This window comes from Amblyraja radiata, chromosome 34 (assembly GCF_010909765.2).
Source record: "Amblyraja radiata isolate CabotCenter1 chromosome 34, sAmbRad1.1.pri, whole genome shotgun sequence".
Classification (NCBI taxonomy): domain Eukaryota; kingdom Metazoa; phylum Chordata; class Chondrichthyes; order Rajiformes; family Rajidae; genus Amblyraja; species Amblyraja radiata.
In genome coordinates this window covers 14,874,960-15,019,138 of record NC_045989.1, presented here as the reverse complement: position 1 = coordinate 15,019,138, position 144,179 = coordinate 14,874,960, and the positions used below count along the sequence as shown (strand labels likewise).

The following is a 144,179-nucleotide window of genomic DNA, read 5'->3' as shown; positions in this document are numbered from 1 at the left end:
TTTTTGCAAGCTTTAGAACCAATGGAAATTTTTTTGCAAGCTTTAGAACCAATAGACTTTTTTTGCAAGCTTTAGAACCAATAGACTTTTTTTGCAAGCTTTAGAACCAATAGAGACATTTTTTGCAAGCTTTAGAACCAATAGACACTTTTTGCAAGCTTTAGAACCAATAGAGACACATTTTGCAAGCTTTAGAACTAATAGACATTTTTTTGCAAGCTTTAGAACCAATAGACATTTTTTGCAAGCTTTAGAACCAATAGAGACACATTTTGCAAGCTTTAGAACCAATAGACATTTTTTTGCAAGCTTTAGAACCAATGGACATTTTTTTGCAAGCTTTAGAACCAATGGACATTTTTTTTGCAAGCTTTAGAACCAATGGACATTTTTTTGCAAGCTTTAGAACCAATGGACATTTTTTTGCAAGCTTTAGAACCAATGGACATTTTTTTGCAAGCTTTAGAACCAATGGACATTTTTTTGCAAGCTTTAGAACCAATGGACATTTTTTTACAAGCTTTAGATCCATTAGACTTTTTTTGCAAGGTTTAGAACCAATAGACTTTTTTTGCAAGCTTTAGAACCAATAGAGACATTTTTTGCAAGCTTTAGAACCAATAGACACTTTTTGCAAGCTTTAGAACCAATAGAGACACATTTTGCAAGCTTTAGAACTAATAGACATATTTTTGCAAGCTTTAGAACCAATAGAGACATTTTTGCAAGCTTAGAACCAATAGAGACATTTTCTTGCAAGCTTTAGAACCAATAGAGACATTTTTTGCAAGCTTTTAAACCAATAGAGACATTTTTTTGCAAGCTTTAGAAACAATGGACATTTCTTTGCAAGCTTTAGAACCAATGGACATTTTTTTGCACGCTTTAGAACCAATGGACATTTTTTTGCAAGCTTTAGAACCAATGGACATTTTTTTGCAAGCTTTAGAACCAATAGAGACATTTTTTGCAAGCTTTAGAACCAATAGACACTTTTTGTAAGCTTTAGAACCAATAGAGACACATTTTGCAAGCTTTAGAACCAATAGACATTTTTGCAAGCTTTAGAACCAATAGAGACACATTTTGCAAGCTTTAGAACCAATAGACATTTTTTGCAAGCTTTAGAACCAATAGACATTTTTTGCAAGCTTTAGAACCAATAGAGACACATTTTTCAAGCTTTAGAACCAATAGACATTTTTTTGCAAGCTTAGAACCAATAGACATTTTTTTGCAAGCTTTAGAACCAATGGACATTTTTTGCAAGCTTTAGAACCAATGGACATTTTTTTTTGCAAGCTTTAGAACCAATGGACATTTTTTTGCAAGCTTTAGAACCAATGGACATTTTTTTGCAAGCTTTAGAACCAATGGACATTTTTTTGCAAGCTTTAGAACCAATAGACTTTTTTTGCAAGGTTTACAACCAATAGACTTTTTTTGCAAGCTTTAGAACCAATAGAGACATTTTTTGCAAACTTTAGAACCAATAGACACTTTTTGCAAGCTTTAGAACCAATAGAGACACATTTTGCAAGCTTTAGAACTAATAGACATTTTTTTGCAAGCTTTAGAACTAATAGACATATTTTTGCAGGCTTTAGAACAATAGACATTTTCTTGCAAGCTTTAGAACCAATAGAGACATTTTTTGCAAGCTTTTGAACCAATAGAGACATTTTTTTGCAAGCTTTAGAAACAATGGACATTTTTTTGCAAGCTTTAGAAACAATGGACATTTTTTTGCAAGCTTTAGAACAAATGGACATGTTTTTTGCAAGCTTTAGAACCAATAGAGACATTTTTGCAAGCTTTAGAACCAATAGAGACACATTTTGCAAGCTTTAGAACTAATAGACATTTTTTTGCAAGCTTTAGAACCAATAGAGACATTTTTTACAAGCTTTAGAACCAATAGACACTTTTTGCAAGCTTTAGAACCAATAGAGACACATTTTGCAAGCTTTAGAACCAATAGACATTTTTTGCAAGCTTTAGAACCAATAGAGACACATTTTGCGAGCTTTAGAACCAATAGACATTTTTGCATGCTTTAGAACCAATAGAGACACATTTTGCAAGCTTTAGAACTAATAGACATTTTTTTGCAAGCTTTAGAACCAATAAAGACATTTTTTGCAAGCTTTTGAACCAATAGAGACATTTTTTTGCAAGCTTTAGAAACAATGGACATTTTTTGCAAGCTTTAGAACCAATGGACATTTTTTTGCAAGCTTTAGAACCAATGGACATTTTTTTTGCAAGCTTTAGAACCAATGGACATTTTTTGCAAGCTTTAGAACCAATAGACTTTTTTTACAAGCTTTAGAACCAATAGAGACATTTTTGCAAGCTTAGAACCAATAGAGACATTTTCTTGCAAGCTTTAGAACCAATAGAGACATTTTTTGCAAGCTTTTAAACCAATGGACATTTTTTGCAAGCTTTAGAACCAATAGACATTTTTTTTGCAAGCTTTAGAACCAATAGACATTTTTTTGCAAGCTTTAGAACCAATGGACATTTTTTGCAAGCTTTAGAACCAATGGACATTTTTTTTGCAAGCTTTAGAACCAATGGACATTTTTTTGCAAGCTTTAGAACCAATGGACATTTTTTTGCAAGCTTTAGAACCAATGGACATTTTTTTGCAAGCTTTAGAACCAATGGAAATTTTTTTGCAAGCTTTAGAACCAATAGACTTTTTTTGCAAGCTTTAGAACCAATAGACTTTTTTTGCAAGCTTTAGAACCAATAGAGACATTTTTTGCAAGCTTTAGAACCAATAGACACTTTTTGCAAGCTTTAGAACCAATAGAGACACATTTTGCAAGCTTTAGAACCAATAGACATTTTTTGCAAGCTTTAGAACCAATAGACATCTTTTGCAAGCTTTAGAACCAATAGAGACACATTTTGCAAGCTTTAGAACCAATAGACATTTTTTTGCAAGCTTTAGAACCAATGGACATTTTTTTGCAAGCTTTAGAACCAATGGACATTTTTTTTGCAAGTTTTAGAACAATGGACATTTTTTTGCAAGCTTTAGAACCAATGGACATTTTTTTGCAAGCTTTAGAACCAATGGACATTTTTTTGCAAGCTTTAGAACCAATGGACATTTTTTTGCAAGCTTTAGAACCAATGGACATTTTTTTACAAGCTTTAGATCCATTAGACTTTTTTTGCAAGGTTTAGAACCAATAGACTTTTTTTGCAAGCTTTAGAACCAATAGAGACATTTTTTGCAAACTTTAGAACCAATAGACACTTTTTGCAAGCTTTAGAACCAATAGAGACACATTTTGCAAGCTTTAGAACTAATAGACATATTTTTGCAAGCTTTAGAACCAATAGAGACATTTTTGCAAGCTTAGAACCAATAGAGACATTTTCTTGCAAGCTTTAGAACCAATAGAGACATTTTTTGCAAGCTTTTGAACCAATAGAGACATTTTTTTGCAAGCTTTAGAAACAATGGACATTTTTTTGCAAGCTTTAGAACCAATGGACATTTTTTTGCACGCTTTAGAACCAATGGACATTTTTTTGCAAGCTTTAGAACCAATGGACATTTTTTTGCAAGCTTTAGAACCAATAGAGACATTTTTTGCAAGCTTTAGAACCAATAGACACTTTTTGCAAGCTTTAGAACCAATAGAGACACATTTTGCAAGCTTTAGAACCAATAGACATTTTTGCAAGCTTTAGAACCAATAGAGACACATTTTGCAAGCTTTAGAACCAATAGACATTTTTTGCAAGCTTTAGAACCAATAGACATTTTTTGCAAGCTTTAGAACCAATAGAGACACATTTTTCAAGCTTTAGAACCAATAGACATTTTTTTGCAAGCTTAGAACCAATAGACATTTTTTTGCAAGCTTTAGAACCAATGGACATTTTTTGCAAGCTTTAGAACCAATGGACATTTTTTTTTGCAAGCTTTAGAAACAATGGACATTTTTTTGCAAGCTTTAGAACCAATGGACATTTTTTTGCAAGCTTTAGAACCAATGGACATTTTTTTGCAAGCTTTAGAACCAATAGACTTTTTTTGCAAGGTTTACAACCAATAGACTTTTTTTGCAAGCTTTAGAACCAATAGAGACATTTTTTGCAAACTTTAGAACCAATAGACACTTTTTGCAAGCTTTAGAACCAATAGAGACACATTTTGCAAGCTTTAGAACTAATAGACATTTTTTTGCAAGCTTTAGAACTAATAGACATATTTTTGCAGGCTTTAGAACAATAGACATTTTCTTGCAAGCTTTAGAACCAATAGAGACATTTTTTGCAAGCTTTTGAACCAATAGAGACATTTTTTTGCAAGCTTTAGAAACAATGGACATTTTTTTGCAAGCTTTAGAAACAATGGACATTTTTTTGCAAGCTTTAGAACAAATGGACATGTTTTTTGCAAGCTTTAGAACCAATAGAGACATTTTTGCAAGCTTTAGAACCAATAGAGACACATTTTGCAAGCTTTAGAACTAATAGACATTTTTTTTGCAAGCTTTAGAACCAATAGAGACATTTTTTACAAGCTTTAGAACCAATAGACACTTTTTGCAAGCTTTAGAACCAATAGAGACACATTTTGCAAGCTTTAGAACCAATAGACATTTTTTGCAAGCTTTAGAACCAATAGAGACACATTTTGCGAGCTTTAGAACCAATAGACATTTTTGCATGCTTTAGAACCAATAGAGACACATTTTGCAAGCTTTAGAACTAATAGACATTTTTTTGCAAGCTTTAGAACCAATAAAGACATTTTTTGCAAGCTTTTGAACCAATAGAGACATTTTTTTGCAAGCTTTAGAAACAATGGACATTTTTTGCAAGCTTTAGAACCAATGGACATTTTTTTGCAAGCTTTAGAACCAATGGACATTTTTTTTGCAAGCTTTAGAACCAATGGACATTTTTTGCAAGCTTTAGAACCAATAGACTTTTTTTACAAGCTTTAGAACCAATAGAGACATTTTTGCAAGCTTAGAACCAATAGAGACATTTTCTTGCAAGCTTTAGAACCAATAGAGACATTTTTTGCAAGCTTTTAAACCAATAGAGACATTTTTTTGCAAGCTTTAGAAACAATGGACATTTCTTTGCAAGCTTTAGAACCAATGGACATTTTTTTGCATGCTTTAGAACCAATGGACATTTTTTTGCAAGCTTTAGAACCAATGGACATTTTTTTTGCAAACTTTAGAACCAATAGAGACATTTTTTGCAAGCTTTAGAACCAATAGACACTTTTTGTAAGCTTTAGAACCAATAGAGACACATTTTGCAAGCTTTAGAACCAATAGACATTTTTGCAAGCTTTAGAACCAATAGAGACACATTTTGCAAGCTTTAGAACCAATAGATATTTTTTGCAAGCTTTAGAACCAATAGAGACTCATTTTGCAAGCTTTAGAACCAATAGACATTTTTTTGCAAGCTTTAGAACCAATGGACATTTTTTTGCAAGCTTTAGAACCAATGGACATTTTTTTGCAAGCTTTAGAACCAATGGACATTTTTTTGCAAGCTTTAGAACCAATGGACATTTTTTTACAAGCTTTAGAACCAATGGACATTTTTTTGCAAGCTTTAGAACCAATGGACATTTTTTTACAAGCTTTAGAACCAATGGACATTTTTTTGCAAGCTTTAGAACCAATGGACATTTTTTTGCAAGCTTTAGAACCAATAGACTTTTTTTGCAAGCTTTAGAACCAATAGACTTTTTTTGCAAGCTTTAGAACCAATAGAGACATTTTTGCAAGCTTTAGAACCAATAGACACTTTTTGCAAGCTTTAGAACCAATAGAGACACATTTTGCAAGCTTTAGAATTAATAGACATTTTTTTGCAAGCTTTAGAACCAATAGACATTTTTTGCAAGCTTTAGAACCAATAGAGACACATTTTGCAAGCTTTAGAACCAATAGACATTTTTTTGCAAGCTTTAGAACCAATAGACATTTTTTTGCAAGCTTTAGAACCAATGGACATTTTTTGCAAGCTTTAGAACCAATGGACATTTTTTTTGCAAGCTTTAGAACCAATGGACATTTTTTTGCAAGCTTTAGAACCAATGGACATTTTTTTGCAAGCTTTAGAACCAATGGACATTTTTTTGCAAGCTTTAGAACCAATGGAAATTTTTTTGCAAGCTTTAGAACCAATAGACTTTTTTTGCAAGCTTTAGAACCAATAGACGTTTTTTGCAAGCTTTAGAACCAATAGAGACATTTTTTGCAAGCTTTAGAACCAATAGACACTTTTTGCAAGCTTTAGAACCAATAGAGACACATTTTGCAAGCTTTAGAACTAATAGACATTTTTTTGCAAGCTTTAGAACCAATAGACATTTTTTGCAAGCTTTAGAACCAATAGAGACACATTTTGCAAGCTTTAGAACCAATAGACATTTTTTTGCAAGCTTTAGAACCAATGGACATTTTTTTGCAAGCTTTAGAACCAATGGACATTTTTTTTGCAAGCTTTAGAACCAATGGACATTTTTTTGCAAGCTTTAGAACCAATGGACATTTTTTTGCAAGCTTTAGAACCAATGGACATTTTTTTGCAAGCTTTAGAACCAATGGACATTTTTTTGCAAGCTTTAGAACCAATGGACATTTTTTTACAAGCTTTAGATCCATTAGACTTTTTTTGCAAGGTTTAGAACCAATAGACTTTTTTTGCAAGCTTTAGAACCAATAGAGACATTTTTTGCAAACTTTAGAACCAATAGACACTTTTTGCAAGCTTTAGAACCAATAGAGACACATTTTGCAAGCTTTAGAACTAATAGACATATTTTTGCAAGCTTTAGAACCAATAGAGACATTTTTGCAAGCTTAGAACCAATAGAGACATTTTCTTGCAAGCTTTAGAACCAATAGAGACATTTTTTGCAAGCTTTTAAACCAATAGAGACATTTTTTTGCAAGCTTTAGAAACAATGGACATTTCTTTGCAAGCTTTAGAACCAATGGACATTTTTTTGCACGCTTTAGAACCAATGGACATTTTTTTGCAAGCTTTAGAACCAATGGACATTTTTTTGCAAGCTTTAGAACCAATAGAGACATTTTTTGCAAGCTTTAGAACCAATAGACACTTTTTGTAAGCTTTAGAACCAATAGAGACACATTTTGCAAGCTTTAGAACCAATAGACATTTTTGCAAGCTTTAGAACCAATAGAGACACATTTTGCAAGCTTTAGAACCAATAGACATTTTTTGCAAGCTTTAGAACCAATAGACATTTTTTGCAAGCTTTAGAACCAATAGAGACACATTTTTCAAGCTTTAGAACCAATAGACATTTTTTTGCAAGCTTAGAACCAATAGACATTTTTTTGCAAGCTTTAGAACCAATGGACATTTTTTGCAAGCTTTAGAACCAATGGACATTTTTTTTTGCAAGCTTTAGAACCAATGGACATTTTTTTGCAAGCTTTAGAACCAATGGACATTTTTTTGCAAGCTTTAGAACCAATGGACATTTTTTTGCAAGCTTTAGAACCAATGGACATTTTTTTGCAAGCTTTAGAACCAATATACTTTTTTTGCAAGCTTTAGAACCAATAGAGACATTTTTGCCAACTTTAGAACCAATAGACACTTTTTGCAAGCTTTAGAACCAATAGAGACACATTTTGCAAGCTTTAGAACTAATAGACATTTTCTTGCAAGCTTTAGAACTAATAGACTTATTTTTGCAAGCTTTAGAACAATAGACATTTTCTTGCAAGCTTTAGAACCAATAGAGACATTTTTTGCAAGCTTTTGAACCAATAGAGACATTTTTTTGCAAGCTTTAGAAACAATGGACATTTTTTTGCAAGCTTTAGAATCAATGGACATTTTTTTTGCAAGCTTTAGAACCAATAGAGACATTTTTGCAAGATTTAGAACCAATAGACACTTTTTTGCAAGCTTTAGAACCAATAGAGACATTTTTGCAAGATTTAGAACCAATAGACACTTTTTGCAAGCTTTAGAACCAATAGACATTTTTTGCAAGCTTTAGAACCAATAGAGACATTTTTGCAAGATTTAGAACCAATAGACACTTTTTGCAAGCTTTAGAACCAATAGACATTTTTTGCAAGCTTTAGAACCAATAGAGACACATTTTGCAAGCTTTAGAACCAATAGACATTTTTGCATGCTTTAGAACCAATAGAGACACATTTTGCAAGCTTCAGAACTAATAGACATTTTTTTGCAAGCTTTAGAACCAATAGAGACATTTTTTGCAAGCTTTTGAACCAATAGAGACATTTTTTTGCAAGCTTTAGAAACAATGGACATTTTTTTGCAAGCTTTAGAACCAATGGACATTTTTTTGCAAGCTTTAGAACCAATGGACATTTTTTTTGCAAGCTTTAGAACCAATGGACATTTTTTGCAAGCTTTAGAACCAATAGACTTTTTTTACAAGCTTTAGAACCAATAGAGGCATTTTTGCAAGCTTTAGAACCAATAGAGACATTTTTTGCAAGCTTTAGAACCAATAGACACTTTTTGCAAGCTTTAGAACCAATAGAGACACATTTTGCAAGCTTTAGAACCAATAGACATTTTTGCAAGCTTTAGAACCAATAGACATTTTTGCAAGCTTTAGAACCAATAGACATCTTTTGCAAGCTTTAGAACCAATAGAGACACATTTTGCAAGCTTTAGAACTAATAGACATATTTTTGCAAGCTTTAGAACCAATAGAGACATTTTTGCAAGCTTTAGAACCAATAGAGACACATTTTGCAAGCTTTAGAACTAATAGACATTTTTTTTGCAAGCTTTAGAACCAATAGAGACATTTTTACAAGCTTTAGAACCAATAGACACTTTTTGCAAGCTTTAGAACCAATAGAGACACATTTTGCAAGCTTTAGAACCAATAGACATTTTTTGCAAGCTTTAGAACCAATAGAGACACATTTTGCGAGCTTTAGAACCAATAGACATTTTTGCATGCTTTAGAACCAATAGAGACACATTTTGCAAGCTTTAGAACTAATAGACATTTTTTTGCAAGCTTTAGAACCAATAAAGACATTTTTTGCAAGCTTTTGAACCAATAGAGACATTTTTTTGCAAGCTTTAGAAACAATGGACATTTTTTTGCAAGCTTTAGAACCAATGGACATTTTTTTGCAAGCTTTAGAACCAATGGACATTTTTTTTGCAAGCTTTAGAACCAATGGACATTTTTTGCAAGCTTTAGAACCAATAGACTTTTTTTACAAGCTTTAGAACCAATAGAGACATTTTTGCAAGCTTTAGAACCAATAGACACTTTTTGCAAGCTTTAGAACCAATAGAGACACATTTTGCAAGCTTTAGAACCAATAGACATTTTTGCAAGCTTTAGAACCAATAGACATTTTTGCAAGCTTTAGAACCAATAGACATCTTTTGCAAGCTTTAGAACCAATAGAGACACATTTTGCAAGCTTTAGAACCAATAGACATTTTTTTGCAAGCTTTAGAACCAATGGACATTTTTTTGCAAGCTATAGAACCAATAGACTTTTTTTGCAAGCTTTAGAACCAATAGACTTTTTTTTGCAAGCTTTAGAACCAATAGAGACATTTTTTGCAAGCTTTAGAACCAATAGACACTTTTTGCAAGCTTTAGAACCAATAGAGACACATTTTGCAAGCTTTAGAACTAATAGACATTTTTTTTGCAAGCTTTAGAACCAATAGACATTTTTGCGCAAGCCTTAGAACCAATAGACATTTTTTTGCAAGCTTTAGAACTAATAGACATATTTTTGCAAGCTTTAGAACAATAGACATTTTCTTGCAAGCTTTAGAACCAATAGAGACATTTTTTGCAAGCTTTAGAACCAATGGACATTTTTTTGCAAACTTTAGAACCAATGGACATTTTTTTTGCAAGCTTTAGAACCAATGGACATTTTTTTGCAAGCTTTAGAACCAATAGACTTTTTTTTGCAAGCTTTAGAACCAATAGAGACATTTTTTGCAAGCTTTAGAACCAATAGAGACATTCTTTGCAAGATTTAGAACCAATAGACATCTTTTGCAAGCTTTAGAACCAATATAGACACATTTTGCAAGCTTTAGGACCAATAGACATTTTTTGCAAGGTTTAGAACCAATAGAGACATTTTTGCAAGCTTTAGAACCAATAGAGACCTTTTTTGCAAGCTTCAGAACCAATAGACACTTTTTGCAAGCTTTAGAACCAATAGAGACACATTTTGCAAGCTTTAGAACCAATAGACATTTTTTGCAAGCTTTAGAACCAATAGACATTTTTTTGCAAGCTTTAGAACCAATAGACATTTTTTTGCAAGCTTTAGAACCAATAGACATTTTTTTGCAAGCTTTAGAACCAATAGACATTTTTTTGCTAGCTTTAGAACCAATAGACATTTTTTTGCAAGCTTTAGAACCAATAGACATTTTTTGCAAGCTTTAGAACCAATAGACACATTCTGCAAGCATTTTAGAACCACTAAGGGCACTTACATTTGAGTAGACATGTGTTCAGTGTTATTCACAGCTCAGAGAAACGTGACCCTATGCCTTCCTCCAGCTTGCAGACACTGATTGAGGCACACCACTGCCTCCCCCCACGTGCGGTTGTGGGGGGGAGGCAGCATGCAGCATCACACACTAACTACCCCCCCCCCTCCCGCACTCACGCTAATAGAGGGGAGGAGCGGGGGGGGGGGAGAGAGGAGGCGGGGGGGGGTAGAGAGGAGGAGGGGGGGGAAAGAGAGGGGGGGGGAAAGAGAGGGGGGGAAGAGAGGGGGGGGGGGAGAGAGGGGGGGGGGGGAAAGAGAGGGGGGGGAAGAGAGGGGGGGAAAGAGAGAGGGGGGAGGAAGAAAGAGAGGGGGGGGGAAAAGAGAGGGGGGGGAAAGAGAGGGGGGGGGAAGAGAGGGGGGGAAGAGAGAGGGGGGGGAAGAGACGGGGGGGGGGAAAGAGAGGGGGGGGAGGAAAGAGAGGGGGGGGGGAAAGAGAGGGGGGGGAAAGGAAGAGAGGGGGGGAAAGAGAGTGGGGGAACGAGAGGGGGGGAATGAGAGGGGGGGAACAAGAGGGGGGGAACAAGAGGGGGGGGGACGAGAGGGGGGGGAAAGAGAGGGGGGGAAAGAGAGGGGGGGGGAGAGAGGGGGGGGGGAAGAGAGGGGGGGGGAAAGAGAGGGGGGGGGGAAAGAGAGGGGGGGAGAAAGAGAGGGGGGGGAAGAGAGGGGGGGGAAAGAGAGGGGGGGGGAAGAGAGGGGGGGGAGAGAGGGGGGGTGGGAAGAGAGGAGGGGGGAGAGAGGGGGGGGAGAGGTGGGGAGCAGGGAGGGGGTAGGGGTGTGTGGAGGGGAGGGGGGTTTAGGGGAGGGACGGTGGGGGAGGGGGTGGAGGGGGGGAGAGGGGGAGGAGAGGGGGAGGAGGAGGGGGAGAGGGGGGAGGAGAGGGGGAGGAGGACGAGGGGGGGAGGGGAGGGGGGGAGGAGAGGGGGGGAGGAGAGGGGGGGAGAGGTGGGGAGCAGGAAGGGGGTAGGGGTGTGTGGAGGGGAGGGGGGTTTAGGGGAGGGACGGTGGGGGAGGGGATGGAGGGGGGAGGAGAGGGGGGGGAGAGGGGGAGGAGGAGGAGGAGGAGGGGAGAGGGGAGGGGAGAGGGGAGGAGAGGGGGGGGAGGAGAGGGGGGGGAGGAGAGGGGGGGGAGGAGGAGAGGGGGGGAGGAGGAGAGGGGGGGAGGAGGGGAGGAGGAGAGGGGGGGAGGAGGAAAGGGGGGGGAGGAGGAGGAGGGGGGAGGAGGAGAGGGGGGGATTGGTGGAGAGGGGGGAGGAGGAAGGGGGGAGGAGGAGAGGGGGGGAGGAGGAGAGGGGGGGAGAGGAGAGGAGAGGGGGAGAGGAGAGGGAGGGGGATAGAGGAGAGGGAGGGGGGGAGAGGAGAAGGAAGGGGGGGGGGAGAGAGAGTGCCGTTTTACTTCAACCCAAACCCAAACCCAAACAACCATTTGCAAGCAATGCTTTTTTACCTCTAACCATATTTTCATTTTCAAACCAAATTAAGGGTACTCACAGTGCTGTAGACATTCATCGACGGGAAAAATCCTCGGCACACATGCGGCGGAGGGGGGCTCTGAGCGAGGTGGCCAAAAATGACGGCCGTAGGTGGCGGCGTACTCTCGGAAACCGCAGCACAGAAAGACAAAACCGGTCAAGAACAGAGTTTTAGTAATATAGATATAGATATATAAGAAGATAAGATAGATAGATGGACCAAAAGGGACCAGCCTTAGATGAGACATCTTGGTCATCAAGGAAGAGCTGCACCGTAGGGCTTGTTTCTGTACTATATGTTTCTATGACCCTAATGATTAAGTTACTGGTACATCTGGAGTAATGAACCACTAATGCATTGATCCTGAGACTAAGTTCATGCTAATCCCAACAATGAAACCATCAAATGATTATAAATAAGTGACAAAGTTCACCAACGTCCGACTGGGGACAAAATATGTTGTCCTTACCCAGTCTGCTCCATGTGTCATTCTAGGCACGTGAATGTGGTTGGCTCTCAACTGCTTCTTCAGTTTGGGGACAAATGGCGATGACCAAGAAATGCCAGATATGTCAATATCTTGTGCAGAAATTAAAATCAAGGACCTGAAGAAACAAAGAGAATGAGGAAAATACTCAGCAGGTCAGGCAGCATCTACGGAGAGAGTAAACGTCAGCATTTCAGGTCAATGACCCTGAAGCAGATTCAAGAGGAAAATAGAATCCTTATCATTCAAACATTATCCTGACAGAAAGTTTCAAAAATATTTACGTTTTTTATTAGTAAAATAGTTTAAAAATTCATGCCTCCTAGTCAATACCCTGCAAGCATAATATCATCCCCAAGAGGAAGAAGATAGAGAATAATTTGTGTAAAGAATTGTTGGGACTGTGGAAAAGTGTGGATTGAGAATGTTGAAATAAGGAGGGGTAGCGAGTTCTGAAATGAATAACTGGTAGTGACATCTGAGCCACAGTTTCCCTCACGTCGTCTGGTCACCACCCAACAACTGCCAGCTCCCACTATTTCTTGATGATCCAATTCCAGAGGAGCAGCTCGGAGGTTCCAGATGTCTTACTCCAGTGAAAGATTGGGAATTGAGGGGAATGAAAAGGTTGGTTTAGATGCACAAGTGAATATGTTCACTCTGGAGTTTGAGTCATGTTCAGGTACATTCAGATGACCATTTACAGTCAGCTGCTCACCATGACCAGGAATGCCGTATCAGGGAGATGTGTGAAACTCAGCAATTGACTATCTGCTGACTATTCAGGAAGTTGCCAGTTGCTAAAGAAAAACAGAAGGCAAAGTGTCCAAATATGCTTTAGGGAATTATTTTCCAAACTGAATGCAGCAAAGTGTCTGATCTGGATATAGAGCATAACAATTGCCTCCTTTGGGTAACAAACTGAATGAGCGCAACATTTTATTCAAACTTTTTGCCTTTCTGACCCCATTGCAATTTGTGCCTCTTCCTGCCTCACTTTTCTTTTATTGTTAAAATGCCATGAGAATTTTAAGTTATTCAGCATTAAATACAAAAACAGTCAGAAACAGCTTTTCAGTGAGGGCTGTATCATACTGAATGAAATTAGATTATGCCAATATCAAATTACAAAATTATTAAATTGACATGAATAACTCCATTTATAAGAAATAAAAGGCGATTTAGCAAAATGCCATCTTTGCTTAAAATTGCCAGGGTTTTTTCCCAAATATAAAGATCCATTACATTTAGGGCAGTTCTATCAGTAAAATTAGATTAAATACACATCGTCCTGCATCAGTCCATTTCCTGAGAATTGGAAGAATTTGCCAAGATAAAAAAGTAATGAATTGACATTTTTTCCCCCAGTTCCAGGGAGTTTAAAACTAGAGGGCATAGGTTTAAAGTGAGAGGGGAAAGATTTAAAGGAATCCACTTCCAAAGGAGCTGCTCACTGTTCCAGCATTACTTGTTCTAATAGAGAACTCTCGGCCTCTTCTGCTCCAGTGATAATAAATCTGGCCTATCTAACTCTCCTTGAAATCTCCAGGCATCTATTCCAGGCAACATCCTGCTGAATCTCTTCTACATTCTCTTTGTAGTTGCCGCATTTTTCCTGTAGTGCGGTAAACTAAACTCAAAGTGTGGCCTAACCAATGTTGTGTACAGCTCCATGATGTCCCAACATACTCAGCCTTCTTCACTACCCTATCCATCTGGTCACCATTTACAACGAGCAATGGCCTATCAGCCCAAGATCACACTGCACATCAGCACTCCTAATAAATCTACCATTTACTGTACGTGTCATACCAGAATTTGACTTCATAAAGTGCACTATCTCCCACCTTGTGGATAAAGATTCTGATTGTGTTCCCGTAATCTTTGCCCAGAGAATGTGACTGTAAAGCTGGATGGCTGATCCTGTGTTAATTTCACAGCTTTCATTGCTCTTCTACACTTTTTCTGGTTTCAAATGCCAAAATGAAATAGATCTTGCCGTTTACAGTTGCTAACAAAGATTGCTAAATTGCTAAATAGGTGTCCCTAATGAGCTGATTGGTGTTTAAGAAGGAACTGCAGATGCTGGAAAATCGAAGGTAGACAAAAGTGCTGGAGAAACTCAGCGGGTGCTGCAGCATCAATGGAGCGAAGGAAATAGGCCACGTTTCCGGCTGAAACCCTTCTTCAGACTGATTGATGTGTTTTTCATCTTTATAGTTATTTATACATTCATGGCCAAAGCCTATCTGTGATTAATGCTCATTCCACTACGAGTCCCAGTGATTTGTTTTAACACTCAATAATCCTGCTTTCCAGTTAGATATCATGTTGTACATAGAGTGTAATGATAACTACTGACGTCATTTGTCTGCACTTAAAATTGCTACAAGACTACAGCCAAATTATAAATGCACTCTACAACAAATAGGGAACAATATGTGTTGGGGAATGCAGGTGCAGCTCACATTGTAGTTTTTGGGGGGGTAAGAAGGTGCTTATTTCCTTGCACAGTGCAACCAGAGCCTGAAAGGGCACAGATACATCAGCAATGATGTAGGGTGGCCCCTGAGCCCCGACACTCCACCTAGTGGCTGTCCAAAAAGCAAAAGATAAAACTTCACTTAATCTATCTATCTATCTATCTATCTATCTATCTATCTATCTATCTATCTATCTATCTATCTATCTATCTTCTTATCTTCTTATCTTCTTATCTATATATATTACTAAAACTCTGTTCTTGACCGGTTTTGGCGATCTGTGCTGCGATTTCCAAGAGAACGCCGCCACCTACGGCCGTCATTTTTGGCCACCTTGCTCAGAGCCCCCCTCTGCCGCATGTGTGCCGAGGATTTTTCCCGTTGATTAAAAATGACAGAGATATTAATGTTTTTACAAAATTCCCCATTCTCTCTGCTGCCCCCGCTGGCGGCAGGGGGGAGGGACTATAAAACCAGGAAGTGGTGTGCCTCAATCAGTGTCTGCAAGCTGGAGGTAGGCATAGGGTCACGTTTCTCTGAGCTGTGAATAACACTGAACACATGTCTACTCAAATGTAAGTGCCCTTAGTGGTTCTAAAATGCTTGCAGAATGTGACTATTGGTTCTAAAGCTTACAAAAAATGTCTATTAGTTCTAAAGCTTGCAAAATGTGTCTCTATTGGTTCTAAAGCTTGCAAAAAATGTCTATTGGTTCTAAAGCTTGCAAAAAAAATGTCTATTCGTTCTAAAGCTTGCAAAAAAATGTCTATTGGTTCTAAATCTTGCAAAAAAATGTCTATTGGTTCTAAAGCTTGCAAAAAAATGTCTACTGGTTCTAAAGCTTGCTAAAAAATGTCTATTGGCTCTAAAGCTTGCAAATAAATGTCTATTGGTTCTAAAGCTTGCAAAAAAATGTCTATTGGTTCTAAAGCTTGCAAAAAATGTCTATTGGTTCTAAAGCTTGCAAAATGTGTCTCTATTGGTTCGAAACCTTGCAAAATGTGTCTCTATTGGCTCTAAAGCTTGCAAAAAATGTCTATTGGTTCTAAAGCTTGCAAAAAGTGTCTCTATTGGTTCTAAAGCTTGGAAAAATGTCTCTATTGGTTCTAAAGCTTGCAAAAAATGTCTATTGTTCTAATGCTTGTAAAAAAATGTCTATTGGTTCAAAAGCTTGCAAGAAAATGTCTCTATTGGTTCTAAGCTTGCAAGAAAATGTCTCTATTGGTTCTAAAGCTTGCAAAAAATGTCTATTGGTTCTAAAGCTTGCAAAAAAATGACTATTGGTTCTAAAGCTTGCAAAAAATGTCTATTGGTTCTAAAGCTTGCAAAAAAATGTCTATTGGTTCTAAAATGGTTCATACTAGCGCTCCAGAAAGTCTCCCCCGTCCCCCCCTCTCCTCCCCCCTCCTGGTTGGCTTGGCTTAGGTGTGTCTTGAAATTGAAAGGCACTACTTACTGCAAATGGTGGCTTGGGAGCTTTGGCTAGCAGTTGAAAGGCACTACTTGCTGCAAATGGTGGATTGGTTGCTTTGGCTTGAAGTTGAAAGGCACTATTACTGCAAATTGTGGCTTGGGAGCTTTGACTTGAAGTTGAAAGGCATTACTTACTGCAAATGGTGGCTTGGGAGCTTTGACTTGAAGTTGAAAGGCACTACTTCCTGCAAATGGTGGCTTGGTTGCTTTGGCTTGCAGTTGAAAGACAGTACTTACTGCAAATGGTGGCTTGGGTGCAATGGCTTGAAGTTGAAAGGCACTACTTACTGCAAATGATGGATTGGGTGTGGCTTGAAGTTGAAAGGCAGTACTTACTGCATAAAGTGGCATGAAGTTGAAAGGCACTACTTACTGCAAATGATGGCTTGGGTGTGGCTTGGGTGTGGCTTGAAGTTGAAAGACACCACTTACTGCAAATGGTGGCATGAAGTTGAAAGGCACTACTTACTGCAAATGGTGGCTTGGGTGTGGCTTGAAGTTGAAAGACACCACTTACTGCAAATGGTGGATTGGGAGCTTTGACTTGAAGTTGAAAGGCACTACTTCCTGCAAATGATGGCTTGGGTGTGGCTTGAAGTTGAAAGGCACTACTTACCAAAGTTCTTATAGCGGAGCAAGATAGGCTACTCCTGCGAAATGCAATGGGCTGACATGTAGTACGCTATGGAGCGGATCCTGGGCATTTTCCACGCCCATTTTAGTAACCTGAGCCTACCTGACCCGACCCGACTCGCAGTGTAATCAATGTTGCGGGGCAACAGTTTGTGTGGGTTAGATTCATAAATCTGTCAGTTCATACTTCTTGTCAAGAATAAAATTTGACTCTGGTAATTGTCTTTTTTTTATGTTTTTTAAATCATTTCTTTTTAAATGGCTCACAAGCAGTGTTTGAGTTGATTTTGTAGTAACCGGAACCGACCCGACTCGCAGGGTAATTGACATTGCGGGGGAACTTTTTGTGTGTGATATAGGGTTAGATTCATAATTCTGTTAGTTCATAATTCTGTTAATTCTTGTTAAAGAATAAAATGTTTATAAACACACATACATTAAAATCATATAAATGTATATAATCATATAACACAATCAATTATATTTCTTCTGATCCAATAATTAACTTTATTTCAGACTAGATAAGGGACATTAAATAAGAAACATTGTAAACCTCCCCGCAACTTCACACACACTAGGCCTTATCTCCCCCCCCCCCCCCCCCTCCCCGGCACTGCCTCGCCTGCCCCCTCACTACAATGTCTCCCCCCCTCCTATGCCCCTCTCCCCACTGCCCCGCACTCCCTCTCCCGCTGCCCCGGACCTCACACTCCCTCTCCCGCTGCCCCGGACCCAACACTCCCTCTCCCGCTGCCCCTGGCCCCGCACTACCTCTCCCGCTGCCCCGGACCCCACACTCCCTCTCCCCGGACCCCACACTCCCTCTCCTCGCTGCGGATCCAATCTTTGGCCGGAAGCAGGATGGCGGAGCAATATGGCGGAACAAGATGCCGGGGGCTGGTTGCTAAAATGAGTCATATAATCACCCATGAATCCGCCCATGAACGTACTACACGTTTGCGTGAGAGTAACCCATCTTGCTTCGCTATAAGATCTTTGCTACTTACTGCAAATGGGGGGCGTGGGTGCATTGGCTTGAAGTTGAAAGGCATTACTTACTGCAAATGGTGGCATGAAGTTGAAAGGCACTACTTACTGCAAATGGTGGCTTGGGAGCTTTGGCTTGAAGTTGAAAGGCACTACTTACTGCAAATGGTGGCTTGGTTGCTTTGGCTTGAAGTTGAAAGGCACTACTTACTGCAAATGGTAGCTTGGGTGTGGCTTGAAGTTGAAAGACACCACTTACTGCAAATAGTGGCTTGGGAGCTTTGAAGTTGAAAGGCACTACTTACTGCAAATGATGGCTTGGGTGTGGCTTGAAGTTGAAAGACACCACACTGCAAATGGTAGCTTGGGTGTGGCTTGAAGTTGAAAGGCACTACGTACTGCAAATGGTAGCTTGGTTGCTTTGGCTTGAAGTTGAAAGGCACTACTTACTGCAAATGATGGCTTGGGTGTGGCTTGAAGTTGAAAGACACCACTTACTGCAAATGGTGGCTTGGGTGTGGCTTGAAGTTGAAAGGCACTTCTTACTGCAGATGGTGGCTTGGGTGCAATGGCTTGAAGTTAAAATGTATTACTTACTGCAAATGGGGGCGTGGGTGCATTGGCTTGAAGTTGAAAGGCACCACTTACTGCAAATGGTGGCTTGGGAGCTTTGAAGTTGAAAGGCACTACTTACTGCAAATGGTGGCTTGGGTGCTTTGGCTTGAAGTTGAAAGACACCACTTACTGCAAATGGTGGCTTGGGTGTGGCTTGAAGTTGAAAGGCACTTCTTACTGCAGATGGTGGCTTGGGTGCAATGGCTTGAAGTTAAAATGTATTACTTACTGCAAATGGGGGCGTGGGTGCATTGGCTTGAAGTTGAAAGGCACCACTTACTGCAAATGGTGGCTTGGGAGCTTTGAAGTTGAAAGGCACTACTTACTGCAAATGGTGGCTTGGGTGCTTTGGCTTGAAGTTAAAAGGCACTACTGTAAATGCACTTACTTCCTGTTTGCACTGTATATTGATTTTAGATAAAATGCTACCACTTACGACTGCCATCTTACTCAGTCCCCCTCCGCTGAGCAGATGCAGAGAATTCTTCCCATCAATGAAAAATAAAAGTGTTATTAGTTTTTTTTTAAATGTTGAGAATCTCTCTCCTGTCAATCACTCCATGAAAGCCACATATTTTCCGGTGGGGGGGGGGGAGGGGTTATAAAACCCGGAAATGTGGGTGTGGCTCAGTCTCTGCAAGATGGAGGAGGGAGAGGTCACGACTCGCTGTCTTTAGTGGCTTTGCACCCTACTTCAAATGGTATGAAACTGCACTTGAATTTGGTGGCCTTGCACCCTGCTAGAAGTGGTAAGAAACTGCACTTGAATTTGGTGGCCTTATACCCTGCTTGAAATAGAATTTCAAGGATTAGCCGTGAGTCAACTACCAGCCCACCAGCCGTGAGTGAGTGAGTTGCCAGCACAACAGGCTTGATTGACTGAGACGCCAGCCCAAGAATCCATTTGGCGCACAATTTGCATACTAGCCCTCTGGAAACCAGTCCCTTCAGCCCATAACACCCATACTAGCGCTCCAGAAAGCCCCCCCCCCTCCAACTGCCCACCAATATTAGAATTGGTGGAGAGGTGGAATATTGCATTGGATGACCAGCCCTCCTGTGTGATGCTGGGACCCAACGGGTCCCACTTAGTCTAGTATATGATATGGCTATCCTTCTCTCCATTTACCTAAACTATCCGATCCTTCTGATTCATTTGTACTGATCCATCTATCAAGTTCAAGATCTCTTGGTGTTGCAAAGAGCTTTGAACTGTAGTTACCACTATAATGTAGGGAATATAACTGTGTACAAAGTTTAGTACCAAGTCTCCTAAAATTACAACTCTTCCTTCGGCAGTCCCTGAGGGCCGAGGGTGACTCGCTTCCTCTCCTGTACTGTTGATTTTGAGGTGACTGGTGAAGGCAGGTTGGGCCGGGGAGGTGGAGTGCTTCATCAGCTATTTCCCCCGCGCTTTTGCCTGTCCCTGAAAAGAGACTTGAGGTCCCTGGTGTCACTCAGAGAGCTCCGTCTCTGCTCTGGGCACTGGAGCGCCAAGGAATGCAGCAGATCTAGGATCCTGTGTTTTTCAGAGGCTGTTGGGAGAAGTAATGAAAAAGGTGAAGTCCAGAATGTGCTCTGGATTCTTCACCAGGAGATCTATGACCAGGAGAGGTTGGTATATCATGACTGATGGGGCCAACTACATCCTGTAGGACTTAACTGCCAGACTGGATCTCACCAGGCGATTGCTGATGGTGGAACTCCTTAACCTCATCCTCACCAAGTAAACTGCGACAGGCACATCTATTAATGACAGCACTGGTACAAGTCACCATGAATAGCCCTTATGGAGAGAAAGTCAGCTATTTATACCAAGGACACCCTCCGGTGTACCATACTATAAGTGTGTTGGTTGGGATAGGCCCTGGAACATGTCCAACAGCTCCAAGTTAGGCATCCACGAAATTCTGTGGCCCATCGACAGCAAAGGGAATGTACACCAGCACAACCTGCAATCTCATGGCCGGCAGACTCACCCAAATAGTACTATCAAGCTGGGGGACAGCTAGGTCAATGAGGGGGTCCCAGAAAGGCAACATCAGTGTTGGCAGACTCCACTTTATTGGAGATGATCACTGGAGTGCACTTTTGAAGCACAGATGCCAGGAGCAGCACTAGGCTTATCTTAAAATGCTGAACAGTGCAGTGTGGCAGCTTCCCTAGGCTGGCACCTCCTGATATTGATATTGGTTTATTATTATCATGTGTACTGAGATACAGTGGAAAAACCGTATGTAGATTTTGGTCCAAGTAAGGAGCAAAGGGCTGAATTCTAAAGGGCACATGACAGTCCTTGAAATCATTGTGGCAGTACAGCAACTGTGATTGTAGTGCTGGGAATCTCAGCAAGACTGATCATTTGGTCTGTATGGACTCCAACAGTGTAGGAGATTAGCACTTTAAGCCTCCCAAAAATGTCAATACATCCAGGGTGTGAACATGTATAGGCATGCAGAACTTCTTTCCTTGGCCAAACACCATTGGGATCACCAGTACTACTCACTGAGTCAAACAGCAGAGAAAGTGGCCCTTCAGCCCAGTTGTACATGTTGATGAAGATGCCCCATCTAGTTCCCACCTGCCCACTTTTGGCCCCTTAACCTTTCCTACCCATGTACCCGTCCAAATGTATTTTAATTGTTTTTATAGTTCCTGCCTTAACTACCACCTCTGGCAGCTCGTTCCATATACCCAACACCCTCTTTTTGAGAAAGTTGCCCCTCAGTTCCTATTAACATTTTTTCCCTCTCACCTTAAACCCAAATCCTCTGGTTCATGATTCCCCTACTCTGGGAATAAGACTCTCCATTCACTCAGTACAATTCAACCCACTGTAAATTCCCTGATGTTCTTTGATGGAATGAAGAAGTTAACTATAGACCCTGTGCAGAAGAGGAAAACCGCTACAGCTGAATAACTTTTGTGCAATGTTCACGTGATGAAACTCCAAGCATTTGCTTTAAGAAGCAACCTAGTTAATTGAAGGTATTTGCTTTTATTTAAGGCTTGGTCACCTTCATTTCTTGAATCTCAATATCTGTAATAATACTGCCGTTGGAAAGACAAGGACCTGCAAAATGTGTAGACTGTAGACTTTTCCAAGCATCTCAAGAATAGCACAAGTGCACAGATTATACAAACCGCCAGCTGTCTGGGTGTAACTGATCACAAAGTGTAACGAAGCACGTCAGCTTCACACCCACAATTAGTGACGTCATCTCAACCCCATGATTGTGTTACATCCTTGAAAACTCATTTTCAGGCATCTGTTGTTCTATATGCAACGCAGGTGTGGGGACCGAGTGATATCATGAACCATCATTTTAACCAGTATACAGAGTCACCAGTTTGGCGTTATTTGCAAGTCCCAGTTAGTTCCCTGAAAGCAGATAAGGGTAGACATGGTGATGAAGGTGGCATTTGGCAAACTTGTCTTCAGTGGACGGTGCTTTCACTACAAAGGTTGGGATGTCATGTTACCGTTGTACAAGAAGTTGGTGAAACTGCAAATATTATGTGCAGTACTGGTTGCCATTGGATGTGGGTTTGCTGGAAAGGATACAGCAAGGATATTACCGGGACAGGTGGGCATGAGTTATAAGGAGAGACTGGATAGACTGGGACTTATTATTGACGCATAGGAGGCTGAGTGGTGAGCTTATAATGGTTTATAAAATCACTAGGGGCACAATTAAGGTGTTTTTTTTTTCAGGGTGGGGGGAAGGTTGTAAAACTAGATTTATGTTATGGGGGGAAAAATTTTAAAGGAACCTGAGGGGTGACTTTTTCACACACGATGGCTGTGGGTATATAGAATGAGCAGCCAGAGGAAGTGTTCGGGCTGGGTACAATTGCAATGTTTACAGGTACATGGATAGAATGGTCTAGAGGAATATGGATTAAATGCAGGCAAATTGGACTAGCTCAGGAAGGCACCTTGATTGCCAAGGACGAGTAGATTGAAGAGCCCATTTCCATGCCATGTAACTCTAATCAAGGATGATCTAAATCTCTCCTCTCTCCTCCTGTCACCTGAGAAGGAGATGTGCAAGGCAAGTTTTTTTACACCGAGTGGTGGGTGTCTGGAACGCTCCCAGGTTGTGGTGGAAGCAGAGACAATACTGGGGTTTTAGAGGCTTTTCGGCAAAGATGGATATGCAGGGAATGTGAGGATGTGGATCACATGCTGGCAGGAGAGATTAGTTTCTTAGCATCATGTTTGGCACCGTTCTATGTATGTTCTGCTGATTTAAGTGGTAAATGGGGAAAGTAGAACTTTGTGTAATGTGAGAAATGTGACATCAAGCAGCAAATGATGATACTCAATCAGTTGTTGTTTTGTTAGCTTCAGGGTAAATACTGGACAAAGCATCAGCACGTCTTCAAATGATTCATCAAATCATTTGTTTCCATCTGAAACGATGGTCAGGTCCTTAATTTAGCATCTTATTTGAAAGTTGATGTTTTAGACAGCGCCGCATCCTTCAGTATTTCACTGAAGTGTCAGCCAAGCTTCCTGCGCTCAACTCTCTGGAGTCACCACCACCATCTGTCTCAGAGCTGAGAACGCCACCAACTGAGTCATAGGGACCTGAATCCACAACTCAAATTCAAGCAAGATTACTGCCAGCTGAACCTTGGCCGGCATCAGTGAATTAACTCAAGACCTAGGTTTTTACATGGGCCGTGTTGGTGAGACAGCATAACACCTTCGCTCAGTCCGCCTGAACCCACCTGATCTCCATGTTGCTAAACACTTTAATTCTCCTTCCCATTCTCACACTGACCTTTCTGTCCTAGGTCGCCTCCATTGTCAGAGTGAGGCTAAACGCAAATTGAAGGAACAGCATCTCATATTTTGCTTGGGTGGTACGAGTATTGATTTCTCTAACTTCAAATAACCCCGGCATTCCCTTTCTCTCTATCCCTCCCCCACCCATGTGGCACCAGCTTCCCATTCCAACAAAGAACGACAACAATCCGTTACATTTTTGCCTATCTTTCATTCATTGTTCTTTATCTCTCTACATCATCTTCTATTACTCTTGCTTCCCTTTCCCATGACCTTCAGTCTGAAGAAGCTGCCTGTCCCACTGAGTTACTGCAGTTTTTTGGGTCTACTATGTATTTATTGTTGGCAACTGTAAAGGTGCAACATGATTAGGACAATCTCATTGACGACTCCAGCCCACAAGGATGCTGTGGAAAATAGAAACTTGACCCTCATTAGGGTTTGTTTTAATGCATAGTTGGATCAAAAACAGAGGGAGTCTGATTCAGTATCCAAGCTCTATCGAGGCTGATGAGCCTTTTGGGATGCAATGCCAACATTGAACAAGATGCAACCTCCAAACCTCCCATTCATTCACCGATAGAAACACCAAGAGTCTTGATGAAGGCTGGAGATACATTGTGTTGATAATTGGTTCTGTCTCTAGTCTAATGTCATTTGCTGTGTCTAGATTTTCTTCGACCGATTTTCAAGAAACAGCATCTTGTAAGGCAAGGGTTGTAACCCTGCAATTCACAGCACTCCACCAATTAAGGTAGGAAGATTAATTTCTGGCGATTTTATTTTCCATTGTGGATGTCCGAGACTCAGAATGAAACTCAATGAACAGTGAAGCAATGACTGACTCCCTTCTTCATTCACCTCTGGTCTACACCTCGCAGGGATTCGGCCGAGGTTTTTTGTTCATTTCTAACCTCCTGCGTGTTACCAGACTTCTCCGTCCAATTGCTCATTCCGCCATCATTTAAGAGTCAAACCAGGAAAAGGCAGCGGGACGGGCAGCATCTCTGGAGAGAATTAATGGGTGACGTTTCGGGTTGAGATCCTTCTTCTCGACCCGAAGCGTCGCCCATTCCTTCTCTCCGGAGATGCTGCCTGTCCCGCTGAGTTACTCCAGAATTTTGTGTCTACCTTCGATTTAAACCAGCATCTGCAGTTCTTTCCTACGCAGGAAAAGACAGGTCGGGGTGAAATATTCAGTTAATTTAAGGATGTAGAAAGAGAAACAGTTGTCCATTCGGCATGCTCCGCCGTTCCACAGGGTCATATCCCCGTGACACTCATCACAGTCAATATTTTACTGAATTTGACAGTTGAATGAATAAAAGCAGATTAATTTCCCCTATCTTCCCACTCAAATCCTGACTTCCTGTGTGCTTGGCAGTTTTCATTATGCCTTCAGAGAAAATGTGATAGCTTCAGGAAGCTGCAGCAGACCGGAGATTGAACCGATAGTCAATTTTTTTTTTCAACTCCAAGCTCGGAGAAAGATGCATCATGCCTTCCCACGGGTTCAGTACCGCACCTTCTGGTGTTGTCTCAACAGTCAATCGAAGCTCTCGAAAATCAAGCAGGGCTTTGGCTTTAATCTTCAGCGTTGATATTATCATCCAAATTCCCAGTCGTGTTACTTTCTTAGACACCTTTCTGACCGCGAATTCTAGAGTGCTTTTACAAACTGGGATTTTAAAATGTGCAGTGTTAATTCTTTAGGGTATTTATGGTACATGAGTCACAACCCTGCTTTGCTGATTGGCTACGAGGGGATTACCCCAGGGATTGGCAGTCAATTACAGCGAGCTCCGCTTCATTCACAGATTTATTAGCGTGTGCACTGAGGGGGAAACTCATTCATAAAAATTCATTCATAAAAATTCGGGGCGACCACCCCCTTCCCCCTCCCCTCCCCCCCGCTCGCTCTCCGCCTGCAGAGGAATGGTTGGGGAATATTGTTTGAGGAAACGTGTAGAGTTTTGCAATTGGCGATCTTCGACAGGACGGTGAAGACAGAGGAAGGAGGGAGAGAAAGGCAGAGAGCTTTGCGGAATCCGCCGCCACTGGCGTGTGATCACACCCTCGGCAACTGGAGAGAGAGGGGGGGGGGGGGGGGGGTGGGGAGAGAGAGGAGGGCAGGAACACTCACTACAACAGCTGGGACATCTAACGTCAGCTCTGAAACGCCGGGCCATTGCAGCAGTGTTACTGCCCGGCGAGGGTCAATGGAGCCGCCAGTTCCCCGGGTTTGCTCGCTGACTGTAGACCTCCCCATCACCATCTGACTTGCACGGTGCCGCTTCGAGCACACACACACACACCAGTCGCTGCCTCCAAGTGGCGGCGCGTTTGAAGCGGCGGACAGCAGTTTGCTGGGTTTGAGTCAACGCGGGGAATGAGAGGAAACCTCGGACTCGTTAGTTTTTCACTTTGTATTCACTGTGTGGACATTACAAGCAGGATAATATAGACCCACCGCCGAAACCATCTCCAGTTCAGGTCAGGTCCAACGATTGGTAACTTTGCCGGTGGACTGTGGACTGGGAGGGTTGTGGACGAGTTGGTGCCGCAGCGGGTAGGCTATGAGAGAACGCATTCGCTGTCGCCTCGCTGGGCACCCATCACATGTAGGGAGACTATTTCAACAGCCGGGGATGCTTCACAGAGCGAAGTACAGCCGCTTTAGGAACGATTCTTTGTCATCCTTGGAGGAACCTTCGACCAATGCCGTCCTCAGGGGAAAGAGCCCGTCCTCTTCGCTGGCGCCCGGTTCATCAGCTGATGGGCTTCCACCCGAAGCGGAGGACATTGCAAGCGGTCTGTCTACCTTTCTTCCCAAAATGGCTCACCTGAAACTGTCCCACTCAGCGGCCGGGCTACTTGGCCTCAAGAGTTTTCCGCGGGGCACCAGAGAAACGCCGAGGAGAAAAGTGACCAACTCTCTCCGGACTCGGGGTCTCTCCTCTCCCTCGGCTCTTGATCTAACCCGCTGCCTTTCTCCACCCTCGCAGCCCGAGCCGCAGAAGGTGCCCGCGGGTACGATGCAGCCGGCCAGCGGCGAGTGGGTCAGCAGCGTCCATCCGGCAGAGCGGCCGGTCAAAGCACCGGCGCAAACACGGGATGATGATCTCAACTCGGGCACACTTTACACTGTGAGAGTAAGTCGCCGTTTTATTTCTAACTTTAACACTAATTGTTAACTTTTAATTAAGATTTATTATTATTTTTTTTTTCAATCAAGAATTTGGCTTCGATTGTCATATGTATCGATAACGGTATTCGAATACCGATACTGAATATTCCTACTTGCAACAATAGAACCCGCCTGTAAACACAATACACATAGTCTGAAGAAGGGTCTCGTCCCGAAACTTCGCGCATTCCTTATATTCAGAGATGCTGCCTGTCCCGCTGAGTAACTCCGGTATTTTGTGTCTATCTTCGGTGTAAACCAGCATCTGCAGTTCCTTCATATATAGATAATATATAATTAACAAAAAATCGACAAATTAGTAACACCAACACTAGTCACAAAAAGTTGCACTAAACGTTATTCCCTTTATCCTGTATCTGTACAGGAAATAGTCTCCCTACATGTTACAATGACAATAAAGAAACTATTCTATTCTATTCTACACTGTGGACGGCTTGATTGTATTTCGCTTGATTGATTTCGCTGGTAGACAAAAGTGCTGGAGAAACTCAGCGGGTGCAGCGGCATCTATGGAGCGAAGGAAATAGGCAACGTTTCGGGCAGAAACCCTTCCTAGTCTTTTCGCTAACTGGTTAGGACGCAACAAAAAAAGCTTTTCTAAACTAAACTAAACCAAACCAAACTAAATAAACTCAACTAAAACCCGAACTCTTTTGATGAAAAAAATCTTCCTCGGATCCATCTAAAAGTCTTACCCTTCAACTCAAACCTATGACCTTTGATATTGGACACGAGTCAAAAGGGAAATGTAAGATTTAGGAAGATGAAATAAGACAGGATCATTAAGGAATATGAATGAAGCAGGAGAGAATTTAAAGAAGAAATCAGGAGGCTAAAAGAGGCCATAAAATGTCATTGACTAGTATAATTAAAGAGAATGTCAAGGCATTTTAAACATTAATAAAAAAACGCGTCGTTAACTATTGAGAGAGGGGGACCATGACAAAGATGGAAATGTCAAATACTAAAGGGCGTAGCTTTAAGGTGAGAGAAGGAGAGTGCATAGATTTGTGAAACTATTATATTTTACACAGTGGTAGGTGCTTGGAGCGCTGAACTGGGCGTTGGGATGGGGTGGGGGTGGAAGAAGATACGCAGAACACAATACCTCAAACTTATCTGAATTCAACTCCATTTCCCATTCCTCCATCCACTTGCCCAGCTGATCAAGATCCCACTGCAATTTTTGATAACATTACCATTGAATTCTTGATTATCATCTCCACTGTAACACACTCCATTTGTTTTTGCTTTATTGACATTATTTCAGTGTTGCGAAATGAAAATTTCAGTTGTTGTGTCATTAAAGAATGTGCCACTCAAAACAAAAAGTAAAGTAAATATGACTCTCCAACAAATAACTATTTAAGAAAGCTATGTGCAATTGGCGAACTTCACAATCTATATTTTAAAAATAAAGTTGACTCATTGAAATGCCACCAAACATTTTTGATAATTGTTTCCCAGAAGTATTATCTTGCAAGAAAATAAGGCAGTAGGTGTGTGACCAGTCCTGTTCCACAGGAATTGGTGCTGGGACCTCTTTGGCGTGATATGTATATGAATGATTGAAAAACATGTTAGTGGGCTGATTCAGGGCCGGATTAAGACCCATAGCACTTAAAAAAAGATTTTGGTGCCCCCATATATATGTAATTAAAAATATAAACAATAATAAACCATAAAATAAATTTTAATTTTTCAAAATGAAACAAAAGTAACAGTAAGATGGAAAATGATGTTTATTTTTGTATACTTCCACTTTATTCATATTTGAAATGTTTTCTCCTACTTTTTTTAATTGCAAAGTCTTTGATCAGATCCTCAAAATTAATCTTACGTAACACATCTGCTTCTATACTTAGTAGAGATAAGGCATCCAGCCTGCCTTGTTGCATAGTTGTTCCGATCATATAAACCACTTCGAATATTATTTTAGCACGTTTAAAGTGATTTATTTTGTGCCGTAAACCATTTACCATTTCTGTGGTGCCCCCCTTCCCTTGATGCCCTAAGCACGTGCTTATTTTGCTTAATGGTTAATCAAGCCCTGGGCTGATTAGTAAGCTTGCAGGTGACATAAGAATTGGCAGAGTTGTAGATAGTGAAGAAGGTTGTCAAAGAATACAGGTGGATATAGACCAGTTGGAAATATGGGCAGAGCAATGGCTGATGGTGTTTAATTCAAATAAGTGTGAGGTGCTGCACTTTGGGATGTTAAATGTAAGAGGAAAGTATGCTTTAAGTAGTCAAACCCTTGGGAGGATGGATGTACATGGCGAGCTTGAGATAAAGGGATCCATAGTTCCTTGAAAGTAGCACACAGTAGATGTAGGGATACAAATCAAATTGTCATAATTGGCATAGATATAGTGGGCCGAAGAGCCCATTGCTGTGCTATACTGTTCCTCATTCAATGTTCTATGTTCTATTTAATTCCCAATATGCATTTATTGCTGCAGTCCTATCTTATGTCGAATGCCAAAATGTGGGTGGACTTTCTGTTCAAAATCCTAGATCTTGAACAACACAAATCTTCGAAGGCAAATATTCTGTTCAGTACAAACCATCAAAGCACTAGAGAGCGTGAAGCTTTTTAAAGATTTTGTTCAACTATTTAAGAATATTGTCTAAATATGATAAATAAATATTGTTTACTCTGTGAGGGTCTCTGCCAAAGTCCCTTCTATTCTTGGTCCCTTTATCTACAAAAGTTTTCATTTTGATTTCAATGTCTGGATGTCAGTAAATCTGATAAATAATTGAACACTCAACCAGTTTTCCTTTGTTACAAATAATCATTCAACTGGAAACTAGAACAAAGTTCTGCACTGTCACTCTCCTCTTGCTACACGAAGTAGTACTCCTCATGAGTAGATATCTATTTGGGTAAATGCACAGAGTCTCTTGCCCAGGTAGGTGAATCGAGGACCGGAGGACATAGGTTTAAGATGAAGGGGAAAAGATTTAATAGGAAACTGAGGGATAACTTTTTCACACAAAGGGTGGTGGGTGTATGGAACAAGCTGCCAGAGGAGGTAGTTGAGGCTGGGACTATCCTAACGTTTATAAAACAGTTGGACAGGTACATGGATAGGACAGGTTTGGAGGGATATGGACCAAACGCAGGCAGGTCGGACTATTATAGCTGGGATATTAGCTATAGCTAATATAACTATAGCTATTATAGTTGGTCCATGTAGGCAAGTTGGGCCAAGGGCCTGTTTCCACACTGTATTACTCTGACAGGGAAAAGTAGCTGAATGAATGAGGAGCAAGGATGGAGAAGTGGTAGTTGAGGACGAGGGGGTAATCTTGTATCTGAGGAGGAGGAGAGGGTGCATTAAGATAGTTGGTGCAGAAAGAATAACTCGGGTAAAGTGGGATGAAGCCAGGAACATTTTGAAAGGGAAGATCAGAACATTCAAATCAATTTGTTCCTGTTCAAGTAGTTACTGAAGGCATGAAGGGAGTGTTACAAGAACTTTCAAACCGAGACATCCCACTCTGACACACTTACAGCATATTGATAAGAATCTAGCCTCATGTTTCTCTGCTATGAAATTCTCATTTATTAAGGAAAAAACATGGATTATATAATCGGAGAGGCACGAATAATTGATCCATTTTGTCATCATTTTGTAATTAAAATCCTATTGATGCCTTTGAGCACCCAATGCATATTTAAAATTGGTTCAGTAAATAAGTGTTATATTCTGTTCTTTATTCCTGTGTTTGTGCCTGAAAAGTAAGATTTATCATTTGAAAGTATGATTCATCCGAAGTCTGTATGCACACAGTTATTTCTGGCATTGGGCCCAACCTGTCAGAGAAATCTACAAAGGCTCATAGGAAGTAGATTAGCTCCAGTGAGTCACTGCTTCTGCCTCTTCATCCATCATTCATGATACTGAATATATATTTAGTGTGTTGGTCATTCCTTTCATGCTGACGTGCAAGAGTTTCTTTCTCATTAGCAAATTAAGAATGAGCTACAGGACACCTGTTAATTTTGCAGATTGAGGACTAAATGCAGAGTTAAGCCCCTGTCCCACTTAGGAAACCTGAACGGAAACCTCTGGAGACTTTGCGCCCCACCCAAGGTTTCCATGCGGTTCCCGGAGGTTTTTGTCAGTCTCCCGACCTGCTTCCATCCTGGCCACACACTCATCTCCCTGCTACCTTCAGGTAGAAGGTACAGGAGGTGGTCAACCTCCGGCGACCACCTGCAACTTCCGGGAACCGCACGGAAACCTTGGGTGGGGCGCAAAGTCTCCAGAGGTTTCCGTTCAGGTTTCCTAAGTGGGACAGGGGCATAATGCATATCCGGACAACTTTCAATCACACACACACACACACACACACACAATCATAGCCTGTACATTGCATGAAAAGATGGGGGGAAATCTGGTTTAAAAAAACCGGAGGTACACCATTGACTATAACAGAGGAGTAGAAAACTAAGTGCTGGAGGAACTCAGTGGGTCAGGCAGCATCCGTGGAGGGAAATGGACTGACAACGTTTTAGATCGGAACCCTTCCAGAGGGGTCCCGACCAGAAACGTCATCAGCCCGATTCCCTCCACAGACGCTGTCTGACCAGCTGAGTTTCTCCAGCAGCTTCCTTTTTGCTCAAGATTCCAGCATTTGTTGCCCCTTGTGTCTCCATAACAGCGAGATAGTACAGTTTTAGATCTATTGATGACAGATCTTGACAGATCAAGAGCAGCCTCCAGGGGTGATTGTATAGTCCCGTTTAGGAAAAGTGTCTTTGGGCAGTCAGTATTTTCATATCGAGCGTCGCAGACCTAGAACGCGATACCATGCGTCATACGGGATCTGCCAACCCTTACCTCATTTACCAAACATCTAAAAACATGGTTACTGCAAAATCAAAATTGCAATCATAATCTACCTTAAAATTATCCTATGGTACTCTTTTATTGCTACTTTTTTACTTTATTGTTTGTTTTGTTTTGTTTTTATCTTTTGTTTTGTCTTTTTTCTTATTGAATGATTGTGTCGTGATGTGTTTACCTTGTTTACCAGAGGGACTAAAGATGGAAATTAGCTACTGGCTACAATCTTGCGTATTACATGTAAATGTTTATTAATATGCACTGTCCTCTAAATAAATAAATTACAAATTACAATTACAGTCCAGTGAAATTGTTGACTGATGAATAAGAGGAGACAATGTAGCCAAGAAAGAAGTAGGGTTGATTTTAATCACCAATTAAACTGTTGGAGCAAAGAGATTCTATTAGTGTCCTCTACCCTGGGGGAAAGAAAGTGAGTGCTCACTTTACCCATGTCTCTCATGATCTTGTACACCTCAATAAGGTCACTGCTCAGTCTCCTATGCTCCAAAAAGAAAAGCCCAAGCCTATTCAGCCTCTCTCAATAAATCAAAGCCCAAGCTTTGTAATATCTTGGTGAATCTCTTTTGCACCCTTTCCAATTTAATGTCATCCTTCATATCTCTGGGTGACCAGAATAACAATACAAAGACACAATACTTCAACTCCCACCAATATTTCTAGATAGCTTCATCATGATATCCCAACATCTGTACTTGATATCCTTCCCATTGAAGTCAAGTGTGCCAGAAGCCGTCTTCACCGCCCTGTCCACCTGACTCGCCACTTTCAGGGAACCATACACCTGTGTCAAAAGGTAATGGATTACAAACAAATATAACCCACAAAACGTGTTGTAATCTCCTAGAAATAAAGTTTAACTAATTCAATTACTGCAAACTAGTGATACTGATTATAGCAGCGATAAAAATCTTTTGAAAATATTTTGGGCATTTAATTAAGTCAAGAGAGTTTATTGTCATGTGTCCCAGATAGGACAATGAAATTCATGCTTGCTGCAGCACAACGGAATGAACACAGACAATGCTGAAAATAGTCAGCAAGTTCGGCTGGATCTGTGAAGAGAGAAACAGAGTTAGCGCTTTAGGTCGAAGACTCGTTCTCAGAAAGTATGGGTTGTATGGAATTCTTGACTTGCCCCTCTTTAGTTAAACTTCTTTTGAAAGGAGTGAGTGAACTTGAGGGATGTCAGATTGCCACTTCACCCACCACAAGGGTGTGGTAATGCCCCTGTCCCACTTAGGAAACCTGTATGGAAACCTCTGGAGACTTTGCGCCCCACCCAAGGTTTCCGTGCGGTTCCCGGAGGTTGCAGGTAGTGGAAGCAGGTAGAGAGACTGACAAAAACCTCCGGGAACTTCCAGGAACCGCACGGAAACCTTGGGTGGGGCGCAAAGTCTCCAGAGGTTTCCGTTCAGGTTTCCTAAGTGGGACAGGGGCATTAGTAGAACTTTGCCTTTGTTCCAACCATCCACATTCACTGTTGATTCAGCAAGACTCCAGAATGATGTGTTACCTCCATAGTACCAGAGGGTGAGATTCAGGGCAGTTGTGTGGCAGGTGAGAAATTTGAGGCAAATGTGGAAGTTAAAGAAAATAACTTCAGTAGCCAGGTACAAGATAGTGAGTGAGGAAAATCTGATGGACTGAACTAGATTTATTTCAATGAAAGAAGGCTGACAGGTAAGGCAGATGAACTCAGGGCATGGGTCGGTATATGAGATTGGGATTTTATCGCCATGAAGGAATGTGGTTAAGGGGTGGACCGGACTGCCACTCAATGTTCTGTGGTACAGTTGCTACACGAGGGATGTAGAGGAGGGGCAGGAATTAGAGGAGTAAATATGTATGGACATCACAGAGAGGTGTTCAAATAATAAGGTTGCAATAGTAGATGATTTTAACATCCCTCATATTGACTTATGCACTGGGACAGCAATGGTGCTAAGGACTTTGTATGTGGAGGAACCTATTCAAACTGTGTCCAGGATAGTTTTCTCAAGCAATATGTAGATGGCTCTCCTAGATAGTGGACAACACTCCACCGCCTATTGAGAATTGAGGGAGGGTAAGAGGGACACTAGAAGAACAGACCAGGGAGTATTGCATTCACTCAAGTTCAGCAATAATTCCGAGCAGTATTGAACTGAATACCCATTCTAAATACCTGTCGACATTGAGGTCCAATTGAGCTCGAAAATATGGAACTGTTCCACAGAATCATTGTCACACTCCCTCTGTGGCAAGTATATGTTTTTTTTTAGAGAAGATGATTAATATACACAATGCTCCAGGTGCTGCCTCAGCATGGCTAAACCTTATGCCTTCTTTGTTAGCAAAGTTGCACTAAAATTGATTTTCCTCCCAATTTGTTTGGAAATATGTTTCTGGAGTTTCGGACCCATTGAGAGTGCCCACGCACCAGTTGCAATCACTGGCAGGCTGGTTGCATTCGCAGATTGCTGAAAGTTTTAGCTCCACTGTTTCCAAATATCTCCAACTGCAAATTGTGAATTTTGTTTGACTTCCATCACCGTCTGCAGGAGAAAGGGGTGAACCTTTGACCAGGCTGGACTTTGTCAAAAACAGGTAAACTCCAGGAGGAACTCAGAAGGTCAGACAGCATCTGTGGAAGGACATAGACAGACAACATTTTAGGTTGGGTTTCTTATTCAGACTTCCGTCCATTTCCCTCCACAGATTCACTGAGTTCCTCCAGAAGTTTGTTCTTTGCACAAGATTCCAGTATCTGCAGCCTCTTGTGTCTCAGGCCTGAAAACCGTTTGTCAACGCGACACCTAACCCTTTTGCTCCTTCCTCAGTGATTCCAGCTTACATGAGAAGACACAGATATTTTTGATATTTGCAGCCATTTAATAATGCCCCTGTCCCACTTGGGAAACCTGAACGGAAACCTCTGGAGACTTTGCGCCCCACCCAAGGTTTCCATGCAGTTCCCGGAGGTTGCAATTGGTTGCCGGAGGTTGCAGGTAGTGGAAGCAGGTAGGGAGACTGACAAAAACCTCCGAGAACCGCACGGAAACATTGGGTGGGGCGCAAAGTCTCCAGAGGTTTCCGTTCAGGTTTCTTAAGTGGGACAGGGGCATTACTGACCTCTTAACATGAGTACTAAAGGCACACATTCACAATGCACCTTTGACACAAGGTGACCCAAAGTGTTTTACAGCCAATTAAAAGGAATTTTAGGTGTAGTCACATTGTATTGGGGGATTATGGCTGACGGGAAGAACAATTTCCCACTGGCAGCAGTAACTATGTAATCTACTTAAGGATGTGGGCTAATTATTAGTTGAGTTACTATCTTGTTCTTCAAAGTACAGTTGTGGGATCCATATGTGAACGAGCATATTAATAATATCATAATAAAGACAGCTCCTCCGACATTGCAGCAATCATTCAGTTTCACTGGAGTTTAGATTTTTCTGCTCCAGAGCCTCGTCTGGGTCCTGAACCACCAACCTATTGACTTGGAAACAGCTGTACTATCAACTGAGCTGCAGGCAATATTAATGGTAACCAACCTATATGTACTCATCTAGTTGCTACCTGCTACTTCCAAGATTGTTTCTTCATTGTAGTGTCACCATAGCAAATCTGAATCCAAAAATATCTGTTCTTCAGAGTTTAATCTCTTTGATTACAGAAATGATTACTTAAATATTGAACAGGTAAATACAGCATATTAATATGCCCTCTGTTATTGAACTCTCCCATGTGAAGAAACACCCTCTGTATTTGCCCTATCATGTCCCCTATGAATCTCATATGTTTCAAGATCATTCCATCAACTTCTGAAATGTATTTTAACTTTCTGGTGATTCCTGTATTTGGCATCTCGGATCCCTTAATGCTACTGCTTTCTTTAAATCTCTCTTCCAAAAAATGTGCTCTTTCAAAATAAATGACTCCCATTTTCCCACATCAGACTACATTTTCCACACTCATCTTACTTAGTATGTGTCCCCAGACTGTCTGTCTTCCCCTTCCCCTTGCCTTCTCGCCTAATTTTATGCCATTTTCCAAACTGACATCCGATTATTGACATTCCCTTTCCTCCGAATCATTGATATACATTCGCAAACCCTTGTGGTTGCAGAGGTAATTCCAGTGGTACCCCATGGGCCACGGGTTGCCAACGTACAAGGGTGCAATAATTCTCTCCTCCACCTCGTAGAGGCCGCTGAGAGAAGAGCAAAATAAATGTTAACTTTCAGCCAACACCAAGTTCTGGAATTATGACTGCCTTGGTCATAATACATTATCACAGATCAATAAGCATGTCAAACATCAGTGTGTCTGGATCCATGCAATGGCCAATAAAAGACATTATATCACATGTCAATTCATCAAATGAAGCTCTTGTCTTTCAATGTTTAGTGCACTTTCAGTGCTATTAATACTTTATAACGGGTAATCAATTTGACTTACAATTTTGCATTTCTGTAGTCTTGGATATAAACAATTTAAATCATCAATGCCTGGTTTTTTTTTCTCTCCAACTGTGGTGTGAGTTGGATGTATTGACCATTTCTTGTCTCCAGTCAAAGGAGTGCAGATGAGGGAAATCTAAAATGAAAGCACGTAATACAGGAAATGCTCAACAGGTTAGGTTGCATCTGTCAAAGTTTCAGATTGGAGATCCTTTGTCAGAATTTGGAAAGAGCCAAACATGGATTGTTAAGGTGCAGGGCAAGTAGGGCAAGCAAATGTCTTTGATAAAGTTATCTAGTCAATGAGTCATTGACATATCCTCCTCTATCAGAGAGATGAAAGGGGAAGAAAAGAAACAAACCAAGCAATGTAGAAAGACACAAAGTGCTGTAGTAGCTCAGTAGATCAGACAACATCTCAGGAGAACATGGATAGGTGACTTTTTGGCTGGAGCCCCTTCAGAAGAAGTCTGATGAAAGGTCCCAATTGAAACATCACCTATCCATGTCCTCCTGAGATGCTGCCAGAGCCATTGAGCTACTCCAGCACTCTGCGTCTTCTTTTGCAAACCAGCATCTGCAGTTCCTTTTTTTTTTTAACAACCGAGGCCACACCACAGATAGATAACTGATAAAGACAGAAATCAAGTTATCTCAAGGTGTAGTACTCCAGAAGGCTGCCTCCATGCTGAGGTGGAAGATGGGACGGTAATTTGATTTCTCAGAATCATTCATCCCTGCTCACACTAGATTGGAAGAAGAGCACGTGAATTACTGCTTCACCTGGAAAGACAGTTTGGGTTCCTAGATGTTGGAAGGGAAGAGATGGAAGAACAGATAGTGTTGCCTGCAGTTGTAAGGGAAAATGCTGCAAGAACTGGTGTAGTTGCTGGGAATGGAAAAATGGACAAGGGAGAACATATTTGGAGTACAGTGTTCAATTTTGTTCACCCTGCATAGGAAAGATCTTGCTAAGCAGGAAAGGGTGCAGAGAAGATTTATGAGGATGTTGTCAGAACTTGAGGGCCTGAGCTATAAGGAGATATTGGGCAGGTTAGAACTCTATTCATTGGAGCGCTGGAGACTGAGGAGTAATCTTATAGAGGTGTGTAAAATCATGAGGCAATTAGGGTGAATTCAATCCCAATACCCAGAGTAGAGGAATCAAGAACCAGAGGACATAAGTTGAAGGTGAGAGGGGAAAAGTTTGAATAGGAATCTGAGGGACAACTTTTTCACACAGAGGGTGATGGGATATGGAGAAGCTGCCAGAGGTGGTAGTTGAGGCAGGTACTATAACAACAGTTAAAAGACATTTCGACGGGTATATGGACAGGAAAGGTTTAGAGAGATATGGGCCAAACTCCAGAAGGTGGAACTAGCTTAGATGGGGTATCTTGGTTGGCATGGGCAAGTTGGGCCAAATAACCTGTTTCTGCACTGTGTGACTCTCTGACTCTGATTCTAACTAATGAATGTTTCACAAGCTGTCGCTGACTTCCTTAAACCAAACACTTCCATGGCAATGCCTTATAAAGGTGATAATTGAGTCATTTCTCACCTCCTCCAAACTCTTATTGAAAGCCACCTGTCATATTCCTTCATACTACATTAATTTGGTTTTAGAGTAAATTGAAAGTTGTCATCGTCATCCATTTTTTGTTTGCCAATTTGCCAAATTATGATCTTTAAATTTCAACACCTATGTGATTAGGAATTTGAAATTGAACTTTCTACCTTTGCATTGCTGGACCAATATTATGCCCATTAAACTAGTGAACCCCTTGGACGGTGAGCCAGATTTCTATGAGTATGTAGACACCTCCCTAGTGTCAGAAAGGTGCCTGATGTAAAAGTCATCCATTTATGCAGGTGTGAGTCAGTGACAAAATAAGTAATTTGGGATCATTTATTATCAAAACAAAATATTGATTTCTTTTTAAAACCTTTCTTTGGGTTGCTGTTTGAAATTAAAGCTAAAAAAAGCAGGAATGATTTGTTCACGCTATAACCTCATAGAATGAGTCATCTCCTGAATGCATTGTGATGCAGAGGTGTAAAGGTAATGCAGAGCAAACCGTACTCTCCTGGGTCTCTTTCAAGAATAGTCTGTTAGTGATGATCCATTTAAATAAAAATCACAAATTCACTTTTTACGAGCAAAAGCAAATCTTCAAAGTGCAACTTCTTGCTGCCACCCGCTGAACACATTCCAATCCACAGCCTTTGTTGTAAACCTCCCACGCGGATATTGTGCAAATTAGGCAGCTCAACAATCGAGACTCTTATGTTTATCTTCACAACTCTTGACTGAGTATTGACTGTGGAAGGGCTCATCTGAAAGCACCTCAGTAAGTTTGCAGATGACACCAAAATTGGTGGTGTAGTACTGTAGTGGACTGAGAAAAAGGTTATCTAAGATTACAAAAGAAACTGGACGAATGGACCCAGGAATGGCCGATGGAATTTAACTTGGACAAAATAACATTTTGATAAATTAATCCAGGATTTGCACTGTAAATGGTAATGTCCTGGAGAATGGTGTAGAATAGAGGCACCTAGGAGTGCAGGTATATAGTTCCCCAAAAGTAGCAACACAAGTTTAGTTTAGTTTAGAGACACAGCACGGAACCAGGCCCTTTGGCCCACTGAATCCGCACTGACCAGCGATCCCTGCATACTTACACTATCCTACACACACTCGGGACAATTTACATTTATACCAAGCCAGTTAATCTACAAACCTGCTTGGAGTGTGGGAGGAAACCGGAGATCTCGGAGAAAACCAGGGCATGGGGAGAACGTACAAATTCTGTACAGAGAAGCACCCATAGTCAGGATCGAATCCGGGTTTCTGGCTACGCCAGCGTGCTGCACTAGACAGTATTGTAAAGAACTTGCCTTTCTCACCCAGGGCACTGAATACAGAATTGGGACATCATTTTGCCACTGTATCAGTCATCAGTCAGATCACACTTGGAGTATTATGTTCAGTTCTGGTCACCCAGCTATAGGAAGTATGTAATTACGTTAGAAAGGATGTAGAAAGGATTAATGGGGATGTTACCAAGATTGGGGAACTCCAGTTATAAGGAAAGATTCAAAAGGCTGTGACACTTTCCCTGGAACATAGGAACCTGCGGTGTGACCTTGTGCAGATATATAAAAGGACATGGATAAGGTGAACTTCCCAGGGTAAGGCAATCATAAATTAGAGGGCATAAGTTTAAGGTGAGAGGGGAAAGATTTAAATGAGACTGTAGGGACAACTTTTTCAGGGGATGGCATGTATGTGGATGAGCTGCTAGAGGAGGTGGTAGAGGAAGTACAATTACAACATTTAAAGATATTTGGACAGTTGAATGTGTAGGAAGGTTTTAGAGGGATATTGGCCAAATGTAGGCAATTGAGACTAGCTCATAAGGACATCTTGGTTGCAATGGAGGACTTGGACCGAGAGGGCCTGTTTACATCGCTGTATAACTCAATGACTCTGACTTTGACTCACTGATTCACCCAGCTCTACTTTGAAAACTGTTCCCCTCTACTCTCCCCTCCCCAGTTCTGAGGACGAGCCCCTGACCTGAAACATGGAATAGTTTCACTTTCCACAGATGCTGACTGACTTTGTTCCTTTGTTGTTTGTATAATCATCAAACTGCTCAAACTCCACCTCTGCTGCCATTGAATGATTATTAGCAAATGACCATCTCCCGTTGTTTTTCATCCTCTTGGAAGGATGAAATGGGATAGAAATACATTCTTCCTCCCACATGCTAAACATTTTACATGATGCCGGCTGTTCTTCGTATCCTGATTCCAAAATGTGTCTGAAGTGAAGTGAGTCAATGTCAGAAGCAGATCAGAAGATGCAGCTGATAATAATTGCTGCTCCACGGACCCATCTCGAAATGTTTCCAGTTCACCCAGGTTAGGGCCTGGAGTAGCAATGTTGGTCAGTATAGTGGGGTGCACACAACTTGTTGTTTCACTGACCTCAAAATTACTTAATTTTGTTCATATAGTTCATCTTTGAATAATTTTAAGAAAGTTATATGCCTTTCTCCTTTCCTGTTTCAGTATATGGGTTGTGTGGAGGTCCTGCGGTCCATGAGGACACTTGATTTCGGTACAAGAACCCAAGTAACAAGGTAAGCACCCATGGAAAATGTGGATTCGTAACATGTGCACTCGTAACATGTTTCTTTTTCTTTTGTATTAATTAACAAATCATTATCTGCTTGGGTGTGTCAGTACCAGTTTTAGAAATATTCTTGATTAGCAGGAAGCTGGCTAATCAAGTCGTGTTGTAGTTGAATTTGTTTTCAACAATGTCTTGTCTGTGCCTAGGAGCAGTGATGGGGGGGTCTGGATGTGTGTGTGTGTACGTGTGAGTGTGTGTTAGTGAGATGTTTTGAAGGGATTGGATGCAGATGCTTGCTGCTCAGTTACAAATTCATTCCTGGACCAAGAATTCTCTGCCACAGAAGGTAGTTGAGGCCAGTTCATTGGCTATATTTAAGAGGGAGTTAGATGTGGCCCTTGTGGCTAAAGGGATCAGGGGGTATGGAGAGAAGGCAGGTACAGGATACTGAGTTGGATGATCAGCCATGATCATATTGAAAGGCGGTGCAGGCTCGAAGGGCCGAATGGCCTACTCCTGCACCTATTTTCAATGTTTCTAACAAGGTGAACAAGAAAATGATGTTTAAGAAGGAACTGCAGATGCTGGAAAATTGAAGGTAGACACAAATGCTGGAGAAACTCAGCGGGTGAGGCAGCAATTGTGATGCGTAGGAAATAGGCAACGTTTCGGGTCGAAACCCTTCTTCAGACTGATGTGGAGAAAAGAAAAGGATCCTATCAGTGCCATTGCAAATGAGCTTTATGCTCAGCATTCACCCGGTGAGCGTTACACAGCTCAGCTCAGCAGTTTGCTTCTTTGTAATTCCAGAACATTTCTTCATTTGCAGAGTTTGTAGTGTCTGGCAACAAATCAAGCGGTAGTAGACGAGAAACATGGCAACTTAGTTGCCTGATTTGTCACTTGTCCCATCATACACTCAGGGATAACCCATGATTTCCCTTCTGTGAGTATCTGTGGAGACTTCACTCAGTGGTCAATCTGCAAGGTATTAAAATATGCTTACAGCCCAAATCACAGCCAACCAGTTGGAACAGAGACCAGGGAGGGAGATAGAAAGATGCTTCAAGAAGATAGAGAGAAGCTGAATCAGTCTGAAGAAGGGTCTCGACCCGAAACGTCACCCATTCCTTCTATCCAGAGATGCTGCTGCCTGTCCCGCTGAGTTACTCCAGCATTTTGCGTCTACCTCCGAGAGAAGCTGAATGTTGGGCAAGGACATTATATAATATGAAAATCCTTTGAAGTCATCCATATTAGACAACATGGACAACACAGCAACATACCTACTATGCCATGTCTATGCAGAACGTGATGCCAATTTAAAGAAATCTCTTCTGCTTACACATGGTCTATATCCCTCTATTCCTTGCCTGTTCAAGTGCCCATCTATATGTTGTTTAATCATTGGTATTATACAGTATCTGCTTCCACCACCTCCTCTACCAGTGCATTCCAGGCCACATTGCTCCCTGTGTATATATATATTTTTAAAATCTTGCTCATAAATCTTCTCGAAATATTTCCCCTCTCACCTTTAAATCTATTCTGTCTGGTATTTATCATTTCCACGCTAGGAAAAATACTCTATCTACTTAACTATTCCTGTTATTATTTTACATGCTTCAATCAGGTCACCCATCATCCTCCAATGCTCCAGAGAACACAATTATGTTTGTCCAACTTCTTTATGCTAATGCACTCCAATCCAGACCACATCCTGGTGAACCTCTTCTGCACTCTGTCCAACGCCTGCACGTCTTTCCTGTGGCAGTGACCAGAACTGTACAAAATGCTCCATCTAAGCAGAGTTTTATAAAGCTGCATAAAACAAAAAAGGAAATGTTTTTAATTGTAAGAGAATGAATTATATTGACGTGCCAAGGAACATGAGCATGTCTGTATGCAAGTCACTGAAAGCTAACATCCAGGCAAATCCGGGGTTATAGAGTATAGGAACAAAGCTGTCTGGCTGTCAGGAAATGGGTGAAACCACACCTGGAACACTTGTACAGTTTTTATTTCCCTACCCCAAGAAATAAGTGTTTGTGTGAAGGGAGTGTAACTGAGGTTTACAATGCTGAAAGTAAAACAAAATGATGGAAATGCTCAGCAGATCTGGTAGAATATTTTCCCCTGTCAATGGATTAATGCAAGCCATTTGAGGGTGATAATGCAAAGGCAAGGTCACTAACTAATGGGAAGCAAAAACTGAGCCAATATCACAGTTGGATGACTTACAACAGCAATGCCCAATTCTGATGCATTGAAGGCAAATTACCTGAAGGTGTGGACATCAATATTGCATCCAGAAAACTACAATGAGCCCAGGTGATGAGGTTTTGTTCCTCAGGCTTGCATTGGATCTGATTACAACAGCGCAGAAAGTCACATTGGGCCTAATTATAACAAAGCAGGAATCACAGGCAGAGGTCAGAGTGAGGGGTTGAAGAGGCAGGCACCAGGAAGCTCAGGGTCACACTGTGGATCGAATGTGGTCATCCAACCCATGGTTCATTTCCCCAATGTACAGGAGACAAGAGTGAGACCACTGCAGAACTGGTGAACCTTGTGTTACGGCTGTTTGGGTAATGGAAATTCACACTTGCTGAATTTGCAAATAGAGTTATAAAAATTCATACAGCATGGAAACAGGCTCTTTGGCCCAACTTGCCCATGCCAGCCAACATATCCCATCTACACTAGTCCACCTGCCTGTATTTGGCCAGTATTCTTCTAAACTATCCTATCCATGTCCCTTTAGACATTAGAAACATAAAGCGGAAACAGACCCTTCAGCCCACCAAGTCCATGCTGGCCAGTGATCACCCTGTACACTAACACTATCCTACAGACAAGGGACAATTTACAATTTTATCAAAGTCAATTAACCTACCAACCAGTACGTCTTTGGAGTGTGGAAGGAAACTGGAGCACCCAGAGAAAACCCACGTGTTCACAGGGAGAACGTACAAACTCCATACAGACAGCATCCGTAATCGGGATCAAGGGGGCAGGGAGAGTGGATCAGTGAGTTACAAAGGGAACAGCCCATCCAAAATAATGAACTGAGGGAGGGAAAGATGTGTTCGATCGTGGAATCTTGTTGGAGCTGATGGAAGTTGCATAAGATGTACCATTGGGAGGCTGGTGGGGTGCAAGATGAAGAGAGGAACTGTTTCCTTGCTCTTTCCCAGGGCAGGAGCTCTCGCCACTGTGCTAGAGAGGGATATTCAAGAAAAAGCAAGATACCTCTGTAGAAAGTCTTGTAATTGCAACAAATATAAAAAAGATGGAAGAATTCAGATAAAAGAATCGAGTCTCACAGGAGGCAGGGTGGGGGGGAAGTTGAATTCAAGATGGGTGCAGCGGTCTGTAGGCTTTGAATCTACGTTTGTGGCTAGCCTATATCCCGGGACAAAGATGGAGATCAAGAAAGAGAAGGAAGAGGTAGTCCACGTGAAGGTGTGTGAGTGAACGGGTGGGTTTACCATATAAGGAGTGGATATGCCCTGTATTCTCAAGAGTTTGGAAAATTGAGGGGAGATCTCATTGAAATTGAGAACATTCTGTGATCTGGATGGTGAACAATCCATGACAATACAAGCTGCTGTACCAGAGGGGATTCCGTCCATGATTATATCTGCACGATTTGGGATCGATGATAGGTTTTGTTTCACAATTCAAAAATGGTCACCTTGGCAGATGTCAGAAAAGGCTTTTCGTCCAGAACAGGAAAAACCCTGTATAGCATTTACACTCCTCTCCTGGGACAAACCCAGCACAGATTTTACAATCACGTGTAGGAAAGAACTGCAGATGCTGGTTTAAATCGAAGGTAGTCGCAAAATGCTGGAGTAACTCAGCGGGACAGGCAGCATCTCCGGAGAGAAGGAATGGGTGACGTTGCGGGTCGAGACCCTTTTGCAATCATCTGCAAGGTTTGCATGTTCTGCTCAGGAAAGGCAGTGGCCCTTGGTGCTGGGTGGAAAACCTCATTGCTGGGAGATGGAAAACAAATTAAAGGACTTCCTTAATGTGACGGTGGATCAAACACGAGTGTACAGTTGCAGTAATTGAGTGGAAACTTCATTTAGTCAATTTCCTGTTCACAATTTTATACAGACCTTGACAGTAATTCAGATTTAATTTGTTTGAAGTGATTTCTCTTTGGTCATGTTGAGCCACATATTTGACACACTGACATTTGCCATAAAACCCCTGTTTAAATATTTCATTTATAAGCGAAGTAACTTTCTGTACATACACAAAGATGCACAAAAGATGAAATGTGGTTGGAATCAAATGTTTGCGGTTGTAACTATTTCAAAATAGTTTCTGCATCAGTTAGGTGGACCCTTGACTTATAAATCTACCCTCTGGTGCTTTATGAATCGTACATAGCCTTCAAAAAATGCTCTTGCAGCATAAGCATCCTCCAGTCTTTTCCGAGTGACATTTGCTCTAATGCGCCAATTATTTAAATAACGAAGTTATATTCAGTGAGCTTGCACCAGCGAGGAACAGAACAGAAATAAATGAGTGTCATTCATTTTTAACGCACTTCTGCCTTTGGAAATAAACCACCTGATTAGGTGAGACAGAGATTACATCCAGTGTACATCAAGCTGAAAGAACGCCACGAACTAGATTAATATTTGAAACATTGCTTTTAACAACGATTGTGCCTTTTTTCTACATGCATTGAAGATGCTTCAATTTGTGTGAAGTAATATATCTAAGATAGTCACTAATAAAACCAATTTTTAAAGCATTTGGAGAGGGTGCAGAAGAGGTTTATCAGGATGCTGCTTGGATTAGATCATAAGGTAATGTGATAAGAGCAGAATTAGGCCATTTGGCCCATCAAGTCAACTCCACCATTCAATCATGGCTGATTCATCTCTCCCTCCTAATCCCATCCTCCTACCTTCTCCCCATAACCTCTGACACCTGCACTAATCAAGAATCTACAGTATATATCTCGGCCTTAAATATATCCACTGACTTGACCTCCACAGCCTTCTGTGGTGAAGAATTCCACAGATTTACCACCCTCTGACTAAAGGAATTCCTCCTCATCTCCTTCCTAAAAGAACGTCCTTTCCCGAACATTTGGAGTGTTGCAGGGAAAGTTAGAATGTAAGGAGAGATTGAACAAACTCGGATTGTTTTCTCTGGAGCACGTGTTTTGGGGAGACTGATAGAAGTATATAAAATGATGAGAGAGGCATATATAGGGTGAACAGTCAGAATCTGTTTCCTAGTGTGAAAATGACTGAAGAGCATAGCTGTTAGGTCAGAAGATGGGGGGAGTTTAAAAGAGCTTTGCAGGGAAGGTTTTTTCTCACACAAAATGATGGATACCTGGAATGTGCTGCCTGGGGTGATAGTTGAAGAAGATACAGGCATTTAATAGCGTTTTAGATAGGCACATGGATTTGCAAGGAATGGAGGAATATGGATCACAGACACACAGAGGAAATTACTTTAATGTAGTATAATATTCCCCACAGACATTTCGGGCCAAAGGACCTGTTCCCCCGTGCTGTATTGTTTTATGTTCTTTTATGTACATTGAGTGATTTTGTTATTCAGAGAGGAGTTAAGGGCCTTTCCCACTTGGACGATATATGCGCGTCATTTACACAACATCATTTATGCGTTATGACACACGTGATGCGCGCATGGCGTGCATTAAGCGTGCGTGGTGACGTAGGCAGTGACGGGCGGTCGAGCGCGGCGCCCCAGGATATTGGGTTTCACAAAATCTTTGTGCGCCACCTGGGACAGGCCCAAGTGGGACATGCCCTTTAGAATCTGAAATCTGCTCTCCAGAGTAATTGACACGAGTATCATAGATTGGATTGAAAGAGGTTATGTAGCCACTGTGGGTGAAAGGACAGAAAATCGTGTTCATTCGGTGAGATGGAGGAAGGAGAGGCTCGTTTGCAGTATAAACATCATGAGATATATCTGTGTTGATTCGTGAAGGTGATTGGGCATTATTACCCAAATGTTCGCTAAGCTGCTTAATTGTCCCACACTATTGACTTTTTATCAAGAATTTTTACAATCCCTTTGGCTATTTTGATTATTTCAATATAGCTTGAGGAATATAGAGGATGTTTGTAACTGAGTGCCTACAGAGGAAATTAGGGAGGCAAATAGAGCCATGAAATACCCTTATAAGGTGAGGTTAAGGAGAATGCTAAGTGATTATCCAGGTATATCGGGATCAAGAGGGTAGAGTGGGTGGACTGGAAAGAGTGGGCCTCTTTAATGACCAAAAGGATAATCTATGTGTGGAACTTGGGGAAGTGGGGAAATCCTAAATGAATAATACACCAACGAGAAGGGTGTGAAGGGTAGTGAGTTCAAGCGGACGGGGAATTTTCAGGAGTGAGTAGGTTTTAAGAAGGTGGGGATGATTGAGGCCTTGGAATACATAAAGATGGATAAATCACTGGGCCAGATAAGATTTGTCCTTGAATGTTATGGGAAACAAGGGAGGATATCGCTAGGGCTCTAAAGATCTTGGCTGTCCCAAGAAGACTGGAGGACAACAAATGTTGTTCCTTTAAGAAGGGCAGTGGAGCTAAGCTCTGAGCCTTGCATCAATGGAAAGGAAAAGCATTGGAGAAAATTCTAAGGATTTATTTTCAGTTGGAAAGATGGGGACTGATTAAGGAGAGTTAGCATTGTTTTGTAATGAGGAAAATCTGTCTCACCAACTTGAGGTTTTTTGAGGAGGTAACAATGGAGATTGGTGAAGGGAGAGTGGCAGGCATTGATGATATGAACTTGAGTAAGGTATCTGACAAGGTCCTGCATTGTGGATTGATCCAGAAGTTTAAGGCACAGGCGATTCAAAGAAAGCTGACTAATTGAATCTAAAATTGGCATGGCAGTAGGAGGCAGAGTTTGGGATGTTTTTTCTGATTGGAAGTCTGTGACTAGTAGTGCATCACCACTAGTTGGTGCTGGGAACCTTGTTGTCTTTGATATATTTTAATGACTCAGATATAAATGTAGGTGGTATGATAAGTAGGTTTGCAGATGGCACGGAGGTTGGTGGAACAACATTTGTTTGTGGATAGCTAGGAAGATGGTCAGGATATAGATCAGTCGGAAAGTTGGGCAGAACATTGGCAAATGGAATTTAATCCTGACAAGTGTGAGTGATGCGTTTTAGGACATATGTAGTAAATACACCAAGGAATGTTGATAACCAGTGAGACCTCAGGGTCCACAGTTCCCTGAAATGGCCAACAGGGGTAGAAATAGTGAAGAAAACATCTGACATGTTTGTCTTCATAAGTGGAAGCATTGAATACAAAATTTGATGTTGAGTTACAACTTTAGAAAATACTGGTAAGGCTGTGTTTGGACTATTGTACGCAGTTCTGGTTTCCACGCCATAGGAAGGAGATGATTGCACTAGAGAGAGTATAGAGATTCACCCAGATGTTACCCGGGTTGAAGGACATTGGAATCGTACAGCTTAGCAACGGCCCCTTCAAACGTACCCATCCACGTTGACCAAGTTGCATAACTGAGCTAGTGCTCTTGGCCCACATCCCTCAAAATCTTTCCTAAGCATATCCCTGTCCAAATATATTTTAAATTTCAGAATTGTACCCACCTGTACCACTTCCTGCACCACCTTGTTCTAGGTACCCACCACCCGATGTGAAGTTGCCCCTCGGATTCCTATTAATTCTTTCCCCTCTCACCTTAAACCTATGCCCTTGGGATTTTGCACGCCTACCCTAGTGAAAAGACTGGCTATTCACCTTTTCTATGCCCCTCATGATTTTATAAACCTCGAGAAGGTCACCCCTCGGCCTCCCATACTCCAAGGAAAAAAGCCTCTCCAGCCCCTCCTTGTAACTCAAACCCTCCAAACCCTATAACTTCCTCATAAATCTTTTTTGTACTCTTTCCAGTTTCTTTGCTATGGACTTTAGTCACAGGAAGCGATTGAATGGGCTAGGCTTGTTTAGCTTGAAGTTGAGGGGGCTGAGGGGTGACCTGATCGAGGTGTATAACATTATGTGAAGCCAAAACAGAGTAGATAATTGGAATTTTTCCCCCGTGGTAGGGATATCAAAAACAAGAGGGCACAGTTTAAATGTGAAAGAAAGTAGTTTTTAACGGATCGGAGGGATAAGGATTTTTTCATACAGAAAGCGGTTGATATTCCTTGGCCCACTTACCGAGTTGATCAAGATCCTACTCTGTGTTCTTGATAACCTTCTTCTTTGCCCACAATTCCATTTATTTTCATGCCATCTGCAATGTTTCCAACCATGCCTTGTACATTCTCGTCTATGTTATTGATATAGATGACAAACTACACTGATCGCTGAGGCGCACCATTAGTCACGGGCCTCCAGTCCAAAAAACAACTTTCCACCATCACCCTCTGCTTCCTATCATCAAGCCAATTATATATTAACAAGCTCTCCCTATATCCCATGCCATCTATACTCAAGCCTACCATGCAGAACCTTATCAAAGACCTTCAATTTCAATTTAGTTTATTGTCACGTGTACAGTGAAAAGCTTTTGTTGCATGCTAATGAGTCAACAGAAAGACAATACATGATTACAATTGATCCATTTACAGTGTACAGGTACATGATATGGACAACATCTATGGCCCTGTTGTCAAAATCCTTGGTTAATTATTTAAATAAAAAGTCAAATCAGTTTTGTGAATCATGATCTTCCATGCACAAAGCAATGCTGACCATCCCTAAGCAACCCCTATTTTTCCAAATGCATGTTTATCTTGTCCTTCTGAATCCCCTCCAGTACTTTAACTATAACAGATGTCAGGTGTACGTTTTTCTTTGCAGTCCCTCTTAAATAAAGACACAGCAACAGCCACCCTCCAGTCTACTGACATGTCACTGGTAACTAACGATGAATCATATATCTCAGCTGGGACTCCTGCAGTTTGTCCTATGGCTTCCAAACTTCTCGAAACACAAACATTATTTGTTGCCTTTAGTTTCTATACATTATTTATGCTACTTTAATTAGAACATTATGAGTCCCTGCAAAATACTAACGCTACTGTTAACTTATTGGGGGGGAAACATATATTGCAATACATTTTCTGTTCCTGTTCAGAAAGCTGAATGCTTTACTCTAGTTTAGAATCAGAATCTAGAAAGGGATGGACCTTTCCCTTTCCCGTGACTCTCAGTCTGAAGAATGGTCTCAACCCGAAACATCACCTATTCCTTTTCACCAGAGATGCTGTCTGACCCGCTGAGTTACTCCAGCTTTTTTGCTGATTAAATTGGTAAATCAGGCAATTTATCCGTCAATTTAAGCAAGACTGCTCTTAGCGAGCGGCAGTGAGTGAGCGGCCTTGTGAGGGAAGTGCCCTGTGAGTAAAGTGTGAGTCTTTGGCTCGAGAGTCTTTGGAGAGGAGACGAAAGAAGGAGATGTCAGGCAAGCTGATTCAGTGCGATGCTTGCAGTATGTGGGAGGTCAAGGACACCGCCGGTGCCTCTGGCTGCTACAAATGCGAGAAGTGCATCCAGGTAGAGCTCCTGAAGGGCCGTGTTGGGGAACTTGAGAAGCAAGTGGATGACCTCCGGTTCGTCCGAGAAACGGAGTCGTTCCTCGACAAGTCCTACAGTACGATTGTTACACCTAACGTACTGGAAGAGAGAAGGTGGGAGACAGTGAGAACAGGAGGGAAGCATGGAATGCCAACGTCCCCGGGTGTTGTACCTCTTGTGAACAGGTTCACCCACTTAGAAGCTGTCGGGACAGAAGAGGTGTTTACACTGGGCAACGGACTGGCTTGTGATGCGAATAGGGCTGTTGAGCCAAAACCAAAAAGGCCTAAGGCAGGCAACGCCATTGTAGTGGGTGACTCCATTGTGAGAGGTACGGACAGGGGTTTCTGTGGCAACAGACGGGATGCGAGGATGGCGTGCTGCCTTCCTGGTGCCAGGATCCAGGATGTCACGGACAGAGTGCAGAAAATCCTCAAGGGCGAAGGTGAACATCCGGAAGTGGTAGTGCATGTCGGCACAAACGATGTCGGAAAGAAGGGGATGAATATTCTGCAGCGTGACTTTAGAGAGCTCGGAAAAATGCTGAAAAGCAGGACCTCCAGGGTTGTTATCTCCGGTTTGTTTCCAGTTCCTCGTGCTGGCGAGAGCAGGAACAGGGAGATACGGGACCTGAACGTGTGGCTGAGGAACTGGTGCACGGGGCAGGGATTTAGATTCTTAGATCACTGGGATCTGTTTTGGGGTAAGGGGGAACTGTACAAAAGGGACGGATTGCATCTTAACAGGTGTGGGACCAGCATTCTGGCAGGCAGGTTTGCCACTGCTACACGGGTGGATTTAAACTGAATAAGGGGGGTGGGGTGTCGAATGGGCTAGTGGAGGATGGAGTTAAAGGGAAAGGGTTTCTTAAATGTGTGAGCGTAGAGACAGAGGGGTGTAAAATGAGGGTAGAAGCAATAGGTAGCAAGGTGAAAAGTAAAAGTGGCAGGCCGGAAAATCCAGGGCAAAAATCAAAAAGGGCCACTTTTCAACAAAATTGTATAAGGGGTAAGAGTGTTGTAAAAACAAGCCTGAAGGCTTTGTGTCTCAATGCAAGGAGCATTCGTGATAAGGTGGATGAGTTGAATGTGCAGATAGCTATTAATGACTATGATATAGTTGGGATCACGGAGACATGGCTCCAGGGTGACCAAGGCTGGGAGCTGAACATCCAGGGATATTCAATATTCAGGAGGGATAGAGTAAAGGAAAAGGAGGTGGGGTAGCGTTGCTGATTAGAGAGGACATTAACGCAATGGAAAGGAAGGACATTAGTTTGCAGGATGTGGAATCGGTATGGGTAGAGCTGCGAAACATTAAGGGGCAGAAAACGCTGGTGGGTGTTGTGTACAGGCCACCTAACAGTAGTAGTGAAGTTGGAGATGGTATCAAACAGGAAATTAGAAATGCGTGCGACAAAGGCAAAACCGTTATAATGGGTGACTTCAATCTACATATAGATTGGGTGAATCAAATTGGCAGGGGTGCTGAGGAAGAGGATTTCTTGGAATGTATGCGGGATAGTTATCTAAATCAACATGTAGAGGAACCAACGAGAGAGCAGGCTATTTTAGACTGGGTATTGAGTAATGAGGAAGGGTTAGTTAGCAGTCTTGTTGTACGTGCCCCCTTGGGCAAGAGTGACCATAATATGGTTGAGTTCTTCATTAGGATGGAGAGTGACATTGTTAATTCAGAAACAATGGTTCTGAACTTAAAGAAAGGTAACTTTGAGGGTATGAGACGTGAATTGGCCAAGATTGACTGGCAATTAATTCTAAAAGGGTTGACGGTGGATATGCAATGGAAGACATTTAAAGACTGCATGGATGAACTACAAAAATTGTTCATCCCAGTTTGGCAAAAGAATAAATCAGGGAAGGTAGTGCATCCGTGGATAACAAGGGAAATCAGGGATAGTATCAAAGCGAAGGATGATGCGTACAAATTAGCCAGAAAAAGCAGCATACCGGAGGACTGGGAGAAATTCAGAGACCAGCAGAGGAGGACAAAGGGCTTAATTAGGAAAGGAAAAATAGATTATGAAAGAAAACTGGCAGGGAACATAAAAACTGACTGCAAAAGTTTTTATAGATATGTGAAAAGAAAGAGATTAGTTAAAACAAATGTAGGTCCCTTGCAGTCAGAAACAGGTGAGTTGATCATGGGGAACAAGGATATGGCGGACCAATTGAATAACTACTTTGGTTCCGTCTTCACTAAGGAAGACATAAATAATCTGCCGGAAATAGCAGGGGACCGCGGGTCAAAGGAGTTGGAGGAATTGAGTGAAATCCAGGTTAGCCGGGAAGTGGTGTTGGGTAAATTAAATGGATTAAAGGCCGATGCATCCCAGAGTACTTAAGGAAATAGCTCCAGAAATAGTGGATGCATTAGTAATAATCTTTCAAAACTCTTTAGATTCTGGAGTAGTTCCTGAGGATTGGCGGGTAGCAAACGTAACCCCACTTTTTAAGAAGGGAGGGAGAGAGAAAACGGGGAATTACAGACCAGTTAGTCTAACATCGGTAGTGGGGAAACTGCTAGAGTCAGTTATTAAAGATGGGCTAGCAGCACATTTGGAAAGTGGTGAAATCATTGGACAAAGTCAGCATGGATTTACAAAAGGTAAATCATGTCTGACGAATCTTATAGAATTTTTCGAGGATGTAACTAGTAGCGTGGATAGGGGAGAACCAGTGGATGTGGTGTATCTGGACTTCCAGAAGGCTTTCGACAAGGTCCCACATAAGAGATTAGTTTACAAACTTAAAGCACACGCCATTGGGGGTTCAGTATTGATGTGGATAGAGAACTGGCTGGCAAACAGGAAGCAAAGAGTAGGAGTAAACAGGTCCTTTTCAGAATGGCAGGCAATGACTAGTGGGGTACCGCAAGGCTCAGTGCTGGGACCCCAGCTATTTACAATATATATTAATGATCTGGATGAGGGAATTGAAGGCAATATCTCCAAGTTTGCGGATGACACTAAGCTGGGGGGCAGTGTTAGCTGTGAGGAGGATGCTAGGAGACTGCAAGGTGACTTGGATAGGCTGGGTGAGTGGGCAAATGTTTGGCAGATGCAGTATAATGTGGATAAATGTGAGGTTATCCATTTTGGTGGCAAAAACAGGAAAGCAGACTATTATTTAAATGGTGGCCGACTAGGAAAAGGGGAGATGCAGCGAGACCTGGGTGTCATGGTACACCAGTCATTGAAAGTGGGCATGCAGGTGCAGCAGGCAGTGAAGAAAGCGAATGGTATGTTAGCTTTCATAGCAAAAGGATTTGAGTATAGGAGCAGGGAGGTTCTACTGCAGTTGTACAGGGTCTTGGTGAGACCACACCTGGAGTATTGCGTACAGTTTTGGTCTCCAAATCTGAGGAAGGACATTATTGCCATAGAGGGAGTGCAGAGAAGGTTCACCAGACTGATTCCTGGGATGTCAGGACTGTCTTATGAAGAAAGACTGGATAGACTTGGTTTATACTCTCTAGAATTTAGGAGATTGAGAGGGGATCTTATAGAAACTTACAAAATTCTTAAGGGGTTGGACAGGCTAGATGCAGGAAGATTGCTCCCGATGTTGGGGAAGTCCAGGACAAGGGGTCACAGCTTAAGGATAAGGGGGAAATCCTTTAAAACCGAGATGAGAAGAACTTTTTTCACACAGAGTGGTGAATCTCTGGAACTCCCTGCCACAGAGGGTAGTCGAGGCCAGTTCATTGGCTATATTTAAGAGGGAGTTAGATGTGGCCCTTGTGGCTAAGGGGATCAGAGGGTATGGAGAGAAGGCAGGTACGGGATACTGAGTTGGATGATCAGCCATGATCATATTGAATGGCGGTGCAGGCTCGAAGGGCCGAATGGCCTACTCCTGCACCTAATTTCTATGTTTCTATGTTTCTATGTTTTTGTGTCTATCTTCAGTTTAAACCAGCATTTGCAGTTCCTTCCTACACACATGGAAAGGGATGTTGGCCATGAGTAGGCAGAAGTGCAGTTTAAATTGGCGTCTTGGTTGGCACAGACATTATTGATTGAAGGGCCTGTTCCAGTGCTGTACTGTTCTATATATTCTACAATGAAGGTGGAGGGTTGTTCTTCCTTAGTCATACTGCATGGATCCACCACCCTTTTGAGGGTACTAATGAGGCTAGTACATCAAGGTTCCTCTGTTCCTCAATACTCCCTTGGACCTTCCCAGTCAGGATTATCATCCTTATTGAGGAACAAATGGTCCATGATGTATAAGTCAGAGATCTTCAATAGTGGCAGCATAAAGAGTGAAAATGGTTAAGAAGGCATAGTGATACTGTCCTTCATTAGTCAGGGCACTGAATAAGCAGGGTGCTTAGGCTCGAACTTCATAAAACCTTGGTCACCAAAATGGAGGATGGATGTGAAGAATGTGATGAGTTTGCAGAGAGGATTCACTGGGATGTTGACTGGGATGGAGCATCTTAATTATGAGGGGAGTTGGAGAGGCTGTGTCTATTATCCCTGGACCAGAGGGGTTAAGAGAGGACCTGACTGAAGTATATAAAATTATGAGAGATGTAGATAGGGTAGACTGCAGGACACTTTTCCCTGTATCAGAGGTAGATACAACAATATCAACCTTCTCCACCCAGAACAGTGAGCAGCTGGAATGGTCTGCTGGAAAGTGGTGGAACCAATCACTGATTGCATTTAACTACTCTCTGGACCAGCATTTGAATTGTCTAGGTATCTAAGGCTGTGGGCCAAGTGCTAGAATATGGGATTAATGCAGATGTATTCCCACTGGTCACCATGGATGTGATGGGCTGAATGGCCTGTTTCCATGCTGTATGACTTTGACTCTAAGAATCGGACACAAGTTGTTGTGTCTTTTCTGCCGTGTCACATTACCAGTGTCACATTACCAGCCTCAAGTGTGCACAATGAGAGTGTTCTGTTCACTGGTAATTTGTTGCTTTGGATCCACTTTATTGGTCTCCATAAAACAGTGTTCATACTTGTCTGTTTCACATTATGAAACAAGCAGGAACTGAGATCCTGATGGTCACAGATACAGATCAACTAAGTTAATAACCTTGTCATCTTCTCTTCTGAGATGTAAACAATTTTTGTTTCTCCTGGCTGCAGATTACAATGTTAATTGGAGCAGTTTTGTTAATTAAGCTGTTTAAAATAACATAGTTCTAGAGTTTACTAAATGATTTGCAAAAGGCTATTTTTGAAATATCTCCTATTTAAGAGTGATAGCTGTGTCATAGCATTGTGATCTCTTCCCATACAGTATGTACCCATCACAAAGCACACCGTCACAACCAACCTCCCTTTCATTGTCTCCATTTACACCTCACGCTGCCTCGGCAAGGCCAGCAGCATAATCAAGGATGACACACCTTGGCCACTCCCTCGTCTCCCCTCTTGCACCGGGCAAAAGATATAGGTGTGAACATCTCCAGATTCTGGGACAGTTTCTTCCCAGCTGTTATTAGGCAACTTAACCATCCTACCAACAACTAGAAAGCAGTCCTGAACTGCCATCTACCATCGGACTATCTTTGATCGGACTTTACTGGCTTTATCTTGCACTAAATATTATTCGCGTTATTTCCTTTATCATGCATCTGTACACTGTGGATGGCTCGATTGTAATAATGTTTTGTCTTTCTGCTGACTGGTTAGCACGCAACAAAGCTTTTTACTGTACCTTGGTCCACGTGACAATAAACTAAACTGAATTAAACATGCAGTGAATACAGAGAAACAAGAAGGGTCAGGGAGATTTATTATAATATATGCTTATTTATTTAACCAGACTATCAAATATAATACCTTTAATTTATTTCCATGCACTGTAAGCATGACAGCAATAGACTTCATAATCTGTTCAAATACCTGTGATCATAGAGTATAGTTTCTGAAGAAGGGTCTGAAGAAGGGTCGCGACCCGAAACGTCACCTATTCCTTTGCTCCATAGATGCTGCCTCACCCGCTGAGTTTCTCCAGTTTTTGTCTACCTTCAATTTTTCCAGCATCTGCAGTTCTTTCATAAACATAGAGTATAGTTTGATCATTGATAAAGAGGGTTCCAATTTTTTAACCAGTACATGGGTGATCTTCCTTGTATTCAATGGAAGTCTTAAAAAGGAATGATTATTAAAATTTCATTTTATAAGTTAATTGAAGCGATGAGAATATCACAGACAATGTCAACGCTTATTGTACATTCCTTATTCCCTCTGAACTGAGGAGATAGTTATGGGTCAACCACAGTGATGAGTCAGAAGTTAAATAAAGACCAGGCTGGATAACGATAACTGATTAACTTCCCTGGAGGAATTTAGTGACCAGGGTGGGTTTTTTTAAACAGTCCTGTGGAGTCATGATTACTTTTGATGCTTAATTAAAACATATCTGAATTGAGAGTCAAATGGCAAGGAGGCAGGCCCTTCAACCCACTGTGTAGGAAGGAATTGCAGATGCTGGTTTATACCAAAGATAGATATAAAATGCTGGAGTTAGTCTGCGGGTCAGGCAACATCGCTGGAGAAAAGGAATAGGCAACTTTTCGGGTTGGAGCACCTCTTCAGTCTGAAAATGGGTTCTGATTCGAAATATCACCTATTCCTTTTCTCCAGAGATTCTGCATGACCTACAGAGTTACTCCAGTATTTTGTGTCGATCTACCTTCAAGCCACTGAGTCTGCACTGACCATCAAGCACCACTTACCCATATCCTACATTAATTACACCTTATTCTCCTTACATTCACATGTGGCCACAAAAGGAGAACATGCAAACTCCACACTGACAGTATCTGGGATGATGATTGGACCCAGGATGCTGGAAGATTGAGGCAGCAGCTCCGCCAGCTGCCTGGTTTCTCTGTGGGAATTCAAACCCCACTCTCTCCATCAATCGTCTGCAACTCTGGCTGCTGGTCCAATAACTTCACCACTTTGTGCATTCAAAAGTAACACTGTTGCCGTTCTTAAACAATTTTAATTATCTTTTATAAACCATTTTTCTACTACTTTTAAGATGGTGAGTTTAAAGAACACAGCAGGATCTTTTTAACTCTTCTGTAGTTTGGGGCCAAGGATTAGTTTTGGAGCCTTTCATGTCAGATGAACAATGCAGCACTTCATTACACTGCAATGATTTCATTGGATTACATTTAAGGAAATTACTGGAAACTTCATCCAAAGCAAGAAAAATAAAACCAGCCAAGGGTTTGTTGTTAAGAAATGATTTCAAAATAGCGTTTAACTATAGACAGCATGTAGGCAAACAAAAGGGAGATTGTCTGTATGATTCAATGCAAGGCAAAGCTTGAAATTCACATGCTCCAAACTGGAGGACAAGACAGATGTTCGGCAGCTGTGGCAGGGCCTGAATGCAATCACCTCCTACAAGGCAAAACCAGGAGGCAGCTCGAATGTCGGTGTAACATCACTCCCTGACGAGCTCAATGCGTTTTACAGACGCTTTGACAGGGAGAATACTGATGTGCCTTCCCGATCCCCCATTCGCTGTGATGGCATTTCAGTCTCAGTCACAGAGGCCGATGTCAGGAAATCCTTCAGAGGGGTGAACCCCCGAAAAGCACCTGGTCCTGATGGTATACCCGGTCGTGTTCTAAAAACCTGTGCGGACCAACTGGCGGGAGTTTTTACGGACATTTTCAACCTCTCACTTCTGAGTTCTGAGGTCCCCACCTGCTTTAAAAGGGCATCAATTATACCGGTGCCCAAGAAGAGTAAGGTGACGTGCCTCAATGACTATCGACCAGTGGCACTAACGCCGGTGGTGATGAAGTGCTTTGAGAGGTTGATCATGGAGCAAATCAACTCCTACCTCGACAAAAACCTGGACCCACTGCAGTTCGCGTACCGCCACAACAGATCAACGGTGGATGCGATCTCGCTGGCCCTCCACTCCGCACTGGACCACTTGGACAACAAAAACTCATATGTCAGGCTGTTATACATTGATTACAGCTCGGCATTTAACACAATCATCCCCTCCAAACTGGTACCAAACTCGCAGAACTGGGTCTCTGCGCATCCCTCTGCAACTGGATCCTCGACTTCCTCGTCCACAGACCACAGTCTGTTCGTATTGGTGGAAATGTGTCAGCCTCGATAACAATCAGCACGGGAGCACCTCAAGGCTGCGTGCTCAGCCCCCTGCTGTACTCACTCTATACCCATGACTGCGTAGCGAACCACAGTGCGAACTCCATCATCAAGTTCGCTGACGACACCACTATTGTGGGGCGTATCACTGATGGGGATGTCAGAATACAGAAGAGAGATTGAGCAACTGGTGCCAGCGCAATAACACTGCCCAGTCCATCATCGGCTCTGACCTTCCTTCCATCGAGGGGATTTATCGTAGTCGCTGCCTCAAAAAGGCTGGCAGTATCATCAAAGACCCACACCATCCTGGCCACACACTCATCTCCCTGCTACCTTCAGGTAGAAGGTACAGGAGCCTGAAGACTGCAACAACCAGGTTCAGGAATAGCTACTTCCCCACAGCCATCAGGCTATTAAACCTGGCTCGGACAAAACTCTGATTATTAATAACCACTTTCTGTTATTTGCACTTTACCAGTTTATTTATTCATGTATGTATATATTTATATCATGGAATATGGACACATTTATCTGTTTTGTAGTAAATGCCTACTATTTTCTGTGTGCTTAAGCAAAGCAAGAATTTCATTGTCCTATACAGGGACACATGACAATAAACTCACTTGAACTTGAACTTGAACATGGATTAAGTGAGCTCAATGAAGGGATAAACATGTTTGAACATAGTTACAGAATATGACTATGGGGGCATATGGCCTGTGTCGCGGTGGTGGAGTTGCTGCCTTACAGCCCCAGACACCCAGGTTCGATCCTGACTATGGGTACTGTCATGATGATGATATGGAAATAGCATGACCTTTGTATCAGCTGACTTGGAGATCAGACCGCATGTGCGCTGTGTAAGCCTATGCAGAAGGCCATGGCTGAGTGAGATAATAAACACGGAGACCAAGGAATGTAACCTATAAATATTGTGTCGGTATCATTATTGTTCCACATCTGAGGCCAAGATGTGACATTGGCCACGAGGATATTTCGGATATTTTGGATTCTGCATCCATGGCTACGAGCTGGGAAAAGATTTTTTTATTTTAAATGGCAGTCGCTGGAGCCGATTTCTCAGCACGTCGCGGAGTTCCACACTTCGATCCGACGGGTGATGCAAGTACCGTCAGCGTGAGGTGGAATGCTTGGTTGGAGGAATTCGAAGCTTACGCCGACAGTTGAGGCCTCTTTCTTGAGGAGAGTACGTCAGGGCAGAAAGCGCAGCGGAGAGCGTTGCTTCTTTTCACCGCGGGGCCAGCAGTTCGAGAAATGTTTAAAACACTCCCTGATACCGAAATGAAGGAAGACTATAAGAAAGGCGTTGATGCTTTGAACAGTCGTTTTGTGGTGGTGCCGAATGCTACATTTCAACGCCATTTATTCCGTAAAACAATGCAGGAAGAGGGCGAGACTGCCACAGAAAGTAGTTGAGGCCAGTTCATTGGCTATATTTAAGAGGGAGTTAGATGTGGCCCTTGTGGCTAAATGGATCAGGGGGTATGGAGAGAAGGCAGGTACAGGATACTGAGTTGGATGATCAGCCATGATCATATTGAATGGCGGTGCAGGCTCGAAGGGCCGAATGGCCTACTCCTGCACCTATTTTCTATGTTCTATGTTTCTATGTTGCTCAATTTGTGACGAGACTCAGACAGGTGTCTGTAGGATGCAAATTTGTGGCTGCTGATGTGGAAAACCAGATATTGGATCAGGTTGTCCAGCATTGCAGGGCAGACAAGCTCAGGAGAAGGCTGCTAGAGAAAGAGGGTGAGTTAAACCTTAATGATGCTTTGTCGATTGCAGCACCACTGGAAGTTGTTGATGGACAATTTCACAGCATGAAATTGAAAGATTCCAAAACTGGGCAAGTTAATCAGCTGTCCTACGGGAGACCAAGAAGTATGCCTGAACGTGAGATCGAGTGTTACAGGGGTGGCAACAAGGGTCACATAGGGAAAGATGCATGTTGTCCAGCAAAAGGTAGAACATGTAGGAAATGTGGAGATAAAGATCATTTTGCAAAGAAATGTAAAAGTAAGGCTAGGGACAAGACAAGTGATGACAACAAGAAAGGGAAGTCCAGTGAAAAGAAAGACAGACCATGACAGAAAAAGAAGGGTCATCTCCATCACGTAGAAGGTGATTTCGGAAATGAGGAAGGCAGTGATGAAGCTGGTGAGCATGCTGTTAAAAGGAATTATCAGTTTGCATTGAATGTGAGCCATCACGAGAAAGTTTCAGTGACCATCGGAGGTGTTAGTGCCAGTGATTGTAGATTCTGGTAGTGACAGCAACGTAATTGACAGATCACTTTGGGAATGCTTGAAACAGCAGAAAATCAAGTGCACGTCAAGGAGGTGTAGTAGGAAGTTGTATCCATACACCGCAACTAAACCATTGCAGACCATTGGATGTTTCACGGCTAAAGTAGGTCGGAGATAGAGAAACTGAAGCAGAATTCGTGGTGATAGAGGAGAAGGGAGAACCTCTGCTAAGTAGAAATACAGCTCGAGAGCTGGGAGTGCTTCACATCAGAGTGCCTGTCAATACAGTGCAGTCATATGATGACATGAGGCAGGAATTTCATGCAGTATTCCAAGGGATTGGAAAATTGAAAGGCCGGCAAGTGAAGTTGGCCATTGATAAAAATGTCAATCCGATAGCTCAGCCGGTGCGGAGAACGCCATTTGGACTTCGTAGAAAAGTAGAAGCCAAAATCAAGGAGATGATTGATCAGGACATTATTGAACCAGTTGAACGTTCGACACCAGTTGTGATTGTGCCGAAACCCAATGATGACATTAGACTGTGCGTTGACATGAGGAGAGCCAATGAGGCCATAATCAGAGAAAGACACCCAATTCCTACGGTTGATGAGGTGCTACAAGAGTTATCAACCAGTAAAGTGTTTTCCAAAATTGATCTCAAGTGGGGATATCATCAGTTGGAATTACATCCTGAGTCAAGAGAGGTGACAACATTCGTCACTCACTGCGGATTGTACCGGTACAAAAGACTGATGTTTGGAATTAATGCTGCTCCCGAGATCCATCAGTACGAAATCCATATAGAGTGATTCAAGGTGTACCAGGAGTGGCAAGCATATCAGATGACATCATCGTCCATGTATCAATTCGTGAAGAGCATAACAGGAGGTTGAAGCTAATGTTGACTAAACTTCAAGAAGCAGGTCTCACTGCGAATGAAGACAAGTGCAAATTTGGCGTCTCTGAGATGGATTTCATGGGACACAGATTCACAAGTGAAGCGCTGAACCCAGCCAAAGCTAAAGTGAAAGCTGTTGCAGGTGCACGTGAACCTCAGAATGCAACCGAGATGAGGAGTTTTCTAGGACTGGTCAATTATTGTGCAAAACTTATTCCAAATTTTGCTACACTGGCAGATCCACTGAGAAAGTTGACCAGGAAAGACATACCGTTCCTGTTTGATAGTGAACAGAGACAGGCATTCAAATCACTGAAAGAGTCTAATGAGTGCAGAAACACTTGGAGATTATGATCCAGCTACACCAACAAAAGTCATAGCAGATGCTTGTCTGGTCGGCCTAGGAGCAGTGTTGGTACAGACACATGCAGATGGACCCAGAATCATAGCATATGCCAGTCGATCGTTAACCAGCGTGGAGAGAAGGTATTCTCAAACAGAGAAAGAAGCACTGGGACTAGTGTGGGCCTGTGAAAGGTTCCATGCATACTTGTACGGCATTGAATTTGAACTTGCTACAGATCACAAGCCGCTGGAAGTTATCTATTCAACAAGGTCTAAGCCATGTGCCAGAATAGAACGTTGGGTGCTGAGACTCCAACAGTACAAGTACAAAGTAGTCCACATTGCTGGGAAAGCAAACATTGTGGACCCACAGTCGAGACTGTTGAAGGATGATCAGCTGAGAGCAACATCCATGCTAGAGATGGAAGCGGAGAACCTTGTGCGATTCGTCGCAATTCAGTCAACGCCAGGAACCGTGACAACGAAGGAAGTTGAAAGGGAATCAGAACATGATCCTGAACTCAAAGATATCAGAGAGCATATACACAGTGGGCAATGGGATCAATGCCCTTACAAAGCGTACGTTCCCATAAAAGATGAATTTTGTGTAATTGGTCAGTGTGTGCTGATAGGTAGCAGATTGGTGATCCCACAGGCACTACGACCAAGGATCGTGTCATTAGTGCATGAAGGACATTTAGGCATCGTCGGTACTAAACAGAATTTGCGGAGCAAAGTGTGGTGGCCTGGTTGTGAGAAAGATGCCAAAGAATTTGTCAAGACATGTCACGGATGCCAAATCATGTTATGGGATGTAATGTTATGGGATGTAATGTTAAAATTGTACAAGGCATTGGTGAGACCAATTCTGGAGTATGGTGTACAATTTTGGTCGCCCAATTATAGGAAGGATGTCAACAAAATAGAGAGAGTACAGAGGAGATTTACTAGAATGTTGCCTGGGTTTCAGCAACTAAGTTACAGAGAAAGGTTGAATAAGTTAGGTCTTTATTCTCTGGAGCGCAGAAGGTTAAGGGGGGACTTGATAGAGGTCTTTAAAATGATGAGAGGGATAGACAGAGTTGACGTGGACAAGCTTTTCCCATTGAGAGTAGGGAAGATTCAAATAAGAGGACATTACTTCAGAATTAAGGGACAGAAGTTTAGGGGTAACATGAGGGGGAACTTCTTTACTCAGAGAGTGGTAGCTGTGTGGAATGAGCTTCCAGTGGAAGTGGTGGAGGCAGGTTCGATTTTATCATTTAAAAATAAATTGGATAGGTATATGGATGGGAAAGGAATGGAGGGTTATGGTCTGAGTGCAGGTAGATGGGACTAGGGGAAAATAATTGTTCGGCACGGACTTGTAGGGCCGAGATGGCCTGTTTCCGTGCTGTAATTGTTATATGGTTATATGGTTATTAGACAACATTTCCGAGGGCTGACAAAGTGCTGTAGGAAGTCAAGGGGTCAGGCAGCATCCAGGGAGGGAATAGACTAGCAATTGTCCTAACCCAAAATGTCGCCTGTCCATTCCTTCCCCAGATGCTGCCTGACCCACTGAGTTCCTGCAGCACATTGTGTTTTGGTCAAGATTCCAGCATCTGCAATCTCTTGTGTCTCTACCTCCAAAACTACTGTGCTTTTAACCAAAGGAATTCAAGATATTAACAAATGGGAGCAAATGACCTCCCGGGATAATTAATGGAATGAGTCATTGTCAGCCTTTAAGCTTTAATGTACCATTCCCCATAAAGAACCCGTCTGAAAATTGCCTTGCGCTGAACTGTTGTGACAGTTTAACTTTTCATTAGTTTAAATGTTTAAAGTAGAGGAATGAGTCACAAGAGAAATGGTTCTTTCGGCCTACCACGTCCAAATTGGCCTTTAGGCCCATCTGCACCTTTGCCTACATTATGACTGCATCTGTCTGTTGCTGTTGGTTTTGGTTTATTATTATCACGTGCACTGAGGAACATTAGAATAACTTTGCTTATGTGCTATCCAGACAAATCATATCCTATAGGAGTGCAACTATACCATACATGCACAGGTAATGCAGAAAAAGAAAGGAAATAGAGTCCAGAATATGGTGTTACACTTATAGATAAAGTGCAGATTTGAAAAAAAAAGTGCAATGCCAACAATAAGGTAGATTAGGAAATTGGGAATACATCACTATTCCTTCTATCCAGAGATGCTGCCTGTCCCGCTGAGTTACTCCAGCATTTTGTGTCTATTGATAGTTAATGAGAAAGCTGTTCAATAGTTAGATAACAGCGGGGAAGAAGCTGTTCTTCATTCTGGTGGTGTGTGCTTTCAAGCTTTTGTATCTTCTGCCTGGGATGTGAGTGGTCCATGATAATGTAGTGGAGGAGATGATGACCATGGAGAGAAGCAAGATGGAGAAATTTAAAATCACTGTTGCCAAACCAGCCCACAAGCAAGAGGACCATGGCCAGTCTTTGCCCAGAATGTATAGTACAATGTGCAGAACATTTCTCAAACTCCACATTAAAAATAGTTCAAATTGAAAGGACTAAAATCTTTCAGATTTCAGATGAAAAGAGGTTAGTGGGAGCATTATTCAGGACAGTGGCATCACTGGGGACATCACTGTTGGACCTTGGCAGATGCAGAATTTGGGGGAAAGGTTCATCAGACAGATATTCTTAGCAGCGCCACAAGCAAATAATCACAGGATTTAATGTGACCCTTGAAGTGAACAATGAAGGGAAGGAAGATATTGCAGAGGAAGAAAGAGAAGGAAAAAAGCAACAGGAAATGTAATCTTAAATAAATTATAATATCCCACCTGGGGATGGAAATGTAAGAGAGAAGTGGCTGGAGAGGAAAAAGGAAGGCAGCAATTAACAGTCATGACCTCCAAGGGATTTTCTGTAAAATGATGGACAAGGATGATATCCACTTCAGGAGCAGTAAATCATGTACATTTTGGTTTGTGTACCTTGTGATCTTTCTGCCTAATTGACTTTGTTGTGATGTTTGAGTTACAGAGATTGTTAACCTAGTGAATATTCACTATCAGAAACAGTGCTTCAAGTACAGATTATCCCCAAGGTATAACAGATGTCAGGTGTACTGGTCTGTAGGTCTCATGTTTTTCTTTGCAGCCCCTCTTAAATAAAGACACAGCAACAGCCACCCTCCAGTCTACTGACATGTTACTAACGATGAATCATATATCTCAGCTGGGACTCCTGCAGTTTGTCCTATGGCTTCCAAACTTCTCTAACTTACAAACATTATTTGTTGCCTTTAGTTTCTATACATTATTTATGCTACTTTAATTAGAACGCTATGAGACCCTGCAAAATACTAACGCTACTGTTAACACATTGGGAGAAAAATATTTATTGCAATACATTATCTGTTCCTGTTCAGAAAGCTGAATGCTTTGCTCTAGTTTAGAATCAGAATCTAGAAAGGGATATACCTTTCCCTTTCCCATGACTCTCAGTCTGAAGAATAGTCCCAACCCAAAACATCACCTATTCCTTTTCTCCAGAGATGCTGTCTGACCCGCTGAGTTACTCCAGCTTTTTCTGTCTATCTTCAGTTACTCCAGCATCTGCAGTTCCTTCCTACACACATGGAAAGGGATGTTGGCCATGAGTAGGCAGAAGTGCAGTTTAAATTGGCGTCTTGGTTGGCACAGACATTATTGACTGAAGGGCCTGTTCCTGTGCTGTACTGTTCTATATATTCTACAATGAAGGTGGAGGGTTGTTCTTCCTTAGTCATACTGCATGGATCCACCACCCTTTTGAGAGTACTAATGAGTCTAGTACATCAAGGTTCCTCTGTTCCTCAATACTCCCTTGGACCTTCCCAATCAGGATTACCTTCATTATTGGGGAACAAATGGACCGTGATGTACGTCAGAGATCTTCAATAGTGGCAGCATAAAGAGACAAAAGTGGTTAAGAAGGCATAGTGATGCTGTCCTTCATTAGTCAGGGCACTGAATATAAGAGCAGGGTACTGAGGCTCGAACTTCATAAAACCTTGGTCACCAATATGGAGGATGGATGTGAAGAATATGATGAGTTTGCAGAGAGGATTCACTGGGATGTTGACTGGGATGGAGCATCTTAATTATGAGGGGAGTTGGAGAGGCTGTGTCTATTATCCATGGACTAGAGGGGTTAAGACAGGACCTGACTGAAGTATATAAAATTATGTGGCATGTAGATAGGGTAGACTGCAGGTCACTTTTCCCTGTATCAGAGGTGGATAAAACAATAGGGCATACTGTAGATTTAAGGTAAGGGGGTAAGAGATGCAGAGGAGATCTGAGGGGGGACCTTCTTCGCCCAGAGTGCAGTGAGCAGCTGGAATGGTCTGCTGGAAAGTGGTGGAACCAATCACTGATTGCATTTAAGAACTTTCTGGACAAGCATTTGAATTGTCTAGGTATCGAAGGTTGTGGGCCAAGTGCTAGAATATGGGATGAATGCAGATGGATTCCCACTGGTCACCATGGATGTGATGGGCTGAATGGCCTGTTTCCATGCTGTATGACTTTGACTCTAAGAATTGGAAACAAGTTGTTGTGTCTTTTCTGCCGTGTCACATTACCAGTGTCACATTACCAGCCTCAAGTGTGCACAATGAGAGTGTTCTGTTCACTGGTAATTTGTTGCTTTGGATCCACTTTATTGGTCTCCATAAAACAGTGTTCATACTTGTCTGTTTCACATTATGAAACAAGCAGGAACTGAGATCTTGATGGTCACAAATACAGATCAACTAAGTCAATAACCTTGCCATCTCTTCCGAGATGTAAACACTTTTTGTTTCTGTTGGCTGCAGATTACAATGTTAATGGGAGCAGTTTTGTTAATCAAGCTGTTTAAAATAACATAGTTCTAGAGCTTACAAAATGATTTGCAAAATGCTGTTTCTGAAATATCTTGTATTTAAGTGTGATAGCTGTGTCATAGCATTGTGATCTCTTCCCATACAGTATGTACCCATCACAAAGCACACCGTCAAATCAACCTCCCTTTCATTGTGTTCAAGAAGGAACTGCAGATGCTGGAAAATCGAAGGTACACAAAAATGCTGGAGAAACTCAGCGGGTGCAGCAGCATCTATGGAGCGAAGGAAATAGGTAACGTTTTGGGCCGAAACGTTACCTATTTCCTTCGCTCCATAGATGCTGCTGCACCCGCTGAGTTTCTCCAGCATTTGTGTGTACCTCCCTTTCATTGTCTCCATTTACACCTCACGCTGCCTCGGCAAGGCCAGCAGCATAATCAAGGATGTCACAACCTGGCCACTCCCTCATCTCCCCTCTTGCATGGGGCAAAAGATATAGGTGTGTACATCCACATCTCCAGATTCAGGGACAGTTTCTTCCCAGCGGATATTAGGCAACTTAACTATCCTACCGACAACTAGAAAGCGGACCTGAACTACCATCTACCATCGGACTATCTTTGATTGAACTTTACTGGCTTTATCTTGCACTAAATATTATTCATGTTATTCCCTTTATCATGCATCTGTACACCGTGGATGGCTCGATTGTAATAATGTTTGTATTTCTGCTGACTGGTTAGCACGCAACAAAGCTTTTCACTGTACCTTGGTACATGTGACAATAAACTAAACTGAATTGAACATGCAATGAATACAGAGAAACAAGAAAGGTTAGGGAGATTTATTAAAATATGTGCTTTTTTATTTAACCAGACTATCAAACATAATCAACTCCAGATGAATTTATAATGCTGCATTTCTGTGGGACTGTTTGGATTGAAGGAATAGACACTGATCAATTAAATAAACGGGAACCCCTGTAAATCTGAATCACTCTCCGCCTATATTACAAATTAGATCAATGGGGAACATCACGAGCATCCATTTACTCACTAATTGATTTTAACGTCTGGTATGAAATCCCTAGCTCATAATTTAATCCCTCTTGATACATTATTTTTGCAAGAAAAAATTTGGGTATTGTTTCTAAATTCACTTTTTGTAAGTTGAATGCATTCATCCGTGAAGATTTAAATTGAAGCAGAGTACATACATGTTTTCTATATTGTTCATTGTCTTTTAACTCTTGTGTTTGCCACTTGGTCACATCCTACATCCTGCTGAGCTGCAGCTTCTCTGATTTCTCCTGCTAACTCAGTCTCATGACTCCTTGAATGTTTGTTTCCTTTGTGCCTTAGTTAGCAGAATGGGTCACAGTGCTCAATATGTCATCTGGATAAGTGAACAGCAGAGTTACAGCATGACTTCCTCTAACTTGCACTCTGTTGCATGGTTTGCTTTGTATTTTTCCTTTTTAAATGTAGTTCTATATATTAGACATAAGCATTTACGAGCAGCCCTGATTTCAAAACTATTTTGACATCAATCATGATATGGGCAGATATTCCGTCTTCCTACATATGGTCAATATCTTATTAATGTTGATTTAATATTATTTCTTCTGTTTCAATTGTACGCATATTTTATCCATGCCTTATTAGTTCTACACCAAAGTGAATGACGTTTCATTATGTAGGGAGAGAGTTAAGTATTACATATGCAAGTGGAATCAAATTAATCAATATTATTTACCCTGAACCAAGTGGTAGCAGTGTTGGCTTGTTGACTAGATTGAGGATACAAGCCTCGCTTTCAGAGAGCATTCAATCAGACTGATGGATCCGGATAGTGTTGGATGGATAGTGTTGGCAAAATTACACTCGGGCCTCATCTGCCATCTTAGTTAAGTACTTTGAGGTACCATTGTAAGAAGAACATTAGTCATACCAACATAAAAACAGATGAGTAGGATGGAACTGCAGATGCTGGTTTACACCGAAGATAGACACAAAATGTTGGAGTAACTTAGGGGGTCAGGCAGCATCTCTGGAGAAAAGGTATAGGTGATGTTTCGGGTCAAGACCCTTCTTCAGACTGGGAGTCAGGGGGGGAAGGGAAACCGATGAACTTGGAGCTCGTGTTAGCCATTTCGTTCCTCAAAGTTACCCGGCATTCAAGAAGATTGTGACTGATCTTATTGTGACCTCAGCTCTGCATTCCCAACTACTTACAATAACCTATCACTTCCGACTTCCGACTATCTGCCTCAACCTTAAAACCATCCAAGGATTCTGCTTACATTGCCTTTTTCAGGAACAGAATTCCAAAGACTCGCGCAGCCCTCCAGGGGGAAATAACTGCCTTACATTTGCCTTAAATGGGTAAATCATCATTTTAGAAATCTCCCACAGGAAGAACATCCTCTCTCCAACCATACTGTTGTTACCACCCACAAGCAATCAAGTTCCTTCTTACTCATCCCACTGCTAGTAGATCCAAACTTAGTATGGCCTATATTTATACCTAATCTCGCATTTTAAACAGGTTGTCTCCTACTTTTCCCTCAAGTTGTTTTTGGGGCAGAGCACTTTGTGAAATGACTAGTACTCAAAATTACAAAATCACAAAATCACAAGCATTAGCTGTGAAATGCTTTAGGATATAAAAAAAGTAATGTAAAGTTTATCATAGAGTTGAATTATTTACCTGTAGACTTGGCTCATTTAAATATCACTCACAATAAAAGATGAGGATCAAAAATGCACAAGAGAAACAGAAGCTTGAGATTTTGAAATCATAAGCAGGAATATTTCTATTCATTGAATAATGTTTATTAAAAAGATATGGCAAATTATATAATTGCATACATTCATAACAAATCACCAAAGTAAATCTATGTTAAAAAGATTAACAAATGTAACTAAATAAATTATAATCCAAAGTAAAAATAGTACAAATATAATCCGGAATAAAAACAGGAAATGCTAGAAATACTCAGGAGGTCAAGCAACATCTGTGGAGCGCAAAACAATTGAAATTTTGGGTGGATATCCTTTCCAGCATTTTCTTTTTTTTAAATTTGAGTTACAAACCAAATTTGTTTTGGATAATACTATTATAAAATTGATACAACTTGCATTTAATTTTCCTTCATCGCAATTTGTGGTAGTTTATGTTTTGTATTTAAAAGTGATGCTTTTTTTTTTGTCTTCTTGAAGATGCTCTTCAGCAGAAATGCTGTTTTACTTCAAGGTAATTATGTACACGCTGCATTTATTTTATTAAATAGATGCAGTTGCCCATGGTAAAAAATAAATTACTGGATGAACTCAGTGGATCAAGCAGCTTCTGTGGAGGCAAAGGGATGATCAATGTTTCAGTTTGAGATCTTGCATTGCATTGAATAAGGTTTAATGTGACTGAATGCTTGCATCCAGTCTTTTAAACAAATCCTTTAATTCTTCCAAGTGAGCCAACTTAAACTTTTAAAAATAGTAATTGTTTTGATTCTGTGGTGCATTTCTAAATTATTTTTTTTTAACTATGAGTTATATTTTACAACATAATTTCTACATGGAAGTCTTGGACCAATTCTATTTTCAAAGACACTAACTGAAGGAAAAATAAATAGAACTGGATCACTGGGATTGTTTCACTTTGCACATTCAAAACAGATGCTTGAAATCATACCATATCTAACTTTTATTTGTGAAGGGTGCCTTTTCACTTTGTTCAGATTGCTCAGCACTGCTGTTGTGCTGTCCTCTCAGTATCGGCAGCTCTTGACATATTCATTCTGCTCACTTTCAGAATAAGCGGATAACATCTTGGGTAAATGAACTGAAGAAAAAAAGTCAATTAATTTACTCATTCCATAAAGTATAATGGAGCAAATGATGTACAAATATGTTTAAGCTATTTGAAGGATCACGTAAACATATGTCTATTGAAAATTAAATTGTCATATTATTGACTTGCAAATAATGTTTTTTCCACTCAAGTTAAACTGTTGGAAACAGTTTTAGAAGAAGTGACTGATGTAAATGTTACACAGCACAATAGACACGCAGAGAATGGCTTCCTTTATACAGTAAATGCAGAGGGTCATGACTTAGTGGCTATTAGTTATGGCAGAACTTCAAGAAGATTGAGAGGAGGCGTTGGAGTGCTTCAATGTGCTTTCATCAGATTCTATTATTGAGTAGCTTCTGGATCAGTAGTTATGACCCAGAGTGGGTGGTATGGAAGTGAAATGAAACGGGGAGGGAATTAGATATTGCTTTATTTCTCTTTTATTGCTTCCAATTTGCATAAAGATGTGCAACCTCTTCAATAGAAACCTTTTACAGTTCCAAAAAGTACCAAGGATACCCTTTCCTCAATTCCTTAATTTTAATTTACGGCTGACTATTTTGTTATTTTTAAGAATTTATATTAATCGCAGGTTTTGCTACTAGAAATATGCCACATAATTTATTTTTGTCTCAGTCAAATTTGCATTGCTCCTGTTATAGTGCAATTACAATGTAGACGAATGATATCAGATAATTCTGTATCACTGTGAACAAGCCACTGTTTTATCATTGGAAACACTTGGTACTATTGATAAAGGTTTAAATAAACTGCTTTCCTATGTAACTGCTGATAATCACAGGAGAGTATGATTTGATGCAAAGGGAGAAACTGAATAATCATTTTTGATGCCTCTAAAACAGAGGACTAAAGTGAGTGAGTCATTGGTTAGATAATGAAACGTGATTTATCCTTGTGCCTTCCTTCTATTAAAATGGATTGGGTGATTTAGATACTGCTGATGACATCAACATGTATCAAGTGCCCGTTTCCACGCTGCAGGGTAACCAGTGACTGAATCAATGCAGGACAAGATGCACAGAACTGTGTGTTGAGTAAAGAAGTCAGGGCTGATCTCCCATCAGGACCCTTGACCTCGTATCCTTAGGGGTAAAACTACTTGCATACAGGAGCAGCCACATCTACTGCAAAGAGGATTTTCAGGAAAGGGCTTCTCTACTCTTCAGAGAAGGACAAGTTGTTCGGGTTTGAGACTGACAAAAAATTCATATAATAAAACAAAATTTCACACACTTTTAGCAATCCAACATAATGGGCCTGACCTTTCAACTCCTCTGACTGCATGTTGCCTGGTGATCACTCCAACGATGAAAAGATGCATTGAATTCTGACCTAGTTATCAGACCCACGGTGCTTTGATACCTTGGCATACTGTGTTTGTGATTCTTAAGGGAGCTTAACTACTTCCATTGAAGAAGGGGCTCGACTTGTATCATCCATCAGGCTGAATATTGGTCCCAATCCAAAATGTCGTCTGTCCATTTCCCTCCACAGACGCTGCCTGATCTGCTAAGTTTCTCCAAGAGTTTGTTTTTTTGAGTTTACCTACAGCATTGGTTGCTTATTTTTGCAATTTATAAATGCTAACATTGCTGAACAGTGTTGTAAAAGGGTTCTTGTTTTGCAACAACTTCAAAGTGAAAAATTAGCCTGGAGTTAACTTGACTACATAAAGAGGCATTATGAAGTTCAGTAGAAAAAAATCATCTTGTGATGTGCAGTTCTGAGTAAGTGCCCAAACTCTGCATTTTTTGCTAAGCCTACAATATTTACAAAACTATGTCCTCGCTCTGCTTGAAGGTCTTTGGAATAGAGTTCCCTAATTGGAAAATGGATGGCAGATGAGGGTGTTGTTGTTCTATCCCAGAGGAGCCACTGTGATCTCAAATTGAAAAGAAGTGGTCAACACACGGCTCTGTGCCTGTGGCTGGGGTTGAACTTGGCACCTTTCACAAGTTCACAAGTTGTAGGAGTAGAATTAGGCCATTCGGCCCATCGAGTCTACTCCGCCGTTCAATCATGGCTGGTCGTAGATTGGCGTAGGTGTGGTCGTAGGTGGACGTCCTAATGGGTCGCCGGTTGTCGGTAGCTTGACGTCGACTAGGTGGTAGGTTGTCGTAGCTTGACGTAAACATTGTCGTAGGGGGTGGTTCAGTCACCGCTTTTTCGGCGACCTGCTATGACTGTGACAGTCACTGGCAGTTGCCGAAAAAATTGCCTAAGTGGGACAGGCCCTTTATGGGGATTTCAGTTTGCAGCTTTAAAATACAGGAAACCACAAGTATAGTTATTCCTATTTTTAAGCTTTTTATTAATAATGGTAATGTTTTTTATTCCACAGGGAAGCCATAAGCAGAGTGTGTGAGGCTGTTCCAAGCACTAAAGCAGCCATGAGGAAAAGAAGGGTAAATACTGTTTTGACATAATGTAAATCAACTAATAAACCTCATGTACAGATTAATGTTAAATGTAATGATACAATCAAGAGCAAGTATATATTTTAGTGTAAATAGCCCAGTTCATCAGTTTTTGTAATTAAATAATTAAAAATCACAAAATGCTTTTTGTGAATTCTAACCCAAAACATTGATGGTGGAGCAAATATAATTTCCTGTGATCCATTATTCACAGTCTCTGAGAGAAAATGGAAAATACCTTTTTCTTTTTGCAAACACCAAGTCAATCATTATCAACGTTTGTTCTTGCAAAATTCTGCTGTGTAATCTTGTCTGTGTGAGATTTGCTTATATTTTAAAATTTATCTGCTCCCAGGTTAGAAAATCCCATGTACTGTGAGAGAGTTCCTGGAAGGGTTTGGTCAAAAAATCAATGGTATTCTTTAATGAAAATGAGATTGGACAAGAAGGCTGGAACTAAATCTTGCTTCTTTCTGATCAGGCTATGAATGTCAGCATTTCATCTATTCAACTAACACATTAAGTCTCCTGATATGATCAGCACCATTTCCCATATTAAAAGAAGTCTTTGTTTTAAACTAACAATTAAGTTATATGCAGACAAGAGCATGGTCCACAGCGGAAATGAGGGAGAGTCTTTGTGAATCACGAGTTAAGTTTTGAATGTAGCTGTTAAAAGCTACAGATTGTAGCAGAAAGGGACCTCTTTTTATCGGGGGGTTAAGTCTAGCAATAGGAAAGATTTTTTGAAACAGCGAAGTCTTTCTGGTGGGTTGTTTAAAACAGAACAAGATTTTTGATTTATTTTCCAACAAGGATTTAGTTTTACTTTCCTGGGTTACTATCTCTAGTTGAAGGAGTTGGGTCTTGTTTTCAGGGTTTGATCAGTGCCATTAAAATCTGCTACTCGGAATGAGCAAGTATAATGTTCATAACTTTCCTTCCCTCCCTCCTGAGGCAATACACGACTCAAGCAATTATGTAGATAGCTCAACTCGAGAACATGCAACACTACATCTCCTATTGGAAAATAACAGGGGGCAAGTGACTGAAGTGCTGGCGAAGGAGCACTTTGGAACTAATGGCCATAATTCCGTTAGCCTTAAAATAGTTATGGAAAAAGCTAGGATTGGTCCTAAATTGGGGCAAAGATGATTTTGATGGCATTGAACTGGAACCTGCAATGATTGATTAGGAGAGGCTGATTTACGAGGGATATTAAGCCTCTGGACAGAAAAATAGGAGGCATATGTGAAGCGTAGGCAACTGGGATCAAGCAAATTACTTGAAGAGTATAAGATATGCTGGAGTACACTTATGAAGGGAATTAAGATAGCAAAATGAGGACAGTTTTAGGAGAAAAGGTGAAATAGAATCCAAAGAGATTTTATAAGTACTTTAAGAGGAATGGGTAATTAGGAAGAGAATGGGACCCCCTAAGGAGTAACTTGGAGCACAGGAGCTAGGTGAGAACTTAAATTAATATTTCTTGTCTATATTTATCATGAAGAAGGTTAAAGATTTAAAGAGGACTTGAAGGCACCTTTTGCATACAGAGGATGGTGGGTACATGGAACAAGGTGCAGGAAGTAAATGGTAGAGGTACAAACATAATACTTAGATATTTGGACAGGTTTAGAGGGATATAGGCCAGATACAGGAAAATGAGACTAGTTCAGGAGGGCAACTTGGTTGGCATGGACAAGTTATTTCCATGCTGTATACAGCTGTATGACGCATCATCCCCCCATGGTGATATACTAAAGTATTTCTCTGGGCTGATCTGACAACCTTGAGGAATAAGAGTTTGGCCATGGTCCAAATCTTGCCACACCATAAATATCCATTTGGTAACATTGTGCTTATGTCAGCAAAATATTGCAGATGGTATAAATATGAAATAAAAAATAAGTAACGCTGCAAGTACACAGAGAGGCATGTAGCATCTGTGGAGGATACATTAGTTACATTAGTTACAGCTGATTTGACTTTAAACCTAAAGATGCAGTTGATTTGCTGATTATTTTTCAGCATTTTCTGTTTTTATTACTTTTCTAGCATATGAATTAATGCAACAAAATGAATATTTAGAAAACCAATTGCTTTGGATTGTTTAACCTTTAGCCTCCCAGCAAAGAATTATCTACTGTCCTCGGAAAGAGTAACCTCCAGTTTGCAGGAATGCAGACTGTTATGTCCATCTCAACGAGCAGCCTCAGCTTAATGATCCCAGACTCCAAACAGGTAAGAATTTGTCATGAGCTAAGATTGTTCCAATATTATTTTGGAATAACTATAACGTTTGCCATGATGTGAATTTTGATAGTCAGTTGGGTCCAGCTGGGTTATCTTTCCTCTCCCAGGAATCCTTTTCACGAAGGTGGCACAGTGGCGTAACTGGTATAGCAGCTGCCTCAGAGCACCAAAGACCCGGGTTCGATCCTGGCCTCGGGTGCTGTTAGTGTGGAGTCTGCACGTTCTCCCTGTGACCACGTGGGTTTCCACCAGGTGCTCTGGTTACCCCACACATCCCAATGAAGTGTGGCCTTGTAGGTCAATTGGCCTCTATAAACTGACCCTACTGTATAGTGTGTGGATGAGAAAGTGGGATTATGTAGAATGAGTGTGAATGGTCAATGGTCGGTATGGACTCAGCAGGCTGAAGGGCCTTTTTCAGACTGTATCTCTAAACTACCCTTAAGGTAGTGACTTATCCCATCGTCCAAGGTTCCCTTATCTTGCCATCCTTGTCCCTTTTTCTGGAGCATGCTGGTACGGAACGTTCATCAGCTGATCTTTAAATGACTCCCGCGTGTCAGTGCGTATTGACCCCATAACAGCTGCTCCCAATTTGCTCTCCCTTCTGAAGCATGGGCGTCATCGCCTGACCTTAGTGTATTCTGAAAGGTCAACACCTGGAACAGCAACGCCCAATTCCTCTCCCCTGAATCTTTTCCAACTATCCCAGCTGCATTATTACAAATTAGGAATACGCAAAAATCTGAAATCAAAACTCTACCAAGTGCCACAGTAGAATAGAATGCAGCTGCTGAATTATTCCCACAGTTACACATATCCTTATTATCCAACCTCATTTCTCTTAAAGCTTGGTAATTGTAATGTTTTTATTTTCTAATTTCCCACTATTTTTATAAATGGAGGTGCTTAATCCCATGGTTATCAATATAATGACAGACCAACAATATAATCAAAATCCTTATTAAGTCTCTTATTTTATTTTGAATGTATATGTTATATTTGGTGGTTACTTAAAAGTAGAAACATTTCAAATTTCAGAAAACGATTGGAGATCAGCGAGTGCTCTTTGTTTTTCAGTTGATCGCCAAGCACCACATGCAGTCGGTATCTTTTGCCTCTGGAGGAGATCCAGTGAGTGCATCAGCTTGTTTCTGATTCTTTCATTGTACTTGCACAAGGAACTGCGCATCCTGCATTGGGCGCCGTGGGTAGTAGAAACTTTTCTAGTAAATGTGTGCAGATATATTTTGTACAGATTCATTTGACAGATCATAGGCACACATTGTTGAAGTTTTTATTCGCTCTGCCCTATGGAATTGCAAAAAATAAAAAAATAAAAATGTAAATTATTTTTATTAAAAGCAATAAAATACAATACAATACCATTTATTTGTCATTTGAACCTCACATGAGGTTCAAACGAAATTTGGTTTCTGCAGCCATACAAGAAAAGAACCAAGACACACACCAACACAATTTACACAAACATCATTCACAGTGAATCCTCCTCACTGTGATGGAAGGCAAAGTCTTGTCTCTCCCCTGTTCTCCATTCTTCTCCCGATGTCAAAGTCAAAGCCCCCGGCAGGCGCTAGCAAGTCCGCGGCAATTTAAAGCCGTGCCGGGCGATGTAAGGCCCTGCTCCAGGTCACTCTCAACCCCGCAATTCGGGCGAGAAAAGTCTCCGTTGCCGGTACCCCGCTAAGCAGTCTCCCACCGGGGACCCGCGAGCTCTTGGTGTCACCATCCACCGGAGTCAGGTCGCAACCGCGCGCCACCGCAGCTTTCCATGCTCCGAAACTCCTCACGCTTCGAAGCCGGCCAGCTCCACGATGGTAGGTCCGCAGCTCCGCAGGCTCCGTGACTTGAGCCCCCAGGTCGTTCCAGTTGGAGGCCGCTCCACGGTGCTAGGCCCCAACGACAACGGAGACCCGACAGGGAAAAGGTCGGGTCTCCGTGCAGGGAAGAGATTTAAAAGTTTCCCCCACCCACTCCCCACCCCCCACACATACACATTTAAAAGCCCACTACAAACTATACCCTCAACGGGACAAATAAATAATAAAAAATACAGACAGACTGTAGAGGTCGCTGCGACGTCGGTCGCGCCGCCTACCAATTGTACAAGAATAAAACATTCGACATGTAAAATTATACAATTATTGTACAGCTTCAATTTCGACCTTTTAACCTGAAAATGAGGAAAAAGAAGAGAGCGCCCCCCCCCCCCCCCCACCCACCTCACCCAACCCATAGTTGGATTTAAATCCAAATTTGTGTTGCGCCATACTATCCTTGTAAGAAATCGGTAAAGTGTGTCCATGTCTTGAAAAATTGATCTGCTTTTTCTGCCAAGAGAAGCGTAATATTTTCCAAATGTAGTATCTCGGACATGTGGAATTGTAAATTTGTGATACGATCATTGTCACACCTCCTGAACTGAAGCCAAGGACAATTTATCTAACAAATTCATAAGTGTTTACAACTGTACTTTTCTGATTTAACTTGTATTTAGATTATTTCAATATTTTAATAAAAGTATATCATAGTTGCCAATTATCAAGTGCAGCTAGTTTTGAAGAAAAACAGTATTGCTTCCGATGCTTGAAAAGATGGAGGGTTGGGGATGGTGTTGTTAATTTGCAGTTTTGCTTTTAATAAAGATATAAAATAGAAATGCATCCATTTGCCAAAGACATGGCTAAAAATTCCACTATCTAATGCAATATTTTTATGCTTCAACAATAACACTTCCTAAAACGTTAATGGGATCAGGGAAAATGTAGAATAGATCATTGTTGGCTGGGAGAAGGTAACAACAAAGCAAACAGAGATAAAATATAGTCAGAGACAGTAAGACTGGTCGGAGAACTGGGAAGGGGGAGGGATGGAGAGAGAGGGAAAGCAAGGGTTACTTGAAGTTAGAGAAGTCAATGTTCATACCGCTGGGGTTTAAGCTGCCCAAGCGAACTATGAAGTGCTGTTCCTCCAATTTGCGCTGGGCCTCACTCTGACAATGGAGGAGGCCCAGGAAAGAAAGGTCTGTGTGGGAATGAGAGGGGGAGTTAAAGTGTTTAGCAACTCGGAGATCACGTAGGTTTAAGCAGATTTGAACTCCTTATTTTTAATATAATTTTCACAAACAGCATTGGAATGACCCATAATGTTGTTTTAATGCCAATAAAATTAGAGACTTTTTAACTCTATTGCTCAATGTATACATCCTCTCAATTTTGCTTATGCTCAAGCATACTGCATGTTCACCATTGTTTCTAGTGGGCTATTCAGCGTCATCATTTTTTGATGATAAGTATCAAATGTAGTAGTGCAAATCATAATGGACCTTGTGCCTTGAGCTCTAACTGTCGACTCACTTATATTTTAGGACACAAGCAATTATGTTGCTTATGTAGCCAAAGACCCAGTGAATCAAAGAGGTAACAGTTTTTTTTTTGATTAACAGCAATTTCATTTGCATTCTGCATTCCTATAGTGAATGTTGTTGTACTCACCATGGCTATTGAACTGAATTGTACTCACCATGGCTATTGAAATTGGAGCATCGGCTGTCCAATTCAGCAGTTTCAAACATGCAGTTTCTTGCACTAAGAAAGAAGGACAATATTACCAGAAATGCAGACTGTAAACTGCATGATGCCGTGTACTGTCATGAATTGATCTTTGACCATGAAAGACTAAATTATTTCATGAGCTTCATTCTCTATCGTAACCTTGAATACAGAAATAAATATTGTGAACAAATTAGTACTGCTCCATAATTAGATTATTAGTACATTAACGCTATTATTTAAAATCTAGTATTAAAAATGCAGTACCAATGAGTGCATCGGTTGTGTAAAATGAGTGCCAGAATTATTTTGTAACTTTTTAAACCTTGTTCAACAATCATTTCACAAGCAATGAAAATTAAACTTGTTTTTCTTGCATTCTCTTTTAGCATGTCATATTTTGGAGTGTTTTGATGATTTGGCCCAATGTGTTATTAACAGCATAGGACAAGCATTTGAACTTCGCTTTAAACAATACCTGAAGAACCCACAGGCAGCCATTAAACCTAATGATGAGAGGTGAGTGCCCTCAAGTCTTCATCAAACAGACAAATGGCTGTTGTGGTATAAAGCTACAGCCAACCAATGTGGAGATGATTGGGTAACTCTCCTGTGAATCAAGATTGACGATTGCACTGCTCTCGTGGAAACAAGGAACTGCAGACTCTGGTTTACATAAAAGGACGCAAAGTGTTGGAGTAACTCAATGGGTCAGGCAGCATTTATGGAGGTGATGTTTCGGGTCACGTTTAGAATCATACAGCTTGGAAACAGGCCCGTCAGTCCAACTTGACCACTAGCCCACCTGCTTGCGTTTTGTCCATATCCATCTAAACCTATGCTATCCGTGTACCTGTCCCCAAATGTTTTTTAAACATTGTTATAATATCTGCTTCTCCAGACTCCAATCTGAAGAAGGGCCCCGACTCAATACGTCATCTATCCACGTTCTCCAGAGATGCTGCCTGACCCGCTGAGTTATTCCAGCACTTTATGTCCTTTTGCACTGCTTTGGTGATTGTTATTGATTTTATGATTGATTTGTTCCATAGAAATTACCTTCATTTATTGGGAGAGATTGCTGAGGTTTCTCAAATAAAAGCAGAAAATATGGAAACACTGAGCAGGAGCAGCGTCTGTGAAAAGAGAAACAGAATTTACTTTTCATGTCAAAGACCTTTCATTAGAACTGGGAAAGTGAAAAAGCAAGCTAGCTTTAACTTTCAGAGAAGATGTGATGGGATAATAATAATGGATGGGATTTATATAGCGCCTTTCTAATACTCAAGGCGCTTTACATCGCATTATTCATTCACTCCTCAGTCACACTCGGTGGTGGTGAGCTACTACTGTAGCCACAGCTGCCCTGGGGCAGACTGACGGAAGCGTGGCTGCCAATCTGCGCCTACGGCCCCTCCGACCACCACCAATCACTCACACACATTCACACACAGGCAAAGGTGGGTGAAGTGTCTTGCCCAAGGACACAACGACAGTATGCACTCCAAGCGGGATTCGAACCGGCTACCTTCCGGTTGCCAGCCGAACACTTAGCCCATTGTGCCATCTGTCGTCCCGATGGAGAGTACATAGGTTAGGGTCAGATTAGGGTTGTCCCACTTGCCTGGGAGGCAGCTTCTGTGTAAATGTGCTCAACATTTGCAGCATTTTTCATTTTTATTCCAGATAAATTTAATCTTTGATTGATGATGTCTGTGTTACTAAAGACCCTCAGATTTCTCAACAAATTGACTTTGTTTGCTTTTGGCGCAAAAGACAATGTTGAGTTATGCACCCTTCCTCTGCCCAACACACCAGCTAATGCACTGTTCTCAATAAATACTTCAAAGCAATCATTACAGTTGAGTACTTTTAAGATATCAGGGATGAGAAATTGTTTACATATACTTTCTTGATTTCATGCAGCAGAACAGTAGGCTTGGCCTTATGGAAAGTGGCGAATGAAGATCCGAACCATGGATACTGCAATGAAATCCCAGGTAAACTGGCCTCTCCTGCAAGACTGCAGAATGCAAGAGTAAATGAAGATTCGGTGATCCAGACCAATAGTAATCAAATGATTAAGGATGGAAACATTTCACAGGTTAGCATAATAGAAACAATTTTTACTAATATTCCAATGTGAGAACCAGCCAAAGTATGTCAAATCAAACAAATTAAACACATTTTAAAAGAGTCATAATTATTTTTACGAATCAATGGAAAAACATTTGAAAGATTTTGCAAACTGTATAGATTTATTTGTACGTTAGGAATTCCTACTGAAGACACAAGGTCCACACAGTTAATATTTAAATCATGTCCGATTCAGATTAGTTTATTGTCATATACTTTGTACAATGAAATTCCTTTTTTACATGAAGCTCATAGACTACACATTATGCATGATAAATACAACAATGAATACAATGACAAATGCAAAGCCACAGAATAATGCAAAGATTGTAGTGAAATCTGAAGTAGTAAAAAATATGTAAGTACAATAACAAAATAACGGAATCAGGTAGAGTTAAGAGCAAGAGTATGTGGCAGAACCACTAAGTAAAGGGAATGAAAGGGGAGATTGGTTTAGGAATCCAGTGAGGTTGCAATGGGGAAGAAGCTGTTCTTAAACCTGGGTGTTCAGGATTTCAAGATCCTCTAACTTCTCCAGAAGGTAAGATAGAGAAAATGGAATGGCCAAGGTGGAAGGCATTCTTGGCGATACTTTCAGCCTTCTCGATGCAAGGCAAGGTGAAGATGGACTAGGATGTGTGAGCCGGTGATGCACTGGGCTGTATCCACCATTATCTGTGGGTTCAGAGTCAAGAACAGTGCAGTTGCCATACCAGGCTGATGTGTATCCTGTCAAAATACTTCCTAGAGAGTATCAGTAGAAGTTTGAGAGAATACTCGTGGACATGATGAATCTTCTCAGATGCCTAAGAACTTAAATACGCTGATGCACTTCCTTGATCAGTGTGAAGGGACCAGGTTAGTGATATGGATGCCGAGGAAATTGAAGCTGTGATCATCTCTCCAGCAGCTCCGTTGAGGACAGGGTTGTGTTCATCACCACACTTCCTTAGGTCAACGACCAACTCTTGTCTTGCTGACATTAAGGGCTAGTTTGTTGATCAAACACTATAACAAAAGGCTCCCAATCTCTTTCCCATTCTCCATCTCATCCTTGTTGTTGCTCTGCCCGACAATAGTGGTTTTATCTGTGAACTTAAATATCGAGTTGGCGCTATATTTGGCCACACATTCATGGGTGTATCATGAGTAGAGCAAGGCATTGAGCACAGCCTCGCAGAGCACCAATATCGAGAGTTAGGATGAAGGAAATGTTAAGATAAATTCTAACTGACTGAGGTTAGACATCAGGAAGTCCAGAAGCCAGTTGCAGATGGAGTTTCGAAATAAGCTTATTCAGTGTTATGGTGTTAAAGGCTGAGCTGTAGTGAATGATTAGCACCCGGACATAAATGTTCTTATTGTTAAGGTGATCAATGTAGTGCAAACTATGTGGAAGTGTGGAACATATAACAAAAGATGAAGACGTCTGGTGGTTTCTAAGGAAAAATAAGTTTGGCATAGAGCACCATCACGAGCAGCAAGATTCATTAACTATTTATTGGCTGATGTTTGTTTTGATATGCTAGACCTTGATCCAGTTCCCTGTGTGAAGATAATCATGTGTTGGGAGGACCACTGGCACCAAGTAAAAATCGTGGTAGTGGTGGTACGATATTACATATATTCAGGCACCATGGACATTTATGTCAGTGTCCTTGATGTTACATGACGGGTTGATCAGATGTTGGCACATATATTGTATATGTTGAAACATTGGACATGGATTGGGCAATGGGCAAAATATATTTCATAGATTGCTTCCATGGTCACATTTAGTTGTTTATGTTGCACTAATGGTGTAGTGCTTGACTACATCTACCCAGGCCAGTTCTGACATTGCTCAAGATCTTGATTGAGATAAGGACTATCAGGATTTTAGTGGGACAGAGCTCACAAGGTCTTTCCCTCAAAAACATGTCCTTTTAAAAGTCCATTTCCTATTGTTCTGCTACAGATCACCCTTCCCTCTGAGAAAGGGTAAATAAGCTATTTTGGCGGATTCGATACCCGCATGCGCCAGCAGGCACCGCTACACTATTTCCTTACATTACCACCCATACCTTCCCAAACTTTATTGACCCTTGCACTCACCTCTAAATTTATAATCCGTGACCAACACTCCACCCATTCAATCACCAAATGATGACACTGTACCCCAAAATCTTACCTTCCTTCCACCAGCACCACTTCCTCACTACTAGTTTGGACTTCTGACTAGTCCTACCTCCTTCACATTTATCCAACCCAGAACCAGGGAGTAATTTGGGACTTTGTATTTTATTTTCATTTGTATGTTCTGCAATGCTGCTGTGCAGGAGGGTGTGCAAGTTGTTTATGGTAGTGGCCAATACCCCAAGCTTCAGTGAACGTTCAGTTTTTTAATGGAACAATCATTGGCACTGACCAACAATTGTTTACCATGCCACCCTGGGCAGAATGAATTTAGGCTAATGGTGTTTCCGTATACAAAGTCCTTTTTATTTATTTCTGTTGTAGTAGCAGGCCATTCTCCTGATGTTGAGTACATTGCTTTACAGACTGCTAACCCATCACCAGTCATCATTTATGAAAATTATTCCAATCCACACAAAGAAACGTTCACTGTGCCAGGTATGTCACAAATTCACAGATTTCAATTATGTCAAAATTATAGAATGTATTTATATCAGAATCATCTTTGATTGATTACAGGTTGTATAAATACAATGTTATCTGATTAAAAATTGCACTCCTCTGTTTATGTGGGTCTTAAGACAAATAATGCCGTTTATAATTGGTAATTGAATAATACAGTATATTGTGCCTGATATCTTAGCCTGCTGTTCCTATCATGATCAGTTTCTACCTGAGCTTTCACAAAGGTTTCTACTTTCTCTGACTTCAGCACATTTGTGAATATTCGGATTGGTTTGGCTTTGCCACTATGTCTAAGTTTATAACTTGGGAATACTATTAAAGATATTCATAGCTTCCTGATTAAACAACTTAGCTTTACCCCGAATTTGAAATCAACTGCACAGTAGTCGTCACTGACCTTCCAGTGATCTGTTTCCTTATTCAATGTTTGCTTTCCCTGTTGCTCAGGACCTCTCCTCTGAGCACTTAATGCTTTCCAAATTACCTAGCATCCTTGGTCTGGACTTGCAGCTGTCACACCTGTCCTGTTATCAAGCCTCATCCTTTGATGGCCTGAAATAACTCAACCTTTTCCTGCAGTTTTCTGCATCATGAAACAAGAGTAAAACAGGGGGAATAGAAGTTATCTTTTACACCGTCTCATTTCATACGTCGCTACTATTTCAAACAACAGCAGACTGCCAAGGGTACCATAGTATTACTGGAAAAGCAATCCAGAGTCACTAAGATATCATTGAGCCCAAGATATCACTTGTTTTGCCAATTATATTGGTAGATCTCACCAACTCTGATCTGGTTGGAGGATTACTGGAACAGAAATGTTACAAGAACGTCCATATTTATCGGATAGATTTGAATAATAATTTATCATATAGATTTAAGTGACTAACTTAAACTTGCTCCTTGTTTGAAACAGAAACAAAGTATCCAAGTTTGCAGATTTCTAAAGCACAACTTACATGTATAATTAATAGTTTTAGGTTGCTGATCAACTAGACTTGCACTAATTATGAAAACTGTTCTTCCAGGCAAAGCCATCAGCCCATCTGATCTTTTTGACGATCCATCTTACATGAACACTCAGAATCCCCACCCTTCCACCATGATGGGAGTGTCTGGACAGGTATCTGCTAATATTCACAGAGATGGGTGTAATAGAAGTAAGTTTATTTAAAAATCAACGTAGTCTTTATCGTAATTACAGAAATTATGTTCATTTCCACACAGCCACTATTTCAGAAGCATCTTGCTTTGTTGTGTACCTAAAGCAATGTTGAAGCTGACTTCAGAAAATGTAAAACATGAAGGACATTTAGCTCATTAACTTCTTTCATTTGTCACATTCAAGCACTGCTGCAGTGTCTGAGAAGTTGGCAACAAAAGCTTGTCCTTTCTCATATACAATCAAGAGATTCACATATATTACTGTAGCCAACACATTTCAGCACATCAAGATTTATTCAGAAATACCTTTGTCAGGTAAATGTACTTTACAAATGTTGACTCCGTTCTTGACATTTTCACTGATTTTTTTATTTGCAAAAAACTTCCTTCTTTGGAGAAAGGTGGCAGTAGATTTGCCTCCTGTCCTACCCAATGTAAAGAAAGACTGAGCAGAGTATGTAACAGGGATTGAATCTACAGCAACATACGGTGTGGAATCAAGGCCTTCAGCCGGCTCCAACAACCATGCCCCATCTACACTAGTCCCAGTTGCCTGCATTTGGCCCATATTCCTCTAAACCTATCTTATCTATGTACCTATCTAAATGTTTCTTAAATTTTTACCAGGACTATGTTTAAGTCACAAGGAGAGGTTGAATACGCGGGTGCTTTTTTAAAATTTGAATGTAGGAAGTTGAGGGGTGTTCTCATATGTGCATAACATCATGAGGGACATAGACAAGGTGGATGGTTAGTCTTTTTCCCAGCATTGGAGAGTCATTCGTATCATCCATGAATGCCATATTGCTAGAGAGGGTTCATGGAGACCTCGGGGTCATGTCCATGGTTCACTGGAAGTGTGCAATGCAGAGAGATAAGGTAATAAACACAGTATATGGTATACTTGCCTTCATTGATCAGGGTGTTGAGGAAGAAGATCATATAAATATGCAGGACAGAAACATGTCATTCAGGCCTCCATGGAATTGATAATTAATATATTTCTAACCCTTTCTAGCAAAATGACATTAATGCATGATACAAATTCACATTGTTAATAATCTTATCATTATTATCTACTTTGTGCAGAAGCATTCAGTGACAAATGTAGATATGTGCACACTTCAAGCGTCTTAAAATTCTGATTAAATGTGCAATAAAGAATGGGATTGTAGTTACCAGAAGAATGAACCATAGTCACAAAGATGAATACCATGTATAAAATTCATCATTTTTGTTAGTAGTGGCCCATCTGTGGTTTGTTCTTGTGATTCCCACAGGAAGAGGCTATCACATTTCAAGTAAACTGCATGTTAATAGAACCTTTGGTCTACAGAGTCCAGATGGAAAATAAAATTAGATCTACTGGACAGTGCATATGAAGCATCTCATTTACAAGCAAGGATTTGCTAAAACCTCCAGGTTGAAAAGCAGCCATTTCTGATTTCAAATTATAGACACTGCAGTGTTGTTGTTTTGTTTTATTTGCATGGAATTATAGTATAATAGCCAATAAGACATACTGCACAATGCAAATTATATCAACTGTGGCCTGTATTCTACAGGATGGGTTTACCTGAAATAATAATTGATGTCCATTGCAGTTATCTGAAATGATCTGCAAATTAAATGTCTATTCTATTTGACTTTTTGATTATATGGAACTGATTATAGTCAGTTGATTGACTATTTGATTATAGCCTGTCATAATCTACAGATGAAATCAACAAAAAAGGAATACTTATTTTAAAGAATCAGCACGTGAAACTCACTGCGGTGGTCTTTGAAATCTTAAAGAATCCATGCCCAAAGTTTACAAATTAAAGCAACATAGAGCTGTTTAATCTCATTAAGGTGCACTTTTTGTTTATGCCACATTTTTATTCTGATAGGTGCAAGTGACTAAACAGTGGTTCTTGAGTGGGGTGGGGAGGGTAGGAAGTGGTCAAATACAACTGAGCATTTCTTAAATTCAGTTCCATAATCCGCAAGTAACAGATGGGTCTTAATTCTTTCGTGACATCTCTTAATCTGTATAGTCAGTAGTTCATAAACTCCTAGAATTGTACTCTGGTTAAACATAAAATGGTGAGTTGAAGAAAATTAAAATCTGAAAATACAATAATCTTAATAATTGTAGGAACGATCTTTAAGCTATTTTTCATGAAGTTTGGGTCCTCACTGGTTGAAGCAAAGGGTGCTGAATATCACTTCTTTTGGTGTTTAAACATAAATTCAATTGGTTCCTTAATCCCTTTGAAAATCAATATTAACTTGTTAGACAATGAGTTAATTCTTAAATCAATGGTTATTTTTTGTTTAATCTCAAATATAGCAATGTCATTTTATTTTGCAATCTTTGAATAAGAATGTCAATGTTTATAGTCACAATCACAGGATCTGAGCTAAGACTGAGTAAATGAGAAACCTCTTCATACAGACGGTGATGAACTTGTAGGATTTTTTGCCACAGTAAACAGTGGAGAAAACTGCTGAATATATTTAGGGATAGATAGATTTCTACATGTGAAAGGCATCGAGCCATATGGGGAGAATGCAGGATTCGCATTTGCAATCACTTTGTAAGATTTTATACTCTCCATGCATTGGGAGCCATACAATCTTTTTTATTTAATTCATGTTTCCATTGAATATTTGACATTTATTCTTTTCTTGATTTTTCACTTACTAATTTTTGATTCCTCACCTACCACGTAATATTCTCTTTTGTTATGCCCTATCCTGCTTTTGGTGTGTGTGGTGTAATACCACTGTGCCTCATTATTCTCTTGTCTTTATTCATCCATGGCACCGATTCACTGAAGTTGCACAGAACAGGGCAGCAGCCAAAAGTTCAAATGTGGTCCCCATGCCTGCTACTCACTCTTCCATGAGAGAGCTGCTCATGAAGGAAATCTGGTATTGCGGAAGGATGAGCAGACAGGAAGCTGAAAGGTTGCTGATAAATGATGGTGACTTTCTGGTGCGGGAAAGCATGACAACACCAGAACAGTATGTACTGACTGGACTGCAGGGAGGACAAGCCAAGCACTTACTCCTGGTGGACCCTGAAGGCATGGTAAGATTTAAAGACAAAGTGCTGCTTTTTGAAAAGAAAAATAATTACATGTGCATTTCAATTTTTTTAGGTTTATTATTGTCACATACCAAGGTATTGTTTGCATGTTATCCAATCAAATCAGATAATATTGTACATAAATGCAATCAAGCCAAACTCAAGTATAATAGTTAGAACAAAGGCAAAGATACAAACTGCAGAATATAGTTCTCAGCATTGTAGTGCACCAGTTCCATGGACAAGTCCAATGTCCCTAATGGGATAAAAGTGAATGAGACAGTACCCTAGCTTATGGAAGGACGGTTAGAAGCTTAATTGTCAAACCTTGTTCCTTATGACGAAAAAAACACCTTGCTCTATAATGTAATGGAACAATATTTAATTTTACTAAACTCAAATTTATTTGCTTACATTTTGGAACGCAAAATTCTTTATAAACGTCAGTGAGGTCCCTCCCATCTGAAACCTATGTCTTCTAGTTTTAGAATACACTAATCTGGAAAGTGTTCACTTTATTCAAGCCCCTCATGGTTTTATATATTGCAATAAGGTCACCTCTGAGCCTCCGATGCTCCATAGAAAAATAAGTCCCAGCCTAACCAGCCTCTTCCTGTAACTCAAGCTTTTAAGTTCTGGTAACATCCTTATGAATCTCTTCTGTGCCCATTCCAACTTAATAACATCCTTCCTATACCTCGGCAAGCAAGACTGCCCATAGTACTCCAAATAAGGTCTCACCAGACTTATCAAATGCAAACAAATGTTACTAGCTTAAATGGGCATCGTGGTTGGCATGGACAGGTTGGGTCGAAGGGCCTGTCCCATGCTGTATGACTCAATGATTAAGTCAGTTTCTAATTGTATTTAATCATTGTCATTTCTGTATTGAATATAATTCATACCAACAGCTAACAAGTTGTCAGTTTGAGTGAATAGTTTTTTTCACATCCAATTCAAAGTTTAATAATATTTATCTTATTGCTTTTAACTACCTTAAACCCGGAAATGTATTTTGCAGCCTTTGCCAGGCAAGATTTATTATTATAAAACACGTTGAATTTTGCATGAGATTACTTTTTATTTATTTTACTAAATGTTTGCACCTTTTCTTATAAAGGTGAGAACAAAGGACCGTTTATTTGACAGTGTCAGCCATCTGATCAGCTACCACGTGGATAACCAGCTGCCAATTATCTCATCGGGAAATGAACTGTACCTTAAAAAAAATGTCTAGGAGAACAAACTTCAAATTAAGAGACTTTGCTTTCAGTTTTAGCCATTGCGCCTGTTGGAATGTAAAAAAGCTAATCTGTGTCAAAGGAAAAACGTTCACTATCTGTGCAGTTTCTTTCAAGAAATAAAAATTTCAGACTGCAATTGTCTTGATCATTTTGCACTTCTGACTTAAGTATTTGTTAGAAGTGGATAGATAATTGCTTTACTGTCATTGTACACAATAGATAATATTTTAGAGATATAAATCGTGAAATAATGAAGTGTAACCTATACAATGTGTGAATGTTTAATTGTTTATTTCTAAGCACACTGGCTTCAAAAACAAGCATAAGCCAATCCTAACGAACTGTAGACCACGAAAACGTGCCTTGATTCTATAGATATAATACTGCATATGTACATGTTTTTTTACAAAAAAAATCCCCAAATGATTTTGCTACACATAGGTTCAGTGTCTTGAAACAGAATTTTATCCAAAAACCCTTAGGAAATGGAATGGAATTTGGTATTGCTTTTCTGTACCAATACCGTTTGAATTTCAAGTACCAATTCTATTACAGCTTTAAAAAGCACTTTACTAACTTGGGGCTTTACTATTTTCTGTTCTCTAATGTTAGAAGATTTATCACGTGTGAATGTGTATATTTATGCATCTTAAGTCAAAGTTGAGTATTTCTAATGGAACAATTTTACACTTTCAAATTACATGATATACTAACAAATTGAAGCTGATAGAAAAATATCTTTAAGAACTGTACAAAGTTATACATCCTTTTGTAAATGATAAAATATATATCTTAGATAATTTTGGAAGTGGCTTGTTATAAATGCATCTCCTCACTATATATCATTAAGAATAATTAATAGTAAATTAGAATTCCAGGAGAATAATATTTTTAAATATTTTTGGCCGGTTTCAACACTGGAGTACAATATAAATTTGACTCTTTTTCATCCTTTTATCAAAGCATGGTACGATTGTGAAATTTCTATTATTGCTTTTTTCCCATGACTGGCACAGTTCAGCGTTGTGCCAAACTTTACAGAATGAATACAAGGTATTTCCATTGCATGATAAGTCCATCCACACCCAAGTGTTTACTGCAATTAATAAAGTATTTTTAAATTCTGAAAAATATAAATGTTGCATGATTATGAATGCAATGTGTCATTTGTAAATATTACAACAGTGCAGCCCTGCTATGCACCTTTGTGAAAAATAAAAGATTATTTTATTCATTGCTACTTCACAGTTCCCTGTGTTATCTTCTCTTTCCATTTTTTCTTACAACTTATAGGCTATTTCGTACAGAGTCCATGCTGGTTCAAGTGCATATCACCATTCCCAGCAACCTATTTTTTTCTCCAAATATCCACCAATTCCTGTAACAAAATGGTTTTATGTAGTCTAGATATTGTGGACAGCTGTATTGTTCTATGCCTTTAATACTCTAACAATGTGAAATAAATAAAATATTGCTCCACATGGGCCAAATGCAAGCAAATGGGATGCCCAGAAAGCTAAGTTGGTTAGCATGGACAAGCTGGGCCAAAGGGCCTGCTTCATTGTACTTCATATTCCTAGCTTTTTGAAAGACTTGATGGTATAATGAATTTGATAATAATGATTCGCTTCTGTTCCTTTCTCCTGAAATAACTTTAAATTATGTAATTGAATTAATTCGATAGAAAACACGGCTTTGAGCATTTATTATGAATCATCATCTGAATTTCCAGAGGCTGGATTTCTTCACTATGTATCTTTTCACCCTTTATACCAATATTTCTCCCTCTAGTGAAAATACTAAATCATTGCATATACCATCTCACTAATGAGGAAATTCATCTCTATTATCTTGTCCACAATCTACATATCAATAGTACTATTTGGATCCAATTTACATTTTTGTCTGCATTTATATGCCCGCTGCAAGCAAGATTTTCATTGTACCTGTACCCTGCCGTACTTGTGTACGTGACAATAACCTCAACTTGACTTGAGGTAACACAACAGCACAGATTTAATGTAATTGGCGAATAGATTATAATTATTTTTGAATCATAGAGCGTGGACACATGCTTTTTGGGCCAAATTGTCAACAAATTTCCCACCACTGATGTCTGGCCAAATGGTCTTGTCCCTGGCTTATCCTTGCTGCTCTTATTAAATAACAGTATACATTTGCCACCTTTCAGTCTTCTGGAACTTCACTCATGGTTAAAGATAGTGTAAATGCAGGGCTGCCAACATTGGGTGACAGTTGGGAGTGAGAAATTCCGAGAGACAAAGCCCGAGGGAGCATAGCGACCGGGGGGGAGGGGGTGGGAGGAGGGGGTGGGAGGAGGGTGTCCCCCTCACATTGGTATGGAACTTTTGCATTTTTCAGCTTGAAATTGTGCAATATGGTGCATGCTGTAGCGAGTCTTTTAACTTACACTTGAATGCAATATATATGCTTTAAATTGGATTGGAACGTTTTTGAAGGGGGGGAGGCTGAGCTATCACTGATCACTGGCCTTGGGGGTACCCGGTGAGGGAGTGGAGCATCCGAGTGGGGAGAGGGTGTGGAAGAAGGGCGTCCCCCCTACCAGGGTAGAAACTTTTTGAAATTTGACGTATTAAAATCATGTTTTAGTGCATTTTAGAAGTATGATTTCAATGTTTTTTGTATGAAGTATTTTTAAGAGGTAACTTTTTAAGGGGTAGCTTTATCCACACAAAAGGTGGTGGGTGTATGGAACAAGCTGCCAGAGGAGGTAGTTGAGGCAGGGACCATCCCGACATTTAATAAAAAGTTAGACTGATACATGGATAGGATAGGTTTGGAGGTATGGACCAAAAGCAGGTAGCGTAGCTGGGACATGTTGGCGGTTGTGGGCAAGTTGCGCCGAAGGGCCTGTTTTCACACTGTATCACTCTATGACTACATTATACTTCCACCATGCATGAATCCGTCAAAATCAAGTGATCTAGTTTTATTGCCTCATACTCAAGCATAGAAACATAGAAAATAGGTGCGGGAATAGCCATCGGACCTTCGAGCCAGCACTGCCATTCAATATGATCATAGCTATTCATCTAAAATCAGTACCTTTCCTGTTTTTTCCCCACACCCCTTGATGTCGTTAGCCCCAAGAACTAAATGTAACTCTCTCTTGAAAACATCCAGTGAATTGGCATGCACTGCCTTCTGTGGCAGATAATTCCACAGATTCACAACTCTATGTGTGAAGAAAGTTTGTCCTCATCTCAGTCCCAACTGCCCCCCCCCCCCCCTTTATTCTTAAACTGTGACCTCTGGTTCATAACTCCCCCAACATCGGGAACATTTTTCCTGCAGTTACAGTAAGTGAAAATCTAGCAGGCAAGCAGGGTGCTTTCTCCAACCACCCACATTTGAATTCCACTATCTTCCTCCGTTTCTACCCAGTGCTTGGTACTTACTTCCAGCAGCCACTGGTTGTTCTCCTGGATACACCGAACCGCAGCCAGCCTGGGTGAATTTGGCACAGAGACTCTCACGGCAGCGGCGCAACGCTTCCGACGCCTTGCACTGAGGCTGCTCCATGGCCGAAGCTGCAGTGAGCAACTCGCCAGTCCAGCAAACACTCGCCAGCCCCGCTCCCCGTCCGCATCTGGCCCCGCCGCTGCTTCTGCTCTCAACACCCGCGGCCCATGCAGTTGATATGAGTTTTGAAATTTTCGTTGATCACAGAATTTCTCACAACAGAGCGAGAGAAATTTGTGATCAGCGTGAGAATTTGGCGAAATGCGTGATTCTCACGCTCAATGCATGGGGGTTGGCAGCCCTGCCTCTCTATCCCCCTCTCTCTCCCTCCCCCCCTCTCTCTCCCTCTCTCTCGCCCTCTTTCCTCTCTCTCCCTCCCCTCTCCACCTCTTTCTCTCCCCTCTCTCTCCCACCTCACTCTCATCCCTCTCTCTCTCCTCTCCCTCTCTTTCGCTCTCTCCCCTCACCTCTTTCCCCTCTCTCTCTCTCCTCTCACTCCCTCTCTCTCCCATCTCCCCCTCACTCTCTCCTCTCTCCCCCTCTCTCTTTCCCCCCTCCTCTCTTCCCCTTTCTCCCCTCTCCCTCCCACCTCACTCTCCCTCTCTCCTCTCTCTCCCCCTCTCCTCTCTCTCTCCCCCCTCTTTCCCTTAACTCGCTCTCCCCTCTCTTTCACCTAACTCCCTCATTGAAGATCCTCAAAATGTCCAATGTAAGGGCAATTGTGAAGTCCGCCAGATTTTATGCAAAGGATTTGTATTTTTCAAGCTTCAGGAATTCCATCAGGGTGTCGTTCCAAGCGTGCCATTTTCCACGAGCACCCATAACGAATCCAAAGAATTTGATCGTTGTCCCTTTGGTCACTTCGGCAATCTGTCCCCTCAGATGCTCGTATTTCTCGGTCTTTTCCTTCCATGCACACTCCAGTTCCATATTGTTGCTCTCGTACCTCACTGTAACATCGACCACTGCCACTTCCTATCCTTTGACAAAGATCAAGTCGGGCTGCCATAGTCTTCCATCCTCCGTCCTGAACCTCGGTTTGATGTGTACATCCCATTCGTGCTTAGCAACCTGCGCCTTCAGTTTTTCCAAGATCTTATTATGGCGCTTAATTCGTGCGTTTTTGACTGCGAGACATTGTCCTGAGATGTGTGCCAACGTTTCGTTGGCCATTGCACATCTTCTGCACAGTTTGGCCATGTTGGTGCGGTCATATGAAATGGTGCATCTTGTGGGGTATAAGTTGCACCTCAGTAGCAGTCTCTTAATGAATAGAGACTGCTTCATTTTATGATGCCCATACAGCCATGTCGGGTCGTTCTTGTAGTAGTGGATGCCGGGGCCCTGGGCCAAAAGCTTGGTCCATTTTTCGAACTCCCATCTGCGCCATTCCGCATATTTGTTTACGGGTTTGGCGGTTCCTTCCGCTTCGGGTAAACTTTCTTCCATTTCCACAATGGTTGAGAGGCCCGCCTCTTCGTTGTCATTCGATTGAGCGGGTTCGAGAAATTCTTCGATTTCTCTTAGCACTTTGAGGTTTCTCAGTTTGTTAATGTGCTCCACATTGTTATTACCCCGGAACTGAAATGATGCCGAGATGACTGCATCTTCTGATCTTTCCAGGGACTCGGGTTTTCGGATTATTGCTGATGGGATTTGCACTTCCAGTTTTGGTATCCCGAGGCAGCCGTCCTTGTTTTTGGAATATAGAATTCCGTCTGTTGTTTCTGCAGGAAGATGTAATATTTCCTTCACTGCCTTCTTAATTATATTGCCTAGTTTTATGACGGTGTTTTGCGATGCTTCCGCCAGGATGAGGTGGTAATAAATCCTTGGAATCATATGTGTTTTTAGGATCTCGAGCCTTTGTGTTGGCTTCAGATCCGTCTCCTTCAGACTTGAAATCCACGTGATTGCGGATGATCAGCCATGATCACAGTGAATGGTGGTTCTGGCTTGAAGGGCCGAATGGCCTACTCCTGCACCTATTGTCTATTAATACGCGAAAACAGCAATGTGCTACAACCAGCAAAATTTGCAGGCATCAGCTGGACGGCAAGATCAGGCTCAACCCTTAATTGACTGGCATGAACACAACAGTCATTGATTGCTGCCTTACGTTTTCACCTCTTTGTGGCTGCAATCAATTCCGTCTTAAATTTGGTAACTCTCAGGAACAAGAGTCACTGGCTTCCATTCTAGTTCTGTGGGTTCCAAGGTGACTAATGAGGTCAATGTGGACCCCATGATATTCCAAAGGTGAAGTGAAGCAGGTACTGCCTGGGCCCATGGGTGGCTAGTTGTTTGGTGCTGTGCTCCTTGTCATGTACAGGGCTTCTATGTGCATGCAATACAATGCATTTAATACTCTCAATACCACTTTATATCTCCTTCTCCAGTATAATTGACCATGGCACCAGTGGCGGCATTGCATTCTTTCAAGGTTTTAATCTCTTATGATTCTTGAATCAGAGCTTCCCTTTGCTTTCATAGCAAGTACCAGCACACACACGTGATGAGACTCCAACTAACAAATCTATAGCTGCAAGAAGTCTGAAAACACTTACATCGATTTGTGATGTGGTTCTGCTTTTCCTCTTTTGTAGCACTGCCTGACCTGCTGCATATGTCCTACATGTCTATATGGTTCTGTACAGCCACATTTGGAATATTGTGAGCAATTTTGGACATCATATCTGAGGATGTGCTGGCTCTGGAGGGGGTTCGGAGGAGTTTACAAGAATGATCCCAGGAAAGTTTAGGTTAATCGATGAGCATTTGTCGGTACTGGGCCTGTATTCGCTGGAGTTTAGAAGAATGAAGGGGGACCTCATTGAAACATACAGAATAGTGAAAGGCTTGGATAGAGTGGATGCGGGGAGCCTAGAACTAGAGGTCATAGCCTCAGAATTAGACTTTCTTTTAGGAAGGAGATTAGTCAGAGGGTGGTGAATCTGTGGAATTCTTTGCCACAGAAGGCTGTGGAGGCCATGTCAGTGGATATTTTTAAGGCAGAAATTCTTGATTAGTACAGGTGTCAAAGGTTATGGGGTGAAGGCAGGAGATTGGGGCTAGGGGGGGATATAGATCAGACATGATTGAATAGCGGAGTAGATTTGATAGGCCTAATTCTACACCAATAACTTGTGACTCGAAACATTGACTGTCCATCGTTTTCCGCCCCCCCCAGATGCTGCTCGACCCGCCGAGTTCAAGATTCGCCGAGTTCCTCCAGTATACGAGGAGATAGACATAAACTGTTGGAGTAACTCAGCTCCACAGGCAGCATCTCTGGAGAAAAGGAATGGGTGAAGTTTCAGGTCCAGACCCTCCAGCATATTGTTTGTTATGCCAGATTCCAGCACCTAGCCTCTTGCACTTCTATTTTACATTCTCTCCCTAACTGTCTTTGTAAACTGGATAAAATCCACCACAGACAGACTCTTTCCCAGAAAGACTCTGCAACCTGAACTGTTAAACTGTTAAACTCTGCAACCTGAACTGTTAAACAAAATTCTCCTCCTCTCTCCGACGACAGTTCTGACCAAAGATAGCTCTGCTCTATAATCTTTGGTTCTGACTCTCAGTCTGAGGAAGGATCTCTACCCGAAACGTTACCCATTCCTTCTCTCCAGAGATGCTGCCTGCCTGTCCCGCTGAGTTAGTTCCTCCAGCATTTTGTGTCTATCCACGATGTAAACCAGCATCTACAGCAAAGATCATAATCAGAGCGGATCTACAGTTGCTTCCGAGACGGTTAATCAAGACGAAGATGTTCGATATCACACCGGGCGCCCGCCCTATGGATGAAGCCGCGGCCAATGGACGCCCGCTCCGTAGACGAGCCCGCGGCTGGTGGGCGGCCGCGCTTTTCCCGCGGCGCTCGAGCGCCAGCTTCTCCAGCCTGTGGGGACCAGCGGCACCGCGCAACCAAGCCCGCTACCGGAAGTCCCGCCCATGCAATCTGATTTGAGAACAGTCTGGTTCAAATCTCGGTCCTTCCTTGTTAGTGGCTGTATCCGATGTCGATCATCCAACGTCGCGACGTGAGGTTTTCAAGTTCGGTTGCACTGGTGGCGGTTGTTATTCTTGTGGACGTTAATGGAGGAGCGATGAGGCTGAAGGATGAATTGCTGGCAGTGGAATGCGTTGTGGTCAATGATATATAACCCAGTCGCCAGGGCACCAGAATGAAAAGATCGCTGTTTGCAACGTTGGTTTCAACATTAGGTAAGTTTCAGTAATTTTGAGTTTTGCTGCTGTTGGAAAGAACATTGACGAATCAGCTTCAAACTCCATAATTAACCAGCATCAGCTTTAAATGTTGGTTTATCTACTTGTGTTAACACCTCAACAAGGCTACAGGCCAAGTTCCCAGTCGTTTATTCAATGAGTTCAGATTTTATAACATGTATTTTAATCAAACGTATTGATACACTTGTTGAGTGATGGAAAAGGATCCACGAGGAATGGATTCTATGTTTTTTTATCAGTTTGGTTGTAAATATATTTCTTTGGATGTATGTCACTCATTAAAAATCAAAGTAGTACTGTATATTTGTAATGCAATTCACAAGGCAACAGAAAAAAGCTCCTTTATTAAGTATAAAATAGGATGGTCTGGTTTAAACACATCAAGTGTTTTGCCACTTTTGAGTGATGCCTCAATCAGTAGAAGTCCCAAGTTTAGTGTTTTCCATTGCTTTTATAATTTTAGATGTCATTGTCATCAGATTAATGTATTCTGATACCATGATTGGACAATTGCTAGTATAGACATAATTATTATCAGCATCAGCCAGAAGAAGGGTGCATATCTTGCACCCATAGATGCTGCTGCACCCGCTGAGTTCCCCCAGCAATTTTGTGTACCTTGCATATCTTGCAATCCTGGAGTGAATGGAACCAAGGCTAAATTATAAATATGCCTTAGTATAAGATATAATCTGGATGATCTGAAGTTCATGGAGGGTGAAGCATTGGAATATGTTTAAGAGAGCATTCAAGGTGTTTCACCAACTGATTGCTGATGTTCTGTAACAACATGCAAACATGTATAATAAATGTTACTATTGTTATCAAAGTAATTATTTTTGAAATTTGTTTGTGATCTTTTATGATTTGATTTTCAAATGAAATAGTTGGAATGTTATTACATTATTAGGTTTGTTTTACCAAGTCATCTAAGATGTCCATAGACTTTGACAGTACGACTTTGCCAATTCAACATGCAGAGGAAGAGTATGACAAAGAAGATTATGAACGAGAACAGGAGGTAAACGCCCAACCCACTTCTGCCTCTGCTGCATTTCCTATCTTTTCTAAGATTCATTTTGGTTTAATTGAAATTCACACTAGCACAGACTTTTAAATCATTCTGAAGTCTCAAGGTCTGTTCTGCTATTCAATAAGATCATGGATTATCCTGCGTCTCAAGTCCACATTTCTGCCACAGTCCTATATCTTCTGATGCATTTAATGTTGTAAAATCTTATAAATTCCAACCTTGTATGTACTTAGACTATCTATTCCCCTCATGATCTTATACACCTCCCTATGATCTCTTATTTTTCTATACTCCATGGAATACAGTCCTAACGTGCCCATCTTCTCGCTGTAGCTTAGGCCTTCAAGTCCTGACAACCTTCTTGTAAATCTTCTCTGGACTTCAGCTTAACAATAGCAGGGTGACCAAAACTGAATGCAATACCCCAACTATGGCCTCAGCAGCCTTGTACAGCTGTAACAAAATATCCCATCTTAAGTCATCAATACACTGACAGATGTAGGCAATTGTGCGAAAGGCCTTGAGTTATTCTTAGTTCCGGGTACATTGGTTGGAGGAAACAATCTCTTTGTTTCTACCTTATCAATCTTGTTCAGCATCTTGTATGTCTCGATTAAATCCATGCCAGTCTGTCTTGCTCAGCCTTTCCTTATCCCAGGGATCAACTTAGTAAATCTTTGCTGCATTGACTCCAAGGCAAATATATGCTGCTTTAGATACAGATTTTAAAGGGACATTTTACTCCTGCAGTCAAAGTCATTGCTTTATTTGCTTTCTGAATTACTTACTATATCTACATGTTTAATTTCTACATGTTTAATTTCTGAATATCATAAACCAGCACACCTTTGTACTCCAGCACGTACTAATTACTTTAAAAAACCCACAATTTTTATAATCTGCTTAACAGTGTGCACACATCTTTCCCTACGTTATATTCTAACTGCCAATGATTTGTATGATAAGGAAAGGTAACCTTTATCCTAGAGTCTCGCTTGTGGCCACAGAAAAGCCTGATTGGTTCACCAGACTCTGGGGTCTCCCCTATCATTATTAGGAAAGGATTCCATTCTGAACACGGGCATAGCGTACTTTTCATTGTGCTGTATAGCAAGAAAATATGACATTTGGTGGAAGTCTAAATGATATCAATTTGATTGTTATACTGATGTTTTATTTATTGTTTTTATATTCAGCTACACCAGCTATTGATGACCGGTCTTCCTGATGATATGCTCGAAGACAGCAGAGACATTTGTTCCCCAGAGCTGAATTACTCTCGATGCAGTGCTAATAACAGGTTTTTTATAAAAATTGGTCCATTTCTTTAGAACTATGTTTATTGTTAGTGTTAGTATTTAAGCTATTAATTTAGTTGAAGGGTTGGGTAAGTGGAAAGCAGACAACATTTCAAAATAACTATAATTATGAAGTAGAGAAGAGAAAATAAGTGATAAATATTGGGGACCATTAAATATTGGGAAACATAATAATCCAATCAAATGTCCAGTGAAATAAAATTATTTCTGATAGACAATAGGTGCAGGAGTAGGACATTCAGCCCTTCGAGCCAGCACCGCCATTCATTGTGATCATGGCTGATCAACCACAATCAAAACCCCGTTCCAGCCTTCTCCCCATATCCCTTGACTCCGCTACTTTAAGAGCCCTATCTAACTCTCTCTTGAAAGCATCCAGAGAATAAGCAAGTTAGGTATTCCAAAAAACGCAAGGAATCATGGGATTTGTCAAAGGTCACTCGCGATAGACACTCTCGGCAACCGTGCCGCTGCATGCACACAAACCTGCGCCTCGTCCGCAGCCTGGATCGAACCTGGGTCTCCGGCGTCGCTGAGCCGCCACTGGACCATCCCCGTCCCCTCCCAAGTGCCCCACCTCCATCTGGGGGCGGCCGGAAACGTTCGGGCCGACCCCGGACCAATGGGGAGGCGGCCAGGCCCACAGCCAGCGCAGAGAAGAAGCTCCAACCCCAGCTCAACTCTGCCTGCCCCGCCGGGTTAACCTACAGCCCTGGACTGACGGGACACCAGCCCGGAGCAGTGGAATTAGCGTTTCTTCTCCGCGCTGGCTGTAAGCCTGGGCCGCTGCTCCCGGTTAACCCGGTCCAGGGCTGTCGGTTAACCCGGCGGGTCAGGCAGAGTTGGGTTGGGGTTGGTGCTTCTTCTCTGCGCTGGCTGTGGGCCTGGGCTGCCGCTCCCGCCTGACTCCCATAGGTCCAGGGTCGCTCCAGACGTCTCCGTCCGCCCCCTTACGGGGGTGGGGCACTCGGATGGGGACGGAGATGGTTCAGCAGTGCTTGCATCACCAGAGACTCGGGTCGATCCTGCTACGGATGAAATGCAGGTCTGTAGTCATGCAGCAGCACAGTTGCCAAGAATATTTATCGCGAGTGACCTATGACCTGGGCAGTCGGAATACCGAACTCGCTTATAGACCTCCACTGCCTTCTGAGGCAGAGAATTCCACAGTTTCACAACTCTGGGTGAAACAGTTTTTACTCATATCCGTTCTAAATGGCTTACCCCTTATTCTTAAACTGTGGCCCCTGGTTCTGGACTCCCCCAACATTGGGAACATGTTTCCTACCTCAAGTATGTCCAATCCCTTATTAATCTTTTATGTTTCAATAAGATATCCTCTCATCCTTCTAAATTCCAGTGTATACAAGCCCAGTTGCTCCATTCTTTCAACATATGACAGTCCCGCCATCCGGAGAATTAACCTCGTGAACCTTCGCTGCACCCCCTCAAAAGCAAGAATGTCCTTCCTCAATTTGAAGACCAAAACTGCACACAATACTCCAGGTGTGGTCTCACCAGGGCCCTGTACAACTGCAGAAGGACCTCTTTGCTCCTATACTCAACTCTTCTTGTTATGAATTTGTATTTCATTATTTTTGCCTGATATCAGCGTCAATATTGATTTGAAGAAGGCAAAAGAGATGCTGGAATCTGGAACAAATCGCAGGAAGCTAGAAGAACCCTTGAGTCAAGCAGCATCTGCAACACCCTGCATCAGGACAGGAGTGGGGGGGGGGGATGGAGGGCGGAGAAGAGGAAATATTGTCGTTAGATTACAGTACGAAGTGGATAGGGTCGAGGCTGGTACACGTTGGTGGAACCAGTTGGGGAGGGGCTGATGGTGGAAGGGATGGGAAAGGTGAATAAAGAAAGAAGAAAACAAGGTGGACAGTTGAGTGTGTGTGGGAGCTCCTTCGGTCCCTTCCCCAACGGGTTCCACCTATCACCTGCTAGTCCCAATCCCTCCCCCAGCTGATTCCATCTTCCCTCCATCCCATCTGGTTCCATTTTTCACCTACTACATATTTAACCTATCCACCCACAGCACGTTGCTATATGTTGGCAATCTTTTCTCTTCCTGATATGTTCTCATGCACAGTTTTGACCCAAACCATCAACTGCTTGTCTCTACTGATATTGTTTGATCTGCTGAGTTCTTCCAGCATTTGATATTGGATTACACAATTTTAAAAGCTTAAAAGTCTAATGAAAGGTATGAGCAGTGCCTGTTCAATGTATTGGAAAGTGTGGTTCCTGCAGGGAATCTGCCCCAGGTATAAGCTAAACTGCCAGATTTTTCGATGTATAGGAAATGTCAAGCCTGCATGTCTTATTGCTCCATCTATTGCACTTGAGTTTCAACTGATTGTATCTCTGTATGGTACATCTGATGTGTTTGGATAGCATGCAATCAAAGCTTTTCACTGTACCTCAGTACATGCGACAATAGTACAATTAAACCTATTGAAAATGCCTGTTTAATTTCTTGTATTTCATTATTTTTTCCAGAGGAGAGCAAACCTGGGGGCAGAAGGAAAATTGGAATGATCGGGACGCAAACAGCAGTCTGACAGATAAAGTTAGTTATTCAGCTGAAAAACCAGTACCTAATGGGCAGAATAGAGTAAGTTATGTATCATCAGTAAAGTCTATTTCAGTGCATTGAAATTAGATATTTTGTATCTGGATAAGAAGAGAATGTTGTTTGTTTATTTTATATATTGATGCTATACTGACCTGTAACCTGTCAAATTTAAATCCAGGTTTTACAAGGTTTTCTATATGGATATGTGAATATTTTCAAACTGAATTGCTCTGCCAATGAATAATGCAGAGTTTGATTCTACCATTAATATATTTAATAACTACTTGTTTGTTCCTGTGACGGTGGCATTACAATTCAAATATTTAATTCATTTTCAGCACAAAATTAAAACACATTAAAATCCAACCCTCTATCTCCTTTGGAACTCTCGGACTAAATTGCGTCTGTTATACAGCATGATCATACACCAAAAGGCCTGGTGGAAGGCATCAACAGGTATTTTAGCTCACCATGTTCACAACAATTAGTGGGCATCTATCTGTATAAATCCCATCTTCCAGCACTTGATCCATAGCGATCAATGCATGGGCGATTCAAGTACTCTAGACACTTCTGAAATGCTGTCAGCGACTGTGCCTCCACCGCTCACTCGGGCACTGTACTCCAGGTATTTGCTGCACTCTTTGTGAATTAAACCCCCCCCCCCCAAGTCCTCTGGTTTTATTTGCCTCTGATAAGGGGAAAAGTTTTGAGGTTTACCTTATCTATACATAATTTTATATACCTCAATTACCCTTAACCACAGACCTAGCCTCTCCAGTCTCTTTATAACTGAAATACTCCAACCCAAGCAACTTCCTTGTATCTCCTCTGAACATGCCCTTGAGCTATCACGTCCTTCTGTGATCAGAATTGCATGCATTGCTTCAGTTAAGCTCTGATTGATGTTTTATAACATTTGAGCATATACTCCCTACTCTTGTTTCAGTGCACCAGTAATGAAGGCCTGCATCTTATATGCCTCCTTAACCACATTATTTATCTGCACTGCCACCTCTCTACCAAGTCAAGAGTGCTTTATTGTCGTATGTCCCAGATAGGACAATAAAATTCTTACTTGCTGTAGCACAACAGAATATGTAAACATAGTGCATAACGGAGAAGAAAAAATCTTCAGTGTGTGTGTGTGTATACACATGCACACATACTGAATAAACAACAAATTTAGTGCAATAATAATAGTCTTAACCATCATGTCTTCATCAAAATTCTTTGTTACTTATTCAAAAACGTTAACTCTGATTGGTCAGACCGGATCTGCCCTTGACAAAGCTATGCTGGTTATCTCTCATTTGTCCCTTCCTTTCCAAGTAATTGTAAATCCAGAAGCCTAGTTTTTTTTTCTAATAGCTCCCCACCTACTGATCTATGCCTCGCAGGTCTGTAATTACCAAGCTTTTCCCTGCTGCTCTTCATGAAAATGGGGATCACATTTGTTGTCTTCCATCATCTGACATCTTTCTTACGACCAGTGAAGGTTTAAAAATCTTAACCAGGGTCCCAGCAATCTCTTCCACTGCCTCTCGTAGCAACCTGAGGATTTATCCACATTTAAGCCCATTAAGACTGAGTTTATCATTATTTATGGAGACGTACTCAAGATTTGCTTTTCCCTTCCTAAAACTACAAATCCAATTTCCTTTGAATACCAATGAAGAATATTAATTGCAGACCTCACCCTCTGGCTTCACGCTCAGATTACTATTGTACCTAATTGCACTATTTTTGTACGTGGTTATCCTTTTCTTCTTAATATACTTACAAACTCCTTTGGAATGATTTAATCCTCTTTGTCAATGATGGTTCATGATCCCCCCTCATTGACTTTCTTACTTTCTGTTTCTTACCTACTGTCTGAAGAAGGGTTTCGGCCCGAAACATTGCCTATTTCCTTCGCTCCATAGATGCTGCCGCACCCGCTGAGTTTCTCCAGCATTTTTGTCTACCTTCGATTTTCCAGCATCTGCAGTTCCTTCTTGAACATTCTTACTTTTTTCAGTGTCTCCCTCCAACTTTCATTCTCTTTGTGGATCTGCTGTATGCTTCCTTTTTTCACCTTATCCAATCCTCAAATTCTTCGACATCATGGGTTCCTTGTACTTAACTACCCTTGGCTTTTACCCTTGCAAAGAGCCTGTTGGCCTCAAACTCTTGCTATTTTTCCTTTGCCTGGTTGCCACTGTGCAAATGTAGACTTAATTACAAGTAGATGCTTTCCATTGGTCTTTCTTACTTTATTGATGGTGTAAAAGTGCTTTCATCAATGGAAATTGATCCCCAATAGTCTGTGGTCCCTCTTGTGAACATTGACATTTATTGTAAACTGGAGTTCTGTATTTAAATTCATGCATTTATCCTAAAATGTTTACTTTGGGCAGGGCTACATTGAAAATGACCAATACCAGAGGGACTATCTGTGCAATGCTGAATATGAACAAAAAATAGATCATGAACAGCAGGACAAGAGTGAACCATATCTCAATGGGTGGAATCAAAACCATAGGATTGATGAATGCCAGTTCACATATAAAAGCAAGGGCCACAATTTCCCTTGTGTGAAGACCAATGATGAGCACTATGTAAGTGGGAAAAGCTACGAATCAAATTATTGCCAGCTGCCTGATTCTTATTCTTCGTCTGACTATCACGACTATGTAAATGAACCAATTGAAGAGTTACATGACCAGTTGGAGAAGATGCCAGAATACCCTGGAAGTGAAAGGGACCAACCAGAACATTTACAGGTAGCTCATCTCTATGTTTGTTCATTAAACACAATACAATTCAATACAATTCAATTTATTGTCATTTGGACCCCTTGAGGTCCAAACGAAATGTCGTTTCTGCAGCCATACATTACAAACAAATAGACCCAAGACACAACATAATTTACATAAACATCCATCACGTTGCTGTGATGGAAGGCCAACTAAACTTATCTCTCCACTGCACTCTCCCCCCCGATGTCAGAGTCAAAGTCAAAGCCCCCGGCGGGCGATGGCGAATTGTCCCGTGGCCATTAAAGCCACGCCGGGTGATGCAAGGCCGCACACCGGGTCTTGATGTTAGAGCCCCCGGCGCGCGCTCGCAGTCCCGCAGCCATTCCAAGCCCCGCTCCAGGAGCTCTTCAACCCCGCAACTCGGGCGGGAGAAGTCGCCGTTGCGGAAGCCCTGAAAAGCGGTCTCCCTCCAGGGACCCGCGGGCTCCCGGTGTCACGGTCCGCCAAACCCGCAGTTGCAGCCACCGAATCTCCGGGGGTCGGGTCGCAGCAGCGTCCACCACAGCTCCACCCGCTCTGGACTCGGCCAGCTCCGCGACGGTGAGGTGAGTAGTCGGCACCACGGCCCCCGGTCTTCCTGTTGGAGGCTGCTCCTCGTTGCAGCCCCAACGACAACGGAGACCCGACAAAGAAAAGGTCGGGTCTCCCGTGCAGGGAGAGATTTAAAAGTTACCCCCACCCCCCCCCCCACACCACCCCCACCCCCCCACACACATACCCCAACAAAAATAACAAAAACTACATAAAAACATAAGACATAAAATAATAAAAACGCAGACGGACTGCAGAGGCCGCTGCTGACGAAAGTCGCGCTGCCCACCGAGTTATCCACAAAGTGCTCTCCCACCGAAACTTCAAGCACTCGCCCTGCCTCATTTCCAAATAGTACATCCAGTGTTTCCCCTTCTCTATATATTGATTCTGAAAACTTCCTTCATCAATATTTGCTGACTGGATAGCATGCAATAAAAGTTTCACTGTACCTCGATACATGTGACAAACTAAACTGTAAAATGGATAAACTTAACAAATGAGTTTAGGTACACACTAAAATCTATTGTAATGGCATTGTAGTAGGCTGACATTTTGCCTTGTGATTCAGATCATTTGTAAATCATTGATTTGGTTATTTGCTTAATATTTTCTGTAAATAAGTCATTACACACGTGTAACTTTACAATGGTCTTTAATGAGAACACAGGGTTAAACAATACATGAGTAGTCACTGATCCCAGTCTGCTACTGTACTGCGCAGAGGGAGAAGAAGGCGTTATTATAAATGATAACTAAGGCGGGGTTAGTAGTACTGAGGTAGCTATACTATTGGTTGCATGCATAAACCATCTACATTTTCCATTACTATTTTTTGTTAATTTTATTGCCTAGCCATATGATCTGCATTTCTTATGCTGAGTTTTTTTTTTTAATTTGTGGCAAATTCAAAATGTGTTGCATTTTATTGGTCAAGAATATAGTTAAATTTGCAAAGTAGCGTTTGTACAATCATTTATGATGTAGAATATTTTAATGGTTCAACAATATTTTCTGTTTTCCTTCTGCAGCATTTTATTTCAAATGACACTGCTGAGCTATACAAAGTGAAATATAATCCTTATCCTACTGCTCATGCACCTGGAGGGCTTTTTAAAACGGATGAAGCCCAAGGCGCAGGCAACAGATTTGAGGAACAGCAGAGCAAGTTCCTGGATAGTGGAGAAGGTCAGAAATTATTTTTAGAATTTTGCATTTTGGATCCCCAGACAAAGATTATATCCAGTGTTATTCAAGTGCTTACAAATGAGTTGAGAAAAAGCAGAAGAAACAGCTTATCTATTATATATATGTCATATTGCTGTTTGCATGAGATTGTGCGTGCAAAAATGCCACAGTGTTTCATAGAATTCTGCAGCACAGAAATGCTATATGTGTTGGTTGATATGGACAAGGCCAACTGAAGGACCTGGTTTTGTGCTGTATGACTGACAATTGAAATTTCACTGCTTTATCCGAGTTGAAATTAATGCTGTCATTTCAGAAAATTAGTTAATACTTTTAGCCAATTAACCAGATAGAAGTTTGTTATTCACTTTCTAACTATAGCTCAAGACTTGGTTTACAAATGTATAATCTCTGAGATGGAGGTTTACCTGCAAAGTCTATGATAACCCACTATCCAACTATTCAGAAATCACCAAGAATTAGGCAAATGGACTGGTATAGCTACCAAAATGATTATTTTAAACGGCTCCATAGATCATCGCTGATTTCCAAGTGATGTTGGCTGTGCTCCCTGTCTGCCCATTTGGTGGGGACTTGGTTACCATGCTCCCAGTCCAGACCCGCAGAGCACAAAAAATAGCTTCTTGTCCCACAACTGTACTAGTCACATTTGCGTGCACTGGGTCCATTGTCTATGTTTTGGTGATTTTTGTACTTGTCCAATGGTTTTTATCTGCCTCCCCACCAATTCCTCAGTCAACACATTCTACACTCTACCCTTATGTGAGATAATTCTCCCTCAGATCCCCACTAATCCTCCCCTCTCTCAACTTAAACCCATGCCCTTTGCCATAGACACCTCCATCACGGGGGGAAATAATATTTTTAAAATCTGCGCGATCTTCATTTGATATGCCTCTATCAGGTCACTCCCCAAGCTACACCAGCTCAATCACCCCTTAGAATTACTGATATCCACAGTCTCTAACCATGCCTGATTCTGTTATCTGCGCTCACTTGAAATTGAGATTCATGGGAAATTTTATTTTTCGACTGTTTAACATTTAAAAATAAAGTAAAACAGATATGTACAGAACATTAATAGAATAACTTTCCATAATCCAACGTCTGTATGAGTTTCACTGTATAATTATAATCATACTTTATTAGCCAAGTATGTTTTGTAACATACGAGGAATTTGATTTGCAATAGTCATACCAATAGAAAGCAACAATGCACAAAATACATTTTAACATAAACATCCAACACAGTGACTCCTTCACATTCCTCGCTGTGATGGAAGGCGAAAAAAAAGTTCAATCTCATCCCTTCTTCTGCGGTCGGAGGCCTCGAGCATTCTGTTGACAGGACGATCATGGCTCCCATAGCCGGCGGTCGAGCCCTCTGCATCGAGGCAATCAAGCTCCAGCATCGGGGAGGATATCGGCTCCCCTGCGCTTGGCGATCAGACCCTGGGTCGGGGCTGGTCGAACCTCGTGCGATTTTGGAGCTTCCCGACATCAGTCTCTACCCGAGACTGCGAGCTCCTCAATGTTGAAATCCGCAGGCTGCAATTGGAGCATCGATCCCAGGCGAGGGATCGCAGGCTCCCAATGGTAAGTCCACGGCCCCGCAGTGGGGCTCAAAGTCAATCTCGAGTTCCATGATGTTAAGCTGCAGAGCGACCGGAGATACGATCCGGAAAACAATCGCATCTCCGGCAATGTAAGAGATTGAAAAAAAAAAAGTTTCCCCTGATCCCCTGTGTATGAACTTGCTTCTTTTGTTAATTAATGTACTATTGGGGGAAAAAGAGGTTAAGTGCTGGGGTAGCAGTACTTGGAGAACATGGAAAGGTGATGTTTCAGGTCAGGACACTTCTTCAGACTGATTATAGGGAGGGGAGGAAGACAGCTGGAAGAGAGGAGGGGCAGGACAGAGCGTGGTAAGTGACGGGTGAATACAGCCAGATGGTTTTGATAGGCAGATGGTTGGACAAAGTCAAAAATGATTTTAAAAAATAAAGATGTGAGACAAAAGGAATGAAGAAGCCAGAGGAAGAAATGTAGGGTGAGGGAAGAAATGGGTGCAAATTCAGATGGGCACAGTTTCCCTGACTCTGGCAATGGAGGAGTCTCAGGACAGAAAGGTAAGTATGGGAAGGGAAGTTAAAATAGTTCGCAACCAGGAGATCTGGTAGGCCTTGCAGGACCAAGCCCAAGTGTCCGGCAAAGCAATATTATTGATGTATTAATGTATTATGATCTTTGCTATTCTCTATGATTAAATTAAATCTGTATTGGTGATGGGCTAAAGTTTGAATGACTGTTATTGTGGTATGAATGTTCTATATATTAAGTGGAATTCTGTAAGAAAGATCCAGATAAATGTCCCTAAAATAAGGATCAACACATTGCATTTTTTTTGCTTTTGCAGCTGTTTTCAAATGCATGAATATTCAAGAAGTTAACATTTGCTGAGCTTAACACTCATTTGTTTTAATATTTAAAATGTTACCACGATTCTCTAGGTTCCACAGAAGCCCATCGGTTTGCACAGTTACAAATACTTTATAACGCACGAGGAAGGAAGTTAGAAGAAATGCAACACAAACAAGAGGACTGCGCCCGTGAAATTAGATATTTAAATCACCAACTTGCAATGACCAAAGGTAATAGAACAACTTTACTATTTTGCAAGTGTGAAATTATTATTCTTAAGAAATTAGATTATCCACCATTCTTGGATATTGACAATATGCTGGTACATTGCTCAGAGCTCATGGTAAATTCCCAGGAATGGATTTGGTACTAAATGGGTCATTTTAGCATTTTATACATGCATAGAAGTTCATTGCTGACCAGTGCTGCTTCATTGAGAAGTTCAAGCATGCCCATCATCTCTGCTAATGTCGCTGGTGTGCTACAAATCTGGCATGAACCACTGCCCTTCTTGTTGATGTGTGTTGCTGTGCTGTGTAGCTGATGTAGCTGCCTGAGGATCTTGCTCTATGGGGAGTAGCTGCTGCTGCACCCACTGTGCTGGTCAGTGGTGCAGCCCTGAACCCCACATCTCGACTCGATGCTGGGCCCGGCTGGCTCAACACCAGCCCTAGCAGGCCGTCTCTACTGATGACTGGACAAGAATGTAATGTGATAACTGGGTGAGAAAGTAATAATACTTGGTTTAGAGAAGACATACCATTAAGAAAATTAAATTTAGCTTAACACTTGTATCATATTGTTCCCTTTGCGTCCTCTGGAAAGGGAAAGGGATCGCTCATGCTCTGGATATCAGAAATGCTTCTGTGAATTAAATACATTCAAAGTGTAATCATTGTTACTCTTTCAGAAATGTAAATAAGTAAACGCAGCAGGCTGTTTTAATGCGGTACGACTTTGATAAACTACTGGGAGGCTGTTTGTTTATTTTCGTCTTGTTCACTGCTATAAACAGAGTACATGCTGTTTAAGTACATCCAACAGTATAAAGTAATGATATGAGATGTCAACAATGATTATATCCTGAAGTGGGTTGTCAGGTGACAGTCTGATTCTCGCCTGGCTCTAATACTGATGAATTTTAATGAATAGTTGTTAATGAACAGTTTTTCACTAAGGTGCATTGTTTTGCAGGAGAAAAAGAAGGTATTGCTATTAGTTGTCAGGAATTACGGAATCTACTTCAGAATGCTAAAGAACTTGAAGTTCGACTGGAAGGCCAAATTAAAGCATTGGAATCCAGAATTCAAGATCTCGGTGCAGGCGAAGAAGAGGCAAGCACAACTAATATTAGATTTCCTGATACCTGAACACTTAATCAGTGCAGCTAATTTAAATTGCTTAAAATTAAGTGGTTACTGCAGATGTTAAGTCATTATACAGGTAAACTTTAAAAAATTATATTTGGAAATTGTATCATTCTTGCTGAAAATGGTAAAATTGGATCATTACATTTGAGAAATGGAGGAACATTGACAGATCTGAATTGGATTAATGTTAAATTTGGAGGAAAAAATTCTAATTCGGTATTCTGATCTGTGGCGTGCACTACTTTCAGAATTTATTACATTTGCAATTACTGGCTGGCAGTTGCAGTACTGATCACTTTGTCCAGGCAAATAAACATCAAATTGCATATGGAAAGGCATCCATTTTATTAATTGGCCAACTTATTTCCATCTGCTTTAAATTGTTCCTAGAAGTTAATGTTTTCTGTGATTCTGATTAAAGCTATACTCAACGTGCTTCTAATTGATATTCAAAGGAACTACAAATAATAATTCTCAATTTTAATCATGCTTTTTTCTGTTAACTGCAGGCACTGAAGAATCAGAAAGTTGCTGAGGCAGCCATGGAAAGCATGCAGCAGCAACTATCAGAACTCAGTCGCTCAGAATCTCTTACTCGTGCCAGAGAGCAACACGAGAATATTATCAGCGCATTTAAAGATAAACATGAGGAAACTCTCTTGGCAATGCAGCAGACCCTTGATGCAACTAGTATTTCTTTGGAAGAGCAGGTTAGAAATTGTGTATTTTGCTACTTGAATAGGTCTTCTATCAGCTGCTCATAAAATATAATGTTAAAAAAACATGTTATACATTAATGTGCACAATAGAAACTTTTAAAAACTACAGTTGAAAGATATGTTTACTTATAAATGTCCTGATAGCAGACTTGTATGCAATGTTTGGAAATCCAGTGTTTCTTTAATTTGAGAAATTTAAATATTTTAAGTGGTTTGTATATGTTTAATTTTACACGATTCAAAATGATGAATAATCATTTTTTTTCCCCCTGCTTCTCCTACAAGAAAGAAAATGCTAAACGACTTGGGGAACAAGTTAAACAGTTGCAACGAGAGCAGGAAGAAGCCAAAGTGGAGAAAGCAGAAATAATTAATGGTCTGACAAAAAGTTTAGAGGCAAGCCAGCAACAGTGCAGGGATTTACTGCAAACAGGTTGGAGAACATTCTAATTCACTGTTCTGATCAACTGTATATATTTTATGACTAATTTATTTAAATTTGCAATTGGGTAGTGCAGAACAGATTCACCAGGATGTCTGAAGAAGGCACTCGATCTGAAACGTCCCTTATCCATGTTCTCCGGAAATGCTGCCTGACCTGCTGAGTTACACCAGCACTTTGTGGCCTTCACCAGAATGTTTCTGTGTATGAAAGGCTGTAGTAATGTGTAGATTTTGGATAGGCTGGGTTTATTTTCACTGGAATGTAGGAGGCTGAGTGGTGACTTTACACAGGTTCAGAGCAGGGGAAGTCTAGAACGATAGGGGACAGGTTAAGGTGAAAGGAAATAAATTTAAAGGCAGCATTAAGGGCAAGTGCCAGAGGAGATAGTGGAGGCAGATACTATCTAAAAGGCATTTGGATAAGTACTTGGGTAGGAAAGGAGTAGAGGAATACAGAAGTAATGCAGTCAAATGGGATTTAAGGAAATAGACATCATGGTTAGCATGCACGAGGTGAGCCACTAGGGCCTCTTTCTGTGCTATTTTTCCACGATTCTAGGGTATTTGTCAGACTGATCTCTTATTCTGTGCCAACAAAAATTATATCGCACGTGAAAAGTCATCCATGCCACTTGTTCGCAAACTGATTTGCATTTGTTTGAATTAACCTCTAGGTATGTGATTTCTAATATTCAGTATTATTAAAAACTATAGTCCTTGATTCCAGTTCCTTTGAATCTGAATAGTGCTTATACTCTCAATTTTGATTATGCATGGCTTTTGAAATCCATCTAGGAACTTGAGCAACTGCAGCTTCAATGTAATGAATTTTCATGAAAAGAATTTGCTCTCCTTTCCTGCCAAACGTAATTTTACGAAAAATGTACTGTGATTTCCATGCAGCTTTTCCTACAAGAGCAAATATCATTGGTATGACATAATTCCATGTCTTCTGCAGACATAGTATGGAACTGTTTGGGATATTGAAATTTTGCAGAGCTTGGATACATTCAGCAGTTGCTGAGTCCCGAAAATCTTATCCAGGAGTTATTTCGAGCAGATGCAAATAAAAATCCTATGTAAATTGTCCATCAACTTTTAACAGTTTTTAAATAAGTGACAAAGCAATTTTTGTTTTCATACAAAATTTATAGATAATCAACGTTATTAATGTTTCAGGTTCAATGCAAGAAATTACTCAACTTCGGATCCAACTTCAGCAACTTCAGTCTGCCAGAAATATCAGTGACAACATGAACAAAGCTTTGCAGGTCATCACATGATCATCACATATTATAGTGAATTGTCTAAATCTCGGGTTTTTATTTAATGCATCTGTGCAAAGGTGCAAATTTGTTATACTGTCAATTTGAAAGTGTCTGCACAGTTGCGAAAGACAATGACGGTGTGGAAGAAAGTGAAAGAATTGAAAAGGGGATAAAACAAACAAAGATACATGTAATTAAATGATTGCTTTAAGGTCATTTATGCTTTGTTTCTTTAGCCCTGAGGAATGAAGGAACATTTGAACTCCATTTTACCGTGGAATTATGGTGGAGATACGCTATACTTGTTTGGACTGTTTGTGGTCATTGAAACCTGAAATCCTAACATGAAATTTGTGTTTTGTGTACACTAATGTTGTTTTGCTGAAACATCTCAAATGGAGTTGGTAGTTGCTTTGCTTGAGACCAACATACATCTACATTGGTCTTATCGCAAATCCTGTGTAAATCAAAGTTATGAAGGATTACTTGTTGATTTTTAGGAAGAGTTGGCTGACTTGAAAGAACAGATTGGTCTTTATGAATCTGCTGCTAAGGTCAACGCAATCCTTAAAGAAGTACCAGAAGCATTAGAAAGTCCGTTATCAGATTCGTACATGGGTCTCTGCATTAAGAATGATAACTTGAAAATGCCCAAGTTGCAAAGGTATAAATTGAAATAGTTTACCTAGTATTTGCAGAATGTTAGTTGCAGCCTTTAATTGGGCACCTTTTTGTTTTTCTTCTTGCCTGAGAATTTTGCAAAATAATCATTTTTATCTTTTGAAAAAATTCTCTTTCTGCTCTGCACTGTGGGATGTAAATGATGTTTTATGACAGGATATGTAACTTGACATTTGATGGGATATTAATTGCATTTGGATAATTCAATATTAAAATTGGTTTACTCAATGATCAACATTTGAACTTTTAGCTTGTGATTTAAAGTTCACAGTTCTATACAGTGAACAAAGCTTGTGTGTAATATCTTGGATTTGGTGGTCGATGCAGATTGAATAAAATCACTAAAGTAAATAAATGCTTGATGGAAATAATGTGGCAAAATTTAGGAAAGGAGCTGCGAAATTGGATTAACAAATACTCATTGGAAAGGTGGCACTGATAAATAGTGTTGTGTGTTTGACGGTTCAGTAACTGATACTTGGTAATGATCGTATATTAATTTTCTTTCCCACTTTCTGCTAGTGCAAAGCGACAGGGAGATTTGGATAAGACGTTGTCTAAGGATGGGGCAATACGAGAATTGAAAGGTGAACTGGAAAGATCTCTTGGAAACATCAGGACAAAACGCCACCAAGTGGCTCAACTTCAGAATGAAATGAAACAAAATCAAAGACAAATAGCGGAACTAAAGGAATTGTTACAAAATGCTGAACAGTTGGCTAGAAATCATGAGGTCAGTTAAAATGTTAAATCTATCTTGAATGTGGAATACTGAAAATAAATGCCTGTATTTGTTTTAATTGCATGTTTGTGAAGCAGGGCTCTGAGGGTATTAATCTCTGGGGAGAGAAGCAGGAGAAAAACAAAACTGAATAAGGAGTCATTTGTCCATGCGTGCAACTCCAGTAAACACACCCATGTCACTTAGCCTGCAAAAGTGAGCTAGGTTTCCATCAAGATGCCTTGTGCTAAACTGTTATCATGCTATCTTCAATGTAAAAAAACAAGCAATCTGAAGGAAGCACCTCATAAATAAGTTTAATCAACTTGAAATGACACCAAACTATTTAAGACATACACAGAGGTGGAAGGCAAAGTGATTTAAACTTTGGAGATATTAACTTTAGAGCCAAAGTAACTGAGGTCTGCCTCCAATTGAGAGTATACGGAGGACAAACCTTTTACCTCCGCTTAGCCTCTTTGCATTCAGTGGAAGTTTCTTTTTAGACGTGACTTACTGAAATATTAATGTCTTTTATTACTAAGTTTTCTTTTACATCATAATACTAGGGTCACTAAATCTGCTATTATAGAACGATTCGAAGCAACATAACTAAATTTGAGTGTATATATTTTAGGTAAGAGCCATTTCTTTAGAAAAACAGTTGGAAACCAACGGATATGCTTCTGACAAGACTCTTCAAGACATAGTTGAGCAGTTACGGTGTGAGACTCGTTCTCTGCACAAAGAAATAGAGGTAAAACATTTTTTTTGCTCAAAATGTAAATCTACAATGAGTGTGTGTGCGGCCCGAAGAATACACTTCTCAATTTAGTGGAATTGAAATTTAATTGGATTTTAAAGCAAAGCCATCTTGTTTCTTCAGGATAAACAACAAGAGATTGAAAAACTAATTCATAGCGAGAATCAGTTCAAAGCAGCAAACCAAGACTTGTACAATGAAATGCGTCGGATGATTCAAGATTTTGACCAGGATAAGCAAGAGGCAATTGACAGGTACAGCATGAAGCATTTAATGTATGAAATGGACAGGGCATGCAAGAAAAGCAGCATTCTAGCTCACCTGCTTCTTTCAAATTTGGGACCAAGGCTGCATTAGACTTTAACAGACAGGAAGTGACACAGCTGGCGATCTGGGGCCATCGCAACAACCTGGAGCTCATGGCTCTTATGACGGTGGAATTGATTGTAGACTTTAGTAGAGCTCCCCCTCACCTCCCCACACTCACCATCAACCACATCTGTGGAATCATTTAAGTTCCTTGGAACCATCATCTCCACTGACCTTAAATGGGGGGCCACCATCGACTCCACAATCAAAAAGGCCCAACAGAGGATGTATCTCCTGCGGCAGCTGAGAAAACACAATCTGCCACAGGCAATGATGGTCCAGTTTTATACTGCCATCATAGAGACTGTCCATATCTTCTCCGTCATGGTCTGTTTTGGCTCCGCCGCCAAGCATGACATCCGGAGGCTGCAGCGCATCATTTGATCAGCCGAGAAGGTTGTTGGCTGCAACCTTCCTTTCCCCCCCCCCCCCCCCCCCCCCCCCCCCCCCCCCCCCCATAGACAAACTGTACATTGCTAGGGCCAGGAAGCGAGCGGGTAAGATCATTTCTGACGCCTCTCACCCTGACCACAAACTTTGAAGCACCCCCTCTGGAAGGCGACTCCGGACCGTCAAAGCCGCCACAGCAAGACATAAAAACATTTTTTTCCCCACGAGCAGTAGCTCTACTCAATAACAAAAAGTCTGTAGCCGCCTTGTGCTCTGGTATTTTATTTAGTTCTTCACATGTTTAAATTATATAATATTTTATTTTTTACTGTCTACTGTTTATCGTGTTGTTACTTGTGAGCAAAGCACCAAGGCAAATTCCTTATATGTATACATACTTGGCTAATAAATGCATTCATTCATTCATTCAAGCACACAGCTCCAACTGATGCAACTGTTTTGCAGAGTACAGAGGTCTGCAAGTGACAGGGAAGTCTTAATTGATTAATATTAGGGCCTTGTCTACAGATTGCCTTGAAAGTCAGGATCATTTGGAATTGTTTCAATTAAAAAAAAATAATAATGTTTTTTAAAACTTGTGATTTTCCTTAAGTAAGTAAGTTTATTGGCCAAACATTCACATACAAGGAATTTGCCTTGGTGCTCCGCCCACAAGTAACAACATGACATATGAAAAGCAAGCAACTGCTAATTAAGTATAAATATACTATAATATAAAGAAAACAAAAGACTTTCAAATGCTGCGTGAACAATGACTGGTGTGAAGCTGAAGGGCCAGTCACAATTAATCTGGCTCGGCTCAACATGTTATGAAATCGTGGAGATTTCAAATGCTGACTTAAGCAGAAAATCAATAGTGAGTGCAGGAGCAATACGCATGTACCGCAAACACTCGTTATAATGTACCACGGGTGAATTGGTTGTTGGTTATTGCCGATTGTCCACTATAACCGAGTAACTGGGATAAATATTAACTAGTTTAACCCAAGGCTGAGTGGGTAGAAATGCGGCACCAGGGGGTTAAAACAGGGTGAATTCACACGCAGTGCGCCAGTGATGGGCCTGGTACTCATGCTGCTTTCATGCTGCTCGCTCTCTCCGCTCCTGCAACCAGGTAATTGGGTAACCTGGCAGAAGTGGGGGATGGTGTATCGGGAGCCACCAGCCGTTACCAGACAACCGAGGCATGTGTAGCCAGGACAACACAAGTCTTCATCCAATACCTAGGATCTCACTTTGCGGCAGCCACTGCAAATCCATGCCCCATGCAGTGCTCTTCAAGTGTTTTGCAGCTTGCTCTCTCTCTGCTGCTGCCTTTCCATTGCCCAACACTGCTGCACACCACCTGCCAATCGCCAACATGAACAGACAAAACCTGTTATAAAGAAGTCCGTAATAACGAGGGTAGACTGTGTCTGACTTCCATTATATTGCTGGTTAAATGTCCGTATGTTCCATCCTGTTGTCCATTAGTCTATTGCATTAAAAGTTTTGGCTAGTTACAAACAACTTAATACTTTTTTAATATGACAAATGCCTTTAGATGTGAGCGAATTCATCAGCAACATCATGAGGATTCCAAATGTCGCCTTGAGCAGGAACTGATGGAACAGCATGAACTGGAGAAAGCTCAAATTACTCAGTTTTATGAACAGCAAATCACACAAGCAAAGTGAGTATCAAAATCATCTCCATATAGTCATTCTAACTAATTGAATTAAGAATGGAAATCGTTAATCGTACATACGAGAGGCCATGGTAACACCGTTTTAAGAATCTGATATTGGTTTATTGTCGCATGTACCATGATACAGTGGAAAGAATTGTTTAATTTTCAAGAATGGAGACCTGTGACCATTGGTGTTCTTCAGGGATGGATGATGGTTCAATTGTTATTTGTGATATTTATGAATGATTTGGATGTAAATGTAGTGGCATGATTAATAAATTTGTGGATGATACCAAAATTGTTGGTGCAGTGGACAGTGAAGAAGAGAAAATGAATGGCAGATAGAATATGAACTCGGAGAAGTTGGTGTGATGGATTTTGGTAAGTTAAACCAGGGCAGGGGTTACGCAGTGCATGGCAAGGCCCTGGGAAGGGTTCCTGAACAGGGACACCTTGGGGTTCAGGAACTTCAGGCATAGTTCCCTGAAACTAGTAACATGCGTTAGACAAGGTGGTGAAGAAGCATAGGCACACTTGCCTTCATTGGACAGGGCATTGAGTACAAGAGTTGGGATGTTATGTCTCTGAGACTGCATCTGAAATATAGTGTGCAGATCTAGTCACCAAACAATAGGAAGTGTGTGATCAAGGTAGATAAGGTGTAGAAAGGTTCACGAGAATGTTGCTGGGATATTTCTTGAAACGTGAGGAGAGACTTACGCTGGAACTGTTTATCCCTGGAGCAAAAGAGGCTGGAAGGTGACCTTGAAGATTTATAAAATCTTATAAAAGATATTTTGATTTATATCATAAATTTATAAAATGAGAGGCATGGTTATGGTGGTTGTTCAGTCTTCTTCCCATTGTATGCTAGTCTAAAGTTAGAAGGTTTAAGTTGGGAAGGGAAAGATTAAAGAGGAAGAGGAGCAAGATTCTTGCAGTTTGGTGGATATGTGGAATGAATTGCAAGAGGAGGTGGTAGATGCAGAAGAAAAGGTGTAGAGGGATATGGCTGTATTGTATGATGATTCTAAGAAATAAAGCACTCTGTGTTCAAATGTACTTTTTATCCTAGTTTTTCAAGCTACGAAATTTAATATGCACATTTTTATTCCATTTAGATAGTGTTATTGAGATCACATACCCTATGAAAGTGTCATTTTTTATTTACAAATCAGAAATCAATTCAACATCCTGGCGACAAAGTACCAAAGTGGACATGAGCACATGTATTCAAAACAAGTTTGTGAATGTGTGTACACAATGTACTATAACTGAACGAGTGTAATTTGAAATATTACTGCGCTGATAACAAAAAGGTGGAATTGTATTATTTTCTTCATCACGTGTTCCTACTGACCTAATATTCCCTTTTACCCCTTCTGAATATTTTTTAATGTATTAGTGCTCAGCTGGAGCAGCTGAATCAAGAGATGTCTGGAGTACAAGAGAGTTACATTACTATCTGTAAAGAAAAAGACTCACTGGAGTGCCGATTAAGGGAGGAAATGTCCCTCAAATTAACAACAGAACAGGAAGTTAGTGAAAAACAACTCTTTTTGTTTGCTTTATTGGTTCTTTTATATGTCCCTCTTTGGGTGTAAAATCATAAGGTGCAGTGCCCTCCATAATGTTTGGGACAAAGACCCGTTTATTTATTTGACTCTGTACTCCACAATTTGAGATTTGTAATAGAAAACACCACGTGGTTAAAGTGCACACTGACAGATTTTAATAAAGAGAATTTTTATACATTTTGATTTCACCATGTAGAATACAGCTGTATTTATACATAGACCCCCCATTTCAGGGCCCCATAATGTTTGGTGCACAGCAATGTCATGTAAATGAAAGTAGTCATGTTTAGTATTTTGTTGCATAACCTTTGCATGCAATGACTGCTTGAAGTCTGCGATTCATGGCGATCACCAGTTGCTGGGTGTCTTCTCTGGTGATGCTCTGCTAGTCTTGTTTTGCAGCCATCTTTAGCTTATAATAATATAATAATAATATATCTTTTATTGTCATTGCACGTCAGTGCAACGAGATTTAGTATGCTTGTTTTGGGGGGTAGTCACCTTCACTTTAGCATATTAAAGGCATGCTCAATTGTGATTAGATTGGGTGATTGACTTGGCCACTCAAGAATTTACCCTTTTTTTAGATTTGAAAAACTCCTTTGTTGCTTTAGCAGTATGTTTGGGATCATTGTCTACTGTAAAATGAACCGCCGGCCAATGAGTTCTGAGGCATTTGTTTGAACTTGAGCAGATAAGACGTATCTATACACTTCAGATGGTAGAATATGCTACTAACATCAGCAGTTGTATCATCAATGACGATAGCCAGTACCTTCAGCAGCCATACATGCCCAGGCCATAACACCTCCACCACTGCGTTTCACAGTTGAGATGCTATGCTTTGGATCTTGGGCAGTTCTCTCCTCGATACTTTGCTCTTGCCATCACTCTGATATTACTCTGATAAGTTAATCTTCGTCTCATCTGTCCACAAGACCATTTACCAGAACTGTGGTTGTTTTAAGTACCTCTTGGCAAATTATAAACTGGTCATCCTATTTTTGCAGCTAACCAGTGGTTTGTGTCTTGCAGTGTAGCCTCTGTATATCTGTTCATGAAGTCTCATGCAGACAGTGGTCATTGACAAATCCACACCTGACTCCTGAAGAGTGTTTCTGATCTGTCGGACAGCTGTTTGGGGATTTTTCTTTATTATAGAGAGAATACTTCTGTCATCAGCTGTGGAGGTCTTCCTTGGCCTGCCAGTCTCTTTGCGATTAGTAAACTCACCAGTGCTCTCTTTCTTCTTAATGATGTTGCAAACAGTTGATTTTGGTAAGCCTAAGGTTTGGCTGATGTCTCTAACAGTTTTATTCGTGTTTCTCAGTCTCGTGATGGCTTAGTTGACTTTCATTGGCACAACTTTGGTCCTCATGTTGATAAACTGTTTCCAAAGGTGATGGAAAGACTAGGTGCTGAGAGCTCTCTTATACCTGCAGTAAGAAGGCAATTAAGCACACCTGTGCCATTACAAACACATGTGAAGCCATGTATCTCAAACATTATGGTGCCCTGAAATGGGGGGACTATGTATAAACACTGCTGTAATTTCTACATGGTGAAACCAAAATGTATAAAAATGGCCTTTATTAAAATCTGACAATGTGCACATTAACCATATGTGAATTTCTTTCTATTACAAATCTCAAATTATGGAGTACAGAGGCAAATAAATAAATGATGGGTCTGTGTCCCAAACATTATTGAGGGCACTGTATGTGTTTATTGACATTTTGGAGACATCATAATGTATAATAGACATTATATTTGCCATTCCATTTTTTTTCTTTGCACTGCGTAAATCTTATACTGATTTGGATGACTGGTTGAATATTAAATGGAAACCTATTCAGGCTTACTAAATCCAGCTGTTGAAGAATATTTCAATAGCGCTTCAAATTGGGTTTTAATGATTTCTAACTGTTTTGTTTGAATATTGACCCTAATGTGATTCTTGTGCAGGTTGGAAGTGGTGTTTATGTTTAATTATGTGGCTATCTTTAATCTTCTTTTGCCATTAACAATAGTTAGTTGTGTGAATATATTGCTCACGTTGGCTGCCTTCCACTTGTAGGGAAAATCTCTCCAAAAAAACATGTGGTAGTAATGGATTTTCAAGAGTGACAAATTACTGTAATCACTTACAATATAATCCTATTACCTCTTAAAATCTGAGTTCAAATTCAACCAAGTTTTGGTTCAAAATATGATCCTGAGCTAAAACCTTTTGGAAGAGATTTCTCAGCTCCTTTTAATGGTTTATTATCCACGGATGAATGATCCTACTTTGGAAAAATAGAAATATCCCACTGGAAATATTTTCAAGCATATTATAAGCATATGAGATTCTCCAAAAAAAGATTAGCATGCAGACAATTTTCCTGATTTTTGAAATAGAATGTCAAGTAACCAAAAATTAGCATAATCTCACTATTAAAATGTCTTTCTATGCAATAATAAGAATAATGTACTGATAGAATAATGTAGAATTCCTGTGACCCAGTGCCCTTAACACCCAGTTCACCAAGCTCTAAACACTTGGGGAAAATTAGTAAGTTTTTGTCAGAGGCTTTATTTTTCAGTCTTGACTCTACTACTACTTAGAGAATGGGTATTTGTACTGGTCTTAAATATAAATGCCTTGTTGCTGCAATACCTGACGTGAATTTCAATGTTTCAGATGAAAAGGACATTTTCAGTACAATTGCAAGATAATTTGACTGAACTTCATGGAAAGCACAAGGTTGCAATGGAAGCTGCAAAGCAACAGTGGATGGCAGCAAAAGAAATCAACATCAAGTTGCAAGTTGAGAGCCAGTTAGGGCTAGCAAAAACACAGTGGCAAGAAGAACAACAAAAAGTAATACCCTTGGCAATTAATGAATGTTCAAAAATTCTTTGACATGCAGAGGGTATACATTTACTCCTAGCCTCCTATCATGAATCTTTTGTATGCTCAAGATTTCTCTGGTATTTCTTAAGGAATTATTTAAATTTTTTTAATTTATTTTATTGATTTATATTTTGATAATTGTTTTGTTCTGTATTAGCAGTTTTGTCTTTTTACTGATCTACATCCTCTCCACTAATAGAAAATACTTAATATTAGATTTTATTTTAACAATAAAACCAGTACATAATTATTTTAATAGTGATAGTTCTGAATTGGAAGTATTATGTAAATGTTCCAGCTTCCATTAGGTTTATAGCTAGAAAAGCCTGGAACCAAAGAAAACATAGGACATTGCTGCCTCGGGACACCCAAGGTGCTTTGCAGCCAGTTTAGTAGTCCAAAGTATAGTTGTTGTAAAGTTGGGTAATGTCACCAGAATGTACACATTATACACATGGTAATATACACAGCACAGAGTAATACACACAACATCTACACAATATGGGCAATGTAACAGCATTATGTTGTCTGGGATAATGTTTCTTTCTTTGTTTTTCTTTTGTTTGATTAATGAATGCTAGGTAGAGAATTGTGGGTAACACAACACCTTTCTCATTAATGGTGTATCTGATAGGGTAGTATTCGGTGGTGCTTCTAGCTTTTAATGCACAGCAAACCATGAGCTCAAAGAATTTATATAATGAGAACTTCTAAGATGAAGATTTCAGGATAAAAACCCCTTTTATGATTGTGTAAGACTGAGTGTCGACTGATGGAGGCTGCATTATGCATGTGGTGCGCCAAATAGTTCATTTCCATGCTGTATGACTGAGAATGCACCTCCTTGTTAGATTAATAACTGCTGTTCAGTTGCATGCAGTACTCTAGCATTGGGGAATAAACAAGGTATTTGCAGCTTTGTGATGCACATGCTTGTGTAGCATTTATTCTAGATCCATGGAGTTGTGATTGCTAAGCATCTATCAAAACTACGTCTTAAATAGATCGTATGTTTTTCATATAACTAGCATACATAATGTATCTATCATTATACTCACACAATTGAGGATGTTTTAATTTTGGGTATTGTTCTGTTGTCACTAATGTCTTTTTGATTTTAGATTAAGGAACAAGCAATACAAGAAATTGAAACAGAATGGCAGCTTCGTCTCCACAAGGCTGTAGAACAAAAGACTTATTTAAAGAGAGAGACAGGAAGTCAAAATAAGGAATCTTTTGACAGGGAGAAGGAGGTTTATACATGTCAAGAATTGGAAGCTCAAATTGCAAGTCTAAAAATGACAATGGAGCTGCAAGCTAAGGAGGAAAAAATAGTGGCAGTTGGTAAAGCATTACAGCAACTTGAACTAGAACTGCAGAAAAAGCATGAAGATAATATAGCCAGACAGGTAAGATATGAAACATTGTACCAGCATAGAACATGATAATCCATGGTAAGTAATGCTTCAAAGAGATAACTATTTAAATAGAACAAATTGCAGCAGCTTTGGCTGAGATATATAAATCATCATAGACACTGGTGAGGTGTGGGAAGACTGGAGGGTGGCTAATGTAGTGCCTCTATTTAAGAAGGGCACCAAAGAAAAAACCTAGGAACTATTAGATCAACATCTGTGGTAGGCAAATTACTGGAGAGGATTCTGAATGCAATAGATAAATGTATTTGGGAAGACATGGGTTGATTAGGGATAGTCTGCATGAGTTTGTGTGTGGAAGATTGTATCTCATTTGATTTTTGAAGAAGAAACCAAAAAAGTTGATAAGGGCAGGACCATAGATGTAATTGGCCTTTTACGGACTTTAACATGGTCTTTGTTAAAGTTTGCATGATAGGCTTCTCTTGAAGGTTACTTCAAGTGGCTTAATAGTAGGAAACCGAGGGTGGCGATAGAAGGTTGTTTATCGGACTGGAGGCCTGTGACTAGTGGTATGCTGGCCCATTGCTGTTTGTCATCTATATCAGTAATTTTGGTCGTGCCACAGCTTATCGCAATGTCTTAGGATACATTTATCAGGCCCCAGGACTTTATCTATCTTTCTATTTTAAGACCTCCAGCACCCCTGTAACCTAGACTATTTTTCAAGACATTGCTATCCCTTTTTTGCCCTCTTAACTGCACTCCTGCATCCTACACCTGACATATGTTTCTTACTTTTCCTTGACGAGAACCTCAATATCTTGACACAATAACCTTGACACCTCGTGTTCCCTACTGCCAACTCTTAACAGGAACATACTGGGCCTGAATTCACTCCATCTCTCATTTAAAAGCCTTCTACTTACGAGATGTTCCTTTACCATGAAGCCATCTCCCCCATTCAACTTTTGAAAGTTCCTGTGTAATGTCATCAAAATTTGCCTTGCCCCAATTTAGGACTTCAACAATGAATACTGGTCCGAAACGGCTCCCCAACTAACACTTGAGTCGCCTGTCCTGTCATATTTCCGAAGAACAGGTTGTTTTTCCTCGTCTCTAGTGCTATTTTCATATTGATTGTGAAAATCTTCACAAACACTAAACCAATTTCACCCCATTCAACCCCTGAGCACTTTGGCAGTCCCAGTTGATATTTAGAAAGTTATAATCTCCCACTATTACAACCCTATTATTCTTGCAGCTATCTGTGATCTCCCTACAAGTTTCCTCCTGTAATTTTTTTTAATGACTAAAGTGTAATCCCATCAAAGTGTTCATGGCTATATTTTTCAGTCCCAGTCATAGCTTCACTGGGCAATCCCCTAAGAATATCCTCTCTTACAATTATTTTATGAATCATTGATAAAATACATCTCTTGATGCTCATGAACACATCATCAGTGATGCAACCTGGGTCATTGGGTGTTTCGGGTCTTTCAACATCAGACACCCTCGCCGTGGTTGATCAGTGCACAACTTGTGTTCAGGTGGCATTCGCTCCTCCCCATGGACCTCCTCTCCCGATCCAGTGCCATCTCGAGGCTTTCTCATCTGCCTCTGTGGTGTTCTTGATGGCTCTTCCCGCCACTCCGTTGATGCCCAGTGCACTCAAGGCTTTGTAGAGCGATTGCCCTGCAAAACCTCTGCAGCCAACCTCGATGGGCATACACCTCGCCTTCCAGCCCTGCTTACGGCAGTCTATGACCAGCTCTTCATACTTGGTCATCTTCCTCTCGTGCGCCTCCTCCAGACGGTCCTCCCACGGCACTGTCAGTTCCAACAAGACGATGTTTTTGGTCACCTCTGAGACCAGGAGGATGTCTGGCCTTTGGGTGGTCGTTGCGATATGTCGTGGGAACTTCAGCTGATTCCTGGTTGCTGTGGTTCTTGGCAGCTGCAATCCGGCCTTCACGAAGGTGATCATCTGGGTGGCGGGGCGTGCTCGTCTGCAGCTGCTGATTCCCATGCTGATGGCTTCTGCAATGGGTTTAAGAACCTGATCGTGACGCCAGGTGTAACGGCCCTTTGGGCAGCAGCTCAGGATGTGTTCCTACGTCCCCTTGCCTGAGCATTGCGGGCAATCCGGAGATTCCGCTTTGCCCCAGATGAAGAGGTTCGATGGGCTGGGCAGGACATCGTACATTGCCTAGAACACGAACTTGATACGCTGTGGTTCAGCTTGCCAGAGCTCAGTCCGTGTGACTTTTTGGTCCATGGCCTGCTCCCACCTTGTCCAGCCCCCCTGCTGCCTCAAGCCAGCCGCTCCAGGAGACCTGCCCTCACTTCCTCCTGGACCAGCCTGCGCCTTTCCTTCCCCTTGGCCTTGTCAAACTGGGGAGTTGGGAAGGTTTTCTATGAATCAAACTATATTATGAATCTTTTTGTTACATTGAAAATTTTATAAAATAAAATAAAACTTTATTTACTGATTGAAACAGTAACAATTGGAGAGGAATAGAAATGGTTAAAAAAATATTTTGTTTTTTAAGGTGGAAATAGCCTTAACAAAAGCTCGTGAACGTTGGTTGGAAGAATTGACTAACCTGCCTGAATACAGAGCCAATTTACAAATTGAGGAAACAAAATGGGGGAGAAAGCATGAAGAAGATGTAGAAATGCAGGTCAGGTGTTTCAGCCACATCTTTTTGCGTAGTTTGACAGAATCTGGCTACAAATGATTAATATTCAATTTAAGAAGCCTAAAAAAGATGGAGCTGAAACTTTTTTGAGAGCTTATTTTATTCAGTGATGATGAGTTTTACTATAATATTTACAAAATAATATTTTTGATCTTTATACACTACTCGCGTAAAAATTTCCCCCTTATGGTAAACAAGTACTGCATATAACATGAAATGTAAACTAGTATAGTTACTAATCTAGCATATAATATGAAATGCGAGACATTAGTGCAGAAAGGACAGAGAATGGCAATTCATTATCCACATAATTGTATATTTCCAATTTGCTTTTGTCTGAATCAATTCACTATAGATTGCCCAGAATATTTTTAAAACCTGCAATGTGAATTGTCATTCATTTGTATGATTACATTGATTGTATGATTGTCCTATAATGTTTGGGACAAAGACCGATCATTTATTTATTTGCCTCTGTACTCCACAATCTGAGATTTGTCATTTAAAAAAATCAGATGTGATTAAAATGCTCATTGTCAGGTTTTTATACATTTTGGTTTCACCATGTAGAATTTCCAGCTGTGTTTAAACATAGTTTCCCCCCCATTTCAGGGCACTATAATGTTTGGGACACATGGCTTCACAGGCGTTTGTAATTGCTCGGGTGTGTTTAATTGCCTCCTTAATGCAGGTATAAGAGAGCTCTCTGCACCTTGTCTTTCCTTCAGTCTTTCCATAACCTTTGGAAACTTTTATTGCTGTTTATCAACATGAGGACCAAAGTTGTGCCAATGAAAGTCAAAGAAGCCTTTATGAGACTGAGAAACACGATTAAAACTGTTAGAGACATCAGCCAAACCTTAGGCTTACCAAAATCAACTGTTTGGAACATCATTAAGAAGAAAGAGAGCACTGGTGAGCTTACTAATCGCAATTGAACTGGCAGGCCAAGGAAGACCTCCACAGGTGATGACAGAAGAACACCTGTCCGACAGATCAGAAACACTTTTCAGATGTGGATTTGTTAATGGCCACTGTCTGCAGAAGACTTCATGAACAGAAATACAGATGCAAACCACTAGTTAGATGCAAAAATAGAATGGCTGGGTTACAGTTTGCCAAGAAGTACTTAAAAGAGCAACCACAGTTCTGAGAAAAGGTCTTGTGGACAGATGAAATGAAGATTAACTTATATCAGAGTGATGGCAAGAGCAAAGTATGGAGGAGAGAAGGAACTGCCCAAGATCCAAAGCATACCACCTCATCTGTGAAGGTGGTGGTGGCGGTGGGGGTGTTATGGACTGGGCATGTATGGCTGCTGAAGGTACTGGCTCACTTATCTTCATTGATGATACAACTGCTGATGGTAGTAGCATAATGAATTCTGAAGTGTATAGATACATCCTATCTGCTCAAGTTCAAACAAATGCCTCAAAACTCATTGGCCGGTGGCTCATTCTACAGCAAGACAATGATCCCAAACATAGTGCTACAGCAAGAAAGGAGTTTTTCAAAACTAAAAGATGGTCAATCTTGAGTGGCCAATTCAATCACCCAATCTGAACCCAATTGAGCATGCCTTTTATATGTTGAAGAGAAAACTGAAGGGGACTAGCCCCCAAAACAAGCATATGCTAAAGATGGCTGCAATACAGGCCTGCCAGAGCATCACCAGAGAAGACACCCAGCAACTGGTGATGTCCATGAATCACAGACTTCAAGCAGTCATTGCATGAAAAGGATATGCAACAAAATACTAAACATGACTACTTTCATTTACATGACATTGCCGTGTCCCAAACATTGTGGTGCCCTGAAATGGGGGACTATGTGTAAACACTGCTGTAATTTCTACATGGTGATACCCAAAATGTATAAAAATGGCCTTTATTAAAATCCGACAATGTGCACTTTAACCACATGTGATTTTTTTTTTTTTCTATTACAAATCTCAAATTGTGGAGTACAGAGGCAAATAAATAAATGATGGGTCTTTGTCCGAAACATTATGTAGGGCACTGTACATCATTTTTATCTTGAAGTTAATCCTGGTCAGAAGCTGTGAACATGTTTTTTGAATGCAGCACATGTAACTCTTCCTTTAGTGCAGTAGAATGGAATATCGCAGGCAGTGTAAATTGTGCTGTTGCCATTTTACTGTGCTAAACACATTACCTTATTGCCTTCCAACTATAAAAGTAAACACGCTACAAGATGAATTGGGGATGAAGTTATAGATTTAAGTTCTTAAGTTTTTCTAAATACAGTGCAATGGTAATTTGAAGATCTTGCCAACATAGAATAGCACATTCATTCCTTCAGCAAGTAGTATTTTTATTGTACTAGACACACATTCAGCATAGGAAATTTATAATTGGAGCTTATGAAATTAAAAACTGAATAAATTCCTAGATTTGTACTCTGGCAGACTACATATAGTAGTGTTCTGCAAGGCTCAGTTCTTTTTGCAAAATGTAGGAATGATCTGGATGTTAATGACTAGATTTTGGTTAAGTTTACGGTTGAGCGCTGTGGTAATTGCAAGCTGTCATTGGTTTAATTAGGTGGCATAGATATATTTGAGGAAGGCAAACAAGGTAAAGAAATGCATGTAACTGAGAAGTTCTGAAATGTGTAGAGCAATACAGGAATCTTAGAGTGTGCCCACTTACCCCTGATGATAAACACACAGTGCTGGAGTAACTCAGCAGATGAGGCAGCATCTGAGGAAGGAATGGATTGGCAGTGTTTCAGGTTGGGACCATTCTTCAGTCTTGTCGAGTGGAGATAGCTTTAAAAGAGGCGGAGGTGGGACAAGGCCTGGCAATTGATAGGTGGATAGGTGGGTGGGGGGGTTACTTGGCAGATGGGTGGACAAAGGCTAAAGATGAAAGGAGACAAAGGGTATTGGGCAAAGTATGCCTACTTTGAAGATGTTCACTTCTCTACTGGAACGCTGAGAGACTCTCACTGCTCCTCAGTGATTTCTGCTAATCTCCTGCACTTCGACCATGTTTTGACCTGGACTCGCTACTACAGCCATGTGTGTTTCCTCATTTGCCAATCAAACCCTACTTGCCTGTATTATGGTCAGTAACTAGTGGTGATAGATTTAAATGATGGTGCAAGAGAGGGCAGAAATGGAGGGGGAAGAATCTTTCTTCCCCCCCCCCCACCCTCCCTACTCTCGTCCCTCTTCCCCACCTGGTATTGCACATTGCACCCATTTCTTCCCTTTCCCGCTATATTCCTTCCTCTGGCTTCACAATTCACATGCTATCCTCATCTCACACTTTGACCTTTGTCCAACCATCTGCCTATCAACCTGCACCCCCCTCACCTATATCCATCTACCACTTGCCAGGCTTTGTCCTGTTCGCACCACTCTTCCACTTTCTGCCTCTCCAACACTACAATCAGTCTGAAGAAGAGTCCCGACCCGAAACATCACCTATCCATGTTCTCCAGAGATGCTGCCTGACTTGTTAAGTTACTGCAGCACTTTGTGTCTTTTTCATTGAAGTAAAGAAGTGTTTTATCATTAAGATGGATTTGTTAATTTGATCGTTACTTGTTATTTACAGATAGCAACAGTGCTGAGAGAAAATGAAGAAAAATGGAAGAAATATGCTTTGAAAGAAAGTGAGAAAGCTGGATCTAGTGTTAAAACTGTAGAATTACAGGAAAAAATCCACATCCTGGAACGTAATTTAGAACTTCAGAAAGAAGAAGCATCGGCAGTTGCTAAAGCGGAATTGGCAAAAGTTCAAACTCAGTGGAATAAGGAAAAACAAGAAGAGATCAACAGAATTCATGAATTAAATGAGAATGATTATCGAGCCTTCTTAGATGAGCATAGACATAAACTCAATGAGGTTCTTAAAGCAGCTAAAGAGGACTTTACAAGGCAGAGAAATGAGCTACTTGCACAAAAGGATTCAGAATTAAATCTACGTATCTTGGAGAAACAAAAAGAATGGTTAGCTCACCAAAAGGAACAGATTAGGCGTGAAAAACAGCAATACGAGTCTGAGCTTATTGCTGAAATTGAGCATTATTTGAGGCAAATCTCAAAACACATCAAGAAATCTGAGACTCCATATTTGAGAATAGAGAAATGTTGTGACCCCATCAACCCCATACATGCGCAGGTTGATAAGGTGAAAAACCATCTCCAGGAAGTTTGTACAAAACTGGTTGAAGAGATCCTAGAGATTGTACCGAACGAGGTAATGGAAAATAGTTATGTTGATAATTTGGAAAAATATGCTACCCTACATGGATTCTGAACTCATCATTGGTAGTTGCATTAGTTGTACACATCAATTGTTTTTCCTGCCAAAGAACGCTCCTGCACTTACGCACTCTTATGGTTTAGTAATGCTTGTTGTGTCTACCGATTTCACTTCTATTCTCCCTTCACATTTAGAAAATCACAATGACCTTTACTGTGTTGATAATGTTGTGATGAGCATATTTGAGTAGGTATGTTGCAAAGCCTACCTGAAGCGTCTTTGAAAATCTGCCGCTACGGGTGTGCGCGATTTTGGCGCCGTTTAGAGGGGGCGGGTTTAAAACGCGATTTTCTCTAGGCTGTTCAAATCGAAGATGTTCAGCCTAGTTCATTATTAACGAAAAATCGCTGGAAGACCCCGTCGCAAAATCTATTATTAGGTTTAAAGGCCTTGAATAATAGTTATAGTAGTTTAAAAATCAATCTCTAAACCCGCGACCGCCAGCAACCGCAGGGTCTCATAAAGCAGACAACTGAAGGAAGGTTTTATATTTTTACATTAAAAAGGGCTTCTAAAGATCCCGTTATACAAAGTTTAATATTGCGAGTAGCTCATTTTGGGCCCATTATATCGCGCAGTATTTTTCTGGGCATTTGAGGGCACAAATCTACCGCAATGTGAACGTTCTAAACCAGCGCGTTCCACAGGGACCCACTGGAAAGCTGATTTAAATGGGCATTTATTTACAGCAATTGAACACTGAATTCCTTCCATTTGGCCTATAAATTAATGTAAATGAGATTTAAAAATCATGTTTTATTGTGAATTATTTGTGAATATTATTTGGACGTTTAGGCTATTTAAAAATGTAAATCATTTATTAAGAAATGGATAGATGTTTAGATCTAGTAATTGAAGTCTGAAATTAGCTACAATTAGGTAACTAACTAATTATATGCTTTAATTTCAGGTCATCCAAGTAAGATTATTTTATATTTGTTTCAGAATGCTTCAATCTATGATAACTGAAAATTTCATTCAGTTCTCTTAATTTTTAAGAAAGTTATGGGCTTTTGACTGTTCACGATCACAACTTTTTTGTTATGTCCATAGAAAATCAATAGGGAACAAGATGCTCATTTCCGAGTATGAAAATGGCCATAACCTTTTAAATACTTGAGATATGAAAGTGAATTAGGTGTCAAATTAAACTTATTTTTATGCTTTATCTGATGGGATAAATTACAGACTTGATTTTTTAAATCTCAAAATTTTGTAACATTGCTAATTTGAGAGTTTACTTATGTGAGGCATCATGCCAATTTGTCCCATTCACATACGCGCTTTCAGATAGCAAAAAAGAGTTTATGTACATTAATACTCCTAATAATGTCTCAATCAATATTTTGAGTGATTTGATTTATACATTGAACATTTTTTTAACAGGAGAATAAATTGGATCTGCAAAATGCATTAAGACAAACAGAAAAGCAACATGAAGAATATAAAACTGAAAAGGAGGCACAGCTCAGGAAACTTGAGCTATCTGAACTTCAGCTCAAACAAGAATTAAATCATTTGCAGCAAACGTTGAATATCACGCAGCCAAAGGAACTCAAACGTGGTATTTCAGTTTTCTTTCTAAATTCAAAAATTGAATATGGTTAATATTTGCATTTAATTGTTTTAAACCTGTCCAGAGTTCTAAATGTTTATTTCTCATATAGACCTGATATGAACCAGAATCATTAATTTTTTACAGGCACGTTAGGAGCAAACCAAACTAAATAAAATAAATAAACAAGCATACAATAAATCATCAGGTATACTAAATAAACTAGACCAAGATAATGCAAAGTAAGCAGAGCAACCATGGTAGTACAAAGTTGATTGTGGTTCGATGCTGAGGTGGGGTTATGCAAGGTGATTCAAGAACCAGATGCTTGGGATGAAGCTGAAGATAACTGACCTCACGTTCCTTTACCTTCTTCCGGATGGTATCAGAGGGAAGATGGCATGATCAGGGTGGTGTGAGTCTTTGATATTAGCAGCCTGGGGTGAGCCATGTCTCTGTGACACAGAGTACACAGTATCCGCTCATGTCCTTTTGGTAAAGCAGTCTTGTTCTCAAGTCCTCAATCTTATTTTCTAGAGACTGTACATTGACCAAGAGGATCCAAGGGAGGGGGTGGGGGGAGGAGTATTAGTCCTTGACACTTCATTCTTAGTTGAAGGCTACCCCAGTGACCTCCATTCCCAGGCTCGATGGAGGCCTCCTTGGTCCTTCCAGGTTTTGTACTCGGTGTCACGAGCTCTGGATCTCTGTCAACAATTGTAGGATTGTTAATTAAACTAAATGGTCCAGAAATCAGTTAGTTACAGCACTGATTGTGTGCCACGTTTCTTAGTCACAGGGCCTTTCATGAGAGACAGATTTTTATGACATCTGACTGCTAATTAAAATGTGGAGTACCTAAAGAATAAGGGAGAAATTATATTATTAAAGTTTAGGATCCACTTAAAATAAATTATATTGAACCTTATTTTTAAATTGTAGCTGTGCTTTTAACCGTGTTAAGATGTAAAGACTATAATACATTGGCAAGGGCTCACTTCGAATAATGTGTTCAGGTTTAGTCATCCTGCTGTAGGAATGATGCCATTAAGTTGGAAATAGTGCAAAAAAGATTACAAGAATGTTGCCAAGACTCAAGAGACTGAATTATTGGGAGAGGTTGAGCAGGCTAGGATTTTATTTCTTGGAGCATACGAGACCGAAGTTTGAACCTGTGAAGGTATATAAAATCAAGGGGGATGTGTAGCCTTTTTCCAGAATTGGGGAATCAAGAATTGGAGGGCATTGGTTTCAGCTGAGAGACGAAAGATTTAATAAGAACCTGAGGGACATCCAGAGGATGTCATTCGGGCAGGCACAAGAACATTTCAGAGATTTGCACAGGTACACGGATAGAAAAGGTTCAAAGGAATATGGGTCAAATGTGGGAAAGTGGGACTAGCATATATCGGGTTCTGGTATCTTACTCAGCATGGTTGAGTTAGGTTGAAGGATCTGTTTACATGCTGTATGACTTAAGAAAGGGATCCAAAATCTAGCAGAATGCATTTTCCTTTCAGTATTTTATTGGAAATTTTGAATATTTTCTATTGACAATTTGTTATGCAGATCATACTTCTGGAACACAAAATGTAAATCTTGAATGTCACCAATATGAGGAACAATACCAACCACAAGTATTGAGGAAATTTCAACAAGAATGTCAGCAACTGAAGAAAAAGCTGGAGAAAATGAGTCAGCAGCTTCAGCTTGCTGTTCATGAACACAAAATCGATTTTCTGCATCTTAAAGGTCAGTTGTAAGTCTCATTCAAGTGAGACTACAGTTACTGATATTGAGGAGGTAGAAGAAACACATACAGCCAATTGGCCTTTAGAGCTTGTTATTCACTTCCCATTTTTCCCATTGAGGTCCCCAAGTTTATGTTTGGGGAAAGACTTCAGATTGTCAGCACCAGACGCTATTCACAATTTGTTGGCATTTCCCATATGTATATACTTTTGCTTGTGACACTAATAGTCAGGATAGTGAAAAAAGTAGCTTGGCATGCTTGCCTTCATCGGTCAGGGCATTGAGCACAGAAGTTGGAATTTCATGTTTTAAATATACAAATTATCAGTGAGACCACACTTAGAGGATTGTGTGCAGTTCTGGTTGCCCAGAGGAAAATATATAATTAAGCTAAAAGGGTGAGAGGAAAAAATGGACAAGCATGTTATCAGGATTAGAGGGCTTTAGATATGAGGAGGGCCTGAATAAGCTGGGACTTTTTTCCTGGAGCATCGGAGGTTGTGGAGTGAAATGTTAACTAATATCATGTGGCTTAGATAAACACAGAATGCTCAGTCTTTTTCTAATGGTTTTCTAGGCAAAAACTAGAGAACATAGATTTAACGTGAGAGGAAAGATTTTAATGAATCTCAGGAAAGTCTTTCAGAAACAGAGTGGTGAATTTGTGGAACAAGATGCCAGAGGAGGTGGTGGTGGCAGTTGCAATTATGATGTTTAAAAGACATTGAGACAACTATATGGATATTAAAGGTTTAGAGGGAGATGGATTGAACGCAGGGAGATGAGACTAGCTCAGATAGATATCTTGGTCAGCAAAGGTAAGTTGGGCCGAAAGGACTTGTTTCCGTGCAGAATAAATCTGATTCTACAAGGATTGTCTGAGCAAAGCTTTGCAAGTTCAGTTACTGCACGAAGGCTTTCCTTAAAGTGGAATGTAAATGTTGTTGTGCCTGAAGATCTGTTTTACTTAATTTTATTAGATTGGAGGAACAGCGTCTTATATTTCATTTGGGTAGCTTACACCACAGCGGTATGAACATTGATTTCTCCAACCTCAAATCTCCCATGCTTTCCCTTTCTCTCCATCCCCTCTCCCTTCCCAGTTCTCCTCCCAGTCTCACTGTCTCTGACTACATTCTATCTTTGTCCTGCCCACTCCCCTGACATCAGTCTGAAGAAGGGTCTCGACCTGAAACGTTGCCCATTCCTTCTCTCCATTCCTTCTCTCTGCCTGTCCTGCTGAGTTACTCCAGCATGTTGTGCCTATCTTCGATTTAAGCCAGCATCTGCAGTTCTTTCCGACACATTGACTGAATGCCTCCTCTGTTCAGTCAATATCTGTTTCTGATTTCAAAATTACTTCATGACTACATCCCCATAAAAATGTGATTTCATTATTTTGCTTTTCCTGGCCTCTGGAACTGCTCAACAGTGCTTATTTTTTATAGGCAGAAAGGTGCCGGTAGTCATGATCAATAAATATACACGTCACGCGGTCAGAAAACAAAATAACAACGTTTAACTTTTTAGAGATGCTGGAGAGGACTTACCATCACAAAAAAACACTGCCCTGCACTGTCACTTGCTTCCTTTTAGATGATCCTCAAAACATGACTCTTTGGTCTGAGTTTTTGGTCATCTTTCTGATATTGCCTGATGTTGCTGAGGGTCAATCTTCACTTTGTAAAGCTCCAGCACAATTTTGTGAAATATTTAAATCTGTTAATGGTTGTATTAAATGGAAGTTATTGTCTTAATATGATCCTCCTTCATAAAAGTCTGATGGAAAGGGGAAAAAAATCAAAGCTGTGCTTACAATACTTCCCCTTTTCGTCATCATAAATTTTAATGCCTCATGAATCAACATGGTTATGAATCATAAAAAGCAGAATCACCTGATGCAATCAACAATTCAGGGAATCGACATTCCCATCAGTGCAGAATGGCTAGGTTTATAGTATACTGGAAAATAAATTGCACGAAGTTATGACTGTATCTTCAGACACTATTGCTACTGCAAATATTCATTGGAGTTGCAAATTGCCACCATCTCTACATGTCCAGCATTTGGCATGGGCTGTTAGAAAATGCACAAACTTATTAAAAATAACCATATACTAACATGATCAGCAAGAGCTATCACTCTGGAATTGCAGGGTGTGCAAAAAATATTTATACATAAGGAAGAATTTGATGCCTTCAGGAAATTAACCAGATGGTGTATAATTTTGGTTTCAGTTTTGTTTAACATTACTCCATACACCACACTTCATGTTCATTAAGTGACTAATCCACTGTTTTCACAGTCCTGTGTAAGAAAATGAGGTGAGTTTTAATGGACTCACTTGTTTTTTTTAATATTTTAGATGCATTGGTTCACAAAATAGCTAATGTCCATGGCTTAATATTATAACACTTAGTACTTAATATTATATTTTGCAGAAGAACATGAAAGAACAATAAAGATGATGCAAAATGAAAAGGATGACCTTTTGAAAAAACTTAAAGAAAAAGAAATAATCGGCAATAAAACTAATTCTTGGTATGTTTATAATCCAATGCATATCTTAAAAAATTACAATGTTAATTTGGTGAGTTTTATGTTACTTTTATAGGCTTATTTTGTAATAAAATTAGTTACAACAAAGTTTATGTCCTAAATCAACATTGTAGTGCAGGTTACGTTTCTCAAAAATTGCCATTCTCTTTAAGAATTATTGTGAATTTTGCCTTGTGGTATTTATGCTTGCTTCCTTGTTCAAATTGACAGTGTTAATTTGCCAAAATAACATGTTTGCAGGTTGAAGGGGGAAACAGGATCTGCAAGACTTGTGGGCAAGATCAGAGCTTTCTTCTATCTTTGCCTGCACAGAATGAGAAATTCATTCAACTCGAAGGGTACTCGGCGGATAGTAATTACCAAACTTGCAATAAAGATTAGAATTGGAGCTTCTGTGTATGAGAACTGTTTGACCTCTACGTGTTTTCCTTGATTACGATTCCGGAATATAGATTCTGGGATTACATAGATTACCCAATCTATACTGATTTCCCAACATGTTTTATTTGTTCTATATGCAAAAACGGAAAACTACTCTGGAAAGTTGCAACTTTATAGTGATGAACATATTCCCTCTTTATTGTCTGCAGGGGAAAGTTTGTATAAAATATAGTATAGGAACCAATATATGAATGATAATATTACAATTTTAGAGCTTCTGACAAATATGGGAAATTGTTCTTTAGTCTTATTCTGAGGTTTTCCAAGCATGATATCTTGCATATTCTAATACTCGTTCTTTGTGTCATGAGCATAATGTATGAATCATTTTCAATTTTTGCAATTGCTGAATCACTGATAACGTGTTTTGAAATCAACACTTTATTTTGTGGTACAAATCACTTCCTGTTTGGGAATGCAACTGATTCAACACCTGCACTCTATCCAATCAACGAACATGAGTAACGGTAGCTCAGTCACCCAAGCCACAACCCCACTCCCAGCATATGAGAGTGGTCTCTTAAATATGCAATTCAAATTGTGCCTGGCCATGTTTAAGTCGCATGATATTATTCTTGAACAAAATTGAAATTGTATTGTTCAACCATGATAATTTACATACTGACGGCAATCTCCATATGTATTCCATTCAGTTTTTAGTTTCTTTATTAGGTAGTAAATTTCAGGTAATCATATTCCAAGCAATAACGTGCCGTTGGTGTACTGGATGTAGGTGTCTCCTAACATGGGTCAAATGTCAGCTTAGACTGTAACACTGAAGCTGTCACATCAAACCATTTCAATCAAATGCTAATTGCTTGTGACCAAATCACAAAGGCTTATTTCCAACAAAGGTGAGCAAATGAGAATCTTCAGATTCTACCAAAAGAATTGTGTATCAAATTTAGTTCTGGCAGATGTGGGATCCGGTCATTTATGGGGAATTTAAATTGCTTAACCACCATCTGTAACTTTTGTGTTTTCTCAGTCTGTGTAATATCAAGTATAATTGACTCCTTTGTTTTGCTTGATTTCAGTTTACAAGAAAATTGGAGTTCTGAAAATTCAACCAAGTTGATCTCTGCAAAAGGATTAGAAGAAATTCGTCATCAATATTTGAGGGCTGTGGACAAAATTAGAGGTAACTTCCTTCAATTTAATTTGTATCTTGGGACGAGGAAGATTACTAAACAAAAACAATCATTGATTTGTATTCTACAACATCGTGGGAAGCTAGGAAAGAAATTGCAGGGTCCCTGGCAAAGATATTTGTATCAATAGCCACGGGTAAGGTACTGGCGTATATCTAATATTGTGCTTTATATAAGAAAGGCTGCAACCTAACAACATACACATTGAATTCTCCAATTTCAAATAGTACCTTCCTTGTAGTACAGGGTTGGCAACCTTGTTCTGCATAGGGGCCGGGGTGCATGTCTGTGAGCTGATGGCGGGCCACATCTATCACGTTGTCACATGGATCCCGCCCCGGATGGCAGGCATCAATTCACGTGTTCACAGAAGGTAGACAAAAATGCTGGAGAAACTCAACGGGTGAGGCAGCCTCATGCAATCCTTGCATGTCTCACCCGCTGAATTTCTCCAGCATTTTTGTCTACCTTCGATTTTTCCAGCATCTGCAGTTCTTTCTTAAACGTGTTAACAGAAGGTGCGAGGCCATGCCGGCGGCTTTGCGCACACTGTAGTACAGCCAGAGCTCGGCCGCTGCTCGGGGCGCCCGGTGGGCCAGATGATTATGGGGGGGAAATCCGCCTGCGGGCTAGATTATTTCAGGTTACGGGCCGCATTCGGCCTGGGGGCCGTAGGTTGCCGACCCCTGTTATAGTAGTTTGTATGTAGCATGTAGTTTTCTTCCCCTACACCATTCGTCTGAAGAAGAGTCCTGGCCTTGTCGTTGGTCCATTCCTTCCTCAGATGCTGATTAGCTGCCGAGTTCTTTCAGCATTTTGTCTTTTGATGAAGGCTGCATGCCTGAATGAAATTTAGTAACGGTGTTTGACAAGATACCATGAGGTCTGGAAGGTTAGATCATGTGGGATCACAGACAAGCTAGCTCATTGGATATAAAATTGGCTAGAAGGAAGAGTGATAGTGATGTTTTTTCAGATTGGAGGCCTGTAACAAGTGGTGTGCCTAAGGGATAGGTGCTAGATCCATTGCTTGTTATATATATTAACTTTTAATTAAATTATTGGAATTCTGATTACTGAGACACCTGTGAGTTCAAGCCCCACTCCAGATTTTCAGCTGCCATTTCAGTGCAGTACCAGTAGAAATGGTTTCAATGTAAATACTGGGCTGTAATTGTCTCATCAGCATGGCATTAAAGACACCAGCAAGGAAGAACTGGAGAGTAGATTGTTCCCTTGTTCATGTTAATCACTCAACCATGCTATGAAAAGCAGATCATGTAATTCCTTAGTGGATCTTGCAATATGTAGATTGCCTACTCTGGTATAGTATATTGAATGTACTTTAAAAATGTGTCATTGAGATTATCAAAGGTGCTATATAATGCATTTTTTGAGACTTAATGTTTTGAAATTGAGGAAGAACATTTTAACTTTGATTGTTGATTCTGATGTCATTTGACTCTTATCTTGAGAGATTTACTTATTTTGTGCAGAAGATATGCTGCGTTACATCCAAGAGAGCAAAGTCCGAGCAGCTGAAATGATTCGTACAGAAGTATTTAGAGAACGTCAACAAACTGCGCGAAAAATGCGAAAGTACTATTTGACCTGTCTTCATCAACTCTTGACAGATGGTGGAAAAAATGAAGGGTAAAAATCTTAACGTGGCAGTTTTTGTTGGATAATTGTTTGCTGTGATTATCAATATTGATTTGAAGAACATTTGGAGATTTCAGACAATACAAAGCTGCCTTAAAGGAACTTCCTGGATTAGAGCATCATTAAAATAATAATCAATAATTTAATGATTTAATCCAGGACCTTGATGTCACCACTGTCCTGCATGAGAGCTCAGCACAGAGAGTTAAGGGAGCTGAGACATGTTAGCAAAGTGGATCCAAAATTGGATGGATTTCAGGAGATAGAGGGTAGTGATGGATTAGTCTTTTTCTAACTGGATGTCTGCAACAAATAGTGTACCAAAGGAATCGGTGCTAAACCCATTATTGTTTGCTATATGTGTGTGTGTGTGTATATAAATGACTTGGGTGTGAATGCAGGTGGTCTGATTAGTAAGTGTGTAGATGATGTAATTGATGGACTCTCAATTAGTAAATAACTTTGTCTAAGGTTACAGTGGGGCATACATCAGCTGAAAGATTGGGCAGAGTGATGGCAGGTGGAATTTCATACAGATAAATGTAAGAAAAGCATTTTGCAAGGGCATATGTTGGTAGGGCACATAACATAAATGGCCGAGACCTTGGGAGCATGGATGCAGAGAGGAACCTTGGAAAACAAATCCATAGCTCCCTGAAAATGGCAACATGGGTAGAAAGGGTAGTGTAGAAGACATTTGGTATGCTTGGTGTACTTGGCCTTCATTTAGTATAAGAATTGGGATGTCGAATTGCAGTTCTACAAAACATTGGTTAGATTGGACTTGAGGTATTGTGTATAGTTCTGGTCACCACGCTACAGGAAGGATGTTGTACAATAGAGAGTGTAGCAATAGAGAGATTGAATGAGTTGTTGCCTGCAATGGAGGGGAATGCCTGTAATTACAAAGAGAGATTGGATGGTCAGATTGTTTCCATGGGAGTCTGGCACTAGATGGCTCGGGTTTCAAGTAAAGTGAGAGAAATTTAAAGGGGATCTGAGGGGTAAATTGTTCATCAAGTGGTTTCCTGGAAAGAACTGCCAGAGGCAGTAGTGGAGGCAGATTATCGCAGCATTTAAAAAGCATTTAGACAGGAACTTGATAGTGAAGGGCGAGCAGCATATGGGTCTAATCGGGCAAGTGAGATTAATGTAGCTGGGCATTGTGGTTGACATGGACCAAAAGGGTAAATGCTTGTGCTATGATTCCATGAAATCTCATGTCTGGAAAATAAGGGGATGATTTAATTCAAATATCTCTTTTAATAGTCTTGCATAATATGTTGATTATAACAAAAAATATAATTACAGTGCTGAAAAGAAGATCATGAATGCTGCTGGCAAATTGGCTGCGATGGCCAAAGCTATAGAAACGCCTCTTCAGAATCGAAAGCGTGATAAAGCTGAAATCCACACTGGTATGCATGATAATTTACAAACTTGTACTTCAATATTTAAACAGGATTACTTTATTTATAAGGTGTTTTTTTACATTTTTACTTTATTTCAACATATGTTAAGAATCAATCATGCTGGTGACAATAAGTAAACGTTTGCTAAACTTGCGTAGCATGGTTGTTCTTTCTGCCATATAACTTGTTCGAAAGAAGTAGGTTTTCTATTTTTTCCCCAAATGAAAGTTAAAGTGCAGTTACCCTGCATTTTGTTTTCTCTTTAATAATGCATTTGAAGAAATCAAAATAGAAAACTATTCCTTGTCCTACTAGCCCAGATAATAGTATAGATTGGTACATTTTTATTAATGATATTTTTGATAAATATGTATATAGTTTGTGCTGTGTACTTCAATTTACGTACCAGCATTGATCATACTTCTTTGTCTTATTCTTGTCATTATTAAGGACACTGAATGTGGGAATGTTACTTAGTTCGGTTATTTTATTTGGTTAGGCCACATTTGGAGTATTATATACAATTCTCACCTAATTACAGGAAGAATGGAGGCTTTGGAGAGGGTGCAGAGGATGTTTACCAGAATGCTGTCTGATCTTGAGGCTGAGAGCTATTGGAAGTGTATAAAATTATGAGAAGCACAAAAGATGGTGGGTGACTGGAATGGCTGCCAGGAGTGGTGGTGGAGGCAGATATGATAGTGGTATTTAAGAGGCTTTTAGATAGTCACATGGATGTATAAGGAATGTAGGGCACGGATCATGTGCAGCCAGATGAGAATAGTTTAGCTTGGCATCATGTTATGCATAGACATTGTGGGCAGAAGGGCATGTTCCTGGGTTGTACTTATCTATGTTCCATGCAAGAGTATTTTTAATGAATGTTGCAACAAAAACCCTGGGAAAATATAAGATTAAGTGGGTTCATAGCTTCTTGATTAGTAAGGGGTCAAAAATATACCACCGACAATGCAACTCATAGGTTACGGGGAGAAGGCAGGACAATGGGGTTGAGAGGGAAAGATAGATCAGCCATGATTGAATGGCGGAGTAGACTCGATGGGCTGAATAGCCTAATTCTACTGCTATAAGTTATGATTGTCAGATAGGTGTGATTGATTAGACTAATTGTATAAGGACTTATCAGCAGTGGTTTAAAACAATTTTATAATTTGAATGTGTTTTGAATGACATACGGGATAGGGTGCCAGTGGTAACTCGGTAGTTTTAAAACGCATTGGTACATCTAAATGTTTTGAAATAAATGTTATTTTTTTAAATATTGATTAATTTCACTACAACTGCAATCTCTATGACAATTAACTATTTTTGCAAAGGAACTCCATAATGGTTTCAACACGGGTGGTTTGCAAATGATTAATTTTCTGTACAAAGTTTCATGTTGCATTTGATATGTTTCTATCAAATTACTGAACTGTTTATTCGTTGTCAGGCACGATACTTAATGCTTTGCAAACTATTTGTAACTCATTGAGTCTTTCCTTAGTGCAATATTTTTATTGTTATTCTCTCTGTCTCTCTCTAAAGCACAACTAACAAAGAAAAGTTCAGAAACTGCTCCAAATATTTCTGAGAACAATGGAGGGGTGCCAGCATCTGTGCACTTGCAGGCGAACCAAAATGTGAATTCCTCTTCCAGTGAGGGCCAAATACAAAAATTCAAAAAACATACCACCGACAATGCAACTCATAAAGTATCTACGCCACAGATTCGGAATAAATCATTGTTTGGTGCTGCCGTGGAGAATAGTACTTCAGATGAAGAATTATCAACAACTGCTAAACATGTTCACTCTCATAAACATAAAGGAAAATCTGGCATATTCCTGAAGGATGCTACTTCCATGGTAAATGGCGCCATGTCAAAATCAAAATATCACAGAGCTACTAGTATAGCCCATTGTCAAAATTCCTCCAAATATCTGTCCCAAATGTCTCTCAGTAAAGCACATGTATTCAGCTCTATTGACAGTCTTTCTGACAAAGCACAGTTACAAACGTCATGCAGACAGAATAGTAACCTACTCTCAAAAGAACTTGTGCAATTACGAATGGCATGCAATCAGGATAATATCTCATCTTTGAAAGGTTACTCAGAAAATTTTATATGCTCCGAAACTTTCACCAAGCCATCTTCTGACGTCTGTGAAACTCCTGAAAGAGATGATAGTGATTGTGCCGTCAATTATGATGCTTCCAACTCTCATAAAATGGACAGACTTAGTTTTAAGCAGACTAAAGGAAACACTTGTCATTTAGATGATTATAAGATGCCTATTAAATGTAAAATGACAAGTGGTATTTCCATGTCCCTTTCAGCTACAAACATGCAACATAAACCAGTTCCTATTTCAAATGGTATTGAAGCGTCGCCCTCCATTTCCTCTGCAGCCTCTGATATTAGTTCTCTTTCTGAAGATGAAAATGCTTGTTATTTGAAGAAAAAAATCCCAGCTCTTTCAAGGTTACATACACAATTTGCAGAAAATGCCTGTGCAACAAATAATAGAGAGCAGTCAAACACAAGGACCGAGACGGGTATATTGTACCTAACTAAAGATCTCATTCAAAAGAAGCATCCATCTGCCAATTCTCAAAATATAGGCAATATTCAACAAGACAGTGGATTTGACAGTCCATTCCTTAATTTTCATTAATCAAAGGCTACTGTCTTAAATATGTCACTGAACCTTTTGTGCAGATATTGAGTAATTGCAGTATTCTTTGAGTCTCAATTTTGCTTGTTAAATTATAATTGACATAAAGGATACACAAGTATTTGATGTGCTGTAATGTATTTGCATATTTTTCTAAAATCTATTTTTGTACCGTAAGCTGATTTATATATTTAATTTGTATATTTGGGTGCTTTTTATGGGGAGAAATGTTTCTTTTGTGATACTTTACTAATAAAGTGTTGTTTTTAAAAAATATATTTAGTTACTTTGAAAGAAATCAATTGCTATTTCTCTAAGTCAGCAGCCACTGCACTTCTGTTATCATTAATTCTGTTTTAAAGTGATCCATTTGTTCTGGATTTCATATTTTTGTTTTGACAACCTTCAGCACCACTAATGCCTGAATTGGAAAATTCCACTTGGTTCTGTTTGTAACCATAACAGATTATGTAACAGTGTAAACTTCATTTCTGGTTGAAGTGTAATGCTGATGGTGTTAAATGTTTCTATTGTTCATGTGTCAAACTTTCTATGTCATGTGCAAGATCTAATTTTTAATTATTTTATTTGTTTCCAACATTTTCTGTTTCTATTGTATGCAGCAGGTTTGACAACATTAATGGGTAGATAATCAGAATTACAGCTTTAATTTAATAACCAGTCATCAGATTGTGGAAGAATTTGGAGTGGAAACTAGTTTTAAGATCAGGATGAAAGCTGGGGGTGAGGAAAAAACAAAAAGAAAGCACTGAGAATAGGAGGTATTAAATAAAAAGTTTAAGGTGCAATATAAAGACCATAGTGGAATCATTTTCATGTTGCACTGTGTAAACAAACCATTCATAATAATAGAAGTAAATACTGTTGACACTGAAATTATGAAATTAAAACAGCACACTGAAAATGCTCATGATCTGACATTGAGCATAGAATGTGGAAGCTGGGAGTCTGCCTCAATGGAAATGAGATGCTGTTTATTGAGCTTCATTGGACTGCAGTAGAAGAAAATGAGGATTGAAGAATTAGAGTGAGAGGTGACTGGAAGCTTTGGGCATTTTTGATGAGACCATACATGACTAAAAAAAAATGTTTAAAATGCACCCTACCCCTAATGTGGCAACAAAGGCCAGCTTTTGCACCTCCTGCAGCTACAAAAGAAAATCTTGTGGAAAAATGAAATGGAAAGAGTAAACCAGACTTTTCTCGGAGGAAATGATTCCAACAGAATGGTGCTAAAGTGGCACGATGGTGGTCAAATATTTAGCTGAAGTAATGCATGAAGCCATCAGGTGAAGCTGCCATTATAACAACTGCCAGCCAACCCGCCACAAATAATTAGTTAACACGGTGGAACTTT

General features: G+C 40.6%; 2 protein-coding genes across 5 annotated transcripts; both read left to right on the top strand.

The window, feature by feature from the left end:
* Positions 1 to 25,662: 25,662 nt before the first annotated feature.
* LOC116991483 (SHC-transforming protein 1-like) lies at positions 25,663 to 89,910 on the top strand. The gene is made up of 12 exons (XM_033050113.1): positions 25,663 to 26,676; positions 40,144 to 40,214; positions 72,507 to 72,570; positions 74,707 to 74,826; positions 75,919 to 75,972; positions 78,227 to 78,278; positions 78,800 to 78,929; positions 80,337 to 80,514; positions 83,087 to 83,159; positions 84,215 to 84,346; positions 87,176 to 87,429; positions 88,547 to 89,910. Exons 1-12 carry the CDS (start codon positions 26,101 to 26,103, stop codon positions 88,661 to 88,663), a joined length of 1,821 nt encoding a protein of 606 aa, XP_032906004.1. The 5' UTR covers positions 25,663 to 26,100; the 3' UTR covers positions 88,664 to 89,910.
* A 6,325-nt stretch (positions 89,911 to 96,235) lies between these two features.
* cep152 (centrosomal protein 152) lies at positions 96,236 to 143,077 on the top strand. Of its 4 annotated transcripts, none has more exons than XM_033050620.1 (28): positions 96,236 to 96,404; positions 97,339 to 97,449; positions 98,658 to 98,761; positions 101,292 to 101,406; positions 103,767 to 104,132; positions 105,731 to 105,887; positions 108,419 to 108,559; positions 109,524 to 109,663; positions 110,209 to 110,409; positions 110,704 to 110,851; positions 112,042 to 112,133; positions 112,631 to 112,794; positions 113,328 to 113,544; positions 114,170 to 114,289; positions 114,419 to 114,549; positions 116,619 to 116,747; positions 118,150 to 118,282; positions 121,005 to 121,184; positions 122,339 to 122,626; positions 125,146 to 125,277; positions 128,880 to 129,524; positions 130,977 to 131,154; positions 132,715 to 132,897; positions 135,340 to 135,439; positions 136,936 to 137,039; positions 138,546 to 138,702; positions 140,023 to 140,129; positions 141,672 to 143,077. In XM_033050620.1, exons 2-28 carry the CDS (start codon positions 97,363 to 97,365, stop codon positions 142,799 to 142,801), a joined length of 5,649 nt encoding a protein of 1,882 aa, XP_032906511.1. In that variant the 5' UTR covers positions 96,236 to 96,404; positions 97,339 to 97,362; the 3' UTR covers positions 142,802 to 143,077. The 4 variants fall into 4 exon arrangements, with proteins under 4 accessions (XP_032906511.1, XP_032906513.1, XP_032906514.1 ...); XM_033050621.1 differs by having other exon boundaries at positions 96,260 to 96,404; positions 113,334 to 113,544; positions 141,672 to 143,069; XM_033050622.1 differs by lacking the exon at positions 125,146 to 125,277.
* The last annotated feature ends 1,102 nt before the right edge of the window (positions 143,078 to 144,179 follow it).

Excerpts from the sequence above, each read along its gene's own strand:
- LOC116991483 (XM_033050113.1), top strand. The coding sequence starts at position 26,101 with ATGAGAGAACGCATTCGCTGTCGCCTCGCTGGGCACCCATCACATGTA. Across the intron at positions 78,930-80,336 it reads ATTAAACCTAATGATGAGAG|CAGAACAGTAGGCTTGGCCT; the intron begins GTGAGTGCCCTC and ends GATTTCATGCAG. Across the intron at positions 80,515-83,086 it reads AGGATGGAAACATTTCACAG|ACTGCTAACCCATCACCAGT; the intron begins GTTAGCATAATA and ends ATTGCTTTACAG.
- cep152 (XM_033050620.1), top strand. The coding sequence starts at position 97,363 with ATGTCCATAGACTTTGACAGTACGACTTTGCCAATTCAACATGCAGAG. Across the intron at positions 97,450-98,657 it reads ATTATGAACGAGAACAGGAG|CTACACCAGCTATTGATGAC; the intron begins GTAAACGCCCAA and ends TTTTATATTCAG. Across the intron at positions 138,703-140,022 it reads GATGGTGGAAAAAATGAAGG|TGCTGAAAAGAAGATCATGA; the intron begins GTAAAAATCTTA and ends ATATAATTACAG.